The 116,614-nt window shown below is 45.7% G+C and overlaps 3 protein-coding genes and 1 long non-coding RNA gene across 5 annotated transcripts; 2 read left to right on the forward strand and 2 right to left on the reverse strand.

The window, feature by feature from the left end:
- Positions 1-34,316: 34,316 nt before the first annotated feature.
- Positions 34,317-54,792, reverse strand: UTP14A (UTP14A small subunit processome component). Its single transcript, XM_016215971.2, has 15 exons — positions 54,724-54,792; positions 53,758-53,833; positions 52,978-53,048; positions 52,195-52,259; positions 49,688-49,830; positions 49,225-49,380; positions 43,969-44,088; positions 43,777-43,871; positions 42,794-42,917; positions 42,635-42,712; positions 41,531-41,924; positions 38,787-39,187; positions 37,648-37,841; positions 37,423-37,522; positions 34,317-34,751 (listed from the first exon to the last, which is right to left on the reverse strand). The coding sequence occupies exons 1-15, from the start codon at positions 54,747-54,749 to the stop codon at positions 34,488-34,490; spliced, it is 2,307 nt and encodes a 768-aa protein (XP_016071457.2). The 5' UTR covers positions 54,750-54,792; the 3' UTR covers positions 34,317-34,487.
- A 327-nt stretch (positions 54,793-55,119) lies between these two features.
- On the forward strand, positions 55,120-57,021 carry LOC148090402 (uncharacterized). The gene is made up of 2 exons (XR_015716481.1): positions 55,120-55,251; positions 56,549-57,021. It is a non-coding gene; the product is annotated as an uncharacterized LOC148090402 (long non-coding RNA).
- A 6,641-nt stretch (positions 57,022-63,662) lies between these two features.
- On the reverse strand, positions 63,663-64,307 carry CCDC169 (coiled-coil domain containing 169). Its single transcript, XM_016215945.2, has one exon. The coding sequence runs from the start codon at positions 64,305-64,307 to the stop codon at positions 63,663-63,665; it is 645 nt and encodes a 214-aa protein (XP_016071431.1).
- Positions 64,308-79,551: 15,244 nt separating this feature from the next.
- On the forward strand, positions 79,552-111,862 carry ZDHHC9 (zDHHC palmitoyltransferase 9). Of its 2 annotated transcripts, none has more exons than XM_087829285.1 (10): positions 79,552-79,718; positions 81,524-81,824; positions 92,449-92,609; positions 97,910-98,068; positions 101,139-101,276; positions 102,170-102,216; positions 103,423-103,527; positions 104,522-104,625; positions 105,025-105,121; positions 108,399-111,862. In XM_087829285.1, exons 2-10 carry the CDS (start codon positions 81,658-81,660, stop codon positions 108,513-108,515), a joined length of 1,095 nt encoding a protein of 364 aa, XP_087685411.1. In that variant the 5' UTR covers positions 79,552-79,718; positions 81,524-81,657; the 3' UTR covers positions 108,516-111,862. The 2 variants fall into 2 exon arrangements, with proteins under 2 accessions (XP_087685411.1, XP_087685412.1); XM_087829286.1 differs by lacking the exon at positions 79,552-79,718 and adding an exon at positions 80,029-80,124.
- Positions 111,863-116,614: the final 4,752 nt, after the last annotated feature.

The raw sequence follows: 116,614 nt of genomic DNA on the forward strand, positions 1-116,614 counted from the left end.
TTCTGCTTTGATTTGGGTTGGTTGTCTTCACTGATTTTAATTAACCTGGTAATTACTAAATCTCTGCTTCTCTAAAGGTCCTTGGGGTCTTAGGGCTACTTTGCTCCTTGGTTTGAGGCTGAAATGGATTCTGGAAGCCTTTGTTCCCACTTGTCTGTGTCTCACCATTTGGCTGCATCATTTATCTGGTGAAATGAAGGTTGGGGCAAGACGGTTGTTTCCTGGCTGAAGCTCTAGCTTCTCTGAGCCCTTTCCTGTTGGGGGCCACGCTTCCTGCCCTACAGCAGATGATGGGAAACCAAGGAGCAGGGTAGGGAGAGCTTGAAGAGAATGCAGATATTAATGATTATTTTATTTGAGGATAGAACAACAGCAAATTCATAATAATAATAATACCTTACCTTTGTACACCATCGGGGTGTTTACAAGGCCCTTTCACTTGTGTTATTTCATTTGTTTCTCACCACAATTCTCAATTTTGTAATTGAGGAAACTGAGTCTATGATGTCTGTGAGTGGCTTGCTCAAGGTCACATGGCTAGTGATCTCCTGAGCTAGAACTCAACCACAGCAGTCCTCACTCCACATGCAGAGTTCTTTTCAGTGTGGTACGGTGCCTCCATTTACTGCCAAAATATTCCTTTCTAGGCAGATTTATTTCTAATTGTTTCTCCCGTCAATAACAGCTACTGGCCTGGGCCTGGACTCTTAGAGAGGCAGCTTGGTGTAATGGAAAGAGGATTGTTTGGGGGTTCCAAGAACCAGATCCTAGTTCTGTCTTGCGGAGAGCTAGCAGTAGGACCTCAAGCAAGCCCTAATATTTGAGTAGCACCAGCCTGACACCAAGTACTATGTTTTGGGTCTTCCTTCCGACTCTAAAATATGGAAATCAATGCACCTGTACTACCTTCCTCACAGGGGCACCCTTGGGCATCAAAGAGATAATGGATAGGAAAGAATTTTGTACACTATTAACTACTGGGCTAATGCAGAAATTATCGTCGGTGTTGACATCACCAGACACCCTAGGTGCAGCACAGATACCTAAGGGTGACACCTGCCTGGGCCTTGCCCTCCCAAAACTTATCAGGTAAAATGGCATTTGCGGATCCCAGGGTAATTTAGGCCCCAAACCAACTTCTGACTAAATTCATAGGACAATTGCCTCAATTCTGTTTTATCTGTCTGGTTAAACAGTCCAGCCCTATGATGACAACAAAATTCCGGTGACTTACATCTTTAGAGTGTCAGAATGAAGCAAATTTGAAGCTTCTGGTTGTCCCTTCATCTCCTGCACCCCAGTCAGCTGAAGCTGAAGTCAGGTTTGGAACTCAGGATCTCAGGACTGCCAAAGCATTCATTCTAAGTCACTCCAGCTGAAAGGGGATCAGGGGAGAGAGGGGGAGGGAAAGAGCCTTGCAAACTCAGGAAAGGAGTGGAGCTGGTACTAGGTCATCAAGGCTAATCATGAGTTATAGACACTAAGTGTTCTCTACTGTTTCACTTTATGTCCTGAGAGAGGCCAAAGGGAAGAATTTGTTGCTTCTGCTCACTATTCGTAAATCTCAAATGCACAAGCCCTATTGCAGCAGGTTGCTGCTGGAGAGGCATTCCAGGGGCCCACTGCATGCTGTGGAAGGCCTGGTCTCTGCCCTCTCTGAGCCCCAGGTCTAGATGGGGAGACAGTATGTCTGGTTAAACTTAACTCTGTAAACAACCAACAGCCTTTCTAGATTTTATAGCCACAGGGAGGGGGGAGGAGGAAGGGGGCTAAAATCACACAGAGACTCTCCAGGAAGCCCACCTTCCCTAAGACTCCTAGGCACTTAACAAGGTTCTTAATCAAACATTGTTAGAGGTAGAGGGCATTATAAGAGATCAGCAGCCCTCCTGAAAAACTGAAAACCTGGCGGTGGCTACCCACTGACAAAATCAAGTCCATAAGCCTTCACCTAGTTTTCAGTGCCCTCCCTGATCTGGTTCCAACCTCCTTTCTTCCCACGTCCCTCACAAGTCCCCATCCTCACCCAACCAGCCAGCCCTCTGGCTGTTCCTTGGACAAGTGCTTTTGTGACTGCTCCCTCCGTTTTTTCTATGTCCCTCTCAGCTTGTTGAAATCCCACTCAACCATTACTCCAGCCAGCTCTTCATGCTATCTTCCCTGACCTCCATTCCTCCCCATGGAAGGTAATTGCCCCTCCGGGTACCCCCACAGTACTGAGCTTGGCCCTTTATTTAGCACTGTTACGCTCTGCCTATCTCTCCAACTAGATTTTAACTACCTTGTATTGAAGGGACCCAATATTTCTCATCTGTCTCACAGCCCCCTTCCTCTCCCACCCTGGCCCTCTGCACATGTTTGTTGGGTGAATGAATGAACGGATTATCTAATCCAACCCCCTTAATTTCTAGTGGGGAAACTGAGACCCACACCTGACTTCCCTTCTTGCCATTTAAAGACTCAGTTTTAAGTCTTGGTCTCTTTTCGTCTTTTTCCTCCCAAGTAGTGGTTACACATGCAGTCTCTGAATTTAGACACACATGGTGGTTTAAATCCTGGCTCTGCCACTTCCTAGAGATATCACCTTGGACACTTAACTTCTCTGCAAGCCTCAGATTCCTCATGTATAAAATGGCGACTAATAAGCACCTCCTGAAAATGTTACAAGGATCAAATGAATAGTCATGGAGATGTAAAGTACAGCATAGGGAATGTAGTCAATAATATTCTCATAACTATGGATGGTGTCAGGTGGGTGCAAGATTTATCGGGATGATCACTTAGTAAGTTATGTAATGTCTAATTACTGGGGTGTACCCCTGAAACTAATACAATAATGTATGCCAACTGTAATTGAAAAATAAAAATGGTTTAAAAAATAAATAAAATTTTTAAAAAGTATCAAATACGTTCTTATAAGTTAAGCACTTAAAAACAATGCCTGACACCTAGTAGATGTCCCATAGTAGGTGGGTTGTTTTTTTGTTTTTTTTTAACGTGAGGACTTTTTAAAGAGTTTAGAACTTGGGAGCACCTGCTTAATTCAGGTCTGGGAATAAAAGTCACAGCCTGAACATAAAGGAACAGAGATACTTTGGGGCAGGGAATGGGATAAAATTTAGCAAGATCTTTCAGTAAAACTATTACCTCTTCCCCCAAAGAGGCGAAAGAATATTGAGAATAGCACCCAGTTCAGTGGGTGCTCATCTAAGTCCAGTCCCTGGAGCTGCTCTGTTCCTGTGGCTGTGGCCATGATTCTGTGGAGGCTCAGAGATGTTGGCACAAGACAGAGGTGCCCTGCTGAACCCACGCATACCATTCTCCCTCCTATCCATGTACCTGCACTGGAGCTCTCCACATGGCCAAGTCCTTCAAGCCCCACCTCCACAAAGCTTTCTCTGAATGCTTCTGCCTCTGAGCTCTTGCCTCTGTGGGTAGGACCTGCACAACTTAGCACTTGGTGCTTTTCTGTGCTCTGTGCCTTAATTCTACTTCCCCATCCGAAGGCGTCCACCTTCTTACAGAACGTGGCCTCTGCCACAGCGCGTGGCTGCTTTTGAGCAGACAGCACTCCACAGATACTCTGGGACTGAGTGACACTAGGCATTCAGTGGGAACCTGGGTCCCCTCAAGTCCTGCCTACCTCAAAGCCTCCCAACCCCCCACTCCCCCAGCACACCACCCTTCTCAAATCAACTAGCCTTTTCAAAAGCCATCTTGTCTCTCAGAATCTGCATCTGGAGGCCAGGGCCATGCTTTACTGTGCCCAACACAGCCCAACATAGCGCTTCGGACATAAACAGAAGCGAGTAAGCACATAGTTTTGCTGCTATAGATAACTCAGTGAAGATACCACTCTTATTTCAGGCGTATGTGTTTATATGTATCCTTGTGTGTCTGTTCTTGCTCCTTAAACTGCAAGGAGCACCAGAGAAAGAATTGTCCATTTCAGGAAGCAAGTTACAAGTGGTTAAAAAACAAGTTGAAAACAGATTTCGATTTTTTTTAAATCCAGGGAGCCAGTGTTCTGCCTTCAGTACATATTCAGTCTAAACTCTCACACCAAATTTTTTCAAACCTCAGTGTACATAAGAATAATTGGGAGAGCTTGGGGAAAGTCAGATGCCAAGGCACCTCTCCCCCCACCCAGGGTCTTATTGAATAGGTCTCGGGTGGTACCTCATACTCTGAATTTCTAGCAATCTCTCCCAAGAATTTGGAACCAGAGGGGACTCCACCTTGAAAAATACTGAGCGCTTTTTCATTCTCACCAGAGATCCCCAAACTTTTCATTACCAAGGGTTTTATTGTTTCTTTCCCCTCATGGACCCCATTTAACACACAGTTATATATTGCTTAGTATATGCCACACACTCTCCTAAGGATTTTACAAATAGTAATGAATTAATTTAAATGCCATAACAACCCCATAAGGTAAATGTTAGTATTTTCCCATTTTATCGATGAAATCGTTGAGGTACAAAGAGGTTCAGTGACTTGTCCAAAGTTGCCCAGCTAGTAAGTTTTTTTAAATTGAGGTCAAATTCCCATAATATTTTAAAATTAACCATTTTCAAGCGAACAATTCAGTGGTGTTTAGTACATTCACAACATTATGCAACCACCAGCTCTACTTAGTTCCAAAACGTTTTTGTTACCCCAAAATGAAACCCCATCCCCTTTAAGCAGTTGTCCCGCTTTCCCCCCTCCCCCCAGACTCTAGCAACCACCTATCTGCTTTCTGTTCCTATGGATTTACCTATTCCAAATACTTCATTTAATATAATATTATCTAATATGTAGCCTTTTGTTTCTGGCTTCTTTCGCTTAACACGATGTTTTCAAGGTTCATCTGCACTGTGGCATGTATCAGTACTTCGCTCCTTTTTATGGCTGAATAATGTTCTATCCTATGGATGTACAACATTTTGTTTATCCGTTCCTAGCAGGTAAGTTTTCAAGTCAGTATCTGAATCCAAGCAGTCTGGTTCTAGAATCTGTGCTTTTAACCATCTGTGTTCAAAATACTTATCTTCCTTAAAGGGGATATATTTTCAAGTAATAATTTGCTATTTAAAAATATATCAGATACTGCCCCTGGCCGGGTAGCTCAGTTGGTTAGAGCATTGTCCGGATACACCAAGGTTGAAGGTCCGACAAAAAGTAACCAATGAATGCACAAATAAGTGGAAGGACAAATCTCCCCCGCCTCTCTCCCTCTAAGTCAATAAATAAAATTTTTTAAAATGTATCGGATACATATAAAACTACACCAGAACTTCATATCAGCCTCAGATGGACAGCTACACAGAGGTCATTTAATTCCAGCCAAAGCCAAAACATTTGATATTATAGTTAACCCCTGCAGCTTCAGCAGCCACATGCAGGCACATTTCACTAGACTTTATGAAATAACAGATGTAATTCATGGGCTCTCACCCAGGCTTTTGTGGGCTTCAGGACTCCAGTTTGGGATCCATTGATTGCAAATCCTTGCAAGACACCAAGCCAACAAAGAAAGACAGGTTCCATCAAGTTGTTCAGTAGACTCCACTGACAATCTAGAAAGTGGGTTCATCCATGTTAGATTATCCACACCCAGTAGCTAAACAAGAAAGGAGTTGGAGGTGACCCTTCAATAAATTAGAAAATTCCAAAATCCACGAAGTCATTCTACCTGAATGTTCTAGTTAACTAACTAGAGTTTCTCCACCAAGAATGCACATAGCCACCCTGGCCCGTGTGGCTCAGTTGGTTGGGCGTCATCCATGTGCACCAAAAGATTGCTGGTTCGATTCCTGATCAGGGCACATTCCCCAGGTTGCACGCTCAACCTTTGGTTGGTGGCATACAGGAGGCAGTTGATCAATGTTTCTCTCTCTCTCCTTCTTCCTTCCTCTCTCTCTAAAAATCAATACAAAATCTTTAAAAAAAAATGCACGTGACCATGTACTGGGGACCAATAAGACAGCCCTTTAACTGACCCCCCAAAGGTGACAGCCTAAGCTGGAGTTACCAGAGAGGCCTTCCAAACCCAAAGTGTCTGCTCTGTTCCAACACAATGCTGATCGCATGAGTTTTCTCCTGACTTTTTAAGGGTGTGGACAAAAAAAAAAAAAAAAAAAAATCAGGCGTGCTTGCATCTCCTCTGGAGGTTTGTGATACCTGCTCCACATGTCCGAAAGCCCCATTTGATGTTGTGAGCACTGCGCTCTCCAAAGGAGTCCCTTGCTGCCCTGTCAGAGACCAAACAACCAGGCTGGATTCAAAACCATTCGCACTGGCTTCACTCAGCAGAATAAAATGAACATCAAGGAGAGCCTTGAAGGGGAAGAGACGCCACAAAACATGTTGCTTGAGAGGTGAGAGATGAATGCTGAGCAATGAAGCCTTCTTCATTTTCGTAGCCCCAGGGCCTAGCAGAAGGCCTAGTACCAACACCAACGGGGAAAGCGCTCAAAACATGTTTGTCGATTGAATGACTAACTGAAAGGGAGCCTTCTTCTTGTCCTGGGGGTCATTATGGAGGCATTGTAGAGCTACTCTGTGGGGACAGAGAATGGAGGGAAGTTGGCATGGAACTGGAGTGCCCTGCCAGGACCTACACAGACTATGTTTTTCTGTGCCTGAAAATTTCTCGCAGGCAAAGTTCTCAGAGCCTGCAAGTCTCAAAAGTAGATTCCTCCAAGCTCACTGTGTGCTTTATTCCACTGAACTCAAGTCAGAGGGATTTAACAGTGGCACAGTGTTGTGGGGAGACTCTGATGAGAGCACCTATATAAAAGCATATTGAAAAAGGGCCAAGGACTTCTTGTTAACTTACCAATATAGGCTTCGCATGGTCTAAATGAGTCTTTGTGCCATTTGGCCAGGTAGGTTTCTATCTCTGGGTCTTATCACTGAACACACGCGTGTGCAGACACTCTCCACACATACTCATTTTATAACACAGTCAACTCCTATTTGCCAAAATCCAAATAACCACAACCCTCAAAGAATCTGAATCTCTTTTTGCAATACAATGCAATAATCCCTTACATTTATACGGGGCTTTGCAGGTCACCAAGTGCTTCCCCATCTGTTTGCTGATTGATGTTCGGACAGGTCTTGAGGCTTTACAAGAGCCTGGAGGGCCTTGCGAAGAATCAAATAGCAGTGACTTGTGTGGTGTGAGTGGCCTTGGCCATGTGCTGGGCATCTGAGCACCAGGCCTCTTGCTATGGCAGAGACATCAGGGGTACAGTGACTCACTGCCACAGACTTAAAGGGGCATACCAGAAATTGGAGGACGGGGCTGGGAGAATGTGGCTCCTGCAGCTGCAAGGAGTTGAGATCCATCTGCAGGTAATCAGCACTGTAGCAGCAGCGGTGGAGACAGAAGGGTTGGAGCGCCCTTCCCTCATTTTGGGCCATCAGTCACTCATTCGTCAGACATCAGGAGCTCGTTCTGAGCATAGAGAGTACAGAGAGAACCACTTGTCTCTAGCTTGTTCTGGATATTGAGGGTACAAAGAGAATAAGACTTGTCCCCTAGACGTCTCTGACCTTATGATTTGTTAGGTTGTTTCTTTTTTCCCTTCAAGTCTCTCCTTGTTCATTATATAACCTCATTTTGCCAAGGAACAAATGTTGAGAGAAGGGGTTCTAACCAATCACTCATTCCCATTACCCTCTCTCTCTGTCTGTCTCTCAATCTCTCTCTCTCTCTCTCTCTCTCTCTCACTCACACACACACACACACACACACACACACACACACGATGCCTCACTCCACCTCAAAACCCCAGAGCTAACCTGGCTGTGTCATGTTCCTCTATTAAGAGGAGTATGGAATACACCAGATCCATGGGAGCAAAATGAAAATTTGTAATGCACAGTAATAATAAGAGTAATCCCTCACATCTGTATAAAACTTAATAGTTTACAAAACACTTCCATCCCTATTCCTTTATTTGATCCTGTGTCCTGTCATCATTTTTCATATTCAAAGACAATCTTCTGATTGTGATCTCTATCACTGAATGAAGCCAGACTAAGGCGGGGTTAAGAGGAGGGGCAAACATAACCAAGGACGCTGGGCTTGCAGAAGATGCTGGTAAAGGGCAAAGAGAAACCTCATTGTATCCACTGGGTTCTAGGACTTTGTTAAACTACTTCACTCATCCCCCACCTCCCATCCTCCCATATCTTTTTCATTCCTCCAGCCTCTTCACTGAGCCCCCTTCTACCTCCATGCCTGCAGTGTAGCCCCAATGTTCTGAGCTAAAGGTGCTTTCCCTGAAAGCCCACCCCAGGGAGTTCTGAGCCGTCCCAGACAAACATCCTCAAACTCCCCCGTCCCCTTCTGTACTCAGCACTTAGCCCGCGTCGTGGCCACGCGCTTCACACCCTCCACCTAGTCCAGAGCCCGCCCCCACGGGAATGCCCAAGAAACTAGGGAGGAATGGAGGTATAAAGCCACTGTGCTCTGGTGGTTTGCAGAGCAGCAGAGGGTCAAAGCCTGTCCTCTCCTGGTAGGGGGTGTCAGGGCAGACTGTCCTGGCAGTTGCAAGCCCGGAACCCAAACGGCAGGGGAAGACTGCTTCTAGCTAGTGGCCAGGCTAAAAAGAAATGACGATGCCCAGTGGCTGCCTTGTTGGGGTGGGGACGGAGACCCACGACCCCCTCCCTTCATCCCTGGATGTAATGAGCAGTCAATTGATCCTTCCAGCCTCGCCCAGCCTCGGAAACTCCCTTCCTTCAGGAAAGGAGCTCCGTTCCAGCCCAGGAGCCCCAGCAGAGCCCTCTCCCAGCCCCTACCCTGGCATTTGGGGCCGAGCGAGTTCGCATTGTCGCTCAGGCAGTGGCAGCCAGTGCCGGGCGGGAGAGTGTAATTGCAACCACTTCCTGCCCCAGCTCGCCCTAGGGCTGGCCCCGCCCCTGAGGGCTGGCGGGGCGGGGCCCAGGTACCGAGACGGAGTCCGACCGGGGTGGGGGCTGCCCAGGGGGGCCGCCCGCCGGGGAAATCAGCTGAAACTCATAAAATGGTGGGGGGTGCCCTCAGTTCTAGCGAGCCAGCACGAAAGAGCTGGGGCCTCGGGGCATTCTATCGGCACAATCAGTCCCTGCAAAGAAGGATCTAGACCACAGCCCTTCTCTGGCTAGTATAATACTCGTTCCAATATTCACTTTATTCATGAGCTCTGAACATTCCGAAGCCCCAAAGGAGAGGGGGAAGGGAGAGCCGTGATCTGCACCATAGGGAAGCTCTCCCCTCTGGCCTTGACGCTGCTTTCTCTGAGCTAGTAAGGACTGAGAGTAGCCATGAGGGGTGGAGGCTACTGGAAAGACTCTGGTAGTACAGCACAATATTAGCCTGCAGGTGCCTCTCCCTTTCTGGAGCTCCCAGGGTTTGCTGTCGTCTGACTACCAGACATCAGAATGCCCACTGTGTGCAGAGCCAGTCCTACATCAGGTACCCTGGAGGTACAAATGCAGCAGAAAGAAGGCTCCCTCTCTTTGGGGACCGGGACATCAACTGGGCATTAGGTTGGTAGCATGGGCACAGCCTGCACCTTGTAGTCAAAGGTAGAGGTGTGGCTGCCCCATTCCCATGTATTGGCTGTGTGATTTTGGGCAGCTGGCTTATCTTCTCTGAGCTTCAGTCTCCTGGTTGTGGTAAAGGTGAAATAAGACACATGTGGGAAAGTGCTTTGAAAGCTATAAAGCACTCTACCAAGGCAAGGATGGGATACTCACGCTAAGTGGGGTAGAGGTGGGAGAAAGGACCCTGCTGGGGAACAGTGACTAGACACCAATGATAAGTGTGCAAACTAGCCACTGGAGCGTTAAAGGAGCAGTCTGTAACGGGGCGACCAGAGCCGGGTGGAGTGTGACGTGGGTCTCGGCTTCCAGTTAGAGGTGGGTCTGAGAGAGGAGATCCCCTAGGAAACAGTGGGCAGACTATGTGGACAAAAATCCACAGTTTCGCTCCTTTTGAGAAGGGCTTGCAGCAGCCCCGGTTGCCTTAATCATGGCCATGTGAAGAGAGGCCAGCGGTGGGTAGGGAGTTTTGTTTGGGGGGAGGGGGTTGCCTGTCAGCCCTCGAAGTGTAAGGCAGCAGCTGGAAGCGCGCTGCTTACTCGCATACCATGCCTGCAGCATGCACACTGCTAGCTGGAATGAGCCCGGAATGTCTCCTCTCCTCGCCCTCTGCAGACAGAGGCGAGCAGAGGGGAGCTGGGCTAGCCGAGCACGTTAAATGACAGCTGCAAACCTGTAGGCTTCTCCATTCCCTTCACGTTCTGTCAAGGGCTGCCCAGGCCCAGGTGACTCCTGCCCTCCCTTCTCTGATCAGCACCTACATGGGGGTGGGGCCATCCTCATTTGCTAGGGGGCTGTTCCGGAGAGGGTGTGCCCTAAGTGTCGTGGTGGCACATGTTTCAGGGATGCAACAACAGCTATGCATGTCAGCAGCCACGTGTGCAGGTCCAGGCAGGTGTCTGCATACAAACATGTGTCATATATGTGCACGCTCCAAGTGGCGAGAATGCGGGACTGACATTTCTGCTCCTGTCTGTCTTTGGAATTCTCATCTGTAAAATAAAGAGACTTGTACCAGAGCATCTCAGAGGGCCCTTTCAGCTGGAATGTTCACTGTTTCTACATGTATGGCTGTGGCTGCTTTAAAAGTCAGGGCAGTGGGGGGAAAAAATCAGCCAAACCAGTTGTGACGTTGGCTGTCAACACTTCAGATGTTTAGGTTTGGAGATTCAACTTTCAAAAGGCCAGTTACTTGGCATCATATAACATCTGTTCACTTTCCAAGGAGTAGTCTCAAACTGACACTGGGACTATGGTGTGATGGTGCTTGTCTTTTTGCTCTGTTTGTGTGTTTACATGTATGTGAGTGCATCTATGGGTGCATGTTTAAATTACATAACAGGATACTGGAGCTGAATGAGATCCTGGAGGTCATTTAATCGAATCCCTTCCATTTCTAGTTCATTTATCCAACAGCCCTTTTGAGAGCCAGGATCTGTGCAGGGAGCTGCAGAGATAAATAAGGCATAGACTCTGCCCTCCAGGAGCTCACTGTCTAGCAGGGGGGAGAAGCATGTAAACAAATAATTACAATACAATGCGATAATAGAGGTATAAATCCTATGCTATGGGAGCACAGAGGAGAGACCAATTAATTCTGCCTGGGGGGTGTCTGGGACAGAAACTATGTCTGTGACAGTCACATAATCATTCCATAGCCAATGAGTTTTTACCTTCACTTTCCTACTTAAATACCAAAATATTCATTCTTGTTCTGCTTGCCCCCCTTCCTCTTGGGAAATCTAGGAAGATGCAAACTTAGTCAAGGTCATCAGGAGACCTTAGAAATCCTGTGAGCTGGGAGTGAGGAGTCCCTGGCTGGAAGTATAAGGCTATGGGAAGAGAATGAGCATGTCCGCACAAAGGGCCTGTCTGCACAACCCAAAAAGGATTAGGCGAGTGGCAAGCTAGGATCAACGCAGACGAGTGGCAAGCTAGGATCAACGCAGCCCACTGGGATCCATCATGACCTGTATCCTTTCGGATACAGGCCAGCAAAAGGCTCAAGGGTGGACAACTGTGGCTGCCTGCGGCACTGGTTTAGCTCACCTTGGGGCAGGGATAGAGGCTGTGAGGGAGGCCAAAGGAACTGAGACTCCAGTCCTACCTGCCTGGACAAAGGGGTGTGTGGTAGAGAACACCTTCAACAGGGCATGCCCTTTGCGTTTTCTACCCAAGGAGTGGGGCTACAATAGGTATCCCCTCTACTTGGTTAACAGCAGCGCCCGTTAGTGAGATGGTTGCTGAGGATAATGGGACAGCCTTAGTCAGTGTAGAGGGCAGATTAGAGCGAAGCTAACTGGCAGAGGGGAGGGGAGCCAATAACCCTGGACTCGGCACCAACTTCCAACCTCTGCCCTACCTGCCCAAGAGATGGCTGTGGGAGACTAATCTCCAGCTCTCCTTCACCCAATCGAGCGTCTTTCTCCCTCTCCGCGGGCAGAACACAACCCACCCTCGGGGCCTACCACCCCACCAGGGCGGCAGCACCCCCCCCCCCCGCGCGCCCACCCCTCATCCGGAAAGCCGGGAGATGCTACAGCGAAGGGAACCCTGGGAATGCGCCTGAATGACCCACAAACACATCTGGATTTTTGGAGCTCGGGCCAGCCCCCGAAACGGACCCCAGGGAAGTCCGCCAGAGGGAGGGGGCGGGGAAGGGCGAGGTAAAGCCGAGCGCTGGGCCTGCTGTTTAGGGCTCCCGGCCCCACGACTAGGACAGTCCCAAACTTCCTGTTTCTTCCGGCCGCTCTGACCCCGGGGCTGCAGCTCCGAGATAGCTCGGGGCCTGGAAGTGCATGCTGGGTAAGCGCAGACGGCGGGGCAGGCGAGCTGGCGGCAGCGGCCGCGGCGCGGGGCCGGGGAGGCGCGCGCGGCCGCCTTCCCCGGCGGTCACGCTTTGTATGTGGGATGGGCAGCGGGCAGGTGGCAGGGAGGCCCCCACGCCGAGGGCTCGGGGCGGAGCCTTGGCGGGGAGGGGGCGGGGGGCAGGGGCGGAGGCGGCCCCGGCGGCGGGTGCCCGGAGTTCGTGCGTTTTAAAGGGAAGCCAAGTTGCCTTCGTCGGAGGCCGAAGTTCGAGCCGATCTCGGCGCGCCGAGTGCAGGAAATCCTGGAGGGGCAGCGTCGCCGGCTCGGCCACCGCAGGGCCCCAGCTCCCGCGCCACCCTGAAGCCCTGCGGGGGTCGCTTACAACAAGTAAAAGGAAGTCCTTTACTCAACGTGGGGAATACGTAGCGGAACTGGTGAACCCCTCCCCAAAGATGGGACAGATTTAGGGTTTTTTAAGAAGTGCGCGCCAGTGCTCAACTCCAGAGAGAAATTAAGGCGATCTCAATCGTTGAGGGGTGGAGGTCAGAAAGGACGACCCGCCCCTTAGTGCCTCTGCCTTCAAAATGGACTGAATGGCGGGGGTGGGGGGTGCCACCTGAAGCAGGCGACAGTTGACTGCTAATCCTGAGCTGCCTCCTCCCCAGCAGCCTCACTTTCCTCCCCAGGCTGGTGCTAAGCTACATAAAGATGGTTACATCAAAATAGAAAGTTAAACCTCATCTCTACCCGCACCTCCCTTTGAAGCCACGCCCCTGAACTTAACCGCACCTCAATTCCACTCCCACCACCTCCCAATATTCTCTACTCTCCGGCTCTGCCACATGTTTGCATGGCATCTGAAGGTTATGCTCTCACTCTAGGGCTGATGTTGGATATAGGACCAGGCAAAGATGGGAGGTAGGGCACACAGGACATACAGGGGCCCGTTTTCCAGATTATTGCTCCCATTTTGAAGATGAAGAAACTGAGGCAGCCCAGAGAGCTTATACATTTGCTGAGTTCACACAGGGAGTCAGTTATAGAGGTTAAAACAGCTTGGAGATGGGGGGAGGGGGGGATGATGCTTAAGCCTCAGATTTAGCAATCCCATCTTCTACCAAGTTCTGCAGACTTTGTCCCCCCACTAGGTGAGTGCTACTTTGGCGATCCTCTCTGATAGCACACTGCACTAGGGCTATTTGATTATGTTTCCGTCACCCATGCTAGACTATGAGTGCCTCAACAATGGAGACAGTGTCTTGATATTTGTTATCTCAGTGCCTAGTTAAGTGCCTGGCACATAGGTGACACTCAATAAATGTTTCCTTATTGAACAGTAGAAATCAGGCGTTTTCAAGTCAAAATGCTGCCTTATCTACCCATTCACCTACACACCTGGCTTAGAAGTACTCCTTTAGGGGCAAGATCTTACTATTGCCATGTATCCTGGTGCTGGACTCTATACTTAGAGGGGCTTTCAAAAGTAGACACAGAAGGTGAGGGGCCATCAGTGGCTGGTTGGTTAGCTTACCTAGCCAGGGGCAGGTTTGAGCTGCACAGTTACAAATTTGTATGGTCTGCGCCCTGATGCCCTTCTCCGGAACCAAAATATAGCAGGCAGTGCAAACATTTATGCAAATGAGCCAAGAGCCCTGCTGCTTTCAAAAATAAATGATGGAGCCATATCAGTAGTTGCAATGTGTCTTGGCAGGGTTTGGAAGGGGCCCTGCCAGCCCCTTACTAGTTCTCTCGGGAAGCCCAGCCCAGTGAGAAGCAGTGTCCCCTATCCCTGTCATTTCCCCCTCCCTTCCAAAGCTACAAACAGCCACAAACCACATGGCCCACAAGCAACAGAGATTTGTGGCCTTTGGAACCTCCCAGGGCAGGGGTCAGTCAGGAGGTCAAAGGGGGTGTAGGCATCACACAGTCCAGAGTCATTACTCTGATGCCCTCTGGGAGAGTTTCAAATCAATGCGTCTATTTGTCCTCTCTCCAGGGAGGGTTGGGGGTAGGGCAGTGGGGGTCCATTATCAAGCCCACTCCCACCCCAGTAACACTGTCTCCAAGAAGCTCACTCATGGCCTGGCCTCCTGCAAATCTCTATGCTACCCAGAAAGAGCAGAAACCGGAAGTGGATGACTTCTGTGGGGATGGGCAGATAGGACATGTCCTTTGGATTCTAAGTTAGGAATCCAGCCGTCTGCACTTTTATTTGAGAGTCTGTGGCATTTACAAAGCCAGCAGGGTGACTTTGGGCCCCTGTTGACCCCTCAACATTAGCCCATGATTGTCCTCGTTCTTTCTGGGAGAGTTTTAGAGTCACTCCCTGTGGGAAAGAGGTGGAATAATACAGCGGTTGAGGCCCTGGACTTGGGCAATGGCCAGACCTGGATTCCAAACCCAGTTCTGTCACTAACTAGCTGCGAGACCTCTTCGAGCTACCTCCTTTGAGCTATAGCTTCCTTATCTGTTGAAAAGGGGTAATAATAGTACCTACCACCTGAGACTTATTAGGATTAAATATGATGTGTGCTATGTACTTGGCACTTTGTAAGTGCTCAATAAATTGTAGCTGTGATGACCATTGTTTTTTAGATTTTGTTGAAAGCAAGTACTATTCTGCCTGCTACCTGTCAAGTCCCAAGTCCCTCGAGATGGAATTCCTTCTGGCACCCCTCAACTCCCAGAATTTGGGTAATTTGTTACCAGGACTGGCCTAGGGTATGCTAAAGGTGCAGCAAGTGTGGCTCTGGCCACAGGCAATATACTCTGGGGGAATTTTGCTTTATTGCCTAAAATGGTTTTAAGTGCTCAGCTGGGGGGCTCAGGGAAAGTGTCCCTGCATAGGCTCTAAAATGCATACCACGGTGTCTAGGACCAGGCTAGTCCCCTGTCAACAGCCACTAACTAAGTGTGTATTTACAGTGACGCAGCTTCGAAAATGTTGTGTCCGATTTACTTGATAACTTCTATCTTAAGTGGCCTTTGTTGAAAACCTTACCCTGGTATGGAACGAGAGGAGAGTTCACTTTTAATTTCAAAATTTGGCTTCGGGGGTTGGTAGGCTGGGGAGCAGCAGCTCACTGAGTGCTGGGCAAAATGGGCAGGGAAACAATCTGGTTCTGCCAGGAGTTGACGGACATGGAGGTCCAGCTGTGCTTGGCAGGGCACGTTCATCATCACACTTTGGGATTTGTTCTTTTTTTACTGAGTTTGGACTGCAAATTGGAGGGTGGCTAAGTCTTTCCCATCAGACCCAGGATCCCTGAGGTTGGAGACCTTGTCACCCCCACAGGACCAGGAGCCTTCCGACGGCGGGGCTTGAGTCTCGCCCTTTAGGCTGGCCGGTCCCCAGCCTGGGAACCGAGAGTGCTCCGAGCGTCTCCCCCACCAGCGGCCGGCGCATTTTTCGGTGTTCGAGGTGCGGGGAGGCTCAGCACCCAAGCTGAGCAAGTGGCGCGAACAGGGCCCGGAAAGGACGACGCCTAGGGGCCCGGACTCCCCAGACCTCCCGCTGGGGAGGGGGGAGCTGCGCGCCGCCCGCGGAGGGAGGAGCCACGCGGTGGGGCGCCTTGGGGGGTGCCCCCGGGTTCGTCCAGGCCCTTTTGTCTGTCCCCTGCGCCGAAGCCCCCTCCCTAAAGAGGCAGCGGGCGGGGGGGGGGGGGGGGCAGGGCAGCGAGCACTGTGGGGGCTGGGAGAGGCGGGAGGGTGGCGGCCCGAGGCCGGGCCCGAGGTGCGCCCGGAGCTGCCCGAGAAGGCGAGAGGAAAACGCGGAGGAAGGAAACCCATCCTGCCCCCAGCACCCGAGTGTCTCCTGTTACCAACCGAAGGTGCTGCCTCAGGAAGAGGTGATCGGAGCCGTTGAGAGCGGGCGGTCACGTGAGCCGAGGACAGAGGGAGAGGGAGAGGGGGAGAGAGAGGGAGAGGGAGAGGGAGAGAAGAGCGAGCGCCGGTGCAGCCAGCGCAGAGAAAGCCAACAGACAGACCGACCGACAGACAAAGAGCCCAAGAGGGAAGCCGGCGGGGACCGCGAGAGAAAGGCAGAGCGACAGGGAGGAGGGCGGCACGGCCCCCCATTTCCCGACGCTCTCCAGCCTCAACTCTGGTCTCACATTGGGGGGGCGGGAGTAGGGACCGAACGGGGACCGGAGACCCCCGCGCTCCCGACGGAGGAGCTCTTTATTCCGCGCTGGCTCACTTGGCCCCTGCAGCTGAGCTGGCAGCTTCCCCACTCCTGGGCCGACAAAGTCAGCTGTAACTGGGCCTGGCAAATACTCCTCTGTAGCTAGCAAAGTCAGGGCAACTCCCTGTTATCCGCAGGGGGCTTCCCCAGGGCCCTGGGAATCCGGAATCTCCCAGACCTTAGAGCTGCCCCCCACCCCAAGTCCAGTGGGAGATGGGGCCCGAACAAGGTGAGTCCAGTTCATTGGGCAACAACAAATGAGGCTCAGGTGAGGTTTCCACTGTGCCAGGCACTGTGCTAGGTACAGGCCAGCCGAGGAACACAGATGAAAGGCTATGACCTCCCTTCCTCTCCTGCCTGAGGGAGAGGCGATTACAGACGGAGCTGACTTTGAAAGGGGCTCTACCCAGTGCTAGGAAAGTGCTAGAGGGCACATGGAAGCAGGAGAAATGACTGAGGAACCACAAGACTTCTTGAAGGAAGTAGGATTTGAGCAAGGCCTTGAGGCCCCAGGAGAGCTCTGGAGTCTGGGGTTTCAGATGCAGGTGGAGAGATTATTCCGAGTATAAGGCCTGAAGCCCTGGCCAGCTCCTTCTCTCAGGAACCTGCAGTGGTTCGTAATTATAAAGGTAAATCTGTTGTTTTAAAACAAATTAGATTGTAAACATTGCTATTTTTCTTTATCTAATTGCAGGCCCTACTGCTGGCCCCTTGTTGGTGCTGATTACCGGGAATTGGCTATAATTTTCCAAAGTGCTACTAGTTCAATGAAAATTTCCCTCAGCCCCATTTTTGCTTTGGGAAAGCAGGGGCCAGGAGGAAATGAAGTTAGGTTCCTATACCTTTTCCCCCTGCCCCACAGGGATAGGAGGTGGCCACCCACTCAGTGAGCATGGACTGGGGGCACCCAGAGGTTTTTCTTACCTTTGCCCTCCCCTGTCATCACAAGCATGACCTCACCCTTGGCAGCACTGGGAAGGGCTTCTAATTCCAGATTCCAGGTACCTGTGAGCAGGTCAGGTGTTCCTTGGCCACACTGGCCCTTTCTTACTGCATTTTAATCATATGAATTCCTTTATATTACCCTTTTTAGCTTGAAAAATATAGTCAACTCTGTTATCCACAAGGGTTTCCAGAGTGCTCTGAGATTCCAGCATCTCTCTGACCTTAGACCCCTCCTCCTCCAGCCACTGTGCTGCCTGGGGCCTGACAAGCACAGGGATATTTCCTTGGGGGAAGGGTAGCTACAAACCTTGGGTAGCAGGCCCATTACATGGAGTCTCCAAGGCTAGAAATTTCACTTGAGATATGGCCAGCGGGGTTGTTCAGGGCAAGGGGACCCAATTCTCATAGGAAGGCTATAGACCTAAAGGCACCCTTCTCAACATCCTAGTAAAAAGGCTGCCCCTTCCCCAAACACCTTGTGTATTCAAGACATCAACATGATCACAATTAACTTTTCCGTGACTGTTCCTCATTTATTCCTTTATTCAGTCCTTTATTCCACAGATATCCATTCAGCATCACTGTGTGCCACTCTCTGCTCAGGACTGGGGACTGAATCCCTCCCCACCAGGAGCTCCTCCTGCTCTACTGAGAAAGCAGTCACAAATTCTTAGGAGCTGGAGAGAACGCTTCCCTTAGTTCCTAATCCAAGAAGGATTAATTAAATAAAGAAAGAGATAGTTCGGTAAAGGCAGAAAGCCCCAGGTTCATTATTTAAAAATTGGAAAAGAAAAGCAGAAACAAAATTTTTAATGAATAATTTCTAATTATGCCACTTCTGAGCTGTGTGGATTTTAGTTAACCTCTGGGAGCCTCAGTATTCTCACCTGTAAAGTAGGAGTAATTGTCTCACAGGGTCATTGTGCAAACACGTGATAATTTATGTAAGTAAAATGCCAAGCATAGCCCTGGCCAGGTAGCTCAGTTGGTTAGAGCGTCATACTGAAATAACAAGGTCTGGGATTAGATCCCCACTCAGAGGACATACAAGAATCAACCAATGAAATGTGTAAATAGGCAGAACAACAAATTGATGTTTCTCTCCCAAACCAATAAATACAATTTTTTTAAAATGCCAAGTATAGAATCTGGAGCTTAATAGTTCTTAATATTTTGCATGTACCTAGTATTGTTACTACCATCTGAAACAATTAACTGCTGTTAATATTTTGGTGTGTTCCCTTCCAGTCTTTTTAAAAACCATACTTTTTCCCATACAGTTTGTGATTTAACTCAATATACCATTTCATAGCTTGCCTTTTCTTATTTTTACTTAAAATTATAGCAAGAAAATTTTCATATTATTAAAAGGTCCTTGTAAGTATCATTTTAGTGGCCACATAATAGTCCATTGTGTAGATTTCTGTTGCTTTTTAAAGCTCCCAGGTTATGTGTCAATTATATCTCAATAAAACTGGAAAAAAAAATAAAGAATAAAAGCTCCTAGGCCTGCTGTTTCCTTTATTCTTTACCCATGACCACCCCAGTCGTACCAGGTCTTTGGGGAAGACAATTAGGGAACAACCTGTTCCCCAACGCCCACATTCAGATCCAGTTATTTCCTGAGACATTGTTCAGGATGGGTCCTTTTACTTAACCATTTCCAGGTGTGTCTGTCCTTCCGTACACTCATTGGCAGCCAAGACATTTTCAGACCTGTGATACTGTTGTAACTCAACACAACCCCTCCCCCAGAGAACCCTCTCTTCCCTCCCCTGGCCATCTCTGCCTCTCCCCACTCCCTGGCCTGCCCTCTAAACCTGGGCTAATGGTTCTTCAAGGATCCTCTGGACACCATCCCCTTTCCACCCTTCCAGCCAGAGATGGCACCTCCACTGCTTTACAAACTTGGTTTTGATGTCGCCCAGAAAATAGACCAGGAGGCGAGCTCTGTAGACGATGATAGGCCTTGGGAGGGTCAGATCAAGCTCCTGTGTCTGGAGGAAAGTCAATCGGTTTGATTCTCACCTGAGTGTTGCCACAGGTGAGAATGAGAATTACAGAGAGCCAGTGAGAGGGGTGGAGTGGGAGTGGGTACTTGTCTTGGACCATTTCTTTTTATCATTATGTGAAAAACCCCTCTGAGATTCTCCAAATTGAGGCTGGAATTGTCAAACAGACGTCTTGCTATGGGGAGACCTAAAGTCAGAGACATGTTTCTGAATGCAGTCCTCTAGCTTCAAGATGGGGAAATCCTTAGATGTCCAGAGGGTTTGGCATCAGGCAGGCATTCTGGGGTTCTAGAACATGAGCCTTTCCTTGGGGAAAGAGAATAAAAAACCTTCTGGGGTTCTAGGAGAGGTATGGGATTCTAGTCAATGGGACAGTCCCAAGAGTTAGTGCTCATTCAATGGAAAATGCCACCCATTTCAAATCAGTGGGAAAAGAATAGATTATTTAACAATTGGTTTGGGGATATCTGATTATTTGGGGGAAAAGAGTTAGCACCTCATGCCATCTACCAAAGTAAATTCCAGAGTTAAATCATAGCCGCCTGAATGGTCAGATTCTTGGTTGCAAACCACAGGATCTGATTCTAACTAACTTAAGCAGAAAAGGAGTTTGCTGGAAGGCCAGTGGGGATCTCACTGTGACTGGAAACATAAAGAACAAGCTACAGGGAAAGGGTAGGAACCAAGGGAAGCAGGCACTCAGGATGACTGGCCTGCTCAGGATGCCTTGACTGCACGGTCCCCTTCAGAGACTGGCTCCTGCACTTCTGGATGCCTGGCTGCTGAGACCTCCAGGACTAATTGCTGTTTCCCACTGCATTGCTGTGATGCTCAAGCCCCAAAGTCCAGAAGGAGAGAGAGCAGGGAACAGGCAGACCCTGGGCCACATCCCTGCTACCTAGTTGTTAGTGGATAGGGAGAGAGAATATCTGCCTGCCTGTCTCTCAGTATTCATCAGGGTGTTTGGATACTGAGCAACCAAAACCCAAAATGTCCAATTACAGACTGCATTCAGAAACATGTCTCTGACTTTAGGTCTCCCCATAGCAAGACGTCTGTTTGACAATTCCAGCCTCAATTTGGAGAATCTCAGAGGGGTTTTTCACATAATGATAAAAAGAAATGGTCCAAGACAAGTACCCACTCCCACTCCACCCCTCTCACTGGCTCTCTGTAATTCTCATTCTCACCTGTGGCAACACTCAGGTGAGAATCAAACCGATTGATGTTTATTGAGCACTAGCTATGTGCTAGGTGCTGGGCCAACCGCTTCACATATATTGTTTCATTTAAACCTGAAAACAACCCTGTAAGTTGGAAACTATTATTATCCCTACTTTATACAGGAGGAAGGTGAAGATGCCTTTGGTCACACAGCTGATAAGTAAGGGGTAGAGCTAAGATTTGGTCCCAGCTCCATCTGGCTCCAGAGTGGAAGCTTTTGCTCAGGGGTGGGGAACCTTTTTTCTGCCAAGGGCCATTTGGATATTTATAACATCATTCGAGGGCCATACAAAATCATCAACTTAAAAATTAGCCTGATATGTTTGGTCAAACATTTAATTAACTCACCCCTAATGTGATGGCTGGAACTGCTTCTCTTTGGTGAGGACTTGGCAGGGCCAGACCAAATGATTTCGTGGGCTGTGTATATATACAGCCTGCAGGCTGTACATTCCCCACCCCTGGATCTGCTTGGCTCCAGAGTGGTCAAGAGTGGCAAACAGGCCATAAGCAACCTAGAAGAAAATGAATGAGCATTCCTCCGGTTCTGAGAGTAGGGAAAGTCCTTCTAGACATACAAGTAAATGAAGAAATGATAAAGGACACAAAAATACAGATTAGGCTATGTAAAAATGTCAAACTTCTGCATTTTAACCACCCATTTCTCTCACCTCCCAACCTTTGGCAGCCCCCAATCTGTTCTGTTCATCTACGAGTTTTTGTTTTTTTTTTAGATTCCACATATAAGAGAGATCATATGGTATTTGTCTTTCTCTGTCTGACTTAAAAAAATCAACTTCTATATTTTAAAAATGATAACACCACTAGCAAAATTAGAAGGCCTACTGGCAAGGAGCATTTGCAATATATCACAGTGTTAGTATCTCTGATATATAAAGAAGTCTTACAAATCCACAAGAAAAAACAAACATTTCATTAGAAAACAAGACAAAGGACCTGAATCGGCAGTTCACAAATCAAGAAATACTAGTTGCCAATAAACTAGGAAAAATATTCAATATTACTAGAGAAGCACAAATTCAAATACATATGTAAATACATATGTAAACATTTAACTTATTTTAATATTTATACATATAAGAGTTCAGGGAAGCACGTTTTAAAAATCAGCTTTATTGAAGGATAATTTAGCTACATTTAGCCCCAGTGGGGGAAGTGCAAGAGGCAGCCAATCAATGACTTTCTCATCATTGATGTTTCTATCTCTCTCTCTCCCATCCTCTCTCTGAAATCAATAAAGATTTTTAAAAAAATTATACAATTTAATGAGTTTGACATATATATTCACCTGTGAAAGCACTGCCACAATCAAGATACAGAACATATTTATCACCCCCAAAACTCAGCTCATGCCCCTATATCCATCTCTTCCTCTATCTCTGTCCCCAGGAGGTAACTTTCAATCTGCTTTCTGTCTCTACAGTTTCATTTGTATTTTCTAGAATTTTATATCACGGGATTATACAGCATATAGTATTTTGGTCTGGTTTTTCTCACTCAGCATATTTTTGAGATTCATCCATGTTGTTGCTGAGTGATATTTCCATTGTAATAAATATGTCATTTTTTAAATTCATTCACCTGGTGATAGTCATTTGGGTTCTTTCCAGTTAGTGGCAACTGGGCTGTTGTAAACAAAGCTGTTGTAAACAAAGCTGGTATGAACATCTTTTTTTTAATATGAACATTCTGGTGGGAGTATAAACTAGTGTAAAACATCAATTTGGTAGCATGTGTCAAAATGTTAAAAATATGCATACCAAAATTACCTTACATCCAGGATTTGCTTCAAAAAGAATCCGTGGAAGAAATGGGTGAGGGTGTAGGTATTGGAACTAGGAGATGGGTACATGGGAGTTTGTTATACTATTTTACTTTTGTATGTGTTTGAAAGTTTCCATCATAAAACTTTAATACACATATCTCTTGATCAATTTGTTCCTAAAGTCAGATATGCACAAAGGATGTTCAATAAGTTATTATATTTATATTAACCGAAAAAGAGTAAACAACCTAAATACCCAACAAAAGATTGAGTAAATAAATTATGGCACATTTATTGAATGGAATACTATGGAGTCTTCAAAAATCATGTTTACAAAGAATACTTAATGACATTGAAAAATGCAATATACGGCCCTGGCTGATGTGGCTCAGTTGGTTGAGTGTCATTCTGGGCACAAAAAAGACACTGGTTCAATTCCCAATTAGGGCAATTCCCAGGTTTCGGTTCTGTCCCCTGTTGAGGTGAGTATGGAAGGCAACCAATCGATATTTCTCTCTCACATTGATGTTTCTCTCTCTCTCCCTCTCCCTTCCTCTTTCTCTAAAACCAATAAAAACATATTTTTTTAAAAAAGAAAAATGCAATATACATTTTATATTTATAAAATACAAGTTAAAAGCCAGTTAAAGACATGATTCCTTTTTTATTTAAAATATATAATAAATACAAATAAAAGACTGGAATGTTAATGATGGTAAATTATGTGGTAGGATTACAAGTGATTTTTATGATCATCATAGTTTCCTGTAATTTCAAAATTTCTACAATGAGAATGTGATACTTTTAAAATATTTTAATGGAGGAAAAATAGTATTTCATTTCTCTTTCATACTTTGTACTTTTATTCAGATTCTGTCCCCTTACATTGTCTTTTATTTTATTTTATTTTTTTTATTCCCACAAACCTAAAGTAGTACATTCTCAGAACTGGATGGAACCTTGGAAATTAAAACAGAGTACCTGCCCTGATGAAGAAACTGAGGATCAGAGAGGAGAGTAACCTGCTTAATGCCACCACACACACAGAAAATGAGGGTCAGAGTCAGGACTGGAAGTCAAGCCCCCTGTGGCCAACTCTAGGGACCTTTCACTGCCTCTTAGAATGAAGGATCCCAGTTAAACCAGTTCCTGACAGGGACCATGACAAGACATTCTTGAATAGGATGCCTCAAAGATGAGACAACTGCCCTGACTTCTACTCCTGGCTCTAATCATGGCCACAGACTAAACCATCTTCCCTCTCTTAATCTAGGCTGCAATGGACACAACTCCACACAGAACAATCTCCCCAATCCAGGCGAGTCTGAATTCTGATCTGTGTTGCACAATGAGCCTTTTCTCTCCCTCCCCTCCCCCTCCCCCATCATACAAATCTGTACGGTTGGAAGGGGGGGTTGGAAGGGGGACAGGAGTAGGATATGGGTGAATCAGTACAACCTCCTCCCCATCAGGGTCAAGGGCGGCACTTTCTTGTAGGCAGGCAGGCAAGCTGGCACCTTTTAACTAGAAGGGCAAGGGCAAGTCCACAGCTCCAACAGAGGATGCTCAGAACCAGCGTTCTAAGTTGGGGAGAGCCTGGCTTTCTTGAGAACATCGCTCTCAATAGCCCATGTGGCTATTTGGGGCTCTCAGCTTGCTCCTTCAGAAGGGCCAGGCCCAGAGGCCTTTCCCGAGGTCCCCAAGTTAGCTGAGGGGAGGGAGTGGCCCGGCATAGGGCGGTTCTTTAGGAAACTGGGGGGAAGCGCAGGGGCTGGGAGTGTTGAGAGCTGCTGAGGAACTGAGGAGACAGCAGTGGACCATCCATCCCCTCTTCACCTCTATTTCCAGAAGCTCTGTCAGAACTCCTCAGTGCTGGAAACCCCAGCAGAGGTGATGGGACTGTCCCAAAGCCCCAAAGCTGGAAAGGAATTTCCCTACCTGCCAGATAATTGAATCAGTCTTGTCTCCCTCACTGCCTCAGTTACAACCATCTGTATAATGGGACAGCAACAGCCTTCCTGGTCCAGCTTCCTTGGGGAGATATGTGAGCATGCATAAGACAGAACCTGGTACAGCATTCCTGAAGCAGCTCTAGTTTCAGGATCAGTTGGGAGGGAGATACACAGAACACTAAGAGTTACAGTCGATTTTGGTGCCTTTACTGACACTGGAAGGCACTGGAAGGCTGGGCATTTGGCCTAAGCCTTTCAAGGACTAGGACATACCTCCCCCCTCCCCACTTAAGTTTCAGAGGTGGGGCCTGGGAAGGGGGCTCAAGCCTTGCCTCTCTCTACTCCCTAGCCTGGCAGGGGAGACCTATCCCAGCCGTCACTGCTCAAAGGTTAAAGTGACCCCTTAATGCCCAGCATTTTGCTAAGGGGAAGGAATTCCTTTGGTGGCAAGCGGTGGCCTCATCTTGAGTCTGTGGAACACTGTTGCCCAACATTTCCCTGCTTGGTCCTCAGATCTGGAAAATGGGCTGTGTGTTCCAGCTGTAACTGTGTGTGTGGGGGGGTGTTTTTTCGGGACTGATGGGGAGGAAAGGGAGAGGGCTGAGGTAGATAAAGGGGAGGGAAGTGGGAGGTAGTGTTGCAGATATTAACATGCCCAATAGATTGGCTCCCCTTCTACAAATGCCTGGACAAAAAGACCAGCAAAGCCTGGAGAGTAGCTTCAGGATGAATTTTCTGTGGTTTAAGAGATGGAGGTAAACATGTGAAGCTCCCTTTTTATCTCATGATCTTTGTAGAAAAGATGCCAGTGGCAGCAAAGCTAGAAACCCAGGCGACAACATGGAGGGAGCAAGAGGAACATGGGATGAAAAAGGAAGCTGATCACATGACTGTCTTGAAAGACTTTCCTGCCCTGGCCGGGTAGCTCAATTGGTTAGGGCGTCGACCCCATATGCCAACACATACAAGAAGCAACCAACGAATGCATAAATAAGTGGGACAACAAACTGATGTTTCTCTCTCTCTGCCCCCCTTCCTCTCTCTCTAAAAAAATCAATCAATAAAAAAATATGTTTTTAAAAAAAGAAAGACTTTCCTTTATTTCTCTGTAGCAGAAGCTGTGAGCTCAGAAGGTCAGGAAATAGCTTAAAAGAAACAACTAGAGAACAAGGCCAGTGAGCAGAGCATCAGTCTCTCTCAGATGGATGTTTCCCTCTCTCTCCCTCTACCTCCCTCTCCCTCTAAAATCAATAAAAATATACTTAAAAAAAATTATACCAGATGGAAAAGTTGGTGGTCAGAAACAGAAAAGTCTTCTGGGAGGAGGTGAGTCTTGAACCTTGATTTGGAGAATTTAGGTATGGAGAGTGGTGGAGAGGGTGTCCCAGGCTAGAGGACCAGCACGTGTGGGGTGGGGGTGGATCGTGGGGGGTGTTGTGAAAGAACAAAGGCTGCAAAGAGCAATGCCTGTTGAGGGAGGTGAGCGTGGCTGAAGAGGAGGATGCGGGTTGCAAGGTCATTGTAGAGATCTGAAGAGAATGTACTGTGCTGGTTGGAGGAAAGAGACTTTGTTTCCCCTTTGAAAACAAGGAGGCCCCAGGAGACCTTGGTGGAGGCTTCACCAATTCCCTCAACCCCTCCCCCCTCCCACAGGCTCAGCCCTCCACCCCCTCTACCCCTCCAAACCTCCCCTCCAGGCTTGCTGGACTAAGGGGTGACTTATAGGATAAAGAGACTGATCCCACAAACAAAAATTGGTGCAATGATTTTACAATCCTACTGTGAACCTGGGGGTGTGTATGGTGCCTGCGTGTGTGCATACTATTCTGCAGGGGCACGCACAAAGCATGTCTTGTACTGTTTAAAACTAAAGCCGAGCAGGTGGCAGTCTGTTTGGTCTCCTTTGAGGCAGGCTGCATGGCCCGGTGAAAAGGGCTCAGGGCTTGGATTCAAATCCCTGCTCAGCCACTGCCCATCTGGGGGACCCTTCACCTCTGAGCCTCATTCCCTCTTCTGAAATGAGGATAACAGTACCCCATAAAGTGGTGAGGATGAATGAGATAAATTGCAAAGCACCTGGCTCAGCACAAACAACTTTTGATATTAGATCCCCACTCCCCCAACCTATGTGGCCCCCAGGAGCCTGCCCTGCAAGCCTGAATGCTCACCATTTCCCCTGCAAGTCCCAGCTCCAGTTGTTGAAAGTGCTGTTCAAGGCCGTGCTAGGCACTGTTTGTGTGCTTGGGGGATACAAACATGAAGTGGAAACAAATGTGGCAAAGTTGTGGAACCTAAGTGATGGGGGTCCACTTGTTTGTGTCAGTTTGCGCCCAAATAAACTATAAAAAGAAGCAGAAGGACTTCTTGTCCACAAGAAGGTTACATATATTCCTTAGGAGAGGAACAAACCTGCAACTAATTGTTATGCCCTGCAAATGTGCAAGGAGGCCCGCGGAGAGGGACTTTGAAGTGCTGTAAACCTGGGGGGGGGGGCAAGGGGAGGAAGGGGGAATGGCTTCACCTGCAGCACTGTGGGCAGCAGGGCAGCTTCTCCGAGACCGGGGCAGTTCAGCTGCTCCTTTGATTTGCAGAGAACAGGGTGGGGGACCTGGCTATAGTGGTCCAGGCTGGGAGAAGAGTTGTAACAGCACAGACTCTGGAACAGAACGTGACTGGTGTGCTTTGAGAACTGCAGTCCAGTAGGGTGTGGCAGGAGGGAGAATGCATTAACCCCTTAGGACTCGATACAAAGTCGTGGGGAGGGCTTAATTGATCAGGTTAACCTGCCTTTTAAGCTAGTTAAGTGCAGAGCCAGGAGGGGTTCTATGTCAGGGCTCAGCTGGGAGATGTGGATGGAGAATGGAGCTTGATAACTATACTAGTTGCTGGGGTGTGAGTGTGTGTGGGGGGGGCGGGGCTGTACTCTAGGTGTAGAGTGGAGAGTGCCTGGTGGGGCCTGGTGGGTCTGCTCAGGTGCCTGAGCTTAAGGCAGAACTTACAAGGAGGCCAAACAACAGGATGGACAATGAAGGGTAAAAGATTTCTTCTGCGCATGCCACCTCAGCCTGGAAGGCCCAGAAATCCCCTGCCATCTGTTTTCATTCTTTTCCAGGTACCTTGAGGATTTTTTTTTTTCCAACTTAAAGAGGCTCCTATGCAATTACAAGACCTGGAGAGGGGGTGGCATGTTAAGCCACTATTAGCTTAACTCCTCACCTATGCAGAGGGAATTCTCTAAACCAGTACTTACCAACCTTTCAGATAAGAGCAATACTCTCTGGGAACAAACAGGAAGGGAGGAGGGGAGAGGGGCGTGTCAGGGAGAACAGGGCTGGCAAACCTAGAGGAAGAATCCTTCTTGCAGGTGACAGGGAGGAAGGACAGTTGGCTTCAAAAGGAAAGGGCGAGGCAAGGAAGCCAAGACAACAACTTTGTCTAGGGCAGTTATTTCTCCTGGGGGTCCTGTGTGCCCCTCTCTGCCCCCCTTCCTCCTCACTCTGGCCCCTCTCGATACTATGATCCCCACCTGTCTCCACACACAACAGGAAGGCTGCAACCAAGAACAGCCCAGAATACTCTCTACTGGATGGATCTGGCTGGTTGGGGAGGGATGCCCAGGATGCTGCCAGGTTGGTCTCCACCTGCGAGGGCCAGCTTAACTCAAGCTTCTTAGGCAGGTGACAGGAGAGAAGGCCCCAGAATCCAGCAACCCTGGGACAGGATAGTGATCCTTAAGGGCTGGAGCTAATCCCAGTTTAAAGGAATGGCCTTAAGAAGTTGGAATTAACCAACCCAAAGCATCCCTTTGTCAGTTGTATTCAGGAGGGTCTGGGAAACCAGGGGTCCACGTTCACTTTTTATGGCTAATATCTGGCAACCATAGTCCTTTCTTTTTTATTTTCATTACTAACACTTTTGAGTGTCTACCATGTGCTAGGTACTTTATTGAGATCAATAATAGTTATCAGGTATCGAACACATAATATGGCAGGTTCAGTTCTAAGAACATGCTGGTTTGCTCAGTGGTTAGAACGTCGGCGCAAAGACTGAAGGGTCTAGGGTTCAGGGTTTGATTCTAGTCAAGGGCATGTAGCTCGGTTGCAGGCTCGATCCCAGGTCGTGGTGCGTTCGGGAGGCAACCAATCAATGTGTCTCTATCACATCAATGTTTCTCTCTCTCTCTCTCTCTCTCTCTCTCTCTCTCTGTCTCCCCCTCCCTCCCTCCCTCCCTTCCACTCTCTCTGAAAAGCAATGGAAAAAATTTCCTCTGAAGATTAAAAAAAAAAAAAGAACATGACATTATCTGTTCACCCCCACAACAGCCCTATGCTACAGATACTGTTATTGTCCCCATTTTACAGACTGGAAAACAGAGGCTCAGGAAAGTGAAAGAACTGTAACAACTTACTGAAGGCCACACAGCTAACAACTGGTAGAAGCAAGATTCAAATTCAGGTCATGTTGGCTCCAACACCCACATACCATGTGCTTCATCTGTCTGCTCCACAGTCTCCAGCATGCTTTGCTGCCTCCCTCCTCACTAGCGATGCTTTCTCCCAATTAGTAGATTAGTCATGTGTTGACACTTCTAGTCTCTGTCTAATGGCTTGTTTATTTAACTGATGGATGCTGCTCCCCATTTGAGGCCATTAGCATTTAAACAAAACAAAACAAAACTGTTGAACCTGGCAAAGTGACACTATGTTTACTGTTTTTATTCCAGTGTTAATTGTGAGTTTTCCCCAAATATGTATTTTGATGTGCTAACGGTACCTAAAGAGGACTGAGGAACAGTTCAGTAATCTTCTCACGCAGCTCCAGTCCTATTACTCTTAAACTCCTTGGTGAGGACAAACGGTCCAGGGGCCAGCCTTGCCTGGGACAAAGAAGAGGGATAGTAACAGTCCCATTCTGAGTAATTAGGGGGCAGAGAGGCTGTGCTGGGCCGGCAACTCTGTCCTTGGGGGCTAAGTCCTGGAGTGTCCCCACTCCATGCCTGGGGAGAGAATTTCGTATTTCTTTCCAGGACAATAAAAACATCTGTGCCAAGGCAGAGGAGGAGGCCGGGCGCTCCGAGGCATCTCTGCCCAAGTCTCTTGACACTGTCCGATTGTTACTGTTTCAGTTTCTGCTTGGATCACTGACCGTGTCCATTTAGAGCAGGCTGGCTTGGCTGAAGACAGTGGGGGGCTAAGGACAGAGAGGACCTGTCTTGTTGGGGGTGGATGTGTGAGGTGGGCAGGGAGCTGGACTCTCAAGTGGCCAGGTTACAAATAAGTGGTTGAATGGGATTGGAAGGAGCACTTCCACTGTCCCTCCTCCACTTGACGTTAACTGCTGTAGACCAGGTCCCCTTTGCTTGCAGCCTCCTTTCTCTGACACATGGGGGTTCAGCTCAACCTTAGGGTAAATGGGTGAAGAGCTCCAGGTTCGATCCTTATATGGAACAGTTTGCTTCACACTGAGAAAAAACGGGCTACTTCTTTCTCAGCTCCAGTTGCCAACTGTTGGGAGTTAAGGTGGGGAGTTGCCCATTCCCAATACTAGAAAGTCACATCACCCTGTGTGTTCAGATGGTGAGTGCAGCTGGATCTGGCCCCAGCAAGTTGGCCTCGGGATGGGAAAGACTTAAGGCAGCTTCTTAGTTTCTTCCTCACCCAGGACATCCAGCTCTGGAATGGCCAGTTCTGGGGACCAAAAGGAAGTAGGCATCTGTCTCTCCTGCCCAATTAGCTACATCAGTCTCAAAAAAACATTGATGGCTCGTCCTTTTGGGCATCATGCTGTGCCTGGCACGAGCTAGTAATCCCCACTCAGTTCAGGCCCTCTGGAGTTTACAACCTTAAGTCACACAATAATGACACAGATCCCAAAGGCGGTCAGTTAACAAATACATCCACTTGTCCGCCGATCACAAGGGATCCATTGAGTGAGCCACAGCAACAAACAGGGCGCCCTTCAAACAGCTTCCAGTCTGGTAGGTAAATAGGTAAGACTGAGTGAGGGCTTGGGAGAAGAGGTTCAGGGGAGGAAACACGGGAAACTTGGGCACTTCCTAACAGCTTTTTTTTTAAGTGCCTATCGACCTGTGTCTGGGTTTTCTGTCCTCTTAAGCCAGGTCCCCCACCCTGGATTGAGGGTGTAATTCCAGCCCTCTATTCGCTCGGGGTCTATATAAAGGACCAGAGCCGACCTCGATCTGCGCCGCTGGTGGGGAGACCAGGGCCAGGAGGCGGGGGCCCAGGCGCCCAGCGTGGGCTCGCCCTTTCTCCGTGGGTGGCCGGGGCGTGTCACCGGCCCTCGCCTCCTCGGGCCTCAGGGTCCGAAGCTAAGGTTCGTCGCGGCATTTCCAGGAAAGTCCTCCACCCTTGTCCCGCTAGCTGCGAATCCCAGCTGCGCGCCCTGCGTCGCTGGCACAGGTTTAGGGCGGGAGCAACGGAGGAGGCACTGGGTAACGCCATCCCGGGAGGTCGGGTCACCGTGTCTCTCCCCAGGGCGCGCCTGCCAGGCCCGGGCGCAGGAGGCGCCGCCGCCGGCCCGTCCCCCAAACACTTCCGACGGGCGCCTGCGTCCCGCGCCGCTTGCTAGGGCCGGGCTGGGCGGGAGCGACCCGGGCCGGGTTCGCGCTCGCGCTCCGGGCTGGGCGCCCGCCCGTGAGGTGCCCGTGGCCGCGGGGTGCGGAGGCTGCCCCGAGGGCGGGCTGCGCGCTGCGCCCTGCGCCGGGCCGCTGGAGGGCCTGGCGAGCGGGGCAGAGGGAGCGCGTGTGCGGGGGAAAGGGGGCGCGGGAGCGCGAAACGCCGGCCCGGGAAGGGCGGGTCAGGGAGCGGCAGCGGCGGCGGGAGGAGCGAGCCGGGAACCTGGGCGGTCCGCAGGGCTGGCGGGCCGAGCCGCGCCGGGGTTGGGGGGAGGAGGGGGGCGGAGCCGGGGCCGCGGGAGGGAGGGGGCCGGCGGGGCGCGGCCGGGGGGCGGGGCGCCTGGACCTGGGGGTGATAAGAGCTTGCTCGCGGGGAGCGAGGGCGGGAGTGAGGGAGGGGCGGGGGACTTAGAGACCAAAGAGGAGACAAAAGGACGGGGTGAGTGGGAGGGGCCTAGACTAGCAGCGGTAGGGGAGGGGAGCCGAGGGACGCCTAGGAGGGAGGGGTGTGTTGGGGGGGCATGGTGTGGGAGGGACTTAGGGACGTGAAGGGACAACACGAAGGGAGCGCGGGGGTACGGAGACGACGGGGGGGGTGGGGGTGGCCAGGAGTGCTCCACCACGTTGGCCACCGAGAGGAGGGGAGGCCGCGAAGGGGAGGCCGCTGGGAGGAATGGCCACACACGGGGAGGGGTACCCTGGAGATGGACAGCCCGTGAGGAAGGGGGGCCCGGGGCTTCGGCGGGCTCGGGAGGGTAAGGGTGAGCAGACACTGGAAAGGGAGTGCAGCGAGGACCTGAGGGCGGAGGCAGATGGGCGTGTGGGGAGCGCTGAGCGCAGGGATTTGACGCTGCTGATCGGGATGACCCAAAGACCACGGCGGGGGCCGTGCAGACGGCACGGGGCTCCCAAGGCAGGACGAAAACTGCCTCAGAGAAAGTGGGACCTACGAGGGCTGGGGAAGGGTGGCGGGGGCGGCCTTGGGCTCGGCAGGAAGGCGCCACCACCGCCCTCTGCCTGTCCCCAGCGCGCCCCGCCCCGTCCGGGGGCCCTAAGGGCAGCGGCCTGGGCCGTGGGGGAGCAGAGCCAGGGCAGTACCATTCGGACCAGAGAGGGGGGCTTGGGGGGGAAGGGAGGAGCCAGGGGTCAGAACCCTGTTGGGGGCGGGGGGGCGCCACACCCTGGGAAAAAGGCTTGGGCACATCCAGAATGGGCCAATCAGCGAGCAGGGCCAGGGTGGCGTCAAGGGGCAGCTTTGGCCAATGGGAAGGGAGAACACTTCGGAGGTTCGGAGGAAGAAAAGAAAAAAAAAAGCCCCGCTGAACAACAGTCGAATCCGTTTGGGGGCTTGGGAGGCTGGAAGTGGGCGTCGTTTATAAACGTTCTGGCGCCTGTCTTCCCCTTTGAAGGATGGGGTCGCTTGCATCCCTCCTGGGCTGCGGGGAGCACACAGAGCTGAGGAGGGTCCCGGGAAAGTAGACGGGGATTGGCCGTTTCCTGGGGGCACTTGATTGGACGCTTCAATTTGGGGGGGTGGGTGGGACTGAGGTGGCAGCTTTGTGCTCTAGAGTGAAGAGAAGTTTATGGTCTCTTAAGCGGAGGCAGGAGTTCCCCATCTCCCCTTCCCCCACTGGCAGTGCACTGACTTAGGTGTCAACCGGCAAGTGGATCGCTGATAATCTCAAACCAGCAGATAACTTAAAAATGCCCCTGAGGCTCTAAACACCGGCTACGTATTTATCTTAATTCCCAGCCCCGAGCCGGTTTTTGAGAGGATAAGCAATGGTAGTAGGGGCGGGCCCACAGCTACCACAGGGAATTTCACAGAAATTTATGGCGTGGCTTCAGAGTTAGCCTAAGGTCCTGTGTAACTCTGGAGACCTCTACTCTGAAATCTTTTGCCTGTAAAATAAAGGCATCAGGACTAGTTACGTTGGAGATCTAAACATGTTGGAACTGATTTGGAGTGGAGTGCTCGAAAAACAGGGCTTTGGTGGAGGAAATTGAAAAAACTCAGTGGCAGAGAGCTTTTGGCCCAAGGATTCCGATGCCTGTAAAGCTCTTCAAACTATATGTAAGATGGTGTATACGTTTGTGCATTTTTCTGGGGATGGTTCATAATTTCATTAAATTCTCAGAGGTCTGTGACACACAAAAATAACCCATCTTGGTCTAAAAAGGCTGGGGGGACCAACCTCCAAGGCATTAGGCGAAGTGCAATAGTGGTAGGTCCTGTTGAAATGGGGGGGGGGGAAGGGTTCTCTAATTCCTTGTTAGTTATCTTGGCTGCAGGGGCCCTGTCCCTGTATCTATTTCTTGTCACCCAAAGAAAGGCAGGTTCCTCAGAACTGAGCTCAGGTGGACTATCACAGAGCAGAGTAGTGTTTGAATCAAACTATAATTTGAATCAATGGGAAGGAGTTAGTCCTGAGTTAGAAAGGGAATAGAGTTTTACTCCTGAAAGCTCATCGACCTCATCTGTAAAGTAGGGGTAAAACCTCATTATCTTAAGAATGAGACGCCCTAGCCGGTTTGGCTCAGTGGTCAGTGTCCGCCCACGGACTGGAGTCTCAGGTTGGATTCTGTTCTGGTCAAGGGCATGTACTTCAGTTGCAGGCTTGATCCCCTGGCCTGTCCAGGGTGCTCGAAGGAGGCAACCCATCGATGTGTCTCTCTCACACTGACGTCTCTCTCTCTCTCTCTCTCCCTTCCACTCTCTCTGAAAAGCAATGGAAAAAATGTCCTCAAGTGAGGATTAAAAAATGAGAAAAGTGCTAGCTTCTCCAAGACCTGTGCAAGCTGGGACGCTCACACACCAAGAAAATGATAGTGGCTAGACTCAAAGTTCAGCCCAGCTTCAGCACCATCCTAGGACCAGCCCAAAATCCAATTGCATGGATTCTGCATACTGTTTCTAGGTTCAGGGGTTAAGAATATACAATAATTGGTCACTATCCCTGAATCTAAAAAATTTGGTTATGCTGGGTCATGTCTGATGTGATGTACTGAAGATCATGTTAGGGTAACTTCACTCCAATTTAGCATAACTACATAATGCTACATAATCCTTGGTAAGAAAATGAAGATTCCCTGATGTGTACATCTGGAGAGGTGCAGTAGGGAACGTCCAAAGGCATCTTGTCTGACTTGAAAATGATTCAACTGGGAGACGACAAAGAATACACTCCAGTTAAATAGATAAAAATGCCTTTATTTCTAAAATGTGGCTTACCTACACCCACAGTATGCTAACAAATTTTGAAATTGATCCTGTAGCTCAGAGTAAAACCCAGCCAATGGAGGAACAGTCAGGGCTCCTGGTTTTGGGCACCAAGATGTCACTCCTCCAGCAACTCCATCTTTAGTTTTTCTTCAGCTGTTTTTTGTGACGTATGGAGAGTTGTTTTGGATTCCTCTGTATGACGGAGAGGTCTGACCTTGAGGAAGACCGGTAGCCCACATCCTCTGCTTTTAAAGGCTTAATGATATGGCCTGGCTTGGTGACAACCTTGGGCATAGTCAGCTTTTGGAAGGCCCTCTGAGTGTTCCATGTAGATCCTATAGGGGTCTGGATGGTCCTTTCAAATTGTTGATGGTGAGTAAATGGATATGGAAGCACCCGCACCTGGAAAGGAAGGCAGAGTGATAGGCGTGAGCCGGGCCTGGAGTACAGTTGTATAACGGCAATTGGTCAGGTAGTGTTGGCGCACAGGCCACAGTTCCACATGATGGAGGCAGTGGGTGAAGCTGCTGAGAGATCAAGGCATCCCAGTGCGCCCGTCAATCCTTAGGAGTCCCAACCTGCTTGAGGACATTTGGGAGTAAAGGGGCCTAATTTGGATTTAGGAACCCCCCTCCCCAGGCTTATCCAACAATCTGGGGGTTGAAAAACCACCCTGACACTGTCCCTGCAGCTGTAGGAACACTACAGTAGCTTCAGGGCTACTGTCCTCAAGTTGGGCTTTTTTAAAAAAAAAAAAAAATATATATATATATATATATCTTTTATTTCAGAGAGGAAGGGAGAGGGAGAGATAGAAACATCAATGATGAGTCATTGATGGGCTGCCCCCTGCACGCCCCCTGCTGGGGATCGAGCCCACAACCTGGGCATGTGCCCTGACTGGGAATCGAACCTCGATCTCCTGGATCCTGGGCCAATGTTCAACCAATGAGCCACGCCAGCCGAGCCTCAAGTGGGGATTCTACACAACCTTCCTATTCTTGTGACTGCAAGAAACACCTGGGCATTTGTGTATCCCTGTGGAATTTATGACCCTCCTAGCCTCTCCGTCCTTTCCTTTCCTCTCCTTGATCCATAGGATTGATGTTTTAAGGAACCCAAAAGTTTACTCCTGAATACTAAACGCGACCAAGCTGCTGCACTTAGTTAGCTTCATCCTCTATTGGTATCTCAGACTGTCTGAGCTGGAAGGCCTAAGGTAATGGCAAAGGTCACCTCCCTCAGCCCCAGAATTTGGCTTAAAGACAGGAAGTGATTTACCCAAGAAAATTAGGAGCCACAAGGGAGAGCAGACCCCAAGCTTCTTGCCTTGCCCAGTACTCTTCTCCACTCACCACAGCACTGTCTTCAGACATTTAAATAATCTTTTAAACACTTCCCCAGTTGCCAAAGAGGAAAAAGATGTAAGCAGAAAAATGGGGAAGTTATGAACAGTAGTCTTTGGAAGTATTCAGTGGAACACTCGAGAAGCTGAGCACTGCCAGGTGGTCCTGATGGTAGTGAAGGACAGAGTCTCCTTAGGTTAAGGGAAGGTTTTATTGGGGTTGATGGCTAGATCTGTACATGTCACCCAGGGCAAGAGGAAAAACCCAACACGTGGACAGCGTGTTCAGCCGGGGAATGTCTCCCCTCCCCTTTAGTTTAAAGCACATTTGATTCTGTTGCATACTGGGACTTACGATCTATAGCTTATTACAAAGATGAAGGCCCTGGCAGGTTTGGCTCAGTGGCTAGAGCATCGGCCTATGGACTTGAGGGTCCCGGGTTCGATTCTGGCTAAGGGCACGTACCTCGGTTGCAGGCTCGACCCCTGGCCCCAGTCGGGAGGCAACCAATCGATGTCTCTCTCTCACATTGGTGTTTTTTCTCTCTCCCCCCCCGCCCCCCTCTCTCTCCCACTCTCTGAAAAGCAATGGAAAAAATATCCTTAAGTGAGGATTTAAAAAAAAAATGTGAACAGCTAAGGAAAAATCAAGGAAGATTCTGGGAAACTATTCGTCAATTTGCTGCAATTGCATTAAAAAACAAATAGCTAAGACCCCTGGAAAGAAAGGGCGATCTTTATTGAGCTCCACACTGCCCTTCACCTAGAATCCTGGCCTGGTAAAGCACCCCTTTTCTCTCTCTCTTACTATACCTGCCTGTTCATTGCCTTTTCTGGTTATATAGTCTCAATTGGGATTACAGGGTTTACAATTCAATTTCTGCAGCAACTGGTTTACAAAATGAAATCAATAAAGTGTTATTGAAATGTTATTTCCTCACTTCTCTTTTGTACCTGTTAAATGGTACCCCCCCCTTTTTTTTTCCAGAAAGAAACATACAAGTCATTTTAATATTATACTGGCCAGGGGCAGATCTTAGGGTCACAGACTTTGAGGACTGAAGGGAACAGAAAGGTCGTTGAGTCTAATCTCATTCCTGAGTCCTCTCTACACATGCTCATACCCCAGAGCAACACATTCTCTCTGGACTAGCAGAAAGTTTTTCCCTGAATTGAACTCTGCCTTTCCTTTAACTTCTACTTATATGACTCCACTCCACATGACAGCCTTCAATGTACTGCTCAAATTTGCTTCTCTCTTGGGTAAACAACCCTAGCTCATTATCATATGACACTATTTAAAATTCTTGTACTACCCTGAACAAGTACCCGTTTGTCTTCATTTTTCTTAAGATGTAGCTGGAATTTTATAGCCTTTGAACATTACCTTGACTGTAAATACCAGCCCGAAGAACAGTAATTCTTCCTTTGGCGAGACCCATTCGCATCAGCGTTATCTGGGCTACTAGTTGAAAACACAGACCTGAGGGCCTCACTATTGCTGCAAAGATTACCCTGTAAGTCTCAACCTTCTTCCGGTCAGTAATTAAAACAGCAGAGTCGATCTGGAATTATTCATCTCAGGGCCAGTCAGTAAAAACAAAAATAGATTTGATTCCGTGGTCAACATCTCACGTCCCTCTAGACTACAGAGCACTAGAACATTCCTCGCAAGCAAGAGAGCTGGGTAGCAAAGAGGAGGCAGCTAACGAGCGCTCCATCCCTCACCTGGTGAGCTGCTGCATGGATGTTTCGCTTCTCATTGATAATCACATTTGGTAAATTCTTGTCTTTTCTTGGAGGACCTTCAGGTGCTTTAATGAGAAACCTGGAAAGCAGACAGCGGGATGTCTAAGAGCCTTAAGGAATTAAGTCAAAGGGGCAGGGAGGGCATGTGATGGTGAGGTGGGAGAACCTGGTGCCCTTCTGACAGGCTTTCTTCCCTGTTCTTACCGGCGTCTCTTCTTGGCACTGGGCTTCAGGCCCACACCACCCCACTCGCCCCAGCCAGGCAGAGTCAGGTCCACGTCCTTCGGCTTACTCGCCTCCACAGCTTCCCTCTTCTCTTTCAAGAAGTCTCTGATGACATCATCACCAGCAAAAGCTTCCTTTATCATTTGCTTTTGGTCTCTCTCCTGCTCATCTTCCTGGGAAGAAACAAAAGTGAGAAGAGGAGGAGGGCTTGGGGGAAAGGAGGAGCTATAGAACCTCCAAACCACAAAATTTTCTTTCTGGCACTTTCTGCATCAGCTCTGATCCCCCATGATGGTCCAAGACCCTGGCTCTATTAACTCCTTTATTGTCATGGGGACTGCCAAAGACTTCAGGGAAGGAGGTGTTGTGGTTAGGAGGTTCTGTAGCTACAGCTTGCTTTAGAGTGGTGGCTCAGGCAAGAACGCTTGAATTTTGGGCCGTGACATTTTAGCGCCCTCTAGGGGGAAAGCACAGAACAATGATGGTTTTGCAATACAGATTGGTAGCCAATCACGCTCCAATTTCCTTCTCTCTAGGGTAAGTATCTCCAGCTCATTATCATATGACACAATTGAAAACTTTCAGTAAGGAAGCTCCAGCGTGGAGGAATGAATGGTCTGTTAGGAGGAGGAGCTCCAAGTGGCCTGGGCAGTGGGCAGGCACCCTCTAGCTTCTAGCCCTGAGAAGGTGGGCCTAGGCTCCTCACTTGAGCAATTTCAGTTACTTAATCAGGGAGTCCTGGACCATTTGAGATCCCACTGAGTAGAGCAAGACCTGGGCAAGAACTCCACGACTCACCTTTGAATGTCCTGCCTGGGTTCTCATCAGAGCTGAGTGCCACCCTCTTTCCTCTGAGGGCAGTTTTAGAGTAACCCCAGGGAAGGTTTGGTGGCTCAGGATTTAGGATGTGGAAGTCTCGGTGGCACTCACAGATTTGCATCTATCAAACTGTCACTGGGGCCAGCGTGGCCCATACTATTCTGGGCCTCTCAACTACTGAAATGTGATCCCAGCACAACAAACTTCATCGATTCTACTCCTTGTGCAAGAGGGGCGCTTTCTGCACCAGCGCCGATCCCCCACAATGGCCCATGACCCTGGACCCTGGCTTTGCTCACCAATTCCTCTATTGTGGGGACTGCCAAAGACTTTGCAGAAGGAGATTTTGTGGTTAGGATGTTCTCTAGGTCAATCATTTGCTCCTTCCCTTTCTTCTTGGGAGCACTAGGCTGGTTATCTGGGTTCCTCTCCAACTGCTGCCCCTCTAGCGCAGGTCTGGGAAGCTTCTTATTTTGAAAGCATTCTTCTTTGCCCAGTTCCTCTAGCTCCTCCAGAGTCTTTGCTCTCTCTGGCCTCTGCAGCAACAGGGGCTCCTCTTCTTCCTCGGCGGGTCCCTCTCTCTCGACTTGCAAAACTGGCCTCGCTGAACTCACTTTTTGTTTTCTGGACTGATGGTTGTCCTTGTTGAGTTTCTGAGACAGCGCCCTCAATTCAGATAGCACCTCCTGGCTGCTAGAATCTGGAGGAAGAAATGAAAGCTATCAGAAAATGGGGGCTATCAGAAAAGTTACCTAGTCCATGAGCACTTGTTGAGCACTCTCAGTGAGCATTTGTTGAGCACCCACTGGGTGCTAAAGCACTACTAAAGGCATCCCAATGAAGAGAAGACTCCATTCGCTGGATGTCCTGGTAAACTCAGTAATAATACCTGTCAAACAGCAGGTAATAGAGTTGAGTAGTTAAAAGCAGGATGTTGGGAAGCAAATATCCTGGGCCCTAGTCCCAGCTTTGCCAATGACTCACTCTGTAACAGTAACTGTGGCTTAACTTCCTCATACAGTAAACCCTGCTTGGGGAGATGGCCTTAAATCCCAAATTTTAACGTCTTTAAAATATGTTTTTATCGATTATTTTTTAGAGAGAAAGGGAGAAGGAGAGAAATATCGCTTGGCTGCCTCCCACACCCCCCCAACTGGGGATCATGCCAGCACCTGGGCATGTGCCCTGACCAGGAATCGAACTGGCGACCTCTCAGTGCATGGGATGACACTCAACCAACTGAGCCACACAGGCCAGGGTCCAAGTCCCAAATTTTCAAAAGGCCTCTTTAACTAACAGGTAGCCTCTGAATGCCACTTCACTGTACTTTATTATTTGTAATTCCAAAAATGTGTGACTTATTATTTATAATTTACACTGTAATGCCCTATTTGGAAAAGCCTTATCCAGATGGTTTTATCTTGAAGCACCATTTCACCTGTTGTGGCTGAGACAAGTAGCTTGCACTTTCCTGTCACCAGCAACACGTGAGTCAATAGCACTAGTCTCTGAGAGCCCTGAGGAAAACATGGCAGTGACACCCTTCTCAACTGTCCCCTGCACTGACTCAAGTGGCCTCCATTCCCAAGTTCACCCTGCTCTCTAGCTTTGGCTTGAAGCCAGTGGAAGAAGCTACTTGAGATCTGGCCTTTGGCTACATTGTTTATTCCTCAAGGATCAAGTTTCCTTGCCCATTTTGTTTGGGTCCACAACTTCCCATTCTTTCCCCAAAGAGTTGGGAACATCCTATTAATTTATCATCCGAGGAAATCCAAACCCACCTTTTATACCACAACCAATTGCTCTACACATTGAGCTAGATGGCCAGCTTCTGAGGGGGCCCTGGAGGATGCGGCTGGTTTCCTGTGGCTGCAGAGATGCTGTCCCACAATCTCGGCTCGCAGCACCACTCTTCAAATCCTCTCAGAAGTGACTGCTTGTAACTATTAATCCCAGACCTCTCTAGCTGAAAACCCCAAGTAAAGGCTCTATAACACATTCTAAGTGACAACTTCTCATTTTTTCCATGGAAAAACAGATTCTTGTTGTCACCCAAATGCACTATTCCTACAGAAAATACAATCAGACCCGAGCCTTTGTCCAGATAGCCAAGTGATTCTGAATGTAGGTAGCTCCCTAAGCAGGCTTTAACGACGGGAGCTCTCTGACCTGTCTCAAGGGTGCAAACCTAGCATTGTTAATGTAAAATCTCTTCAAGATAAACAGTAGAAAAATATAATACGCAAGTCAAGTCTGAGCATGGGGTAAACATTCTAATTTACCATGTACCTTGTGGAGTCATTGATTCTTGTGCAGAAAGTCTTACCCTGTATCATGTATCAACCAGCATTTATGAAGTGTTAAAAACGCCACTCCTACTTCACAAACAAAACAGAACACTGCAGCCATAACTTGAAGACGCTTCACAGTGCCTCAAAATCCACCTGTCTGTGGGTGTGAATGATTTTCAGACCCGTCACTGCACCATGTGCACTTCTCTCTGGCTTGTGGGTACCAGCAACGGGAACTCCTGCCCTGACTTCAAGGATGGTGTCGCCCTGTCTTTCTGAAGACTGTAAGCCAGGGGAGGGGAACACCGGGCCCGCAGGCTGTACACAGCCTGCGCAATCATTTGGTCTGGCCCTGCCAAGGCAACTGCAGGCGGGACTAGAAATTCAATAAATCTAGGAGCTCTTTTCATAGCTAATTTTTGAATTGATAATTTTGTATGGCCCTCGAATGATGTTATAAATATCCAAGTGGCCCTTGGCAGGAAAAAGGTTCCTCATCTCTACTGTAAGCCGTTAAGAGCAGAAAGGGTGCTGGAACACACGTTGTGCATCCATGCATATGGCCGCTTATTAAATGCCTTTGAAGAAAAATGGTAATTATGATTATCTATTTTCTCTTCAGGGACCCTGGCACTCTCCTGAAGGTCCCTAGAGCCCCCTCATTCTGTGGTGTGTGTGGGAGGACACGGTCTTCCTCTCACAGTTGGTCCGCAGCATCTGCACTGAGTTCCCCCTTCTGGTCCACAACTCACCTTTTGTTTCTTGTCTGTCCACTGGCTTGGCGTCCTGGTTGAACCCAGACTTTTTCCTAAGCGATCGCCTTTCCTCAAATTCTTTCAACAAAATTTCTTCCTCTGCCACGGGTCTCTCTTCTTCCTCACTTTCAGAAGCCTCGTCAGCTCCAGGCTCTGGAAGTTGTTCGGGGTCCTTGTGGATTTCGGCTTCTTTTGCGTCACCAGAGTGATTTCTGACCATCCAGGGGTTCGGCCCATCCGCAGTCATCTGTGCCTCATTCACGGCATCAGGGACAAGGAGATCACCCTCTTCTTCCGCACCTCCTTCCTCTTCCTCACTCTCGGAGGCCACCTGGACTTTCTGCGTCAGTTCTTTGTTCCTGGCCAACTGATCCTGCATAGCCTGGCGAGCCTGGAGGAAGGAGTGACAGCACGCGTGCCTTGGCATTATTTGTCATTAGTGATTGCAATAATACCTTCCCTGGTCCATTTCTTAAAGCTGCCTCCTCTCAATCTCACTAAAGTATTTCTTACTGGTGCCTACTGTTTAAACTGCACAGATGCCATTGTGTTACTAGCTATGGAATAAAATGGAAGACAAATTCTTTGTCCTCAAGGAATCAACATGTGAAACATGGTAAAAAAAACAAGACACCTCCTCTCCTCTTTAACTGGACTTGTCTTCAATGCTCTTTCCCCTTTCATCTCTCCTTCTCCACCTCATTCCTGGTCATTTTCCTCTCTGCCTTACAGATTTTCTGATGCCTTTTTATTGATTTATTTTTTAAAAAAATTTTGTTAATCCTCAACTTTTAGAGAGAGTGGAAGGGAAGGAGTGGGGGCGAGGAGAGAGAAACATTGATGTGAGAGAGACACAGCAATTGGTTGCCTCCCGCACATGCCCTGACCGGGACTGGGGATCGAACCTGCAACCCAGGTACATGCCCTTGACTAGTAATCAAATCCGTGACCCTTCAGTATGTGGGCAGATGCTATAACCACATCATCCAGGGCTCTGATGCGTTTTTAGATTCCTGGTTTTCCATTCATTCTCATGGCTCTTAACCAACTCTGTTTCTTTCCTCCAATTCCACCCACTGTCTCATCCCAATGGGCTCTTACCTCTAGGTCATACTTGGCCATAATTGCCTTTGACTTTGCCCATTTTCCACTGTTCTGGTGCTTGAGGCTCATTCGTTCCTGGAAAGAAAGGACAGAGTGAGATCCTTATTTGTTTCTGGGGAAAGTCAGTTCAAGGGGGCAGGCAAGAGGCGGCCTCACCATCATTCTGGCCTTTTCGAGTTTTTCTAGTTCTTCCAGGGCAGCAGCAGGATTGACCTTCCGTAGCTCCTCAAACTCTTTCAGGGCTTTCTTGGTCTTTCCTTTCTTCAGAACTCTGTGATACCTACATGGCAATGAGGGGTACAAGGAAAGAGATTTAGCGGAAACATTGATGCCACACACAAAAGTGTCCCCATTCCCCAAGTGGTTTCCCTGTGCAGAGGCCACAATGGACATCACAGAGCTAGCTGACTGGAGGGAGCCAGCTGGGGACCTGAGAGCATTGGCAGGCCTCGCAGTTCCTGCAGCCCACAGGGGCTGACCCCTGCAGAGTGAAGGGTCCTTCTGCTCCTTTAGTGCAAGGAAGAAAAGAACACATTCCAGAGAGGCAAAAAGGTAGGAAGGAAGCCCTGTGGGCCTCAACAGCTGGAGAATTCAGAGCTCATTGTGCAGAATCACTCTGTCATGCCCAGGGAAGGAGAGGAAGTCATTGTGCAGTCCTCTTTTTAGCAAAAACCAAGACAGACAGCCAACAGCCAGTGGACAGGGCACTAGTGAAGCAGGCAAAACTTTTATGAGGTTGGTCTAAGGGGGGAAAAAGGCTAGTTACTCCCATTTGTGACCTCTTCTATATGACCCCAGTTGCCAGGTCAAAGGTTCTTTCCACCTCACTTTAAAAAAAAAATGTTTTTACTGATTTAGAAAGAGAGGAAGAGAGAGGGATAGAGAGATAGAAACATCGATTGGCTGCCTCCTACGCACCCCCCACTGGGGATCTAGCCCGAAGCCCGGGCAAGTGCCCCAAACTGGAATCGACCCAGTGACCTCTTGGTTCACGGGTAGACACTCAACCACTGAACCACACCAGCTGGGCTCCACATCACTTTCTTTCATGGAACTCCTCATCTGTTTTCTTTTTTATTGAGTTTATTGGGGTGACATTGGTTAATAAAATTATATGGGTTTCAGGTGTATGTCCTTACTTTTTGCTTTTGATTTTCTTCTCTCTTCGAGCCCTGGCCTCATAGTAAGACTGCAGGGCCCGGGCCCTCTGAAGCTCTGTTCGGCGCATCTTAGCCTACAATGAATGAGATTGACAGTGACTCTTGGGCTTGCGGGCAAATGCCGGGAGAACCAGGCCCTGCCTGAGTGTGTATAAGGCCCATCGCACTTACCTCTTCCAGGCTCATGGCTTTGAGAGAGGCTTTTTCCACAGGAGTCAGTAAGGGGTCTGTCACTGCCTGCTTGTTCTTACACAGAAGGTTAAAAATTTCCTGCTCCAGGGGAGTTCTTGCCTTAAAGGGATTACAAAACATTCTGAGTCTTAAGCAATGCTCCTACAGCTTCCCTCTTTCCAGCCCTATGACCATCTACTTTGACACCATAATTGGAATCACTAACCAGATACGATTGGCTGCTACAGCAAGAGAAGGGGTTCCAGGCTCGCTGCCCAGCTGGGTAGCTAAAGCCTTATCTCATTCTGACTTAAGACAACCTCGGCAAGGGGACTCGGAGGCTACTGTCTGATATTACTGAGTACCGCTCTGTGTTCCGATTATTAATATATGTAAAACAGAACGCCATTCTCTTACGAATCGAAGCAGGATGCCCTTGAGGTCAATGCTGGCAGGACAGAGGAAGAGCAGTACCAAATATCAGTTTTGATAGTCACAAAACAAAATGGTTCCTGGGTTGCTATATATATGGTATAGTTAGGAATCTCAGATTTCATCTAAGACGCCTTAAAAAAAAAATAAAAAATGACCGTAATGTAATTAGCCTGCTTCCTCTTTTTTTTTTTTTTTTTTAAATATGTCTTTATTTTATTGGTTTCAGAAAGAGGGAGAGGGAGAAAGATAGAAACATCAATGATGAGAGAGTCATTGATCAGCTGCCTCCTGCACGCCTCCCACTGGGGATCGAGCCTGCAACTCAGGCATGTGCCCTGACTGGGAATTGAACTTTGATCTCCTGGTTCATAGGTTGATGCTCAACCGCTGAGCCATGCCGGCCGGGCTAGCCTGCTTCCTGACAGTTCAAATTTAATTCCAGTCATCTTCTAACTTTGGCTCCAGCTCCTCAGTTTCCAGTTAACTTTGCATGCTAGGTAGTGTCTACATGCATGAAATGAATGGACTGTGAATGAGTTACTTCACAGGTTAGCCAAAGACCTCATTTACTGCTTGACCAGTAATGGAAGGGTGGCTAAAATAACCAGCCCAGTCATGACATGGTCCATTCTGGCAAGGCACAAAGACAGCCCTAGGTAACAGAGCCAATTTCAAACCTCATACACACTTCATATGTAGTTTTCTTCAACAGCTATATACATCATGGTCAGTATCCAACTTACAAATATCTAGACAAATGCACAAACACACATCATCATACATTACACACGGCTATTGATTTAACCATAAACCTATTCTACTGAATGGTAAAGGTACATGTTCTTCCATTTTTAGTATTTGTAGTAGAGATCAATCACAGGCTACAAAGTGATATGTATTACAATGTTGTAATCTCCCTCCAATTCAATTCAATTTACAGAGATTTATCGATTGAAGCTACATTGCAGGTACTCGTAGAGGGTACTGGAATACACAATTGGTTATCATTTCTGTCCTCATAGAGCTCACAGCCCTTCAGAGGAAAGAGACACATGCACCACTAACAACGTAATGGGTTAAATGTTAGTCCACCGGAGTCCCGGAGGAACAGTTCTGATCAGGGGGTGCCTTAGGCTTGGGGAAGAGGCTGAGTTGGGTTTTTTTAATTCTCACTCGATATTTTTTCCATTGCTTTCAGAGTAGAAGGGGAGAGAGAGAGAGAGAGAGAGAGAGAAAGAGAGAGAGAGAGAGAGAGAGAGAGAAATATCCATGAGAGACACATCAATTGGTTGCCTCCCACATGTGCCCTGACTGGGGCCGGGGATTGAGCCTGTAACTGAGGCACGTGCCCTTGGATAGAATAGAACCTGGGACCCTTCAGTCCGTGGGCCGACGCTCTAACCACTGAGCCAAACCGGCTAGGGCGAGACTTACTTTTTGAATTAGGCTTTGTTCGAGGTTTAAGTACAATTCTGTAAAGGAGGGGGCCGAGCGGAGAGATGAGTATAAGCGAAAACAGCTATGTGGAAAAGAGAAGTATGTAAGGGAACGATGCGTTGACCAGTGTGGCTAAAATGCTAGATGCTTCTGTCTCATTCTCTAAGTGGAGAGCTTCTGAAGGGTTTTAAGCAGGAGAGTGACAATTCGTTTTATGTTTCAGAAAGAAAATCCTGGTGATTGTGTAAGGGGATATACAGGGTGAGGCAAAAGTAGGTTACAGTTGTGAGTACACAGTTTATTCTTGTATTGTTATTTATTAATTATTGTATTATTTTCCATACGAACAACTGTAAACATACTTTTGCCCCACCTTGTAAATGAAAGCTGGAAATGAAAATGAGAAGAGGAGCCAGGGATCTGAGCTATTACAGAGTCAACGGAAGGAGAAATCAGATGGCTGAGGTTTCCAACTTAAGTGGCTGAGGTATGGAGTCATGCCCTTGACTGAGTCACACAACGAAGGCGGTGGTACAGGGTGTGGGAGTCTGGGGAAGGAAAACGGCAGGTTTACTTTGTTGTGTGTGAAGTTTAAGGTGCATAGGGGAGACCCCGGTGAGGGCTGCCAGACATATGGAACCTCGGACTGGCACTCAGAAGGAAGTGGTTGAGGGTGATCTGTAGTGTACACAGGTGATAGTCAAAAGTCAGGGAATTTACAGAGCAAGAGCAAAAAAGACTAAGAAAGTCAGATGAAAATCAGGAGTATGTCACGAAGCCAAGGCCGGAGTTTTTAACAATGTGACGTGTCAATAGTATCAAATTGGCTGAAGACTTGAGAGGGCTTGGGATGTGGCGACCAGGAGGCCCCTCGTCAATGGCCTTTGAAAGAGGTTGCAGTAGGACAGGAGGAAGAAGCAGTGGAGACCAGCTCCTTCCAAAGCATGCCCCTCAGCAGCTAACAAGATTCGCTTCATTTTTAAGGTTTAAAATTTAATTTGATTTTTAATCACATGGTGTGTACACTTTGGGTTAGAGTAAGTCAAAGGGGTTTCTTTATTATCTTTTCATAGCCTTTAAAAGGCCAGTGTATTTTGTGAATCACCAATTTCTGGTAGGGGCAGGCAGCATTTTCCAGCAGTGAGATGACCCCCCCCCCATCCTTTTTGAGGGCATATTGAGAAACAAAGGTTTGAGATGAAAACTCTGCGAAGTGCTAGTGTAGGCTGCTATGGAGAAAAGGAGAGAGGGGCAGGGAAAAGTTATCTTACTTCATTTCTAGCACTTTGCAGTTTACAATGCTTTCACATGCACTGTCCCATTTAATTCTCAGCTAGAGTCTTAACGGAATTTTAGGAAGCTGAACCAAAACTATAGTGCAGACTTCTTGGATTCTTTTAAAAAAATGTTTTTATTGAGTTGAGAGAGAGAGGAAGGGAAAGGGGGGAGGGGGTGAAGGGGAGAGAGGGAGGGAGAGAGAGAGAGAAAGAGAGATAGAGAGAGAAGCATCATTGGCTGCCTCCTGCATGCCCCCTACTGGGGATGAAGCCCACAACCCGGGCATGTGCCCTGACTGGGAATCAAACCAGAGACCTTTCAGTGCAGGGGACAGTGCTCAACCAACTGAGCCACTTTTTGGATTCTTAATATCCAGAAATACTAGTATATTACTAGTCCTTGGTACTTTGCACTCTTAAGTTGTAAGAATAGAACTGGGAGTTGCTAGCTAGAAAGCACCCCTCTAATTTCAGAGAGGAAGGGAGAGGGAGAGAGAGATAGAAACATCAAGGAGAGAGAAACATAGATCAGCTGCCTCCTACACGCCCCCTACTGGGGATTAAGCCTGCAACCTGGGCATGTGCCGACTGGCAACCTGAACCGGCGACCTCCTGGTGCATGGAACAACACTCAACCAACTAAGCCATACCGGCCCAGCATATACTATTACTTTTTTGATAAATATGATGTAAACACAAGTATATCAGTAAGATTCTTAAATTAACAACAACAGAAAACTTAATAGAAGTGGTTACATCTGGGTATGGGGTAAAAATGATCAGATGGGGTCAGAGGTGGGGTCAGACTTGTCACTATAAATCATCTATACTTTTATTTTTTAATCCTGCCAATTATATTACCTCTTAAATTTTTTCCCCTAAAGTCTCCCTTCCATCCTGCAGCCACACTTTAAACTTGATCTCTTTCATGTGGAAAAAGAAGCAATTTAGAAAGAGAATGGCAGAAACGGAGCTTATCCCTGCAATAGGCAACCAGTGCTCAATTTCTAGCTATGGCGACAAGCCATGTTTACTTTGATGAGCTTTAATTATTTCAAGTCCCTGATGCACAGGACACTATCATTCCTAGATTTTTATAAAATCAGTCTCGCACGTTTTGGAGGGTACAAGGATTTTTAAAAAGCAGAAGAAAAGCATAAAGAGGGCCATTTGCCCACAGTTTGGGGACTGCCATTGCCTTTTTTTTTTTTTTTAACTTAAGACAGGACATCCCATTATAGACACCATAACTAGCGGTGTATTGGAAAACAAAGGCTAGGTCTTCTGAAGCAGTTGTTCACAGACTAAAAAAACATCTCGAGACTTTAGGGCCCCTTGTAGGATTACTGACTTTTAATTTTGCCAAGGGCATAAGTACTGTTCCACCCCCAACCCCAGCCTTTCGTACCACTATCATTTCCTAAAAGAAAAGCTATTTTGATACCATTAAAGTGGAAAGAAGAACCTCATAATTAAGAAGAGCTGGCAACCTTATAACCACCTTACTCGCAATTACCTTTTGGCTTCAGATGGATGAAAAATTTGCCAGGGATCAGTGTTTGGGAAACTCAGCTCTAAAATATCTTTTCAAAAAATTTTCTACAGTTCAGTCATAATAAGTTACCTGCTAAGATTCTAGTCATTATCAGCAATGTTATATTTGAATGATATTTCTTTACAAGCAAGCTTTGGGTCTGCTGCTCATGTATCCCTACTAAGGTATGCATGAGGCCAAATTCCTGATTTTCCCCAGATCAGAATGTGGCTCTGAAAGCTTTTTAAAAACTGGGGCGTGAGAAAGAAAACATCATGTTTCCTCTCTACTGGCAGTTGGATGTTTTAACACAAAAACACGGACATAACCATGCACTGTATGCTGCAAAGTGACGAAGAGCAACTATAGAGCCACTGTGACTGCCTATTGCACGACTGACAATGAGTCCTGCTACCCCTTCTCTCCCTTTCTGAGTGATAAACTACAATGGAATTTCAGTTTAACACGTCCAACTGCAATCAACAAAGTTTAACACCATCAGCTGCAGACCCTGCGACCTCCACGTTGCGCAACCCCACGTTCCCAGGCGCAGCTCCCTTGCCTTGCACTCACCTTCCAGCCATTGAGCACATGTTCAATGGGAGCGAAGGCCGACTGCTCCTTCTGCAGCGGGAAAACCAGCTGCTGTGCTTGTCGGTTCTTCAGAACGATGGGATCCCACTTGGAGAGGGTCTGCGAGGTTTTATTGAACGCCACTTCTCTGTGGATCTGAAACAGGCAAGGTACACAAGAGGGCCACAAAATTAGGCATCAGGCTCAAAGGACTCGTGGGAAATTAGGCCGCATTGTTTTTTAGCCCAAGGAAGAATCAGGACGCTAGAGATAAGCTCTTGTTTACTTCTCAGGACTGCGTTTTTCCCCTGAGATTAGTTTTAATCTTTTCCGTGGTGAGGCAATCACCACTTCCCCTCCCATTGGTGAGGCTTTCCCCCTCCTTCTCTTCTTACCCTGTTTTTTCCTGGTTAGTTTAGTTTCTTCCCCTTAGCGGACACTTGACGGACACTTGATAACTCACCCGCTCAACCTCCTCTTTGTTGAGGGGAAGCTCCACCGTCTTCTTTGCTTTGACTCTATTCAGTTGCTTTTTCACAGTGGCCAATGAGGGTGACGTTTTAACGGGCTCAAGCAGATCAGAAAGGACTAGCCTTTCTCCTGATCCTGTAGAAAGGCCAAACTTTCTGGTCAGACGGAGAAGTGAGGCAAAAATCTCAACATCACATAGGCAGATGCCTAAGGCGAAAATGCTGGCAGACAGGCCACTGTGCAGGGAAGCCAGAATAATTCTCTTACTTGAATGGCTGGCCATAGTGACACCATCACTTTCCTCCATCCTCACACGTGTTGGAGGGAGAAGAAAATCATTTATTTTAAGAAGGCATTTGCTGTTCCCTTGATCTTTCTGCGTTCACTCCTGCCCCACTGCAGCTCATTCTTCACACAGCAGCCAAAGTGATATTTTGAAAATTCAAATCACAGCATATCATGATCCTGCTGAAAATCCTCCAGTGGCTCCCCTTATACTTGGAATTACAGTCATCCCTTGGTATCCAAGGAGGTCTGGTTACAAGACCCCCTGCGGTTACTAAAAATCTAAGGATGCTCAAGTTCCTTACATAAATTGGCATCATATTCGCAGGTCGCCTGTATTTGGCACATAGTCTGCAGCAGGGTATGCCTACTCATCACTTTATTCGCATAGATTCAGTCTAGTGCTCGGCGTGTGGCAAATTCAAGCTTTGCTTTTTGGAATGTTCTGGTGTTGTTGTTTTTTCCAGATATTTGCAGTCCGTGGTTGGTTGAAGGCAATGATGAGAAAACCAAGGATATGGAAGGCCAACTACATCGATCTAAAGGATACAGCCCTATGCGACCTGGTCCCCATATGGGATCTTGGTCTGTCACTCCAGTGTTTATGTCATCCCTACCTCCACTATGCTCGGGTCACCCTAGCCGTCTTCCTACTCTTCAGACATGCTGAGAGCCTCTGTACCAGCTGCCCGCTTGCCTGGAATGCTTTCCCCTGTTTGCACGACTGACTTTTCCCATCATTCAGATCTCTTCACTGCAGCATCCTGCTTTAACGCTCTTCTTGTCTCCATATCCCACTAGAATGTAAGCCTCACGAGATCAGTGTCTTATTCTTTTTTTAAAAAAAATATATCTTTTATTGATTTGAGAGGAAAGGAGAGGGAGAGACAGAGATGGAAACATCAATGATGAGAGTCACTGATCGGCTAGCCCGCAGCCCGGGCATGTGCCCTGACCGGGAATCGAACCCTGATCGCCTGGATCCTAGGCAGACGCTCAACCGCTGACCCAAGCCTGGCTGGGCAGTGTCTTATTCTTTACTATATAGCCCAATATCTAAAGCAGTGATTTTCCACCTTATGGCACATAAACTATTACTAAAATTCCACGGCACACCAAAAAAATATATTTTTTGGTGATCTGACTCCAAAAAAGGTATAATTTTGATTCACTCACACCAGATGGCTATTGTTGTGTTGGTTGTTGTCACTGTTGTCTTTTTTTTTTTTTTTTTGATAATCTAAGGGGAAAAAGGTCAGTGCCACTGACTGAACAATCATGTATTTCATGTTTTCAAAATTCTTGTGGCACCCCTGCTGAAAATCGCTGATCTAAACTGCTTTGTAACTGATCCATAGTAGAAACCCATAAGTATCGCTGAATGAATAAGCTTGGGAGAGTCCATCGTTACTCGTCCTGGGAAGTGACAGCTAGTGGTTGCTAAAAGAATACAACTCATTTAAGCCGCTTAAGTTGGGGATATGGTGACAAAGATTTGGCATCTAGACTTGGTGTCGGGTTGAAATCCCAACTCTGCCATTTACTAGGTCGTGACTTCTCAACAGAGGTGACTTCACTCCTCCACCCAGGGGGTGCAAATTGGTCCTCGGGGGCGTGTGTGAAAAGAATCTTAGATATTACGAAGTTTTGTGTCCCTCTGAAGCTCAACCCTATCCAACAAAATCACATCCCTTAGTATTTGATTTCCCGGCCTGAAGGGGGCGAAGGCTGAGGGAGGGAGGCAGTGAAGAAACAAAATGTCTAAAAGGTCTCCTGAAGGAAGCAAAAAAGAGAAAAGGTGGAGAAACGTACTAGGTGAAGGTCCTCGAGTAACTGACTTATTCAAGCTCCAGTGGGAGAAATTATCTGCCTGTCAAAACTCAAAACACTGTGAGAACTGAAAAAAAAAAAAAGAAATCATGAACGTGAATAAGCTAATGACAGGCAGCTGCGTTCATTCATGTCCGTCTCTCCTAGAAGTCGCTCACCAAGCTAAGTGGGAGACCTTGACCATGGCCTTCTAGGCTTTCTCCTAGAAATGGAAGAAACTCAAGAGCATGTGACTGCCCTTCTTCACCCACTTACAGGCAAATATTTATAGTATGACCCATTAATCACAAAAACAGTTCCTGGGCAGGGGTGGTGGTGAAATGACCATTATAATTTTGGAACTCCACAGGCTCCATGCACAGATAGTTTCCTTTGTTAACTTACCTTCAGAACTGACCGTGAACTCTGACACCTTCAGACTAGCCTCAGATCTCTCAGCCAATTTCCGCCTGAAATTTAAGCAAAACAAAATATAGAAGGAATGGACACATTTTGCTGGGGAACAAATACTTCTGTCTTCAAATAAGGCTTTGGTTTCATGTATTTCTCTTCTAAGAGTTTTGTCACAAAGCAACCAGGAAATCTGTTCCTAACCTGGACTTGGTAGTCTAACCATCTCTTAATGTAGACCCAGCCCCTCAAAAATACAAGGCGATACAAGGTAGGCATAGTGGAAAAGGTATCGGGCTTGGAGTCAAATGTACCTGGATTTGAATCCTGGATCTGCCACTTATTAGCAGAGTGACTGTTGGGCAAGGCAATTAACTTCTCTAATGGGGACAAGTGATGTCTACTTAACGCTTTAAAATTATAGGTGTGGATTCAGTTAGAATTCACATACACAGAGGTCTAACACAGTAACAGCTAACAATTATATAATGTTTACTAAATTCTGGGCATTAGTTTAAGGTCTTTACATTTATTAACTCATTTAAATGTCACAACAACCCATAAGATAGGAACTATTATTAATCTAATTTTCTAATTGAAGAAATTGAGGTTCAGAGAGGACACAGAATTTGCCTGTGCAGCCTGTCTCCAGAGTATGTGCTCTTAATGATGCTGGTACTTGTGTCTTCATTGTCTGAGGCACTCAATGAATATTAGTTGCAGATAAATCTCATGGAATCAGCTAGTTATAACCTGTTAAAATGATGGGAAGGTTACCTATTCTTTCCATCAAGGGAACTGATTGCTTCCAGAAGCTTTTGATGCTTTCGCTCTCCACCATTGTCCCCCTAGACACAGAAAAGGAAAAACCATCAGGATGAGAGGAGGGAAAAGACACTATGGGAATTGAAGCCCATGTAAAAATCTCTTGTTCTTTTGGTCAGTGGGGAATCAGATGAGGTCTGGTGTGCAGGTCTGAAAGAACTGCTTCAAAAACCAAAGTCCCTCGTTATAGAGCCTTAGTAACTGGGAGCTAATGTTATACTTCAGTCTTAACTTGTTTGGGGAAGAAAAGTGCTATGGGATAACGTTTCTGTATGTAACATATAATGTGACTTGACACAGAAACTCTCACATTAAAAAAAACCAATCTAAGTAGTTTTGTCAAGAGAATAAAGAGCTGGAATTCCTATAGCATCTGTTGGAGATCCAGCTTAATTATGTATATTGCAGTCAGACACTTAAATAACTCTCTACAGAAATCCAAATCTGGGAAATAGGAAAATCCTATAATAAGGACCATATGTTTTGTTCTTACATGCTCAACTATACTTAATCAACTTGAAGACAGCAACTGTATCTTAGAGTCTTCAAACTCCCATAGCACTTACTACGGTATCCTATACATGAAACACTAAATAACTGGTTGTAATTTATTTGCAAGACCCGAACAAATATGAACAATTTTGCTACCCCTTTCTTTCCAGAAATGTGCTGTCTACCCTAATTTCGAGGCAGAAGGGAACTGGAGAAGACAGTTTAGCAGTTGTCACCCACCTCATCTTCACTGGTGCTCGAGGGGTAGTCATTTGTCAAATCCTTTAGTTCTTCCTGTTCCCTTAAAGCCAGAAGGCTGTTAAAGGAGATACAAGGGAAATATTATCGCTTGAAATAACAAGAGGTGAGCAGTGGTTGGTGAGACCCACACAGAACTGCATGAAAAAGATCTAAGACTTCAGTGATTGCACTGCATTTCCCACTGACCTATGGGAAGCTGTAAAAATATCAGACTCTAGGTAAGGTGGCAGAAGATGCTGTTGCTGGCCCTTGAGACAAAGCAGTTTCGCCATTAATATTTCTAAGCATCGTCCACACGGAGGAAACCTTTATAGGTGCAGCTCCCTCAGAAGTGACATCTTGATCACTTGTTCCCAGGAGTGAGGAAACAGAATTGGATGAAAGCAGCTGAGTGAGCCATTTTCCCTGGGGCTTGCTCACCAAAGTAGGTACTTAATTACGGAATATTGGTACCCAGAAAGAAATTATGGAATCTGTATCAGTCTTCGAAAGGCAAGCTGTGCTGAACGGATTCAATTTAGTTCCCCTGTTGGGTGGGATGAAACATCAGAGGAGAAAGCGTCGTAGGATGGCTCCGATCAGCAAAGGTTTACAGGACAAGGGAGCTTACAGCGTAGGCACTGCCCGCACGGAGGACTGAAAGGGGCCCAAGTAGTGGCAGAAAAAGCAGTCACGTGACGAGGGCAGTGCAACATAGTAACTGAGCCCGAGAGGGAGAGGCCGCATCAGGACCACAGGGAGAAGGCTACAAAGCTAGGATGCTCAGGGAGCGAATTAAGGCAAATGAAAGGGTTTTAAAGGATGGATCGCGGCAACAGCAACGAATGGGGAAGTCCTGGGAGGGACACAAGTGTCATCTCTTAAGACGCGGCTTCCACGGCTCAAAAGCCGGGGAACCCGACCCCCAACGAGACCCAGGCTTCCCGATCCATCTTCGCCCCTCACCTCCGCGCCGCCGGTATCCCGCTCATCTCAGCAGCACGCCTCTCACATGGGCCAGCGACGGAAGCTGGAAGGAGAGCAATTTCCGTACCGGCCGCAAAGCAATTCCCGCTTCCTCCAACCACGCGCGACACGTCGCGTCACTTCCGGCCCGTCCCAGGCTCACGAAGAACCGGCGACGCCGCGGGAGGGGCCTGCGGGCACCCGGGAGCCGGGAGGCGGAAGCCGGGCGGCGGAAGCCGGGCGGCGGGCGGAGCTTCGCTGGCCCCCGCCCACCCCTCTGATGCCCGGGGCGCGGGCGGGCGTCCTCCCCGCCCCCGGTTTCCGCGGGGCCCACGGGGCGAGAGGCTGAGCGCGAGGGTGTGGCGCTGTCGGGGACGGGGCCCCAGCCTCCGCCGTCCCCACGCGATCCGCAAGGAGCGGCTCCGGCTCCCGTCGGTGTTGGACGGCTTTCGGCGAGCCCGCTGCAGGCTGCCTGAGCACCTGCCGAGAGGCCAGCGTCCTGCTGCGCCCTGCGATTCCCATTCGCCAGTGAGCAAAGCAAGTTTTTTCTTTTTTAAAAAAAAAAATATATTGATTTCAGAGAGAGGAAGGGAGAGGGGGAGAGGGAGATACAAACATCAATGATGAGAGAGAGTCATTGATCAGCTGCAGACCGCAACCCAGGCCTGTGCCCTGACCCGGAATCGGCCCCGATCTCCCGGATCCTAGGTCAACGCTCAACCGCTGAGCCACGCTTGGCTGGGCAGCAAGTTTTCTCTTAAAGGAAAAAGCCCCTCTCATCCTGTGTCCCTTTGTCATGTTCGTCGCAGCCTTCAACGTTCCTCCTTCCCTAAGGAACAAACTTTCATCCAAGATTGTGCCGTGGGTGGCTGCAACATCCTCATTTCCCATAGGCTTTTAAGAAACTTGAAAGTAGCTATACATAATTTTTGTGATACAAAATTTAATGGAAAATGTTGAAAGTACATTTAATCTTTGTTGGAAACACTCCCACTAGTGTTTTCTGGTATCTTATTCCTTGAATATTATCCTGATTTTGAAAGGCTCCGAATATTTCCATGACGAGTTTAATTCGTATGTATAATTCTTTTTAAAAGTGATTCATTCTCAGCATTTATGTAGTAGAAAATATTTCAAACATATAGAAAAGTACAGATGATAACTTGGCTTTATTCTCCCACTTGTTCAGACTTAAAACATTGGGGTCACTGACTGCTTTCACTTACTGTGCTTCACAAGTTTTGCAGTATCATTGTATCAGCTGTGCTGTTAATTTTATTATTTATTTTAATTTTTGTTGGGTTTATTGGGGTGACAGTGGTTGACAGGACCATGCAGGTTTCAGGTGTGCAACTCAACAGGGCATGTTCTGATACTACTGTCATGGGCCCATCACCTGAAGTGTGGCCTCTTTTCGGTCCCCATTTATCCCCCCTTTGCCGTCTTCCACCTCCCTCCACTCCCCGTTGCCTCTGGCTAGCACCATACTGTTGTCTGTGTCTATGTGTGTGTGCTATTGTTTTTATTTTTTTTAAATATATCTTTATTGATTTCAGAGAGAGGAAAGGAGAGGGAGAGAGAGAGAGAGAGAAACATCCATGATGAGAGTCGTTGATCGAGCCCACAACCCGGGCATGTGCCCTGACCAGGAATCGAACCCCGATCGCCTGGATCCCAGGTCGGTGCTTGACCGCTGAGCCACGCCCAGCCGGGCTGTGCTATTGTTTTTAAGTATACCTTAAAATGAACTCCTTTTCCTGTCATTCTAATACCTGCTTGATTCCTTTCCGCTGAAACCCTCTAATTTTGTTGGCTGTGCCCTCAGCGTACATCCAGAGCTCTGACACTTCTCATAATTCCCTCTACCACCATATGGGTCCAATACACCGTCAGCTGTCGCCTGAATCATTGCAGTCGCCTTGCAAGTGGATCTGCCGATTTCTGCCCATGCCTCTCCCATCCCACAGTCTATCCTCAACGCAGCAAGCACCCAGAAGAATCCTGGTAAAACGTAAGTCAGATGATCCTGTTCCTCTGCTCAATACACTACAATGAATTGTCATGTGCACAATTTAAAAAGCCAGGGTTCTCAATAATCTAAAAATCAAAAGAGCAAAGAGAGCGACTTTTTCAAATAGAAAAAAAAAAAAAGTAGCAAAGTAATGTATGAAACATTCTTGACAATGATTCTTCCAAGCCACTCCTATTTTGCTCTCACCCTGTCATTCCGCTGAAATTGCTCTGGACAAGATCATCAGTGACACCGAGGTTGTTAAATAAAATGGATACTTCTCAGTCTTTGTCTTCCCAGACCTTTGTGTGGTATTTGATACTATTGTTTTGTTTTGTTTTTTATTCATAGTCAGGAAAAGTTTTTGACCATTTACTGTGCGTCGTGCCTCTAGGCACTGGGGATACGTTGGTGAACAAAGCAGGCTTCATAGGGCCTACTTTCTGATGGGATTAAAGACAATTTTGTCTTTCTTGAAACTCCTCCCTGGGCTTCCATGCGCTCTCCTGGTATCTTAGCTTTATGACCATCTTCCTCAGTCTTCTCTACCGGCTACTTTAGCTGTGCTCACTTCCTAAATGATGATGCTCCCCAGGCTGTGCTCTCAATTCTTGTTTATTCCACGTGCTCTTCCTGAGCCTTTAACACTTGCACAAGAACTCTGACTCTCCATCTCTAGTCCAGATTATCTTTCCTGAGCTCCAGACTGGTATCTCCGATCCCTTCCTAGCAATCATTTTTGTCACACAGGCACATCAAATATTAAGGGTCTGATCATTTCTATCTTGCCCGCCAGAGTTCTGTATATTTACATCTCCATGACCTGCACCATCAACTACCCAGCTGCAGTTTGCCTTTACCTCTGAAGGGAAATAACCTCCCTTCTCCAGGCTACCAGTGGGACAACTCAGCAGGTTGCCATTGCCACAGTCTTTACAGACAAGATAGTAACTCCATACACCTTCCTCCAAGGAGACTCCTTAGACACACTCATTAAGGACACACAAATCCAACAGCTTTTAGTCCTTAGGTTCTAATGACAACATGTTCCTCATTTACAAATTTTACCCCCAAGTAAAAATCAGCAGGCACTCTTGTTAGGCACCCACCGAATTTGTTCACTCAAGAGACCTCTTTCATACCAACCAGAGTCTCTGGACCACTCCTGTTGCCCAAGGGCTTCTGATGCAAAAAACTGCCCCTCTCGGCCTCATGCTATACACCATTAAAACAAAAAGCGACAAGCTACCTACTGGGCTTTCCTAAGGGTAGAAGCTCTCACATAGCCTGAGTCTGTGACCGTCCATACTCAGCTGCCCATAATGCTTTGAGTCATGGAAATAGCACTACACAAACTTGGCGTGGCTACAGAGTCCTTACAACAGGATGCAACCAAACGTGGGCACTCTGACATATTCTTCTTGCAGGAGGGCGTGGCTTCCCCTGTCCTCAGTCCCTTGCTAGATACCTGGGTGCTGGAGGAAGTCATCCCTTCCCCAGACCCTTGGCTACCTGAGAAACTCCTTGGGATTAACTGAGTGAACAATAATGGGATTTCATAGACTATGTGATGGAATTCGGTGGAATGTTGCTGCTTTCCATCCCTCAGCCAGGATATTCCTAACAAAGGAGGGTACCCCCAAAACAACACCCCTGGTCAACTTCCATGCAGTCATCCTAACACTGGATGCCCTAGCCAACAAGTGATACCATTTTCACACTTGTAAACTGGTGGGCATTGCCTAAAAACGGTCTCTTTCAGGTTAAAGAACTGTGGGAATCTCTTGCCTCACAGATACTCAAAATACAATATCATACATGTCTTTCTCTATATTAAAGTCACAATATAAGGTCTTGCCAGGACACTCATTACCTTTGGAATTATAAATATTATTAATAGTAACCAAAGTTCACATTTCACTTCTCAAAATACACAAGGCTGGGCTCTTGGGGGAAAAAACACTCAATAGAACTTTCATGTCCTTAGTAGGTCCCAAATAGCCCGTTTCACTAACAGACATAATGGTCTCCTCAATTCCTTTCCAAATTTCAGCCTAAATAAACTCCTAAATGAGCCTCTATCTTGTCCCACACCTTAACTTATCTTTATAAATTTTTGACCTTGCCTCATAAGGACTAGAGGTCAGATTGAGAGTGCATATTTTCCTAGAACACGTTAACCATAGATTGTCACGTAGGCCAGGCAGTTGCTCATCTGATATATGACCTATTTGAACCTACACTTCCACCCAAACTCTGAAACTTGTCAAGTGCAGCTGCACACCATTCTGGTGACTGTGGTCTTACTACCACTGGTCTGGATGCTTTTCTTGGTTTATAATCCAGAGGCCCAACCCCCCAAGGAAGCCATTGTTTCAGACAAACATGGCAAATGCTAAGACCCACATCAACTTGAGTGGGTAGCCCCTTAAAAAGGATACCCCAAGTCCCACATCCTAGGTCACATTGTCATGGCCCAGGAGCTCGATGCTAGAGATGACGTTGCCTCAGATGATAGCACCCCAACCTAAGATCTCACCATTGGAAATGGCCTATTTCACTCCCGGTGATGGACCTCCACCCAATCAATGCCCACGGACTGCCTCTCCTAAGGCACAAATTGGACACAGGACACTTTTGGGTTTCTTCCTTTGATGTGAGGGATCCTATTACATTTCCTGAGCTCACTGTCTGCTTAGCCAATGAGCCTGGTGTACTCCTTGATCTCTGCTAAAACTTACACCCCTACACTCCTATGCCTAAAGGGAAATCTGGTTACTACCATCTGTGTCATTCTAAAAAGTAATGGAGGTTATTGCTTTCCCAAGGAGACACTCACCTCATATCAGTCGACTCCTCAACACCTGGGGGAGAGGAGCACTCACTCCCCAGTGCCTTCTGCTACTCCCCACATTTCCACCACAATCTTCTGCCTTGCGTCTCCAACCATGGCCACCACAACTCCTTCCCTTTAATTACACATAAACACCACTAATTTTTACATATACATATCAGCTCGTACCGTACAACAACATAACTGCCAGATCTGCCACACTGGCGTGAGCATATTTCTAACACACTTTGCAACAACCTGAACTTGGAAGCAGATTCTTTGAACTTGGAAGCACATGATTTTTTGTTGTTGTTTGGAAGCAGATCTTCCTTAGAGCTTCGGATCAAGAGGGCAGCCTGGCCAACACCTTGATTTTGGCTTTCTGAGACCTTGGGCAGAGAACCTGCCTTGGTTTTTGTGAGCTAGGAAATGGGTATCATTTTAAGCTGCTACGTTTGTGTGAATTTGTTACACAGCAATAGAAAACTAATGCATTGGGAGAGCCACTCCAGATCTGTTATGGTTACTGTTTGCATAGTATATAATTTCTATCATTTCCACCTATTTGTGTCTTGAATCTAAAGTGTATATATGATTTAGACAGCAAACAGTTAGATTCTGTTTTTAAATCTAGCCTGATAATCTTTTATTTTTTATTGTAGTGCTTACTTCACTTACATTTAATATAGTTATTGGTTATAATATAAATGTAATTACTTATAACTATTTTCTATGTGTATGTCTCATGTATTTTTTCTCCTCTGTTTCTTCTCTACTGCTTACTTTTGCATTAAATAGATATTTTCTAGTGTGCCATTTTAATTCTCTTTATTTACTCTATTTGTTGAATTATTTTCTTAGTGGTTGCTCTGGGTATTAAAATATACATCTTAAAACAATATACTTCACATTAATGCTAATTTATTTCTGGTTGTACACAGAAACTGCTCCAATATAGCTCCTTTTCCTCTCCCTTCCTTTGCGCTATTATTATCATAGACAGTATATCTTTATATATTCTAAACTTAACAATATTTTAATAATTATTGCTTAATGCGGATGTTTTTTAAATCATTTATGAGAATGAAAGGAAAATATATTCATATCATATTTTATGTTTTCCTATGTAAGTACCTTTACTGGTGTTGGAGTTACAATTTCTATTCGGCCTGATGGACTTCCTTTTATTTCTTATAAGGGAAGTCTGATAGAAATTAGTTCTCTAAGGCTTTTTTTTCCTTCTGGATATTTTTGTGTGTGTGTGGGGGGGGGCTTCATTATTTTAAGGTTTATTTTGGTAGGTATAGATTTTGAAAACAAAATAAGAGTGTTATTGCCCAGCCGGCATGGCTCAGTGGTTGAGCGTCCACCCAGGAACCAAGAGGTCATCGGTTCGATTCCTGGTCAGGGCCTGTGCCTGGTTTCGGGCTCGATCCCCAGTGAGGGGTGTACAGGAGGCAGCTGAGCCATGATGTTTTTCTCTCATCAATGTTTCTCTCTCTCTCTCTCCCTTCCTCTCTCTCTCTAAAAATCAATAAAAACATATTTTAAAAATTTAACAAAAAATAAGAGGGTTATTAAGATAGAAATCATTTTACATTATGATTATCCCATCTAAAATGTACAGTTCAATGCTTTTTAATATATTCAAAGAGTTGTGCAACCATCACTACAATAAATTTTAGAACATTTTATCATCCCAAAAAGAAACCCTGTATCCTTTGTAGTCATTCTCCATCACTTGCCCTCCCCCTGGCCCTGCCAGCTCCAGGCAATTACTAATTTACTTTCTGCCTCTATAGATTTGCCTGCTTTGGACGTTTTATGGAAATGGAATTATGCAATGTGTGATATTTTGTGATGACTTCTTTTACTTAAGATATCATTCTCAAGATATCATTCCCATGTCCCAGCATATATCAGTACTTATTTCTTTTTATTGTGGAATAGTATCCCTTTGTTTGGATATACCACAACTTGTTTATTCATTCCTCAGTTGATGGACATTTGAGTTGTTTCCACTTTTTTACTATTATGAATAAATAATGGTGTTATAAACATTTGTGTGCAACTTTTTATGTGGATGTAAGTTTTCACTTCTCTTGGCTATATATATGAGTAGAATTTCTGGGCCATATGATGACTCTATGTTTAACTTTTTGAGCAACTGACTGACTGTTTTCCAAAGAAGCTGGTGGGGAGGTAAAATATCCCCACCAGCAGTGTAGAGGTTTCCAGTTTCTCCATATTCTTGCTAGCACTCTTTTTTTATCTGTCTTTTTGATTATAGCAACATTTGTTTTTATAAATGGTACTTCTTGATATTTTGTAATATATTTAGACATTTAAAATTTTCAAACAGATTAAAACCCTGGCGGGTGTGGCTCAGTTGGTTGGAGTGTCCTCCCCTACACCAAAAGGTGGCAGGTTCGATTCTGGTCAGGGCACATACCTAGGTTGTGGGTTCCATCCCCGGTCGGGGCATGCAGAAGGCAACTGATTGATGTTTCCCTCTCTCTCTTTCTCTCTCTCTCTCCCCCCCCTTCTTCCCTCTAAAATCAATTAAAAAAACAATGGATCCAGCATTACGAAGTCTGTCCCAAGGGTCCAATGAGCAGACCAGCACCCAATATCCCTGGGGTTGAAACACTGGTTTTGTAGAAAAAGTCAATGCTTTAATGATGACCTGATTGATCATCAGCTGCCCTCTTGCTGCTTGGAATAAACGGCTCTAGGTGGTATGTGTTTCCCCTAACAGAGGCCGGCAGCAAACGGGACAAGTAATGTGCCAGCCTGGAGACCTCTGCTTCCTAACTCTATCCCTGTCCCCAGACTTTGTCTAGCAGGACCTGGACTCTCTTTTCTAGAGATTTTACTCAGGCTGAGAATTTACATGGACCTAATTCATGAATGTCCAGACTTGTGTTCGAATCAGGAGAAGATCAATGTTTCTCTCTCACATCGATGTTTCTCTCTCCCTCCCTCCCTCTCTCTCTCTCTCTGAAATCAATAAAAACATTAGATACTGTTATACTAATTTTTGCTTTATGAATTCTGAACTTAAAAATACTGATATTAATATATATTTTAATATTAAACAAAAAAGGATCCCAAACTATCATTTTTGTTTTTGATTATTGCAGTAAATAATTTCATTTTCTTATAAAACCTGACATGACAAATTATCTTCAGAGCTTAGAATTGGGTAAAACTCTTTCTCTAATATAAAGAAGTAAATAAATAAGTATTTAGTAAGTATCCTTGATCTGCCCAGCAATCTCAAGGAAGTAGTTAGGTAAATATTCTCAACTGTATAAATGATGAAAGTGACCCAATGCAAAGTGATTTACTCAAAGTCGGAAGCTTAGATGTGGCAAAACTGGCATCAGAACACAGATCTTAGAGAGTCTCCCATTTCAGTCCTTTATAGTACCCCACTGACGTTCCATCACTCTAATCCAGACATTTTCTAACATCCAAAGTAGCTCTTGTAGCTCAGCCGGATGTGGCTCTGCGGTTGAGCGTCGACCTAGGATCCAGGCAATCGGGGTTCGATTCCCGGTCAGGGCACATGCCCGGGTTGCGGGCTCGATCAATGACTCATCATTGATGTTTCTCTCTCTCTCTCTCCCTCACCTTTCCTCTCTCTGAAATCAATAAAGATATATTTAAAACAAAACAAAACAAAACAAAAACCACAAAAAAACCCCCACCAAAGTAGCTCTTGTAGAACTAACACTTAAACACGTTGGAGTCCCCATAACAAGATGTGCAACCAATATGCTATTGCAATGATTTGGATAATTTTAAATGTTTCTCGCTCAGGTTTCTTAGGCTATTTTAAGAATTACAAACCCTGGTATTAGAATTTTAGAGTCATTAAAGTTACTTTCTAAAGTAATTTTTGAAACTAACCCAAATTACTAAGAAAATTACTGTCACACAAAGCAACAAACTTTTGAGAGAGGAGTTAAAGAAGTTTAATAGCTCTCATATCTATTTCATTCCCTGAAAAAATGTGTTGAATGTTACCTTCACAAGATGAATCTAACAACTGAAAAAGGGGAACAAATAGAGAGCCACCCCATTCTTGAATCATGGGTTGAGTTTTGGAAGATGGTTTGATCTTGTAGCCTTTTTTGCTGATCCTCTCTTGGCATTTACTATCTGCTGATTAGCTGTATTGTATCTTCCCGTTTTCACTGGATTCTCTTTCATTCTATGGAGTTCATCCATCTGTTGCCTTCTAGAAATTCGTTGTAAGCGAAAGACCTGAGATAGTTTAGCTAGGTATATGTGGCGTTCATCCCTGATCTTTTGGTAAGCATTTGATTCTTCTTCCAGTTTAAGTAAATAGTATTTAACTTGATGTTCAAGACACCTTTTTTCTTTGTGTAGCTTTTCAAGTAATGTAATTAAGGATTTCACTGGCATTCCCTCATAGACACGGATAGTAGATAGTCTATCTGAAGGATGGCTCCCGAGTTTTTCCAATTTCTCTTTCAGAGCAGCTATTTGCTTTTTCAGTTGATTGTTCACTACAAGTTGTAGCTCATAACGAGTTTTCCAGTCACTGCCTTTATTATCAGTAGTGAGTTTGGCTTTCAGTTCCACTATCTTGTGTCTTAGTTCAATTACTGAGAGTTGTGCTAAGTCTTTCTTATGGAGTTCTTCCGATAACTCCAGTTTCAGTTCTTCAGTGGTCATATCTTCAAAGTTGTTGCCTCCTTCATTACCCATAGTGCCCAGTCACAGACCTGTCCACACCCTTCCCTTCAGCACGTCTTAGAGCAGAAGACCTGAAGGGACACTCAAAGCTGGGGAGAAGAAACTGTTGTTGTGAGCTGTTACCACGGTGAACTGAATTCTAGAATTCTTGGTTGAAATCCCCCCAGCCAGCACTTTGTATGTCATAATACTGCCTTCTTGTCTCCTCCCTCCCTCCCTCCCTCCCTCCCTCCCTCCCTCCCTCCCTCCCTCCCTCCCTCCCTCCTTTCTCTCTCTCTCTCTTTTCCTTTCTTTCTTTTTTCTTTCTTTCTTTCTTTCTTTCTTTCTTTCTTTCTTTCTTTCTTTCTTTCTTTCTTTCTTTCTTTCTTTCTTTCTTTCTCTCTTTCTCTCTTTCTCTCTTTCTCTCTTTCTCTCTTTCTCTCTTTCTCTCTCTCTCTCTCTCTCTCTCTCTCTCTCTCTCTCTCTCTTTCTCTTTCTCTTTCTTTCTCTTTCTCTCTTCTTTCCCTCCTCCCCCTCCCTCTCCCCCTCCTCCTTCTTCTTCTTCACTGGTTTATATATTTATTTTTTATTTTTTTATTTTTCAATTACAAGTTACAGTCAATATTATTCTGTATTACTTTCAGGTGTACAGTATAGTGGTTAGACCATCATATACTTTACAAAGTGTGCCCCCGATATTCCCAGTATGCACTTGACACCATACATAGTTATTCTGAAAGTACTGACTAGATCTCCTACGCTATGCTTTATATACCCGCAATTATTTTCCAACCACCAATCTGTACTTCTCAATCCCTTCACCTTTTTCACCCAGTGCCACAAGCCCCTTCCCCTCTGGCAACCATCAGTCTATTCTCTGTTTCTATGAGTCTGCTTCTGTTCTGTTTGTTTATATTGCTCTTTAGATTCTATATATAAGTGAAATCGTATGGTATTTGTCTTTCTCTGACTGGCTCATTTTACTTATCATAATGCCCTCTACATCCATCCATACTGTCACACATGGTAAGATTTTGTTCTTTTTTTATGGCAGGGTAAAATTCTTGTTGTTATACTTAAGCCTAGCTACCTAGGATTCACCCTTGGGTCACCATAGCTGGCACCATATATAGTTATTACAATATTATTTGACTATATTCCCTATGCTGTACGTTTATTTCCCCTTTGATCCATGGGTCATTTGGAGTGTATTATATAATTTTCAGATATCTCCTGTTATCTTTTTGCTACTGATTTCTACCTTAATTCTACTGTGCTCAGATATTGTACTCTGTATGATTTCACTCCTTTCAAATTTAAGACTTGCTTAATATCCGACAGCACGCTAAATGTTGGTGAATGTTTCATTTGCATTTAAATAGTGTATGTATTCTTCAATTGCTGTGTATAGTGTTCTATATTTATCAGGTCAACTTTGTTGATCATGTCATTCAACTCTTCTATATGCTTAATGGTTTTTTTAATCTGCTTTTTCTACCAATTACTGAGAGAGATGTATATAAATCTACCAACTTGTGAATTTCTTTCTTTAAATTTATTGACTTGAGAGAGAGAAACATTGATTTGTTGTTCCACTTATTTATGCATTAATTGGTTGATTCTTGTGTGTGCTCTGACTGAAGATCAAACCCTCAACCTTGGCTTACTGGGACAGCACTCTCATCAGCCCTGCCAGGGTGATTGTGAATTTCTTTATTCTCTTACTTTTGCCACTTTTTACTGTATATATTTTCTACATTATTAGGCTTATGCAAATTTAAGATAGTTATAATTTCCTGTTGAGGTTGAATCAAATCTTTTGTAATTATGAAAAATCCCTGTTTATCTCTATAATGCAGATTTTCTTAAAGTTTATTCTGTCTGATATTTATATAGTTATCCTGATTTATTTTGGTTATTGTTTGCATGGTATATCATTTTGCCATTTGTTTATTTTTAACCATTTGTATCCTTACATTTAAAATGTGTCTCTTCCATCTTTGTTAAAGTAGACAGGTTGTCAGGAATTATCAACTTCCAGAGTCCTGAGGATCCAAAAAATTGATCAAATGACTGGTCTCAGAAACTAAATTCACTGATGTCTCTAGGTAACAAAACAATGCATCTCATAGCCAAAGAGGAGATGATACATAATTTACAACAAGGGTCTCGATGTGCTTAATGCTTTTAGAAAAGAGTTAAAATTGGAAGTCATTAATAAAAAGACTGTTGTGGTGTACATGTTGGCTTTTTCCTATTCTCAGCTCCCTTGTCTAAAATTTAAAAGAGAGTGAATATGTTTGAGGCCCATTTCGACCTTTCAACTCCTTGATTTCATTGTTAACTTTTTATTTACAATTGGTAGAAAAATGTAATATGTTTCTATTGCTTGAGTACTCAAAAATTGTTTCATAATTTACCCAAATATTTTTCTATCATTTGAAACCTTTTAAGCTATTATTTGCTTTCATTCAGCTAAGAACCATAATTATAATAAAAGCAGTATATGCACGTTAAAAAATGAAAATGTGTCTCTTGCAAGCAGTACATGGTTGATTTTTTAGAAGTTTTTAAATTTTTTAAATTGATTTTAGAGAGAAAAGAAGGGAGAGGGAGAGAGAGAAACATTGATGCCTCCTGCACGCCCCTGCTGGGTATTGAGCCCTCAACCCAGGCATGTGCCCTGATTGGGAATTGAACTGGTGACCTTGTGGTGCATGGGTTGACGCTCAACCACTGAGCAACACCAGCTGAGCTATGGTTAATTTTTTTCATACAGTTGGACTGTTTCTTTAATTGAAGAATTAATTCAATTATATTTAATGTAATTATTGACACATTTAGGTTAATATGTGCCATCTTTCTGTTTGTTTCCCATTTGTCATATCTGTTCTTCATTTTCTTTTTCCCCTTTGTACTTTTGGATTTATAAAGTTTGTTTTATTTATTTTTTTTGATAGAATATTATGAACACAAGTGAAGCCACAGCTCCTGACCTAGCATAGCAGGTCCCTGTGATATATTTTGTGATGTGACAAGTAGCAGAGAAATATATAGAATAGCTTAATCCCATCCTCCCCTTTTCTGTGTATAAACCATGGTAATACGTGGGGTGGTGTGTAAGGCTTCGAGAAGGTCTACAAGGACAGTTGAGCTGACTGCTCCATAGGATACCTGGGGCTGGTAGTTAAAACAACACAAGAGCAAAATGCAAATGCAAATGCAAATGCAAATATAAAAGAATATTGACTGTAAACTGTAATTGAAAAATTAAATTTAAAAAAGACATTTCTCACATATTTGTAGTAATATTAGAGAAAAAATGTGCTGTTTCACTTCACAAGACCATGAGCACATTTACATTTTTAATTTTTTTTTCAATTAAAGTTTACATTCAATAATATTTTGTATTAGTTTCAGGTGTACAGCATAGGGGTTAGACAATCATATATTTTACAAAGTGGCTCCCCCACTATTTCAAGTACCCACCTGGCACCATATGTAGTTATTAAAATATTATTGACTATATTTCCTATGCTGTACTTTACATCCCTGGGACTGTTTTGTGGCTACCAATTTGTAGTTCTTAATCCCTTCACCTTTTCACCCAGTCCCCCACCCCCACCCCCCCAGCAACCATCAGTCTGCTCTCTGTATCTATGAGTCCATTATGAAATTTGTTTTAAATAAGCTTTTTATTTGGGAATAATTTTAGATTTACAGAAAAGTTGCAAAGATTATACAGAGAGTTGCCATACACCCAGTTTCAATTTCCCTTAATGCTATTATTTGTTGAAATTAAGAAACTAACATTGCCACATCATTATTAACTAAACTTCAGATTTTATTCAGGTCTCACTAGTTTTTCCATTAATGTTCTTTTTCTGCTTCAGGATCCAATCTACAATCAACATTGCATTTAACTGTCCTGTCTCCTTAGTCTCCTCTGATTTGTGGCATTTTCTCAGTCTTTGACCTTAACAGTTTCGAGCAGAATTTGTCAGGTATTTTGTAGAATGTCCTTCAATTTGAATTTATTTGCTGTTTTTCTCATGATTAGATTGGGTTATTGGTGTGTTTTTAAAAAATTATTTTTAAAAATTGATTTCAGAGAGAGGAAAGGAAAGAGAGAGAAACATCAATGATGAGAGAGAATCATTGATCGGCTGCCTCTTGCACGCCTCCTGCTGGGGATCTGCAACCTGGGCATGTGCCCCGACTGGGAATTGAACCGGCAATCTCCTGGTTCATAGGTGGATGCTCAGCCACTGAGCCTCACTGCCTGGTCGGGTTATTGGGGTTTTTTGAGAAACAATACTACAGAGATGAAGTGCCTTTCTCATTGTATCAGAGGGTTCATGCTATAAACATGACTTATCACTGGTCATATAAACCTTGATTAAGGTGGTGTCTGCCAGTTTACTCCTTGTAAAGTTGCTTTTTTTCCCTTCCCAAACTCTATTCTTTGGAAGTGAGTCACTAAATATGATGTATTTTTTATTTTTCTATTTTCCATTTTATAGTTTAGTAGTAACACATTCTTTTATTATTCTTTTAGTTGTTAACCTAAAAATGACACCATGTTTTCTTGACTAAAACCTACCTGCAATTAATACTGTTACCACCTCTTAATGTAAGGCTCTTTCAGCACCTTAACTCAATTTATTCCGTTGTAAACTGAGCTGTTGTCATGTGTTACTAATGTCATGAATTTTAATTCATCAAGTTTTTAAAACCTCGTTAAGACATTTAAAAAATCTTGAAAGAATCCCAAACCTACAGAAAATTTAAAGTACAGTACAAAGAACTTTTCCCCTGAACCTTTTATGAGTAAGTCACTGATGTGATGCCCTATCATTTCGAAACACTGTCGTGTATTTCCTAAAAAAACAAAACAAAGGGAATTCTCTTGCAAAACTACAATATAACCATCAAATCATAATAGTAACACTCATAAGTTGCTATTACCCAATACTCAGATGCCATTCAAGTTTTTCCAATTTTGCCAATAATGTTTTTTACAGCCAAATAATTCAATTCAGAACCAAGCACTGCATCTGGTTGTCACGTCTATTTAGTGTCCTCCAATATGCAACGGTTCCTCTGTCTATGAATATTATTTAAAATGAAAAAGGTAGCCAGTAGAAAAATAAAAATAATGTTAAAACTATACTGGAAGGGATGAATGGGAGGTGGGAGTGGTGGAAGTGAGCTTAATCACCATCTCTCATGGTGTTATTTGATAGATAATGTCAAAGAAGATATCTAGAGGAGGGAAATATCTGAAGAGTTTTTAAGAGCTAAAGTGTACAGGGCTTGGTGATTGATTTAATTTAGTGAATAAGGGAGAGGGTGATTTTCACATTTCCAGCTTGAGCGATTGGGTAGATGTGGTATTACCACTGAGGTAAAGAATTTGGAGGAGTATCTAGTTCAAGAGAGATGTTAAATTCGTTTTTAGTTGTATGTGGTACATTGTGGTTGAGATGTATAGTAGATACACACATGTGGGCAAAGGTTCTTACCACAATAACATAATAAAAAGACAAGAAACACTAGAACCATATGGGGAAAACATGGCCTTTTGAAAATTTAAAATGACTCATAAAAAAACTCTTGGGTTGAAGTGGAAATGACACAAATTACAAATTGTTTATAAGTAAATAATAATTATAGCAAAAAAGGGGAAAAAACCCTAGGCTGATGTTGTTATACATAAATATATTCACTTAATAAACCTCTGTCACAGACTGAATGTTTGTGTCCCCCATGAATTTGTGTGTTGAAACCTAACCGCCAAGGTTATGATGTTAGGCTATGGTGCTTTGGGAGGTGCTTAGATTATGAGGGTGGAGCCCTCGTGAGTAGGATTAGTGCCCTTAGAGAAGAGACCCCAGAGAGCTCCCTTGCTTCTTCTGCCATGTGAGGGCACATTGAAAAGACATCGGCCATCTAGGAAGCAGTTTCTCTCCAGACACCAAATATGCTGGCACCGTGATCTTGGACTTCCTAGCTTCCAGACCTGTGAGAAATAATTGTTTGTTGTTTATAAGTCCCTGGTCTATGGTATTTTGTTATAGCAGCATGAACAGATTAATACAACCTCATTGATAACTATCGTTAGGATTCTGGTACATGGAGTGGGGGAATGAAGTATTTGTCTAGCAGTGCCCTACATTTCATTTTGACTTGAATTCACTTGTAACCCCCAGCAACAACTCCCTCCCCCAATACTTTTATATAAATTGGCTTCATACTGTAATAGAACTTGGAAATGTTGATATGCTCAAACTATGGTATCCCAATGTTTCCATAGTAACTAATGCACACCCAGGGGGAAAAGATGGAGAATACATGAGAATAGCATTTTAACAAAATAAGTGAGGGGTGAGGAAGCTTTAGACATGTGATTACCTCTTGTTTAGGAATATGAAGATATTCATCTCCTTAATGATGGGGTTATAAAAGTTGTTACAACGAAACTTGTCAGTAGCCACTTATATTCCATTTTCTCTATAATCATCACCATCAGAAGCACTTAAAATGCTTCTTTGGCCAATAATATGGTAGAGAGTGAGTTAAAGGGACATAGTTGCCATGTTCCTGTGAGCCTGCAATCAGGACGGGACAGGTTAGGCCATCGTTCATGTTCCAGCCTGCCAGGCAGGGCAGATCACTTTGCCCTAGTGATTATTAGGAAGAGTTGGGATTCAAAGAAGCCTATTCAATCCTGTGGAATTTGTTTGCTTTGATGCAAGACTTTACTAGCAACTCAGCATTCTCCTGGTTGAAGACTGCCAGGATAGGATGCTGCTGCTCCTCCTTTCCTATTCCACCAGCAGATCCCCCCCCCCATCCCTCCTTAACTTTCTATTCCTCCTTCCCCAAGTGCATTCTGTGCACCTTCCCTACCAATTCCAAAACAACCTGTTCACATCACCTCTTGGCCAGCTGTAAAGGCATGTATATATAGGTAGGTAGATACATGCTCCCCACACTTATCTCTGATAACCTGCTAATTTACTAAAATACAAAAAAAGTCTGCATTAGTGTTAAACCAGTTGTATGGACTAACTTATGCCCCCTCCCTAATTCATATGTTGAAACCCTGACCCCCAATGTGACTGTATTTGGAGATAAGGCCTGTTAGGAGGTTATAAAGGTAAAGTGAGGTCTTAAGAGTGGGGCCCTAATCTGATAAGACTGGTGTCCTTAAGAGAAAGAGACACCAGAGATCTTGCTCTGTCCCTGCATACCATGTGTGGACACAGCAAGAAGGCGGTTGTCCGCAAGCCAGGAAGAGAACCTGCACCAGGCACAGAATTGGCTGACACCTTGATCTGGGACCTCTAGCTTTCAGAACTGTGAGAAAATACATTTTTGTTGTTTAAGCCAATGGTACTTTTTTACGGCAGCCAGAGCAGATGAATATATCAGTGTATATGCATAACCAATAAAGCTGTTATCAGATAGGAACAGACTTTGCGAGGGTGGAGAGATGACGTTTTATTGTAGAATAACAAGAGTTTAAATTTCTACAGATAAATATAATAGCTGATGGGATATTATTTAACCCAAAACAGAAGCACAGAGAGTAGAGGAGAGGTATACTGAATAGCTCCAGGTCTGTGCACAGCCTCATTTAGTTGATTCGGCTTAGCGTGACTCCTTTCTCATTTAGAAAAGGGGTGAAGAAGCACATTTTGTTTTAACATACTCACATCACCTTTTGAAAATTAGTCTTCAGCTTACCTTCTGTGCAAATGAATTCAGAGATTAGAAGCAAGATGTGATGGGAGGTGCCAGCAGAGTGAGGGTCACCAGTGGGAATGAATGTCAATTCCCTGGAGTTGCCCGGGGCAGGTGCATTAGAATGGGATGGCTAGGCCTTAGAGGCCCAGCAGGTGTGGCTCAGTTGGTTGAGCACCAAGATGTCGCTGGTTGAATTCCCAGTCAGGGCACATGCCTGCGTTGTGGGGCTTGATCCCCACTAGGGGGCATGCAGGAAGCAGCTGATCAATGACTCATTGATGTTTCTATCTCTCTCTCCCTTCCTCTTTCTGAAATCAATAAAAACACATTAAAAAAACTTAAACTTAGATAATGTTTTTGTATAGCTAATATAGGCACATGCAGCAAAATTCCGAAGTTCTAAAAGGGTATACACTGAAAATTAGGTCTCTTCCTTCCTTATCTCCAGGTTCTCCAGTCTCCACCCCTGAGGGCAACCACTGTTACCAGTCTCTTGTGTTTCCTTCTAGGGATATTCCACAGTGCATTGATTCTGAACGGGATCTTTCCCCCTTCCCTAACAAGCTCTCAGCATCTGCAGCATCAAAATATTGTTCTTTGAGGCAAAACTAATGTTCTGAGCAGTAGCATGGAACATTGACAACCCTTGTTCCTTCTCACAGCCCTCCTTGGAAACCAAACTGATCATCAGACACTTGTCCAAACCACTTCTAACTGGACATAACACTAACATAGACATATTTATTATGAATACATAGCAACCGAAGCACCTAACAGATACAGACAGTAAATATGTACTTAGTTGTGAATGTAAAAAAGTAGGTGCTTTTGGTAGGTTGTTGAGCAAGGAGGGGGCTCTGTTTCTCTGTAAGAGAATCAGTGAGAAATTGTTTTCTCTTTTCCGAGGAGTTGGAGATTTCATCAGAGAGGTGCCATATAAATGATGGGAGGGAGAAACCTTGGCTCGAAGGTGCAGAAATGGCATCCAGGCCTCTCTGCTTGGTTTGTCGGCAGCCACCCTCCTGCTGTCTCTTCACGTGGTTGTCCCTCTGTGCATGAGCACCCTGACATCTCTTCATCTTCCTTTTTCTCCTCCCATTACTTTTTCAGAGAGAGTGGAAGGGAGGTGGGGGGTGGAGAGAGAGAGAGACATCATCTACTGGTTACCTCCCGTACACACTGGACGGGGCGGGGGGCGCGGAGCGACCCCATGACCCTTCAGTGTGTGGGCCCATGCTCCAACCACTGAACCATACCAGCCAAGACATCTCTTCATCTTCTTACAAGGATACCAGTCATACTGGATGAGGGCCCCATCCCAAAGGCCTCATTTTAACAGAATCACCTCTTTAAAGGCCTTATCTCCAAATTTGGTTACATTTGGAGGTGTTGGCAGTTGGGACTTCAACATATAAACTTGGGGGGAAAGCAGTTCGGCCCAAAATGAACACCTACTGCTGCCAGTCACTGTTCTCAGCACTGAGGATACAGCTGTGAGCAAAACATGAAAATCCCTGCTCTTGTTGATTTACATTCTAGTGGGGAGAGCAACAAGAATTAAAATATGTAGTATGTTAAAAGATGGTAAGTGTTATGAAGAAAAATGAAGCAGAGAAAGGAGATAGGGAGTTTGGGGTGGATGGGGGGCTGAAATTTCAAATAGCGTAGCCAGGGCAAACTTCTCTGAGGACATTTGAATAAGGACCTGAAGGAAGTGACAGAGCAAGCCGTGCAGAGATCTGGGGAGACAGAGATCTTTCTAGGCAGAAAGAATAGTTGGTACAGAAGGCCCCGGGGGAGAGCATGTCCAGTTTGTTCAAGGAACAGCAAGGGGCCCGTGCAGAGTGAGCAAGAGGAGGGGCTAGCAGGGGTTAGGGGTGGTGAGGTGGATGATTGTGTAAGGTCTAGTAAGTCATTGGAATGACTTTGGCTTCTTTAAAAAATGTTTTTATTGTTTTTAGAGAGAGAGGAAGAGAGAGGGATACAGAGGTAGAAACATGGATGAGAGAGAAACATCGATCAGATGCCTCCCGCATGCCCCCTATTGGGGATTGAACCCGAAACCCGGGCATGTGCCCTGACCAGGAATCCAACCTGTGCCCTCTTGGTTCATGGGTAGATGCTCAACCACCGAGCCACACTGGCTGGGAGACTTTGGCTTTTGTTCTGAGTGCGATGGTGTGTTAGAAAAACCTCCTTCTTCCCTGCTGTGTTTCTCCTTTGCACTCACACTACCACCACACCCACAACACTTTTGATACCAAATGTGTGAGGAATTTTCCCTACAATGAGCAGTTCTCTGTGATACCAGCTGAGTGGCCTACACTTTCACTCCGTTCTGACACTATCAACCTGGAGAGAACATCAGATCCCACAGGTTAAGAGCTCATCTCACAAGACTGTTCCTACCCCACTTTAGATGCCAATGGCAAGTCTGGGTTGTCATTTGTGCTTCTGACCGATGGGCTATAAATCTCAGGTTTCCATGCCCCCCTCCTCGTGCATAATTTTTTAATGTAAAATTTTTATTGAAATATACACACATGCAGAAAGGTGATGGTCTGCTATTTCCTGTATATTTGCTCTACCTTATTATTTTCAGTAGCTGCATAGTACTCCACTATGTGGATGTGCAATAATTAAGGAACTTTTGCAATGACAAGCAATGCTACAGTGAACATCTTTGGACATCTATCTTTGAGCATTTGTTGTAGTATTTCTAGATAGCAGTAGGATTATTGGGTCAATGGTTATGTAATGTAAAAATGTTAAGAGATACTACCAAATAGCTCTACTGAAAGATTTTTACCGATTTACTCTTCTACCAACTTTGTTTGAGAGGATACAACCTTTTGAGGCAAGCTTTCCTTAAGAGACTGGAGAGTCTGCTGTGCACAGCTGAGACCTGGACTCTACACTGTTTTTTATTTATCTTTAATGACTTCACATGAGCTGGTCTTTTCTCCCTTAGAATATTTTGAGTTCCTTAGAGGCTGGGATCATGTCAAATACTTCTTTGGTATTTCCCATAGTCCATACTACAGGCTGAACCAACTGTGGGTGCTCACTACATACTTAATGATTGACTGATAGACCAGTTTATATTTTGGGGCAACACAATCCCTTGGGGTCAGCTCCTGGAATGAGAGGGCTGGACAAAGTCAGAGACTAAGGCTGTGCTGGGTCAGTGTCAGATGCTTTCACTTGGACATTAAGTTTAAACCACAGTCTAGGAACCAAATCTGTATAAAGCATGCAGTATAATCTCTGGCTCAGAGGAGCTCCTCACTAAATGGTGTGATGACTCTTATTTAGTTAGAGGGTAGTCTTAGGGTTAGTGTTGAAGGCTCAAGCACAGCACTTAAAACCATTCTGGGTGGAGTCAGAAATCCACAGTCTAGAGACTAAACAAAATTGAGAACCAGCAGGAGCAGATAGGCATCGGAGGCAGAAACAGGCTCGGTTTGAGCAATTCAGTTGCGTTGTGATATTATCTTCCCTGCCATCCCAGGCAGTTTTTTATTGGGATTTTTGCATGTTTGGCTTTCACATGGTGGCATCTTCAAGGTGCTTCTCGGTCTCTGACAGGAGCCAACCATCCCAGCACAGTGCTGGGAATGCAGGGGGTTTGTGATGAAAGAAATCCCAGCCATCTCTTGCTTGTTGAAACAGATAATGTAATGGCCATGGCTGAGGATTCACTTGAGATGCTGGTGCTTAGAAAACAGCCATTCCACTAGAACGAGATTATTGCCCAAGCTCTTCCCAGCCAGGGAGCAGGGTGCCTCCAGGATTGCGAAATCAAGCGTTCAGTCAGATAAGGATGACCTTCAGTGACGAATTTCGAGTCTATGAAAACGTGGTGACACGTGGATGCCACAGGTTCAGCAAAGTGAAGGATGGGTCTCCTTCCTACCTCTCTACTCTCAGTCGGCGGTGTAGCTAAAGGAGGGAGGTGGGAGAGGACAGTAGGTATGGATGTCATCCTAACACACCAAACTGATTGATTGTGTTTCTCAACTATGCCAGACATTGAGCGCACACTACCTCTAATCCCCTTTACAACTACATGAAGTAGGTATTGGCTCTGTTTTACAGATGAGGAAATAGGCTCTGAAAGGATCGATTACATGCTGAAGTTTACACAAGTTGCTAAGTAGCAGAGCCAGGGTTTGAACCTAGGTCTGTCTGGCCATGAAGCTTTTGCACAAGGATCAGCAGCAGCTTCTTGGGCACAGGGGCTGAGTCGATGCCAGTGCCCCTGGGGGTGGGGATTAGCGCACCAGCACAGAGCCACAGCGGCCGGTCACCTTGCAAGGGACTGCAAGGGACAGTGTGGGGCTTGGGATCTTGTTCTCTCAGTGGCGTCACCACACAGGAGCAGTAGAGAGCTTGGCCAGGATAATGGCCTCACCCATGGAGGTGGCTACTTCTTTAGAGCGCTTAACACCCAGACCAATGTCCACTGTAGTCTCCAATGGTGGTGACAGATGCCTTGAACCGGGTTCTCTGACTGGTGCGGGCCTGCTGTTGCACCAGGATAATCTTCAAAACCTTGTCCTTCAGGGATGCCCCCAGGAAAAAGTCAATGAGCTCAGATTCCTTGATGGGCATGGAGAAGAGCTAGGTGTCCTCCAGGGACTTGACCTTCATGTCTTTGACCAGGTGGCCCAGCTTGGTGATGGAGATCTACTCCTTGTCCTTGGCCTTGCCTCCATGAGCTCAGTGGCCTGGGCCCCGGGCCCCCACCCTGGCCAGCTGTGACCTCAGGCCCGGATGCCACTGACAAATAATCCACGGAAGGCCCTCAGTTTCCCATTCCAGGGCCCCGGTGCCTCCGGGCCCTCCTGCGGCACCAGAGTCGTACGACAATTGGTATTTCCTGGGAGAAGCCAGAGACAAGCAGTTTTTTTTTTTAAAATCTTCATCCAGGGATATTTTTTCCATTGCTTTTCAGAGAGAGCAGAAGGGTGGGAGAGTGCCCTAGCTGGTTTGGCTCAGTGGAAGGGAGGGGGAGGGGGAGGGAGAGAGAGAGAGAGAGAAACATTGATGTGAGAGAGGCACATCGGTTGGTTGCTTCCCAAATGTGCCCTGTCTGGGCCCAGCAAGAGATGGAGCCTGCAACCAAGGTACATGCCCTTGGCTAGAATTGAACCCGGGACCCTTCAGTCTGAGGGCCGACGCTCTAACCATTGAGCCAAACCACCGGTCAGGACCAGAGACAGGCATTTTTAAACAATGCTCACCAGGATGTATGCCATCACCCAATGGAAGCCTGTACCTTGATTCCAGCAGTGTTTCTAGCGCTCACCAAGTGCCTGCAACTCCCCTTGAAAGGAACCAACACTAATTTGGGTGCATACAGTCTGGAGGTTTATTGAAAAGAGAAAAGAAAAAAAAAAGAACAGAAAAGAAACAATCTCAGTTTATAGTCACAGTTTGGTTGTGTGTCTATTAAGACTTTCAGGAAGATATAAAATGATGTGCTTACTTAGAAGGAAGTCTTATGGAATGCTTGTCCATATTACATTTCCCTATTTTTCCTTTTTGTGGTGAACACAAATAATATCAGATTGTATTCCCATGAGCCTGACCTACACAGCTACTCAATCCTGGAGGGAATGTGACCCAGGGCAGGGAGAGGCAGAGCTCAGGAATGTGTTGCCATGACACACGGATTCCAGGATTCCCCAGGCTTCACCTGCACCTGAGATATGGCCCAAGTATGTTTGGGTGCTGCGGAGGTTTATTTTTGACTGCTCCACAGTCAGGAGGACGGCAGCTGGGGTGAGCATGGGCTCAGGAATCCGGGCCGAGGGAAGTGCCTCTCCCTTCCATACCAAGCATGTGCAGCATCAGCACCCTTCAGACCTCAAAGGGGGGAGAATTGAAGACAGTGATATCGATCATATGTTTTATCAGAAATCAACCGATGATTATAAACAGCATGAATGCTGCCCAGCCGGGCGTGGCTCAGCGGTTGAGCATCAACCTAGGACCCAGGAGATCAGGGTTCGATTCCTGGTCAGGGCACATGCCCGGGTTGCGAGCTAGGCAGCCAATCAATGACTCTCTCATCATTGGTGTTTCTATCTCTCTCTCTGCCCCTCTTTTCCTCTCTCTGAAATCAATAAAGATAAGTTTAAAACAAACAAACAATCAAAAAACCCCCAAAAACCAGCATGAATGCTAAGGAACAGTAGAAGCTTTCTAAAAACACACTTTCTTCAGCAAATTCATTATAACACATTTCTGTCACAAGGAGATCACCTAGTGATTTTTTAATTCTTTTCAATTGTTCAGGGAAGGGTGCCAGGAAAGTGGTAAATGTAATTATCATCAGGTAGCTTTTTGCTTCATGTCACGTGGGACCCAAATAGTGTAGAGGAGACATAGTTCTTAACCACGTGCATGGTTCTTCAGCAAACACAGAAAACTGCTTTGGGAAGACGTTTGGCAGCCTCTTCTGTATCAACTGCAAACATCCCCACCCTAGAGAAATTTTATTCAAGCTCAGGAAAATAGCTGGCGACCTAGACACTCTCCCCAGCAGCGTGACAGGTAAGGAGAGGCCACCTCCAGCCCTTTCTCATATTTCTATTTGGAAGCCCGGAGCCATCCTAGTGGAGACAGACCCAGTGCTTCTGCAAGTCCGTCCAATAATATCTATGCCGTCATTCTGAACTGTTTCGCCCACTGCAACCTTGAACTTCTGAAGGATGCGAGTCCCTGGGATCAGTAGCAGTGGCTCATTGTAGCAGCAACTGCAGAGGATGGGGGACAGAAGAAAATCAATGTGTTTGGAGGGTGGGGATTCTGCCTTGGATCCTAGCTCCCCCCTCCCCAATGATCATGATCATAAGCTCTCCAAAGTGAAGAGTAATTTCCAACCTTTTGGGCAATCTTGACTTTGTTACCTACCTGGAAGAATCTATGCTCTGTCGGTAGATTTTCTGTAACTTTCTCACTGTCAATTATTTGTTCTAGGTACTGCAAAATGATTCTCTGTTCTCAAGGACAGTTACCGCTTTCCAGTTCCTTTTTATATTTGTTTGCTTTGTACCGAAAGAGTAAAATGCCGAGCCGCGGTTGCTTTTGGGCAAGTAGGGCAGGAGAGGCCCAGTTTGGGTTGAGCGCCCAGATCCACGAGCCAGTGCTGCTTCAGTGGCTCACCGTGGGGGGGGGGGGGGGGGCTGATCCCCAGCCCCCCCCTCCCCCGTCCTATCCGAACTCTCCTTCACCTCCGTCTCTGCGTAACTATATTAATAGAAAGCGACACTTGACGTGCTGGCTATTGGACCCCAAAGGGAGGCTTGCAGCGCTGGGCAGGTGGGCACGAAGCCGGGAGATGGGTGGGGAAGTGGGGCGGAGGCACCGTTGAGTGGCGTTCGCAGTAGCCAATGGTACTTCGGGACCGGGCTGGCAGGGGCGGAGACGCTGAGGTCAATCAGCCAATGGGGGGCGAGCAACCACTGGAGCGACCTGGTGACGTGAGGAGCGTTCCATTCGGCCAGCAGTGGGCGGCTGCCACAGCTGTTTTAGGGCCCCGATCATAGGGGTTCCTTGTCTGGAGGAGGCAGCCTCCGGGCTGGGGAGGAGAAGTCGCTGCCATCTCGGGCGACCCAGGCGGTCCCCTGGGACAGTCCACTTCCTGCCCTCAGTCCCTGGCCGAGTTTGGGCTCCCAGGTTCAGGTAACAAGGGGTGGGGGTTGGGGTCTCCTGGGCTTGGCCGCATGGTGGGCTGCCAGCCCCTCCGCGGCGTCGGGACCTGCGGACCTTGGCGCTGCCCCGCTCAAGTCGCCAGCCGCGGAGCCCCCATCGGGGTGACTACACGTGGCGGGGCGTGTGCGAGTGTGTACGAGCGTGTGGAGGTGGCGCGCGTCCCAAGCCGCCTGGGGCGGTGGTCCGCTGCGTGGCGGAGGCAGGGCGGGCCTCCCGAGGCCGCGCCCGCTGCCGGCCCGGGACTCGGGCCTTGGCCCGGGGCGGGTGGGCGGTCGCTGGTTCTGGACGGATTTCGATCTTTGTTCTCCCAGGCCCGCTCCCCTTCCTGCTCTCTTCTCCTGCTGGGCCGGGTTATCGGGAGGAGATTGTTTTCCAGGTTAGTTTTACACAAAGGAAGTGTTTTCTGCACCTTGGTGCCCCCTCCCCTCTCCCAAGCCCTCCACCTTCCGATTGCCGGGCTCCTTGCCTAGTCCCTGTTTGGACCCTTGCCCTGTCCGGCTGGGGAATGATTTCAAGTTGTTTCTCATCAGCCCGTCAGGCTGCAGGCTTCCGCCTCAGTCGTGCCAGCGTGGGGCATGTGGTGTCAGTAAGTAGAGGCCACAGCTCCATCCCTCAGAGGATGAGAAGGGTGACAGTGGCTGGGAAAGGCCGGGCTTGGGAATTCAGGATGCTAAGCATTGATGGTACTTATGAAATAGCCCAGAAAACACCTTTATGACCCTTTCCGACTGCTGCCATCTCCCTTCCCCTCCCTCCCACCCTTCCAGAACCTCTCCTGTTTAAGCCAGCCTTCCACCTACAGGTCTGTGAAGTGGTTTCATTCAGATTCCCACAACTGTTAGGCTAGACCAGCAAGATTGGTTCATTTCCCGAACTCAGGAAGTTACAAAGCACTTGATTAGGGGAAATCTGTTTTGAGTAAATACAACCTGGATATGTGTCCAGACTGTCCAGAACCTCCCAGCGCTGCCAGAGGGTGACTTGTTCCCTGGTGTGATTCATATTTGAGTGGCTAATTGAAGAAAGAAGGTGAAGGAGTGGAGGAAGGGACAGAGTGGCTCCTTAAGGACAGAAACTATTATTTTTAGTCCTTTTAATGATGATTATAGAACAATGTGGTACAGTGGAAAGTTCCCAGGACTAAAAGTCTGCAGACATGTTTTTTTGGCTTAGCTTTGCGGTTGTGTGACCCTGGATAGGTTATTTTTCTCTCTCTGGTCTTCAGTTGACTCACTTCCAACCCATTAATTGGGGCTATCACCTATAAAAATCCTTCCAGCTCCAAGGTTCTATGATGAACAAATCATCAGTATTATATTGGAAACATAGGGGTTTATTTAAGAAGATACATGAGCCCAGCCGGTGTGGCTCAGCCCTGGAGCATTGACCTAGGATCCCAGAGCTCACGGTTCGATTCTTGGTCAGGGCACATGCCCTGGTTGTGGCCTCGATCCCTAGTCAGGGGCATGCAGGAGGCAGCCAATCGATGACTCTCTCATCACTGATGTTTCTATCTCTCTCTGAAATCAATAAAAATACATTAAAAAAAAGAAGAAGATATACTAGCCCTCTCCTTCCTCCCCCTCCCCCCTTCCCCTCCTCCTCCTCCTCTTTGGAGAACCTTTAACTTTTTCTCTCTTTAGAGGACAGGCATAGACTGGAAATAAACTTTTCCCGCTCCCCCACCCTTTCAGGCTTATCTTCTGCCTCGGGAAAGGGCGATTGAACTGCATTTTCATGTTCCTACCTCATTTTGTGTGTGTCTTTTTTCTTAGGGTTGGAAGTTGGACTTTTGATGATGTTTGACCCAGCAGCAGCAATAGCGGGCAACGTGAGTTTGAAGTTGGGCTCAGCCTCTGTTTCTTCCATCTTGTAATCGCAAAGCGCACCTGGAGCAGGAATTCCAGTCATGTCTGTGATGGTGGTGAGAAAGAAGGTGACACGGAAATGGGAGAAACTCCCAGGCAGGAACACCTTCTGCTGCGATGGCCGTGTCATGATGGCCCGGCAAAAGGGCATCTTCTACTTGACCCTGTTCCTCATCCTGGGGACATGTACGCTCTTCTTCGCCTTCGAGTGAGTTTCCACTGTGCAGAGCCGCCTGCCAATGATTACTTTGAATCTTGGGGAAGAACCTTCTTTCTGGGAAGTTTGTGGGTGGTCCTTGGATGGTCGTCACTGTCCTCTTGAGCAGTGTCTATAGGTCATGTGAACTGAATCCCTTGCTTTATGCTTATAGCAGAGTGTGCGTTGCCTGAAAAGGCCAACACCTTTGATACTAATATGACAGCACTGATTTGGGGCTACCCCTGGCACACTTGGGAAAATAAAGGAATTTGCCTTGATTTCACCTCCCCTTTTCAGTGGTCTCCTAAGGTTCTTAGCGATAGACTGCCTCTTCCCCACCCCTCCCAAGCCCAGGGGTACCCCTTGTGGTCATAACTCCACCCCACCATACTCACCTATTCTGTTATTCTGAGGCCTATGTACTTAGGACTTAGCTCTCAGCTAGCCGTTAAATTGAAAAGCTAACTGACTTGGGATCCTGCAGATTGGCTCCAGCTTCAGCTGTGCTGCAAACTAGCTGCGTGTGTGGCACATATGTGCTTATTAACTGTGAGTTGCTCCTTTTTTTCCCCAGTCAAAATCACTCAACATAAACAACTCTGTATTTTGTGTGTGCTTGACACCAGCTTTGGAGTTATTATTATTATTTTTGTGTGTGATGTAATAGCCAGTGCTAGAGTCACTGTTCAAAGTCTGTGTAGGGCACCTGCCAGGGAGGTGGCTAGTTGCATTCTAGGGTACTGTGACATCACTCCTGGTTGTTCTGAGAATGCTGTGCACTCGAGATGGGAGCAATGCTAATTGGCTTGGGGCTATTATGAGGAGGGCCTTGAGGAGCCAAGAGGGGTGTGTAGACTGCAAGCCGCACCCGACTTGACCTGGAACGGGAGCTCCCATGCTGCACCCTGGCCATGGCAGGGAGGAGGGGGCTCCTTGGCCAGATGGCTCGAGGAACAGCAGGGGGAGGAAGGGGACCCAGTTCATAACAGGGATAGGACAGTAAGGTCAGAAGAGCTCTTTGTCAAAGGCACTTTTGCTGTTGCTGTTGATTTGGTGAAGTATTGGGCAAAGTCAGGCAGCTTGATCATGGATGGCTTCTTAGCTGCTTTCCAGTCTGAGTTTCATGGCGTGTGTGTACTTGTATGTGGTACAAGTGAGCATGTGCAGTCAGGCAGGCACACGCATAATGACAAAAAAATCCGCCCCCCCCCCCCCCCCGACCCATCTCTCCAAGTTTGCTTTGCTCTGTTCCTGCCTCGCTGCTTTTCCAAAGTGCAGAGCTGAACTCTGCTCTCTGTCTTCTTCCCGGTCTTTGGCTTCATCTGCTGCCAAATCACTAGCTCTTTCTGCCCCCGCCACCCCCCATCTTTGCCTTGGGGTTAATTTTTGTGTGATTGAAACCATTCAAAACAGAAATGAGATTTGTTTCCAGCCCCTGAGCGAGCTGGGAATTCTGGGCCCAGGAAACCTGTGGTTTGACCTACCAGGGGAAATGAAAATTTGGAGCTCTTGGCGTTTGGCCCTTTCGGAATCTGGGAGCCAGACGGAGTCAGGTTTGGATCTGCACCACTTAGACCCGAAGGCTTCTGAAGAAAACTGCCTGTGGGGTGAGCTTATAAATGAGCCAAGTTACGGTTGGACAGAGGCAGGTTGAGTTTTCTGCCAACGTGACCCCCCCCCCCCAGTTATTTCTCACACTTTGCCCTCAGTGATGAAGGGTGTGGTTGTTTGTAAACTGCCCGGAGTTCCGGCTATCAGTGCAACAGAGTAAATATTTTGGAGGGTAGAGCTGGGGGATGGAGAAGGGGGGAGGAGAAGGAAGTAAATATATTAGCTGAGGAATGGAATGGGGAAGTAGGACTCTGACCGAAGGGGCGGGCGCCCTGGTGACAGACGTTTTTCACTGAGAACGGTGGAGTCTGTGTTTGTGAATGTGTGTGTGTGATATACAGACACACAGACATTCTAGGTGGCGACTGCCCTGTGCCTTACTAATGACAAGCTATACAAAGGAAAGCAGCATGCCTTTGAAGGATGGAGTCACTTTCTGGTCAGCCTTTTTCTTTTTTGCTAAATCTTCACCCAAGGATGTCCCCCCCCCCCGCATTGATTTTTTTTTAGAGAGAAAAACACTGATGTGAGAGAGACAAACTGATCGGTTGCCTCCCACACTCGTCAGACCGGGGCTGGGGATTGAACCTGCAACAGAGGTACGTGCCCTTGACTGGAATTGAACCCGGAACCCTTCAGTCCACTGAGCCAAACCAGCTAGGACTGGTCAGCCTTTTTCTTTGGAGTGTGTAATTTACTACCAAGCACACAGTGGGGGGTAGGGTCTGAGGGGGCAGAATATGGGCTCCTTTCTTAGCATTAGAACTTAGGGAGGCCTCAGAAAGTCAGCTGATCTAACTCCCCTGTCTTCAGCTAGGTGAGGGTGACAAAGGGCTGCTTATTTTCATCCTCAGATGGCCCAGGAGAGTGGACGCCACTTCCTCTGGCTGCTGCATTTTTGCCTTGGGGAAGAGGGTCCGGGTCCTGAGGCACATCTGGATCTGCATTTCAGTAACAGGGTCTTGCTTGCAGCAGGTGCTTAGGAACAAGTGCGGGTTGATTTATAGCTGCCCATGGCACAGCCCTGGGGCTGCCAGATGGCTTGAGAAATCTGGTCAGGCATATGCGTGCCCCTTGATGAGAAGCATGCGGTGCAGGCGGTGCCAGTGGAAATCTTTTTATTTTTGGATTTTGCCTTTACACGTTTCAACTTCTCAAAGGAGGGACCTGTAATTTTTAGTGGATAAACAGTAGGTTGAATACATAGAATGAAAAAAGGTTGTCCATCCAGGAGCTAGTTAGCTCTGTATTGTTACAAGCGTTTCTAAAGAAGCCGGCCGGCCATCTCTCAGGGCTGCTGTCAGAGTGGATTTTTGCCCTGGATGGGAAATTGGGCTAGATTGTCACTAAGCCTCTTGCAACTCTGAGAGCCTGAAATTCTGTATAACTCTTGTGACTGGAAGCGTCAAATATACACACAGAAAAGGAGAGGCTAGAAGATTACAGGGAGGTAGCTGTATTTAAGTGTTTATATATTTAAGTATAATTGTATTTATGGTAAATGTATGTGAATATCAAGCAGTGAAATTGTACAGTGCTTAAAAAAAGGATTTCCTAATTTATTTTTAGGGTGAGATATCTAGGCAATGGGAGTGTGTCTGCCAGTTTCAACCTTGCGCACACGGACCCTTCTCAGTCCTTTCTGCCCAGACCCTGTCCAGCTTGTATGATGAGCTTGGCCGGGAATGTCAGGACACTAGAGCAGAGTGACACTGACAACCTGTGAGCTTTCCAGCTACTGAAAGGCGATTGTGGTCTTTAGTCAAACTCCACTTCAGGATAAAGCTTGGGGAAAGGATGAAGTGCACTATTTTTCTGGAATTGGCTTCCTAGCTGCTGCTTTTAACTGTGACCAGATCGCTAGTGGGGTCAGGGTGCCCAGACTTCTCTTGTGACAAGAATGATTGTGTGACTCTTGACCACTGAAGTAGAAGCAGTTTGCTGCTATGATGAGTGCTTATGCCTCACTCTGCTGTATGTGGAAGGACTCCTATCAAGACACTATCGACCCCATTGGACTGACCCTTATGGGTGCTTGTGATGTACAGAGGAGTCATTGAATTGGATGAACTGAAAAACACTTCGTAGCACTGCTTAGTAACTGTCCCACTTTTAGCCTCTCCAAATTCTACCTCTCTTTCAAGTCCCTTCTTGAGTCTTCCTTTATGAAACCCCTCTAGTAATTTCTGCACTCATGGGACTAATTGTACATACCACTCATTTAACACATAATCATATGACATTTCTTACATTTCTGATTTCTGTGGTCATTGCACTTTGTGCTCTTTCCACGTCAGGGACTATTTCCTATGTCTGTATAGCCCTCACAGTGTTCTTCACCAGGCCTGACATAGAGTAGGTGGTCAATAAAAGTTGCAGAATGAATACGTCCTGGATGCAATTGAAATGTAAGTCTTGACTTACAGAATCATAGAATAATAGAGCTGGAAGGGACATTGGAGACTATCCCCATTCTTTTGCAGGTGAGGAAACTAGGCCCACGGAAGTGAGGTTTCTTCATCAAGATCGGTTGGCCAGCCAGTGCCTCTATATGACATTACCTTTTATGTCATTATTAGCTTTGGACTATGGAATCCTGAAGATATTCAGATTACTAAAGCTGTACATAGGCCTGGATGCTAGACCAGCATATTTTCAGTTCTTGGTAGCTAGCGTTTGTTGCCTAGTGGCATCTATGTTATTTGGGCCTCCCCAGCTCATGCTCCTAGAAAATGAAGGCATCTTTGCAGAATACTGGCAGCATTCTGGCATGGTATTCTGATAGCCTCACAAGGGCAGGGAAGCCCATCTCTAAGGGTGAACCTAGAAAGTAAGCTTTGTGAGTCATGAGGGATTATCACCTCTGTGGCCATTCCTAGTCCCGGCTGCCAGGATGAGGGTGGCTCAGAGCAAAATCCATGGCTCGTTACTCTGTGGGTGATCCCGGTGAAAGGGACACTATGTCCTTGAGGGCAGATGGAAGAGAAAAGGCAGTCTGACGACACAAAGTTACCAGGTTTGAGGAGACACAGGGCTATACAGACCAAAGACAAACTGACGTGACAAAATATCTGTGCTGAAAGTACAAGGTCCAGGCTCCTGAAGTTCCTTAGGTGAGATTCAGAAGAGGAAAGAGTGACTGTCGTGATCTCTAACCAAGAGAGCATCCTCTAGAGAACTGTTCTGTGGGGCTTCAGTCTTGTGCTTCATCTAGCTTAGGATTCTGTCTGTGACTTGGTCAACCAAATGAGTTTTAGAAAGGAGTAGTTGCCTCTTTTTTTAAAAAAATATTTTTATTGATTTTTAGGGAGAGAGGAAAGGAGAGGCATAGAGAAATAGAAACATCGATGAGAGAAAAACATCATTGATCAGCTGCCTCCTGCACACTCACTCCCTTCTGGGGAAGGAGCCTGCAACCCGGACACATGCCCTGACCAGGAATTGAACCGGTGACCTCTTGGTTCCTGGGTGGATGCTCAACCACTGAGCCACACTGGCTGGGCAGTAGTTGCCTCTGTGATATCATTCTGTTATAGTACCTAGCTAAGTTCAACTTCCTAATAAAGCACGTTCCTGGAGAAAGACTGAGTTATGGCCCCTGAGCAGTGTGCTTTCCTTTAACAATTCTTTGAGATTCTGTCACTCAGAATTTATCTGTGTATTTCAGCCTCTTCTGCCTTTAGTGGTAATGAGTCTCACGTTGGCCATCTTTATTGAATGCATCTCCCATCTTTTCAGAATGAGTCTTTTTAAAAAAATTTAATTTATTGATTACAGAGAGAGAAACATCGATCTGTTGTTCCATTTAGTTGTGCATTCATTGGTTGATTCTTGTATGTGCCCTGACCAGGGATCGAACCTGCAACTGTGCTGTAATCGGGACAACGCTCCTTACCGACTGAGCTAATTGGCCAGGGCAGAATGAGTCTTAAATTGAGTACAGTGGTTTTCTGTTTTGGGGAAAGTGAGCACGAAGAACAGGGATGTCCCCCAGCATGCTGACATCAGTTGAGATGTTTATTGAGGGAGAGAGGAGACCTCCTAAATCTTTCCCCAAAAAAAAGAAGGAGGAGGAAGGGGGGAGAAGGAGGGGGGAACAACAAAGGAGTTGCCTTATGCCTCTTGTAGCACCAAGAAGCTAGTGAATTCAGTGTGATTGGGGTGATGCTTCTGGAATGGAGCAATGAGAAGACAAGCACCTTATAATGCTGCCCAGATAAGGCCAGGGGATGGGAGGGTCTCGGAATACTCGCCTGTGGAGTTTGGAGCTTAATATAATAGGCGGCAGGGAATTGTTCTAAGTTCTTGAGCACTGAGTCTATTATAATTGAAGTTTGTCATTTGTTCTATTTGAAATTTGTTTCATTTGCTATAATTGAAATGTGAGATTTGTTGTAACTGAAATTGGGCAACTACTTAGCAGATTTGGATAGAGGCTTTGGTCCTCAGTGAGATGGCCCATTGCCTCAGGATTGAAAATGTCTCTGTTCGGTTCATTTTCCCCATTGGTACTGGAGCAAAACAGGGTTATGCATTTTCCTCTGTCACGTAGCAGTAAATCTGGAGGCTGATTTTATTTATTTACTTATTTTATTATTATTTTTTAATCCTCACCAGAGGATATTTTTTCCATTGCTTTTTCAGAGAGAGTGGAAGGGAGGGAGGGAGGGGGAGAGAGAGAGAGAGAGAGAGAGAGAGAGAGAGAGAAACATTGATTGGTTGCTTCCTGCACATGCCCCCGACTGGGGCCGCAGATGAGCCTGCAACCGAGGTATGTGCCCTTGACCCGAATTGAACCCGAGACCCTTCAGTCCACAGGCCAGTACTCTAAGCACTGAGCCAAACCGGCTAGGGCAAAGGCTTGTTTCTATTAGGTGGGACTAAGGACCATTGTAGGGCTCTCTAATCCTCGAGTGCTTCCTGCTGATCCAAGCACAGCCCTTCCTTAAAGCCACCCTTAACAGCTGCTATGGGAGCAGTTTCAAGCAGCCACCCTTAACACGTCATTATTGGCCTTATCTCATTCTTTTGCTGTTCCATATGTCAGTTATGGTTTCCCCAACAAAATTAACTCCTGTTTCTCTTGTTCTTCATTTGCTAGACCCATAAATACTTGTTGGTTGATTGAGTGTACTGATTAAAGAGCAACAACAGAAAACATAGCAAGAAAGCTATTGGGCAGACTTAGAAGCAGGGTATTGTATAGATAATCAGTGTGCGGCAGAGCCCTGCCATCGACTCTGGGTTTTTGCCAGCTCCACTCATGAACCGCTTTTGAGTTTTCTCATGTGAATTGAAGTCTACGTCATTATCATTGGCCCTCCAATGAACTAGCATGCTAGGAATGGGGGATGGTACATGGCACACCAGCTCAGCCTGGCACTGCTGGTTACTGCTGGTCAGTACCACCATGTGGGCTGTGGGACATGTGGGAGTCCAGTCATCTAGCCCAGCTATGGAAGCCTGAGGGCTTAAAATGACGATGCCCCTTCAGGTGGCAGAAATGAAGACTTAGTGGGGACAGGGTTGAAGATATGAAATTTATAAGGGAGAAAAGCAATTTCTAACTCCCTGGAGAGGGAAAGGTCTTTTGGTGCTTTGAAGACAAAGGAGAGTTCTGTTTCCAGAAGTGTATGGATATCATTATTCCAAGAACAGTTAGCTTATATTTGTGAATGACATACCCAGTCTTTCAGTAGGACAAATTAGTGATTGAGGATACTTCTGACTTTTGGGATCGGTATTGGGAATTACCATGAAATCTTCACATAGTTTATTCCTGTCAGAGATGGATCTCTACCTTACTGCAGTGGTGGGACTAACCTAGGGGAATATTTCTGATCATAACTATTAAAGACAGGCACGATGGGTTGTAGTTCACAACAGTCTTAGCTGCTGGCTCTCTAAGTTTCCTCTTACTCGGAGTAGAAAGGCCTGCTGGTCCCACATCTGCCTTCCCAGCCACACCCACTCACTAGCGACAACTGGCTGCCAGTAGCCTCATCCCTGGAGGACAATACAATGGGCCTGTTGTGGACTTGTTGACATACAGAGTGGATTGTTTTAGCAGGTGCAGAAGATAGTCTGTGTGGAGATTACAGAGACCTTTATCCGTGATGGCGTAGCGTAATTCAAATCTAAGTTGTTCTTTGTCTGACTTAGTTAAGCTTGGGCGAGTCCTTGTGTGCATAGGGGCAATATTAATTTGTGTGTGTGTGTGTGTGTGTGTGTGCATGTGTGTATCTGTGTATGTGTGTGTGTGTGTTCTACTCTCTATCTTTTCCATGTAATAAAGCAATTTACACTCCCTGTGGTGTCCAATCAGATGGCTCTGATTTTTCTAAGGCTTTCGATTGGAGACTGTACACCAGGGCAGTGTGAGTCCTGGAGGCATTACTCCTTTGTTTTCAATAATGATCTTCGGAAGATGGCTGATTTCTGTTAGTGCGGGGATTTCACTCAGCTCGTTCATGAAGCTGAGCCTTGTGCTTCACCTGTGGCCTCTGGGTCCCTGGTCAGCCGAGGTGACTTTCATTTCTGAATTTACTTCTTGATTACCTGTACCAGTGAGGGGGAACAACGGAAAAGAGGGTATTCCACAAGCTCGTGGTACTCAAGGACCTTAATTACCCTGAACTCAGCCAGATCCTTCAGTTCTCTAAATATTTCCCTCCACCTTTGGCGTTTAGAGGGAAGTAAATCAAACAAAAGCGAGCTACGGCCAAGGATTTTGTTAAAAACAAATAAGCAGGCGAGCAAACAAACAAACAAAGCCACAAAAGTGACTTGGCAAGTTCCCTACATATGCTCACCCTCATGACAAATGGCTCAGCCTAATATTACAGGCGGTCTGCACCCCATATGGAGCCGTGCGTGTGGCAGGGAGGAGAGGATCTCATGGCGACTGTTCCCAAAGTGCAGCGAGTGTCCAACCCGGGGTTAAACGCTTGCTCGGAGTGGCCAGCAGCTTGCCTGATCCCCATGCCAATGAAGTAAGCCTTTGTCCTTAGCTTGCTTTCTCCACTCTCCCTCTGGCCCTTGCTTACCCACTTACAGTCTGCCTCCAAGAGAAGATCTCCGTGTTGGAGGAGAACATGTGCCAGGAGGAGAATAGAAATAGGTCAGTGATAACTCTCACCGCATATTCCCATTTATTTGATTTGAAATTCAGTTTGACGCAACAAGTATTTGCTGATAGCTTCTTTATTCCCATACTTGCGTTTGGCTCTGAGAGATGCAGAACCACGATGATAATGTTAATAGCTGACATTTACTTAGCATCTACTGTGTGCCAAGTGCAGTTCTCAGCACTTTTTTCCTCTTTTTTTTATTTAGTTTTTTAAAAAATATATCTTTATTGATTTCAGAGAGAGAGAGACAGAAACATCAATGATGAGAGAGAGCCATTGATCGGCTGCCTCCTGCACGTCCCCGACTGGGGATCGAGCCCACAACCCGGGCATGTGCCCTGACCAGGAATCGAACTTCCATCTCCTGGATCCTAGGTTGATGCTCAACTTCTGAGCCACGCCCAGCCGGGCAGCACTTTATTCATATTCATGCATCTGATCCACCCAGAGACCCCATGAATACTATTATTATCCTCACTTCACAGATAAGGAGACTGAAGTTAACCAAGTAACCCAACTAGGAGCTGGTAGAGCCAGAATTCAAACCCAGGCATTCCTACTCCAAAAAGACAAGGTTCTGGCTCTTAGGAAGTCCAGTTGGGGCAGATGAGGTCAACATAGTAAAAAACAGGAAACAACAGGAGTCTCTGGCAGTGAGGATGACGTGGATAGAGAAGGGAGAGATTATTGCGGCTTAGGAGAAGCCTTTCGGAGGAGGCAAGACCTCTCTAAATCCCAGATTCTTTATCTGTCAGATGGGTACAGTGGACTCAACCTCACAGATTTAGTGTGAGAATTGGGTGAGATCATGCATATAAAGAGCTTCGTGCAGCGCCTGGCATAGGGTGAGTGCTTAGTAAATTATGGTTTTGATGACAATGATGGCATTGGTGTCTCTGGGACCTGACAGATGAGTAGGGCTGGGCTATCCAGAGAGGAAGAGGTATGGCCTTCTAGGGGGATTATGAAGAAAGAGGGGAGCAAACAGGATGCTGGGAAGGGGTGCTCAGGGGAAACAATTTTATTTCCTTATGGTCACTCGTTACCTACTAGCCGAGCTAATTGAGGAGAGAAGAGGAATGGATGTTGCAAAGTCAGCCAGCAGCCCTGAAGCTTTTTATGCTGAACATACTCTGTGTCTGACACTGGGGCCTTGCTTCATGACTAGTCCTCATATTTCCTTCCTCCTCCTGGAGCTCAGGCCCAATGCCAGATGGGTGGGTATGAAAAGCTCAAGACATTCCCAGGGTGAGAGCAACCTGCGATGCTTGCAAGTCCAGGCTCAGTTGCTTCCCTGACCTTAACAGTTGCGAGCCTTTCCTGAGGCACAGAGGAAATGCGACTTCCAGTAGGCTGATAGGAGGGACTGGGCTTTGGGGGTAAGGGATGTCCCTTGAGGCTGTCTTCTGTATGTTATAGGTGGCCTCAATCAATTAAATATTTGTTGAGCTCCCGCTATGTAGGGAACCATATGTTAGGAGTTTGGGGTGATTTGAGTTAAGTAAAAAGCATGGACCCTGCCCTGGCTGATTCAGTTCAGTGGTTAGAGCATCGGCCCGTGAATTGAAGGGTCCCAGGTTCGATTCTGGCCAAGGGCATGTATCTTGGTTGCCAGCTCCATGCGATTCCTGGCCTCAGTTGGGGCACGTGTGGGAGGCAACCAATCGATGTGTCTCTATCACATTGATGTTTCTCTCTCCCCGCCCCACTCTCTCTGAAAAGCAAAGAAAAAAATATCCTCAGGTGAGGATTTAAAAAAAAAAAAAAAAAAGGCATGGGCCCTGCCCTCCAGGTACTGCTTGTTTTGTCGTGATCAGATTGACATGCTGGTAACAATTCGTGGTCAATATAGGGTAGGTGTAACTAAATGTTCAATTGCTTGCTTTCTCCAGATGCCGTTACTTGGCTGTCCAGCTGTCTCCTGCCATCCCTGTGTTTGCTGCCATGCTCTTCCTTTTCTCCATGGCTACACTGTTGAGGACCAGCTTCAGTGACCCTGGAGTGATCCCTCGAGCCCTGCCAGATGAAGCAGCTTTCATAGAAATGGAGATAGGTGGGTTTTCTAACCAGCTGGCAACACGCTATGCAGTGGGTGGCTCTAATTAGTAAGGGAATGGAATCATAGAGTGGTCGCAGATGAACAATCACTTCTAGGCTTTTCCCTCTGAGATCCTGAATCTGAGATCATGCCCATTCTGTGAATTTGCTAAGGTAGGTGCTGCAAGGTTTGAAAGTCATATACTTCCTTGTTTCCCCTGTTGGGCTACATTTCAGGAGGGATTTGTTACCAAGGTCTTCTATACTGTTCCCAAGAGGATGGGTTTTAGTTTTGATTTTTGTCTTTTGTTTACTCTTTGGGAGTCATCAACTCATTTGATTTTTTTCATGAAAGCTATAAACCTTCCCTTCATAAAAATATTCTTACATGCATGCACATGCATACAATTTTGCATGTAATTTCAGGGACTCATAGAACTTTTGAAGCACATTCATGAGCCCATGACCAAGAATTCCTGCTTTAGGAGAACACACAAGGTGAGAGGGAACAGCTGTGGTGCCAGGAACCATTGAGAAGTCTAGGTATGGTAAGGAAGTAGTTACAGGTTCATTATAGAGCAGTCTGCAGCTCAGGTAGGACTGGCTCCCTGAATTGAAGCAGAACATCCCAGGACTAGGGGAGGGGATATCCTGGGAGCTCACGCTGGGAGAGAAGGCTGTGATGCCAGTACTAACAGGGCCTAGGAGCCCACCAGACCCAACAGCAGTGCCTGCCTGAATTGTTCTCAAGTCCAGTACCCGAGTAGCCTGAGTCAGCATCTGAGCCCGACAGAGTAGAAGAAAAGGACCCAGGACTTACAAGACTAAAAGCTACACCAGTTTTAGCACGACTGTGGTTAGCCTTTAGTTCTTTTAGGGTGTGTGTGTGTTTTCTCATTTTAATATTTTATTTAATTAAAAACACGAACCTATGGGGGTTCGAGTAGGTTTTACATTACATTTATGTGTTATTTTTGAGAGAATTTACATTATTATAATATTACCTGCCTATCCAAAAAAATAGCATGTCTTTTTATATTTTCAGATTGAATTTTACTCCCAATAATTAATTTTTTATGGTTTTCTTTATGTAGTTTCTGTACTTCCCATATTGAGTTTATTCCTAATGTTTACATGCGTGCTATTTTCAGTGAAATTTGTTCTCCCATGTCCACTTGATTTCTTTTCTTTCCCTCCAGCTCTGTTGAGATATAATTGACATATAACATCGTGTAAGTTTAAGGTGGACGGCACGCTGATTTGATACTCCTTTAGAGTGCTTTGAAAGCCTCCAAACTTTTGTATTTCTTTATTTTAGCCGTGTTTCCCTCTAGCTTCTGAGTGAATTTCTTTTTGAAAACTTTCGTGTTTTAGTTGAGCTGTGGGTACATAGGTTTGTGCACATCTGAGCTCGAACTCCTTAGGGGTGGGGTGAGGATGGGAATAGTGGGAAGAAAGCAGAGGTGAGGCGTGTTGGCACAGCTGGAGTTGGTGGAGACCCAGTTAGGAGCAAGACAGCAGGGAGGGTTGTGTCTTTTCTCCACCTGGGTTATTCTTTTGTCATTCACTTTCCATTCACGTGTGGGCACTGCCGTGACTTGTCTCCTGCATGCTCCAGCAGGTTCCTTAGCAAGGTTATCTCTGTTTTGCCAGATCACTGGGCCTGGGGTCCAGGCTTGAGGGGTCACGTTTGTGACTTCTGCATTTGGCATGATTCTCTCCATAGAAGAGTGCGTTCTTGAGTTCTTACGCATACGGGTGTTTATTTTTATGCCAGCAGGTTGTGTGTGTTTTTGTCAACTTACATTCAGCGTTCAGGCCTGTACAGCAGGGCCTCGAAAAACATCGGTTTATTCAACATAGTTTCATTATAGCATGGATGAGATGCCGGGGGAACTTAACTCTTGCTTGTATTAATTAGCCTATGGTACAATTGGTTTCATTATATGTTGTTTCGCTTCAAGCCCCAGAACCTGCGGAAGATGCTAAGTGAGGACTTTCTGTGCTGGGTATGCTGCGGGTGGGGGGAGCAGAGGCACGAAGGCCGGCGATTCCCTTGCGTCATAGCGCTTCACAGGGAGAGTGAACCGGGAACTCTGTCTTCCAGGTGCCTCCATGTAAAGCCCCTGCAAAGGGACATTAAGGTGGCTGGTACTCATCTCCGCTAAGGAACAGCCATCCGATCCCCATCCTTTTAAGACTGTGAAACACTGTTATTGTTTGATTTCACAGCATCCACCCCGCTCCGCAAAAAAGGAGAGAAAAGTTCCATATGGCAGATATTTTTAAAATCCAAATGAATTGAAAAAATATTCTGTTTTTAGAATTATCCTACATAGCGAGGGTGCAACAAGGCAAGCGCTCTCGTGTGCTGCAGATGGGCGGGCGTGCAAACCTATCAATTTGGGGAGCACTTTGGCAAGAGTAATATGGGCTTTAAGGGTTCGTACCCTTTGTCCCAGTAATTCCACTTCTCTCAGGGTTTAGCTAAAGGAAATAGATACAGATTTACACAAATTACCGTAGAAGGATTTTTAGTGAATCGCTTTTTCTTTTCCTTTTTTCTTTTTAATATGGGCCTAGCTATTTTAATGCTGGCAACTTCATATATTACTGCTCAGATTCAACATGCTTTTCTTTTTTATGTTTTAGAAATTTTTAAAAAAATCCTCACCTGAGGATATTTTTCCATTGCATTTCAGAGAGAGTGGAAGGGGAGGGAGAGAGAAAGAGAAACATTGATGCGAGAGAGACACATTGATTGGTTGCCTCCCTGGGCCGGGGATCGGGCCTTGCAACTGAGATACATGCCCTCGACCAGAATTGAACCCGAGACCCTTCAGTCCAAGGGCTGATGCTCTAACTACTAAGCCAAACTGGCTAGGGCTAGAAATTAATTTTAACACATGAATATATTCTTGAGGAAGGGAGGAGGGGATTGGGATTGGGGTGGTGATCAAGGGGATTTAGCTGTATTTGTAATATTGTTAAGTTTTTGCATGCAGGATATTTATTTTAAATAGTGGAAAACCAGAGGCAACTTAAATGCCCAACAATATAGAAGGAGTAAATAAATAAGCATATGCATATGGTGGAATATTGTATTATCCATCATGATGTTTTCAGAAAAAAAATTAACAATCATAGAAAGAAATGTTTATTGTATAATCTTAAAGTGAAAAATACAGGGTCCAACATTGCATTTATAACATGATCTCAAATTTTAAAAAATCATGTTTATCTGTTAAGAGAAGGTAAAAGGAAATAAACCAAAATGCACAAATATCCTTGAGCTGAGAGACTGTCAGTGATTTTTCTTTTTCTTTTTTTGCTGCAAAAAGCTTTATTGTTTCCATTTGGCCCAATGCATGGGAGAGGGCTCCAGGGTGGTTAAAAGAAACGGGTAGGGGTTTGGGGGAGAGGCTCAGGTAAAAGCCAGACACCAGGGGATTGCAGAGGGGCCCCTCAGAGGCCTCTGGGCTCCAATGCTCCTAGTCGTGCTTGAGGGGGAGCCTTTCGAAGAGATATTCGCCCAGCCCAGCCTGGGGCGCACCAGCTGCGGAGGCGAGTTAGGTGGTTGCCCATCTTCTTGACGAGCTTCACCTCCTCCAGGAAGCGGTTCTGCAGGAATCACAGAGCTGAGTGTCTGCACGGGTAGAACCCAGGGCCTGCAGGTCCACAAGGGCCGGGGTCAGGTTCCTCTCCAAGGCCGTGGCGGCTTCCATGGCATCCTGGGCTTTGCCCTCTCATCTTGGGAAGGCTTCATCAGGTCCTGGAAGATGATGCGGCCACCGCGTTGGTTTTGCATCCTTAAGAGATGCTCAGCGCCCTCGCGCTTCTCCGCCAACTTGGGGAAGAAGTGGCCCGAGCCCCCCAGAGCCACATTGTCGCGGTCGAAATAGAAGCCCAGAGAGAGGTAGGTGTAGGAGGCCCGCAGATGCAGGTTGGCCAGGCGGTTGGCGGCAGCCTCCACCTCAGTGGCGTAATTCTGACGAATTTGGGAGCTCACGGTTGCCCAACAATAAGGAGTTAAGGTTGAAAAACGGTGTTGGCTGGTCTCGGAGCCTGAGGACCACTGAGGTGGTTCCAAAGGTGGTGACTGAAGAAGACGTTGGAAGGCGGTCGGAGGCTGGAAGAAGCGGCGTCTCTGGGTCTGTTCCGTCTAAACACTGTTGAAGCAAGAGACAGATCCGGGACGGCCGAGGGCACTCTTTATTTTTTCTTATTTATATTTTCTGGTTTTTCCAAAATTTTTGCAATAAACATGTATCACTGTTATTTTAAAGTAATTGTTCTTCTGTTTCTAAGTATTAACAGCCTTTTTTCATGCATATATTTTATTTTTGCAAGATAATATCCTTTATACTTTTTCATTTTGCAACATATTGTGAATATTTTCTTGTCGTCATTTGTTTGTCAACACCATTTTATTTATTTATTTAAACTGTATTTTTATTGATTTCAGAGAGAGAGGAAGGGAGAGGGAGAGGGAGAGGGAGAGAGAGAGAGAGAGAGAGAGAGAGAGACATCAATGATGAGACCACAACCTGGGCATGTTCCCTGACTGGGAATCGAACCGTGACCTCCTGGTTCATAGGTTGATGCTCAACCACTGAGCCACGGCAGCTGGGCTTGTCTACACCATTTTAAATGGCTGCACAATATTCCATCCTATGCATGTATCAAAATTTACTTAACCAACCTCCTGTTGTGACATTGGTTATTTTCAGATTTTCACTATTAAAAGGAACTCTTTGACAAATATCCTTATGTCAGCATCTTTTGTACATCTCTGTAATTTTGATAACTTCCTAGAAGTAAGGTTTCTGGGTCAAAAAATAAACACATTTAAAATTATGGTAGCTACTGCCACATTGCTTACTGGTAATGTATAAAAATACCTTCTCCCATCCTTGCCAGCACTAGGTATTTTCATTCTTTTTAATATTTATTAATACAGTACATAGAAATGGTATCTTTGTGTTAATTTTTATTTCTTTGATTATAAGTGAAGTGGATGTTTTCATTTTATGTTTTTTAGGCATTTTATTTCTTCTTCTATGAGTGTTTTTATTTGTAATCAGCCAAAAACTTGAAGAAACACTTTTTCATATGCACACAAAAGAATTGCATGGCATGCAATGGAATTTGAAGGGGACACTCTGATGTTGAGAGTCTAGTTGGGAAGTGCTGGTCTGGAGAAGACAGTGGGCCTAAGGAATCTTGGATTACTCCCATTGTTTTTGGAAAAATGGTGAGACCTTTGGGTTCAAATGATGGCTAGCAGTGATGTCAACTGTCTTTACTGATCTACAGAAGCTACCAATGGTGCAGTGCCCCAGGGCCAGCGACCGCCCCCTCGTATCAAGAATTTCCAGATAAACAACCAGATTGTAAAGCTGAAATACTGTTATACGTGCAAGATCTTCCGGCCTCCCCGGGCCTCCCATTGCAGCATCTGTGACAACTGTGTGGGTGAGTAAAACACTAGAGCATTGCCTGGGGGGAAGGCCGAGTTGAAGAAGAGGGTCAGGGTAATTTTTTCTTGGAAAAATTAGTAGAGGTGAATAAGGAAGATAGAATTAGATAGGAAACAAGTTTCTGAACAACTGTGAATCAACTGTACTTTTTTTAAAAAAAACATATCTTTATTGATTTCAGAGAGAGGAAAGGAGGGGGAGAGAGAGAGATAGAAACATCAATGATGAGAGAGTCATGGATCGGCTGCCTAGCCCGCAACCCGGGCATGTGCCCTGACCGGGAATCGAACCCCAAACTCCTGGATCCTAGGTCCATGCTCAACCACTGAGCCACGCCTGGCCGGGCTCAACTGTACTTCTGTAAGTCAAATTGGAATTGAAATATCTTCCAGTCTAAAATTAAAAAAAAAAATACCCCACCTTTTTGGTAAGTGGGGAAATAAATGACCTGTTTTTCAAATCTAGATTTTCCTCTACTGGATCTGTTTTAAGTGGAACCCACCTTGCATAGGGGGAGGAGAACCCTAGTCCACTGGAGGGCAGCATCGGGGAGGGAAGGGCTTTCTAAGAAGTAGCTCCCAAGAAGAAAGCTGCCAGCGTTTATTGAGTTCCTACTACATACTAGGCACTGTGTGAAGTGCTTTCCCCCTCTCTCATTTAAGACTTGTAAGAACCCCATGGGATAGGTTTCATCCCCATTTTACAGATGAGGAAATAAGTGAAGCACCTTTGTGTGGGTTCATATAATTGGTAAGAGATGAAGCTGGAACAGGTATGATTCCCAAGCTCTCATTTCTTCTTTCTCGGCTACTGCTGCAAGGGTGGCGGGTGCGTGTGTGTGTGTGTAACATACCTGCTTTTAGCCGCATGTATGTGGCTTAGCTGTAATCACTGCCTACTGTGCACTGAGCCTTGGGAAAGATCAGAAAGTCAGTAAATATGTCCATCAATAGGAATGTATGTACAGCTCCTTATATTATCACTAGGCATACTTGCAGCCTTCTTTATGTATGCCCTGGAATAGGATTGAGTACATTGCTTTCCTCTTAATAGCCAGTTCTTTAGACAAAATTTGAAAAGATGTATCTTACTTTATACGGTAAAAAGCTATATGTAGATAAGATTTTTATAATTTGAAACCCATTTTAAATGAGCCAGGAAGTGATGTCTCAAGAAGGGTTGATGTGAAGGTTTTCATAAAGAATTCCCTCTCCTTATTGATATTCTTAAATATAAAGAACTCATACAACTTGATTTTTACAAAAAGAAACACTGCCCAGCTGGCATGGCTCAGCAGTTGAGCATTGACCTGTGATCCAGGAGAGTGGGGTTCGATTCCCTGTTAGGGCACATGCCCGGGTTGCAGGCTCGATCCCCAGTCGGGAGCATGCAGGAGGCAGCCGATCAATGACTCTCTCATCATTGATGTTTCTCTCTCCCTCTCCCTTTCTCTCTCTGAAATCAATAAAGATATATATATATATATATATATATATAATGCCACATATTGTGCAATTCTACTTATATGAAATATCTAAAGTAGGAAAATTCATAAAGATAATAAGAGATTACCAGGGGTTGGAGGAAGAAGAAAATGGAAAATTACTGTTTATGAGTACAGAGTTTCTTTTTGGGGGTGATGAAAATTTTCACAACTAGGTAGTGGTGATGGTTGCACATTGTGAATGTAATTAATGCCACTTAATTGTACACTTAAAATGATTAAAATGGCAAATTGTATGTTATATATATTTTACCACAATAAAAATTTATTAAGACATTTTTGAACATAAGTTTCTGTGCATATCTTTATTTCCTTATGAGAAATTACTGAAAATGGACTTATTGTGCTAAAGGGGTGTGAGCATTATTAAGGCTCTTGATACATACTGCTAAATTGCTTTCCAGAAAGGTTCTTGAAATTTATGCTCCCACAAACAATATATTAGAGTGTCCATTTTACCCTATTCTCACTAGCACTGGATATTTTTATGTTCTTATTTTGATAGGCAAAAAGTACCTCATTGTTATACTAGTAATGTACTGAATTATTGTTAACTCTGAAAACATTTAAACATATATGTATATGGTATTTATTAACTGTTTTTGCCTTTTGACTATTTTCTTGAAAGAGCATTTGCATTTTGTTATTGATTTGTAAGGATTTTTTATATATTAAGATACAAAATTTACATACATTCTTGTTGGGGGTTTTTCCTCTTTAACTTTCTTTATAGTATTTTTTACATATATAAAATGTTTTTTAAAGTTTAAGGAGTTAAATCTATTTTTCTTTGTCATCTGTGTTTTCCCCCCATTACTTCTATGTTTAGAAAGTCATCCATATACAGGACAAATGTTCATCTATTCTTTATGGTTATCTTATGGTTTCATTTTGTTTTTACATTTAACTCTTTAATTCATCTGGAATTAATTTTGATAAGTAGTGTGAGGGAAAACATTTAACTTTATTTTCCACCAAATAGCCAGTTATCTCGGAGTTGTTTATGGAAAAGTACTTCTTTTCACCACTGATTTTGTAATGCTACCTTTATTAGTAAATTCTTATATATTCTAGAGTGTTTCTGGGCACCTTCCATTTTAAGCTATGCCATACCATTTTAAGTATTGTAGTTTTATAGTCTTTTACTAACTGGCAGTTAAGAAAACCCACACTAGTCATTTTTCAAAATTTGTTTGGCTATTTTCACCTATTTATTCTTCCTGAACTTAGTAGGCCCACCTACTAATATTTTTCTTTGGAAAAGCAAAGTCTCTGCTGTTAACTGGCAGTGAGACAGATCATTCAGCCCCTCAATTCCTTAGTTTCGTCATCGGTAAAATGGGGAAAAGCATATCTTCTGTTGCTCAACTTCCAGGGTGATTGTGGGGATCAAATGAGCTAGCTATGGAAACAGTGTGAAGAAGTGAAAAATGGAAAGCAGTTTTTTACCATTGAAACAGGCAGTGATCCCGGCGTCTTTGAATTAGTTGTTGAGATGTGGATGGCGGGGTTGCACTGCGTTTTGGAGGCTTTGGCACCAGGTTCTCTCTCTTCCCCGCAGAGCGCTTCGACCACCACTGCCCCTGGGTGGGGAACTGTGTTGGAAAGAGGAACTACCGCTACTTCTACCTCTTCATCCTTTCGCTCTCCCTCCTCACCATCTACGTCTTCGCCTTCAACATCGTCTACGTGGCCCTCAGTGAGTATGTAGGGCAGTGCCTGGTGGAGTGGGGGTGGCATGGGAGAAGACTTGGGGACGGCTTAGGGGAGGGCTGGGGTTCCCGGTGGGACTTGACCATTGCGAAGGCGCCTTAGGACCGGTTAGAAATGAGCGCTGCTCTCTGCCCTCAGCTCGCATCAATCAGTATTTACCGAGGGAGTTGCCTTCTCAGTGGCTCTCTGCTCGGGGCTGGGCCATAATAACTGGTCTATACCTAGAGTCCTGGGCATTTCTGAGGTGATCCGAAAGGTCGGGGATGTATTTTGGCTGTCTGTATCCTCTCTTCTTCTGCCTAATAAGACCTGCCCTGTGCCAGGTGGTAGAAGGGGTTATACCAGAGAAATGCCAATGGTTTCCTTTGGGAGATAGAAAATATACACCCACATGTGCACACACACACACACACATACATCAGCAGATAAATACGGGCAGGTGGAATGTGAAATTAAAGGAGTGGTCTTGATCAAGACAACTTACTGGGAAGAGATGACTTCTCAGCTGGATTTTGAACAAGGGAGGACACAGATTGGTGAGGAGAGAGGGGCTTTTTGATGTTTCCGATTTATTTTATCTATGAATGAATATCCCCCTCCATGCTCATAGTTGGGGGTTAGAGAAAAGGGAGAGGATCCAGATGCTTGGCTTCTGCCTGACTCTCTAGACCAGTGCCGAGTCCTGCAATGGAGATGTGAACCCTTTGGTCAGGAGACTACCTGCTTAGGGGTGCAAGTCCCTTGTCTGAATGAGGGCTTATCTCTTGCCAGCTTGTAACAAGGGATAGGGATGAAAGGATGTGAGTAAGTACTAGGATAAGTGCATTTTTTAATTAATGTCACTAATTTTTTTCTCTACTGCTCCTCTCAATTTCATAGAATCCTTGAAAATTGGCTTCCTGGAGACGCTGAAAGAAACTCCTGGAACATATCCTGCCCTGGCAGTATGTCCCTGTGAATCCCTCTTAACTTATATTTCCGGCATGCTTTCTCTCTGTAGCTCTCCCATCCTCTCATTTTTCAGACATCAAGATTGCCAAATTCTAAAGTAAATATGTAGTCTTAGTAGTAGTAACCAAAACGGAAGGTGACCAGGACTTAAAGAGTACCCTTTCCTTTACCCCCTTCTCTACTGCCTCCCTTTCAATTCCTTCTGATCCCACGCTCAGCCCTGCCTCCTCTGATGGGCTGTCTTTGCTTCAGTATTCCTCTTGTGTCACTTGCTGGAAGGCCACCTTCCTGTCACAGCTAAGGCTTATTTTGCTCGGCAGTTGCATTTCTGAAAAGGAGATTCAGATGGGATTTCCCTAAATCACATCCTGTTTTTCACATAAATTTTTCATTTATAAAGTTGATTTATTGATTGATTTTTTTTATTGATTCAGAGAGAAGAAGGGAGAGGGAGAGAGAGGTAGAAACATCACTGATGAGAGAATCATTGATGGGCTGCCTCCTGCATGCCCCCTACTGAGAACTGAGCCCACAACCTGGGTACGTGCCCTGACCAGGAATTAAACCGATAACCTCCTGCCATGCCGGCCAAGCTATAAAGTTTATTTGTTTGTTTATTTATTTATTTTTAAATATGTCTTTATTGATTTCCGAGAGAGGAAGGGGGAGAGGGAGAGAGAGAGAAACATCAATGATGAGAGTCATTGATCGGCTGCCTCCTGCATGTCCCCGACTGGGGATGGAGCCCGCAGCCCCAGCACGTGCCCTGACCAGGAGTCGAACCTCGATCTCCTGGATCCTAGTTTGACGCTCAACCTCTGAGCCACGCCGGCCGGGCTAAAGTTTACTTTTTGATGGGTTTTCCATTGGCAGTGATGGCCAACATTGTTTAGCTTTGGCTCCCTCCTAAACATCCCCTTCCAAAAGCTAATGATGAAAAAAAACAAAGAGGAACATTGAAATACTCTAGAGATGTTAGAAGGTTATTCATAGTGAATAGACAGGAGTCCTTTACCTGCGATAAGGGATGTGCCCAGCGAGTTTAGAATGCCTCTGTCATATGTGGATACTTGGCCATTTGTGATGTATGTTCTGAGCCGTGACGATGGCATGCCTGGTGCCACGAGCAGGGCTGAAGCGTGGTCTGGTGTGGCTGCCTCAGCATTCCTTAACATCCCCTCACTGTTCTGGAAGTGCTCATTTGCTTCTTCACACTCTGGTCCGTCGTGGGACTGACTGGATTTCACACTTTCCTTGTGGCTCTCAACCAGACAACCAATGAAGACGTGAGTCAACTTTCCCATCTCCTTGTCACATATTCTTCTCTCGTTACTTGCTAGAGAACTGAGCCTCCAGGGCACCTGGTGTGGGGACTGTTAAATGTCAAGTATGGAAGAGAAAGCAGGCTGCTCTGTTTGGAGCTGAACGCCCGTAGGGAATTAGGAAGGAGAGGTTGAATGTTGGGGAGGTACAAGGTCTTCAGCTAGTCATAGATCTTTATTTTTTTAAATTTAGAAAATATATATATCTTTATTGATTTCAGAGAAAGGAAGGGAGAGGGAGGGAGAGAGATAGAAGCATCGACGATGAGAGTCACTGATCGGTTGCCTCCTGCACGGCCCCGACTGGGGATCGAACCCGCAACCCGGGCATGTGCACTGACCGGGAATCAAACTGTGATCTCCTGGATCCTAGGTCGATGCTCAACCGCTGAGCCACACCGGCCGGGCTAGTCATAGATCTTTAAAGGCTAGTTGGTGCCTCTGGATTAGGAATGGACAAGGACAGGTGCACTGAATAAATCCTTGCTTTTCAAAAGTCACCAGTTAATCCATGACAATACAGATAAGCAACAATAGCAAATAAGTCCCTATAACTTTACCTCCTATACATCACCATTGTTAATGGTATGAGCCGTGACGATGGCATGTCTTTTAGACTTGTCTAGACTTGTTCCTATGTTTATTTATGTGACTATATGTCTTGAATTTTTAAATGAGCATAAATACATATTGTTTAGTTATCTGCTTTTTTCACTTTATTGTAGACATTTTCCCATGGCTATGCATTGTATTTCCTTTTTTCCTATTTTGGTAAGATATTCAGTATATAAAATGTACCATCTTAGCCATTTTAAGTATACAGTTTAGTGGCATTAAGTGCATTCATGTTGTTATGCGGCCATTGCCACCATCTATCTCCAGAACTTTTCCATCTTCCAGTGCTGCATGCATTTCTTCAACATAAGTTTTAATACGAGCCTTGGCTTTTACCTTGCAGATCAAAGGCTCATGGACAGGGAAGAATCGTGTCCAGAATCCCTACAGCCATGGCAACATTGTGAAGAACTGCTGTGAAGTGCTGTGTGGCCCTTTGCCCCCCAGGTACTCAGGGGGCCAGAAGGTCCTGGGACTCTTGGGACAAGCAACTCAACCCAATCCTGTTACCTGGTCTCATGCCTTCCTCTGAATGTGGCCTCTTGGTGTCAAATAGGTCTGCCCAGGGATTGTCCCTTGGGGCCATATCTACATGGACCATAGACCATGGGATGGTTGTTTTGAAGAGATGACCCTTCGTTCTTATTTCATCTGTTTTTGCCCTGGTTAAGGTGTTCCCTGGGTTGTGGAAGAAAAAGTGAGTGGGAGACCCGAGGCATGTGCTAGGATCGGGCTAGACTGCCAAAGGGCAGGTTTATGTTTTCCAGTACACACAGCAAGGTTCAGTGGGTAGGTGGCTGGAGGGGCGAATGTGAAGTGCTCTATTAACTGTCCTGTCTCCTTCAGCGTGCTGGATCGAAGGGGTATTTTGCCCCTGGAGGAAAGTGGAAGTCGACCTCCTAGTACTCAAGAGACCAGTAGCAGCCTCTTGCCACAGAGCCCAGTAAGTGTTCCTGACTTTAAGACTTTAAGGCTAAGCTGATGATGGAGGGAGGGTGTAGGCTCAATTTACACCTTAGAGGTCCAATTCGGCAATTTCGTGTCCAATCGCTCCAGCTTCCCTGTCTCTGCTTCTGCCTTGACATTGCCTTAGATCTTTGTGGCCTTGGTGTATAGATTAGGATCTACTCATTCCTTCGATATTCTGTGCCAGCCACTGTGCTAGATGCTGGTTATGCCGGTGAACAAGGCAAGCCATGTCCCTGCTCTCAAGAAGTTCATTGTCTAGTGGGGACGGGAGAGCAGAAAATCAGGCTGGTGCTCCACTTCATGAAAAGTGCCTTGGTGAGGGAAGCATGAAATGCCATAGGAGCAAAGATAAGCGTTGGGGGGTGGTTTGGAGTTAGTGGCATGGTTACCTTGGTAAGAATGAGCTTCCTCACTGGAAATGCAGGTGTTGTGGGAACCCTCCCAGCTGTCCTGCTCAAGATCTACTTTATAAAGCATGTTCCTAAAAATTTATTAGTTGAACTTTCTTTTTTTATAATAGCTTTATTGAAATATAATTCACAAACCATTAATTCCCTATTTAAAATGTATGATTCACTGGTCTGTAGTATATTTACAGTTATATAGTCATGTCAGTAATTAATTTAAAAACATTTCATTACCCCCCTCAAAAACCCATGTACCCATTAGCAGTTCTTCTCCCTTTCCCCCCAGTTCCCCCAGCCCCATCTCCGGACAACTGCTAATCTACATTTTTATTTTTGCTATAGATTTGCCTCTTCTAAAATTTCATAACAATAGAATCATATAATATGTGGTCCTTTGTGACTGGCTTCTCTCAGCATAATATTTTCAAGTTTTATCCATGTTGTAGCATGTAGCATACTTCATTCTTTTATATGGCTGAATAATATTTCGTTATATGAACAGACCACATTGTACTTATCCATTCATCAATCAGTGGACATTTGAGTCCTGTCCACCTTTTGGTTATTATGAATAATGCTGCTATGGCCATTCATGTGCAAGTTTTTGCAGGGACCTATATGTTTTTATTTATTTTAGCTATATACCTGGGGGATGAAATTGCTGGGTCATATGGTAACTCTGTTTAATTTTTTGAGGCACTGCTGGACTATTTTCCAAAGAGACTGCACCGTTTTGCATCTTCCACCAGTAGTGTATTAGGGTTCTAATTTCTCCATATCCTTGACATCACTTATTTTCTGACATTGATTCTAGCCATCCTAGTGGGTGTGAAGTAGTATTCATTGTGGTTTTAATTTGCATTTCCCTGGTGACTAATGATGTTGAACAGATTTTCATGAGCATATTGGTCATTTGTATATCTTCTTTGGAGAAGTGTCTATTCGGACCCTTTGTCCATTTGGGTTGTTTGGGGGTTTTGTTTTTTTATTGTTGAGTGGTAAGAATTCTTTATATATTTTATACACAAGTCTCATCATATATATGATTTGAAATTTTTTTCTCCCATTCTATGGGTTGTGTTTTCACTTTTTTGATAGCATCTTTAGAAGGTTAAAATTTTGATGCCCCATTTTGTCGTTGTTGTTGCTGTGCTTTTGTGGTCAGATCTCAGAGACCATTGCCTCATCCAGGGTCTTGAAGATTTATGCTTCTGTTTTCTTCTAAAAGTTTTATAGTTTTAGCTCTTACATTTAGGTCTTCGATCCATTTTGAGTTAATTTTTATATATGGTGTGAGAAAGAGGGTCTAAATTCTTTCTTTTGCATGTGGCTATGCAGTTGTCTCAATACCATTTGTTGAAAAGACTATTCTTTCTCTGTTGAATTGTCATGGCACCCTTGTCAAAAATCAATTGACCGTAAATGTGAGAGTTTGTTTCTGGACTCTCAGTCTTACTCCACTGTCTTGGTTACTATAATGTTGTAGTAAGTTTTGAAATTAAGAAGTATGAGTCTTCCAGCCTTATTCTTTATTTATTCAATTGTTTTGGCTATTCTGGGTTCCTTGAATTTCCATATGAAACTTATGATCAGCTTGTCAATTTCTGCAAAGAAGCCAGCTGGGATTTTGATGGGGATTGCATCGAATCTATAGCTCAATTTGGGAAGTATTGCTGTCCTAAAAAGATTAAGTCTTCTAAACCATTAATATGGACTGTCTTTTCATTTATTAAGGTCTTTAATTTCTTTCGAAAATGTTTTTAGTTTTCAGAGTTTAAGTTCTATAGTTTTATTACATTTATTTATAAGTATTTTACTTTAATGTTATTATATGTGAAATTATTTTCGGATTACTATTTGGGAATATATAGAAATACAATTGATTTTTGTATATCAATCTTATGTCCTGAAACTTGGCTGAACTAATTTATTAGTTCTATATAATAGATTTTTAATAGATTTGAACTTTCTTTTAAAAGAGAATCTTACTTTTAAGTGAATGCTTTTTGTACGGTAGATCATTGTTCTCTACTTTGTCTTTCCTAAATTTTGAAGTTTATTTTCTGAATTACAGCAAACCCATTTTTATATACAGGGTATCCCCAAAAATGTATTATCATCATCATTTTTAAAAATATATCTTTATTGATTTCAGAGAGAGGAAGGGAGAGGGAGAAAGAAAGAGAGACATCAATGATGAGAGAGCCATTGATCGGCTGCCTCCTGCACCCCCCCCCCCCCACAGGATGGAGCCTGCAACCCGGGCCTGTGCCCTGACAGGGAATTGAACCCCGATTGCCTGGATCCTAGGTCGATGCTCAACCGCTGAGCCACGCCCGGCCGGGCTGGCATCATCATTTTGAATATCATGTTTCTGATAAGCCTGGTCTTAAATCATAGCAATTTAGGTCAGTAATTCTCAGTTGAACGTGGGGAAGACTGATATTTTAGAATCACTCTGCGGGCATTTTCAAACCACATGCATCATCTGCAGATGTGGCCACCCCGTCGCCTTTGGTTCAGAGTCCGTGTTCTGGAGAGCCGAGTGTTAGGGCAGAAACAAGATTGAGAGCCGCTGGTCAGGCCTTGTTAGACAAGTACGTTAGGACATTCCGTTGCGAGGAGAGGGGCCCGCGTACTTATTTGGGGCCCTATCGTTAGGATCCTGAATAGTGATGGCAAAGAAGACACGATCCTTCTGCGTCGGGTGTCGGCGGCTGCGCACCTGCAGCATCGGTGTGGTCGGCGGGTTCGGAGGAAGAGCTCGATGTCTCATCCCCGATGATCTCCGTTTGGATTTTGGGGACGGGCTTTGTATTGAATTTGACATCTTTCCCTTCTCAGGCCCTAACAGAACATCTGAGCTCAAGCGAGATGCCGGAGGACACCAGCACTCCTGAAGAGATGCCACCGCCCGAACCCCCGGAGCCGCCACGGGAGGTGGCTGAAGCTGAGAAGTAGCCCATCTACAGAAGAGACTTTTGTTTGCGTTTCACCAGGGCTGTGAGAGATTTAAGGGGCGAAGATAAACCCGAGACAGAGAACAAGCAAGCTGGTCTCCTTTGGTCTTTATTCACCCGATTGCACACTGGCATTTTCTTGCTGCAAGTGTTTTTTTTTTTGTGTGTGTGTGTTGTTGTTGTTGTTTTTTTGTTGTTTTTTTTCTGGGCTCAAGGCAGTCACAGAAGATGTCAGTGACCTCTGGTAACTGGACAAATGGGTCTCTTGGGCCCTGGCACTGATTTTCCACGGCCTCAGCCACGGAGTCTCCTTGGACTCCCCCTCCTTCCCTCCAGATCTTAGCTCTCCCTGCTTGGGGTGGTTGGGCCATTTGTGGGGTGAAAGGTTCTGAAGACTGGCTCAGTTCCTCTCCAGCTGCCACTTAGATGAGCCCAGAGGCGGTCACGGAGGACTGTGGCCACGGAATCCTAACTGGATTCTCAGGGCCTTCAGAACCGAAGAGGCTGGAGAGTGGGGCTGAAGGATTCTCCTGGCTACAAAGTGCCAACACTGCCCACACGTCCTTTCAGGAGTGGGGCACGTAGCGTCCACTTGTATTTATTCTTGTAGTTACTCCTTTATCTCCCATCCACTTTCTAACTCCCAGGCCCCACTCTTTTCCAATTAGAGATATGGAAGTAATTGCAGTAGAGGTAACAATTTACATTTCTTGTAGATTCCCCGGAAACTTTTTTTTAATACCAGTGCCATTGTCAATACGAATTGATGAGATGCCAGTGGCATCGCCCCTTGCACTCTGTCTCATGTCTCCCCCTTTCCTTTTTCATCGGCCTGTTTTTATTTGTTTTCCTTCTGACTCTTGCTCCTGTTAGGGGCACGAATGGCAGTAATAATAAAAGTCTGCACTCTGGCGGATCCTCTCCTCAGAGGGAGGCCAAGTGCTCACTTAAACACTACCCCCCAGACTCCCTGTGTGAGGCCTGCAGAGGCCCTGAATGCACAAACGGGGAAACCAAGGCACAGAGAGGATCTCCTCTCCTCTCCTCCTTTCCTCTCCTCTCCCCCTATGTCCCCTCAAAAAAGAAAAAAACGACAAAAAAAGACAACTAGTACTTCCATTAGGGCTCGGCTGAGTGAGGAGGGAAAGCCCAGCACTGCTGCCCTCCTGGGTGACCCACTCCAAGGCCTTGGCCCACCTTGGGCTTAATAACCACACCAGGGCTTCCGCCAAGCCTCACTCTTCCAGCACTTCCACCGGCAGAGTCCCAGAGCCACTCCACCCTGGGGTGGGCTGCGACCCCCCAGTCAGCTCTGCTCAGGACCTGCTCTATTTCAGGGAAGAAGATTTATGTATTATACGTGGCTATATTTCCTAGAGCACCTGTGTTTTTCTCTTTCTAAGCCAGGGTCCTGTCTGGATGACTCATGGGGAGGGAGATGTGTAAATGCGAACTTTTAACCTATTGGAAGGTGATTAAACTGTGTCTAATGCAAACTGCCTGCCTCCTCCTTCCCCTTCCATTTCAAGAATCACCATGGGGTGTGAGTGTCTTTGCGTGGTAGGGTGGGGTTGGGGTGGGGTCGAAGGGGCTGCTAGTTACTACCCATACTTCCATTTTCCAGGGGACCCTTGGGTGGGAGAGATGGCTCCCAAACTCTCCACTGATCTCTACTACATTCTGGGCCGAAGCTTACCTTATTCTGGACTATAAAGAAAGGGCTTTCGAAGCAACATACAATGTTAGCAAGATGGGGAGGGTCGGGGGTATATTAATTTAAGAGAACAAGTTCTTCATTGAGATGTTGTGTTTATGCAGATGGATGCTGTTAATTGTAAACGAGTCTTGGTTATTAAAGCAGGCTGGTCGGCGCCTCTCCTGGGAAGTGCTTTGTTAGTGGTCTTTTACAAGTGATGGTATATAATTCATTTTAAATGGTCTCTAATCAGGATTCCTCACCAATTCCTGTCTCACTCTTTCCAGTCAATCAGAATGAATGAAATTTAGCTGCTTCCAGATTTTTCTCTATGTCTTTCTATTTTCCTTATAGCAGGATTTGAATTTAGCAATTGAGAAGGAGAGAGGGAGGGCGGGGGAGGGAGAGACTGACTTTGACTCGGATTCCCCTCTTCTCTGTCTCGACTTTACCATTGTCTTTCTGGCTCTCAGTCCTTTTAGTTACATTTTAGCTAATTCAAAATAACGCCAAGCCTGGAGAGTTTGGAAGCTATTAGATTTTTCCAGTTAACCTGCCGCTCAGGTGAATCTCTTTAGTCAGTTTTCAGCCCATCCTGTCTTCTCTCCAGGATTAGGATGGATTTCTTTCCTCCCTTAACTTACCTCAGCTGCTCTTCTGCTGACCCATACATCAGTCAGAGGAGCTTTCTCTTTCTAAAGTGAAGGGTCCACATGGAAATATCTTATCTCTTGTATGAAATAATATTTTTTAGGTTTCTGCTTTTTCATATTCCCTGCCCTCTTTCTTTACCTGTATAGATTTTCTGTATTTAAGACCTTGGCCTGAAGATCTATTCCATTCATACCATGCACCACCTGGTACTGTCCATCTGAGTTCTGATCAGAGGGGAGATTGAAGAATTGGTCCTTTCTTATTTTTTAAAATTCTCACCCAAGGATAGTTTTTCCATTGCTTTTCAGAGACAACGGAAGAGAGAGAGAGAGGGGCATTGATGTGAGAGAGACACATCGACTGGTTGCCTCCTGGATGTGCCCTGACTGTGGCCGGGGATCGAGCCTGCAACCGAGGTACGTGCCCTTGGCTGGAATCCAACTGGGACCCTTCAGTCCTGGGCCGGCGCTCTAACCACTGAGCAAACTGGCTAGGGCAGAATTGGTCCTTTTAATGGCTTACGTTCTCTCTGCCTCTTCCCTTCTCATTCCTTAAGTTTCCTATGCACCCCACTTCTCAGGTAAGGATGGTTGGTACAGGTCCAAAACTCTGGGGGTTGGTGGGATTTGGCTATTTGGGGCCACTTCTTCATGTCCATTTGGCTCTGGGGCCCTCCTTTACCTGGAAGAAAGCATTCTCCCTCCCTTTGCTTTTTTCCCCCAGGGGCAAGTGGTGGGTTCTAATTCTATAGCAGCTAAATTCCATTCTTTCTGCCCTAACCTACCTGCTTTACCCCTCAGGCCCCTTTTCCTACTGACCAAATTGCTTTACCTTTTTGGGGAAAGAAAAAGTATTTTGTTTTTAAATCTATTTTCTAACTTAAATGCAATTTAATATGTAAATCTCTGCACTTTTGTGTGAGCCTACAAATATGTATGTGTGGTGGATTTTTCACTCTCTGGTATTTCTTAATAAAGAAATCTTTCTTTTTGGGGGAAGCAGATTAATGAAGGAGACTTGAATGGTTTTAGAAATATAGGGATGTGTGCTTCTTTGTGCTTCTGCCTCATTTCTTGTGCCTAGCATGAGTGGCCGGCCCCCTCCCCCACCTTTTGACCCCCTTCCTTTGAGAGGGCCCTCAGCTGAGTGGGGCCGAGAGAGGGTCCTGTCCTGTGTCTGGTACCCCTCAGGGACAGCTTGGATTGGCTCAAGTGGTAACCTAGCAACCCAGCCCCCATCCCTGTCCCCACGGCCTGGCCCTGTTAGCCCTTTTCTTCCAGCTCAGTTTATTTTATACTCCTGAGGGCGGGGCTAGGTGAGGGGAAGCCATCAAGGGATCACAGTAAATGGCTTTTAAAAAATGAGAATTTGCTCTTGTGCCTTGGTTGTTACTAAAGAAGAGAAATGTTTCTAATAATTCAAAAAGCATTTGTGTCAGTTTTGAGAGTACATTCTAGGACTTGCTAGAATTGTGAATATCATTAGTTTTAAAAGATGCAAGGCCAACTCACAAAAAAGGGAGTCATTGTAAATGTCATGTTTCCCATAAATAGGAGAGTGGGAACTAGAAATCTGGGTCTGTAAACTTCCGAATGGCACATAGGACATCGATGTAAGTGGAAAACCGTAGTGTAATTTACCTGGGCCTAATTATTACACAAATAAATACAAAACATGTTTTTATAGTTTTAATCTATACACTCAGTTTCCAGGAATGCAACCATTGTGTAAATTCAGGGAAGATGGTACTTTATTTTGTTCAGAACTTTAACAAGAGTTGTGACTTTTGAAAATCATGTCACCAATAGCAATTCCATTCACGGATTTTTAAGTTGCCAGTGCAACGTACCTGTATTAATCTTCCTTTGTAGCAGATGAATTCACAGTGAATCTACATATATAAGTGGAAGCATCTGACTTCTTTCTTATATTTTTAAGTATAGTCTTGCCCAGGCATTTACAAATTGAAATACATATTATTTTTTTATAAGCTACTTGCCTTTTATTTCTCCTTTATATTATAGTTAGTGTATTATATTGCTCTTCAGGAAATTATGTGTATATGCAGGTTATATTAATCATGAAATTTCTTTCAGGTTGGCAAAGGGTTCATTACAAAATATTATATATACCCATGGAGGGTTGCAGCTGACAGGGTTGAGAACCATTGGACTAGATTCTAAATATTTGGAAAAACTTAGAGAGAAAATAAACCTCTTCCTCCCTTCACACCTTTAATGCGCTTTTTAATTTTAAAATTGACACATGCCTATTATTGAAAATTGGGAAAGTATACGAAAGCAAGAAGATTGAAAAATCACCCATAAACTAATTACTAAGGTATAATCATCACTGTTGATGTTTTGGTGTGTTTCTTTCTATTCTTTTTTTTGTGCATATATGTTTAAAATATGTTTTTATTGACGTTAGAGCGAGAGGAAGGTACAGGGACAGAGAGAGAGAAACATCAATGATGAGAGAAAGACATTGATCGGCTGCCTCCTGCACGCCCCCGACTGGGGATCGAGCCCACAACCCAGGCATGTGGCCTGACCAGGAATCGAACCCGGGTCCTCTTGGTTCATGGTTTGACGCTCAACCACTGAGCCATGTTGGCTGAGCTGTATGTATGTTTTTAAAGTAACTGGAATTCAACTATGAATATAGTTTTGTAATCCTGCTTTTTTTTTACTTAGCATTTTTCATATCATTAGAAATTATTTCAAAATATTTCTTAATGACTCTATAATATGTACACAACTCTTCCCCTATTGTCAAACATTTAGCAGTTTCCAATTTGTCATTATTATAAATAATGCCGCAATGAGCTTCTTTATCTGTGAGCATATCTGTGATTATTTTCTTAGGATAGATTCCTAGGAGTGGAATTACTGAGTCAAAGGGAGTGTTCTTTGAAAGGCTTTTGACAAGTAGGGCCAAATTACTTCACAAAAGGCTGTCCCACTTTGTCCTGCCAAGTAGCGTCTCAGGGAGCTTGCTTCATGTGTCATTTAAACATTTAAACATTTAAACACATCTCATTTAAACATTCCGTAATTTGATCGTTGTAAACCGGTATCTCAGTGTCACTTTCTATTCCTTTCGTTAATAATGAGTTGAAACGTTTTCTGTTTAAACCTCCCTTCCGCCTTATATTTCTTGCCATTTGTATTCTGTGCCTTGGCTGTTCAAGTCCGGTGTTTATTTTACTTCTGGCACTAGGAGGTTTTCTACTTGGTTAATAAATGAGAGCTTGATAGCTCATGCTCCACCTCGGGCCAGGAAATGAGGGGCCCATGATTCAGAAGTGGTTTTACAACTCTGGAACCTGGACTAGAATTACCTCCCTAACATCCCATGCCCCTTCACTTTCTTTTTTCCTTTAAATCCTCACTCGAGGATATTTTTTCCATTGATTTTTAGAGAGAGTTGAAGGGGGAGAGAGAGAGAGAGAGAGAAGCATTGATGTGAGAGAAACTCATCTATTGGTTGTCCCCCACACATGCCCGGACCAGGGCCAGAGATCAAACCTGCAACCCAGGTACATGCCCTTGATCAGGAATCAAACCTGTGACCCTTTGGGGTGCACGGGCCGACTCTCCATCCCCTGAGCCACACCCATCAGGGCCCCCTTCGCTTTCTTCAAGCCTCTGGTCCCTGTCCATTTTCAGCTACCTGGCCATTCCAATGTGGCTAAAAGGGTTGTATTTTTTGCTCAAATTAGTGACATAATGACTATTTGTCATAAACCCCAGACTCTTTTGGATGATATCATTGAAAGGAACATACTGATATGTAGTCCGTGCCACTTGCACTCGCTCTCACTCTCATCGAATTAAGCACTGTGAGTTCCCACAGGTCAAGAGACAGTTCCTGAGAGAGCTAAGACCAGAACCCAGATGCCCTGACTCCCTGTCCAGAGAGCTTTCCAGCATAACCCAGGTATAGACAGATAAAGAGATTGGAATAACTACAAGTGGCATTTGACTGAAATGAGTCTTTCCTTTAACATCCAATAAATGCTTGTTGAAAACCGACTGTGTGTTAGGATTAACTTGAGGAGAAATTGCATTGCTGACCCCATTCTCTTGTCACTGACTTGAGAACCAGCAATGATTTTAGATTTTTGGGAGGGTGCCATTTTGGATTAATTTGATCAGTGATCTCTCGATTTTAGGCATATGGAGGGCTTACTATAAATAGTAGAGCTGATATGTGGGTGGTTGTTGGGTTTCGTGTTAAACTGAAATCTCTTAACTCTCTCTCCAGACCCCTGCACTTAGGTTGAACTGATGGGGTTTCTTTAGCACAGGAAGTCAGGAAGTTGCCTTGTCGGGTTCCCACAGCCAAGTTGGCTGTCCCTTTGTGAGGGCCACTGCCCTGGGCTCTTTCTGACGCTATCCCTGGCAGGTCCCAGAGGCAATGTATACAAATTCTATATTGGTAACTGTGAAGTTATAGGAAAAGGTGAAGCCTACATATCAGGGGCTATAGAATTCCGTTTATTTAGGGCCTTCCTAGAGGAGGAGTCTTGGCCGGGTCTAGAGGGGAGGCAGTTCCTTCCCACTTGATTGTGTTGTTGGCTGAATAATATAGAATGAAGCTGAAGTTGTGTGAGAAGCTAAGGTAGCCTCTATTGTGAAGGAGGTGGGAGAGCCACTTCTTTTCTCCAGCTGGGAAACCTCATACCTCATCCTGAATTTCCTGAGTTGGCAGAGGGGGAAGGTGCTGGATCTCACTGAGACTATAGTGATCAGTGCCCTTTTCCCCCTTTAAAAACCTCTTTTAGCTTTGGTTTATTTTTCTAAATATGTTTTTCATTGATTTTTAGAGAGACAAGAAAGAAGAGGGTAGAGAGAAAGAAATATCGATGAGAAAGAAACATCATCAATTGGTTGCTTCCTGCACGTCCCCTACTAGAGATCGAGCCCACAACCCGGGCCTGTGCCCTGACCGGGAATCGAACTGGTGACCTCTTGGTTCCTGGGTCGATGCTCAACCGCTGAGCCACACTGGTCGGACTTTTAGTTTTGGTTTTAATGCTCTTGGTCTTCCATGGTCCCACCATAGCCTGTCACTTACGTGAAAAACCTGGGCAGGGGTCTCTATGACCGAGAGTTGGAAGCAGTGGCTGGGGCTTGTGTTAGACCAGGCTGCCGTAGGATTTGGGGGAATTTGTGGAGGCGAGAGCCTTCATTGTGGGGTTTTGGGGGAGCTGATCAGAACCTACCTAGAGAAGTCTAAGGCAAGGTCATGAGAAGTAGAGCGCCAGGGGAAGAAGGCACCTCTAACCTTGAATGGGGGAGGAGCTGGCTGGACTCCAAATCTTCCTTCTTGCATCTGGCCTTTATCTTTTTCCCTCTAGCAGCCCATGGATGTCTGAGGGAGTTGCCTAAAAGGAGTCTAATGCCCAGGGCTCATCATTGTGCTCTGAACTTGGGAGAGCCAGGCTGCCCCAGGCTCCTCAGGTGGGCCTTCTCTCTATTACCAGCTTCTCTAGTCACCAGAACTGGCACCCTCTACTCTGGATCCCAACGCCCTCTGGGACCTTGGACACCAATTTGTCTCTGGGCTATAGAAGTTAGTCTGCAGACAAGTACATATTGACAGGGCCTTTATGCCCAGTCTTGAGCTCAGTACCCTGGAGGTTACAAAAGGTCAAAGGCCACTATTTATTGTCACCATGTGCGATGGAACTTTATAAGCACTATTTCATTTATTTCTCTATCAACCTGAAGAAGTAGGTATTA

This window comes from Miniopterus natalensis, chromosome X (genome assembly GCF_054644295.1).
Source record: "Miniopterus natalensis isolate mMinNat1 chromosome X, mMinNat1.hap1, whole genome shotgun sequence".
NCBI lineage: Eukaryota > Metazoa > Chordata > Mammalia > Chiroptera > Miniopteridae > Miniopterus > Miniopterus natalensis.

Bases quoted from the DNA above. Each gene is read 5' to 3' on its own strand.
- UTP14A (XM_016215971.2), bottom strand. From the start codon at position 54,749: ATGAGCGGGATACCGGCGGCGCGGAG. The intron at 49,381-49,687 runs GTGAGTTATCAA...TGCCTGTTTCAG, and splicing joins ACAAAGAGGAGGTTGAGCGG to ATCCACAGAGAAGTGGCGTT. The intron at 39,188-41,530 runs GTGAGTTGTGGA...TTCTTCCTCCAG, and splicing joins GGACAGACAAGAAACAAAAG to ATTCTAGCAGCCAGGAGGTG.
- CCDC169 (XM_016215945.2), bottom strand. From the start codon at position 64,307: ATGGGTAATGAAGGAGGCAACAACTTTGAAGATATGACCACTGAAGAA.
- ZDHHC9 (XM_087829285.1), top strand. From the start codon at position 81,658: ATGTCTGTGATGGTGGTGAGAAAGAAGGTGACACGGAAATGGGAGAAA. The intron at 98,069-101,138 runs GTGAGTAAAACA...TCTTCCCCGCAG, and splicing joins CATCTGTGACAACTGTGTGG to AGCGCTTCGACCACCACTGC. The intron at 101,277-102,169 runs GTGAGTATGTAG...TCAATTTCATAG, and splicing joins CATCGTCTACGTGGCCCTCA to AATCCTTGAAAATTGGCTTC.